The sequence below is a fragment of the Vicugna pacos genome, chromosome 9 (genome assembly GCF_048564905.1).
Source record: "Vicugna pacos chromosome 9, VicPac4, whole genome shotgun sequence".
Classification (NCBI taxonomy): Eukaryota; Metazoa; Chordata; class Mammalia; order Artiodactyla; family Camelidae; genus Vicugna; species Vicugna pacos.
In genome coordinates this window covers 37,966,968-38,111,146 of record NC_132995.1, presented here as the reverse complement: position 1 = coordinate 38,111,146, position 144,179 = coordinate 37,966,968, and positions in this window count along the sequence as shown.

Sequence of the window (144,179 nt, the reverse complement as noted above, 5' to 3'; positions counted from 1 at the left end):
AGTATTGAAGGGGACTTAAGCAGTAGACAATCTGATGGTAGTCTGGTCCCTGGATAGAATATTCTGGGTAGAACTGGGTATTTTTTCAGACAGTGTGGATGTGGCTTATATCCATCAAGATCTTTCTTTACATTCTTGAATATCCTCACTCTTTCTCATGCTGTGAATCGGTATTTCACACTTTACACATTGTCCTTTCTAATCATTTGACATAGGTGTCTCCCCCCCCCCATGGTACATCTGTTGTTCAGTACTGTATTTTATGTGGCGTATTTTTCATTCTTCCTTCAGGTTTTATCTTGATTATTTTTCATGCACAGCACTAAAGTAACATTTACTGTAACAGAACTTTATTGTTGGATATATAATTCCCTATCCCTATCACAATGGTCAATGTACTTAAATTCTACAAAAACTTCCTATTTGACAATATCAGATACAACAAAAATATTTTAAATTTCCTGATTTAAGATTAAATTATATTTTAAGTGATAAAGTATGAAAATAAAAAGACTTTTTTTGCTTATTCGTTTAAATACAATAGGCTGTTTTCTCCTAAACAGATGGAAAAGAAAGGGAGGGAAAGAAAGTATACATTCTTAATGTTTCCCACTGGCTGTGTTTACTTGATTTCATGCACTTAATATTTTTCATCCTTGGTGTTCACTGTAATTAGCTGAATAAGATACTTGAAATAATGCATTTTCATAAAAACAATTATATAAAAGTGCTTTTAAAAATCAATTGACAGCCTACTGTAGCATTTCTCAAACTGTGCTGTTGGATATGCTATTAAAAACACCCTATGACTTTAAAATAGAAGATTGGAAAATGCTGCATTACACAAAGTCAAATGGGTCTGCAATGGTGAGATTTTTTCAGAAAATATTAGTGTATAAGAATCCTAAATAAAGATAAACTTATGAAACTGTTTTTATCATGTGCACACTCTCTGTTTTTAATTTCTAATGTTATATATGTACGTGTACCAGGTAGAAATTATTTTTTTTAAGTTAATTGAAAAGTAAAATAGCACAGAAATTGTATGGTTGCATTAAGTGAAGACAAACTGATATCTTGGCATTCTGTAGGGATGAAGATTTCTCTATGGTTTAAACATTGAAAAATGGCATAAAGCCTGACTCATCATGTGGTATGCACAGCAGAGTCATGCAGGATTCAAAGGAAACTGAATCTAAAACACTAGCTCACTTACAACACACGACCTCATATTTCACATTAAATTAATGGCTTTTCTTTTTTATAATTGTGTTTGTTTTAAGCTATGATTTTGGCAGTTTAAAAATTTTATAGTGAATGGAAAGATTTTGTACCTACACTAATGTTTGCATAAATTTAAATAAGTTTATATTATTTTAAATAAACTCACAGGATGCAGGATTTTTCCTCTGTAAAGAATAGTTTTATTATCCAAGATTTAGAAACTTTGTCACATGATGGGCATCACTTAGCGTTTCATTTGTTCAGTAATGTTTAAGTTTCATAACTATTGACTTAGAGCTGATAAATCACTTGTAGTATAGAAACTCATGTCAGGAATAAAAATGAGTTAATAATTATAATCCCCAAATAAATTATCCCCTCAAAAACTTGAACTCATCAAAAGAAAAACTTCACTCTACTTAACATCATAAAGTTTTTTAAGAATAGAAGTGTGATGTTACCACAGAACAAGTAGAGATTTTAGCAGTTTCTGGTTGAATATTATTAATGCTTTAAATCATCCCTCTGAATGTTCAAATCATAATGTATATTTAATATATATTTCTTAATTTTATTATGGTTGTTATGGACTTATATATTTTCAGAGACATAACCTGCATGAGAGTAGAAATACATAGACTTTGAGAACAAGTAGAAATGTCTGCTCTGCCACTTATGAATTTTGTGATACTGGGTAGTCAGACACTAAAAATATGAATTAAATAAGTCTTCAAAAGACCTCTGCAATTGCATAAATCTCATTTACTGAATTACTGAATGTTATTTTTTCCCCCTCACTAAATACTCCCTATACAAATGTAATGGTTAAAATAATAAAATGGGCTTTTTGTATAATTATTCTGTGGACTTCGATTTCAAATCTCTTTGCTCTGAGAAGAGCATTTAATAATATGCCTCAAGGAAGAAATATATAAGCACTGTCTTACTTAAGATATCTTAAGAGGAAAATGGTTTTCTGTGAGTATCCCCTAGTACTTTTATAGCATAAATGTATTGTTTTTAGTCCAAATGTCTTTTTGATGAATTTGATACTCAAATAAATATTAACGTAATTCACATATAATGCCCATTTGAAAGGTTATGGGTGAATTTTTTTTTTTTTAGAAAAATGCTTAAGTGAGTTAGTTCATTGCCATAGGATATATTTTTCTTCTAATTTGAATCATAGTTTTTTCAAACTAAGATCAATTTTCGCTTACGTTTTCTAAAGATTTCTTTCTCTTTGGAACATGTCTATAAAAGGTACAAAATGGGGATAAAAGTAATGAGAATTACCAGCTACTTAACCTCTTATGCATTTTATGTACCTATACTTTATAGCTGTTTTGGCTGAAATTAATTCATGCATTCGTCCACCTTTCTACCTAACATTTTAGAGATGAAAGAACATTCTCTATAGACTCCTACATTTACTCACTTCTTTAGTGAGTTTGCCTGGCTGTTTAAACAAATCAACATTTCTTCGTTTGTTTATAGTATTATTATCACCCCTGATCTGTTTATTTTAAGTGAAGGAGGAGCACATTAGCATGTGCTAGCAGCTGTGACATTTTATGCACTAATACTACTTGTCATCTGGAGAACCCCAAGAGAAAGGTATCACTATGCTCACTGTACAGTTGAGATAACTGACGCTTAGAAAGGCTAAAGGAGAAATCACTAGGTATGCAATAATTAGGCGGTGGTTCTAGGTCGATTTGCTGCCCACAGCCTTGGTCCTTTTAAAAGCCAGACTGATGTCTAATATGGCCTTATCACACGTGCCATTGCTCAGTTTCTTCTCTGTTTTGAAAATTCACATTCTGTTGCCTCTTTGACCTATTTTACTGAGATTCTTCTCACTCTGTTAAGAAACAACAACAAACTTTTAATTGATTCTCATTATGATCCTCCTTGCTTCTTCCTTTGACTTGACATAAAACCTTCCTGTTGCAGGCAAACCTCATGACACATGTGACTGTGTCCTTGTTGGTTGATTCCTGTCTAAGTGAGATAGTCTCAGTGATTCAAAAATTTGACCTTAATAAATGTACTCTGTTCAAATCTGCTCCCCTAAGGACACTGGTTTCTTTCTAGAGAAAGCTCTGGTTTCTGAGCTCCTGAGGAGACTTTGACAGAGGTTGGGCTGTACAGGAAGATGTCCTGTAGTGACATATCTGGAGGCAGAAAGAAAACAGAGATAAAAGCCAGGAAGACCATAGCTGATGGTTGTAGCAAGGACAGTTTTCAAGCCCATGCCTAGAAATTTGCAGACTTGCTTGATTTGCCATGTATTCAGCAAACATGCTTTGAACTTTCAACATATGCCAAGCAGTATACAGGAGAAAAGCAGATTAAAAATAAGGGAATGAAACTGCCAAATCTTAGGTACTAAGCATGTGGCAGACATTGCAGTAGATAGAGCCTGTTTACGTCTTACGTTCTACCAGTGTATTTTTTTCTGATGAATACCTATTGTGATGGTTAATTTTGATGTTGACTCGGCTAGGTCATGGAGTGCCCAGATATTTCATCAAATGTTATTCTGTGTTGTCATGAGGGTGTTTCTCAATGAGATTAACATTTGAATCTATAGACTGAGTAAAGCAAGTTATTCTCTCTAATGTGGGTGGGCCTCATCCAATCAGTTGAAGGCCCAAATAGAGTAAAAAGATTGACCCTTGGTGATAGGGCAAGTAAGGGAGAGATCCTCCTGCCTTAGTTGTCTTCAGGGTGGGACATCATTTTTTTTTTTTCCTGCTTTCAAGTCAGACTGATACATCAGCTCTTCCTGGGTCTGGAGCCTGCTGGGCTTTGAAGTCGCACTTACAGTATCTGTTCTCCTGGGTCTCTAGTTTACTGACTGTAGATCTTGAGACTTGTTTGACTTCTTAATCATATAAGCCAATTCCAATAAAGGAAGAGAAGGAAGGAAAGGAGGGAGGGAGAGAGGAAGAAATTCCATTGGTTCTGTTTCTCTGGATAATCCTGACCAGTATACCTATGTTGGTATGCTATGAACAGGAGATGCCAAGGATAATTCATTTTCTCATTTATTTTTCCCTGATTTTCTCTATCAACACAGGCCCCAAGAGTTTTTAATTGAGAAACAGGGACATCAAAATGGACATCCTTCTTAAGAAATCTGAGGCCACTTAGTTTTTTAGCCCTTACCAATTCTCTCTACACTCCCAATCAATCAGAAATATATTTCTGGGATATTGATCACTTCCTATATTTGTCCATTAATATTGACCAGTTTTCCAGACTGCAATAATCTCTTGTCATGTCTGTGATTTTGTCACAACCAAGTGTCATCTGCAACATTGACTTGATATTTTAATATACTCATCATGTTTTACTTAAGTACATTGTACTGAAGACGTTTGAATATATTGTTATTTTACATGAAAAACTAGTATCATTTGCCATAAAGACAAGGTAAAAATAAACTATAGAAAACAAAAAAACACCATAATATTCTAATAAGAGCATAAGACCTCATTGCTCCCAAGGCTCTGAATTTGAGCCAGCTTTCTCTTTGTTTCAAATGAAAACTATCGAGTATTAGAGAATTGAGACTTTCTCTTTGATGCAGTCAACATAGATGAACGGTACTCCAAAAAGAAGATGCTTCTTACTGCTTGAGTCAGTGTTAGAGAGGTATAGTTTTTACTGACCCTAATTATCTATAGTAATACTATGATATGTGCATAGCATTTTAAAGAATATTATTATTGAACATTTCCATGTTCAGTGGTAAATTATACCTTCTGATCATTTTTTTCCTAGCCTTTTCCTTCCCTTCCTCATGCCAGATTTTCTGCATAGAGGTGCTTTCTTGGTTGGGCAAACCCTGTTCTATTGTAAATAACTGTCTTCCCCAGCTCCATAAATGTAACTAAATTATTGGTAAACTAGAATCACCTGGAAAACTTTTGCAATTTCACTATTTGCAACTTCTCCCTGGTGGAATGAAACCATCTCTAGAGTCAGAATCCAGAAACTTATCTTTTTAACAGCAGCCTTCATCCTCATCAAGTCATGAACCAATCTGGACTGAACAAGTGACTGTATCCAACAACCTAGGATCTGTTGCCCCAAGGGTCCATCAATGACCAAGAGGTGTTGGCTAAGTGGAGCCAATATTGAGAAGAGAAGTTCAAAGAGATCATGAGAATGTGCCAGTAAGGAACCACAAGAAGTATCTGAAGGAGAAGTCTTAGTGGCTGCCATCAAGAATTTAAAGAGATCAGCTTCCCCCTTTGAGCTTCCAGAGGAGTACATAATTCTCAGGCAAATATCAAAGAACATTCCAATACAATATAAGCAGATGAAACTTTTGACTCATCAGAGTGGCTTGATAATGCATTCACTTATTTACAATTTCTTGGATTTCACTATTTTCTAAGGTATAAATGTGGGATATAGAGATAAAATGGACTTAGGGCTTCCCTCGAGAAACTTGTTGTCCAGTAGAATGACCTAGTAGTGAACACGCACAGGGATACAGTGATAACTGAATGACTACGTGGTCTCATGTGACTGCTATATAGGTAAAAGGTCACACATGATGACATTTGGGGCTTTTTTTTCTCTAAAATCACAAGTTCTTTTACTGACTTGTTGCAGAGGTATACTATAAATGACAGGGAGGGGAATGTATATATATATATATATATATATGTGTGTGTGTGTGTGTGTGTGTGTGTATGTGTGTGTATAATGTACTTAGACATATATACACTCGTATCTATTTGAAAGATATCATATTTATTCTCCACATAGCTTCCAGCAAGCCCCTGTTTATTCCTCCTTTTATAGCGAAGAGAAGAATGCATTTGGACGTGAAAAAGGCAATGCTTTTCCCCCCATTCTGTTTTTGTTCCTATTATGACTCTTGGTTGCTTTATTTCTAGCAAAAGGAAGTATGTTAGCTTTGCTTTGGCTCTGGCAATTCTTTCCTATTATTTGCAGTGAATGGAGTAATTTCCAGTTAGTGTGTTAAGGATCGATGGCAATTTCAGGTTCCTGTCTCTACCATTCATGTTACCTTGGGTTGAGCCTAAGGCAGAATTGTGAAGAAGGTAAAAGTAGTTTTGGTGCCCTCTCCCCTTTTCTTCCTTGGTCTCTGCAGACTCATTTCCTGCAAACAGGCACTTCTCCTGTGCTCCCTGGCACATTCCCAAGGACTGAATTTCAGTTGTGAAACCTTAATTGTCCTCTTTTGGATTCATACTTACGGATTCTGTATGACCAGCTATATGCTAATCACAGACCACAGAGAAAGGTAGCCTGTTATATTCCAAAAGTTTACTGTTGCACAGTAAGAAAGCGAGGAAAAATACTTGCAAAAAGTTAGAAGGGGAAGTGCCCTAGGATGCCAAAGGAAGGAGATGATATCTGATAATGGGGATATTTGATTTGGGCCTTGAAGTATTTCTTTGCAAAAGTGATGTCAGATGGAGAAAACAAGGGAAGCCGAGATATGAAATGAACCACAGGTAATATATACAAAGGTTGTTCTTGGTGGATCTCATGGTCTGGAATATATGAAGGGGAAAAAGAAATTTGTGTACAGATACGAATAGATACAGAGAAATCACTAGATGATTCTAAGTGATTTTCCCTTAATACGAAACATTAAATAAAAGTAAATCTTTTACTAGTGAGATAGGCCTGCTAAGTCACGTATAGAGAAACAGCTCTTTTTGTGTTAAATACTGAATATCAATTGTCTGACCATAGAAGCAACATAAAATTGTCAATATGTTCTTTTTCCTTTCTATGTGTTATAGTGTCCTGGCTAGAGGTGGCTTCTTTTCTAAAGTGAGAAACTCAGTTTGGCATGTTAATAAGAAAGTAATGAAGATTAGGCTGGAGTGACAATTAGAAAGAAAATATGGAAGGCCTTCAGTGCTAAATAGAAACAGAGCACTGCTAGGCAGCCCATGAGAAGTTTGCTGCATCCTGCTCTATTTATTTTATTAAGTTATTTTAAAGTCTTCATTACATGTTTATTACAGACAAAAAAATGAGGCAACTATAGGCAATTTGAAACCATAGAAAAGTACATAAGAGAACATGAAAGTCATCCAAAACCTGTTACTCAGAAATAGTAATTATATATGTTTCCTTCCAGTTAAGCATAAATATAAAACACACCACACACACTTTTTGACATTGATAGAGCTGAAATCATGCAGCATGTATTTTTGTTTACTTATTTTTTAACTGACTCATATCTTATTCTATTAACCAGTGTATAAAAAAAAAAACTTTCTGAACAATGTTAAATAAATTGTAAGGCTGATAGCATTTATCCTTTGGTGCCTGGATGATATTTCTTTCCATTGTTCTATAATGTTTCTAAAGAGATATAAAGATAAGCAGATAAATGTGCAGTTTTATTTTGCTTTTATTTCACTTTGGTCACCTGAATAAATAATTGCAATTTGCTAATCATCCCATGGAATGCCCTTGGAGTTCACAGCTGGAAGTGGATTGTTGTAAATAGCAGTGAGCCCCCTTCTCAGTACAGTCCTTGTTTAAATCCACCGTAGACCTGTTATACTGAAGAGAGAGAGCCTTACCGCGAATGTCATGTTTTCAGACAAGCTGGCGATGGAATAACTGGCGGCAGCAATCCCCTGCATGCGTGCCTATCAGGAGCCTTCCTGCCACCCCTCTATGGACAGCCTGCCCCTATAGCTGCTACCTACTAGCCAGCTGTTTTCTGGATGTCCTAGTCCAGGAGTAGAAGTAGGAATTGAGATCCTTATGTGGCTGAGAAGGAAAGAACCCTCAGACTGTCTCAGTTAAAAATCCTATGCAGTGATAGAAGATGATGGCAGAGTTGATAAACACGTCATTTCTGAACCGAGGTAAGAAACATTGGTAACGAGATAAAGGGATTCCCTAACATACCTGACTGGTGGATTTCTGTGATTTGTTGCATAGCAAATATGAATTGCCAGTGTCTCAGTCTTTTCCAGTTCTTGTCAGTTTCAGTACTGACATTTTTCTGGCAATAAGTAAACCTAGTGTTCAGTATAGTTTTTTTCCCCCCTGCAGATTTGGATTAGCATCTATTAAATGTAACCAAGACCCTCTTAATGGAGAAAACTTTTGCATAGAGATGTATCAGGGATTCTTTCTGGTCTTAACCTTTCTATTTTTCCTAGATGCCTTATCAACCCAGCCCTGAAACATGTCCTATATTTCAGGGACTGGCTGAAGGCCCTTTTCTTTGTACCTGGGTTTTCTTTCTGTTTAAATCACTTTGACATTGATGTTTTATGAGAAAATCTTTTTGGTTTTATGACCTTACCTTCATCCATGAATGCTGTGAAGCCTTTTAGACCTAGGCTGCATCTGTATCTCCTCAGTTTCCAGGACCCTATATTAGAGTTTTTTGGTTGCCTGGGAGAAGAGGTTGGCTATTTCTATGGGTTTCTAGTTATTTCAGCGGGAAATTGGGAGAGGCTAAGTCAGCAGCTCTTAGTTGCTCAGATGCCATTTAAAACTAGAAATAATTCAAATGAAGTTTTCTGAGGAGAGAAATGAATGATTGGCACTAAAAAAAAATAATACAAACTTGGCTGCAATGTATGGAAAGTTTTAAAGAGGAGCTGAATTTGAGAAAAACAGAAAAAAACAAAACACTGTAAAAACTTAAGTGAGAGTAATGACGGCCTGAAATAGGGTAGAGTTTGTTACAGCAGAAAAACTGCTATTATTGGGCTCTTGACTCAAAGCCAGACAAATAAATATTTTAGAAGAAATTCCGTGTTCTTTAGATGACTTGAAAAAAGATGGCGGTGGGCAACTTAGTTAAACATGCTGAGCTTCAATTTATGCTTTACTTTTCTTTTAAAAAAATTTTTTTGGAAAAGAAGTGAAGATTGAAAATAATGTTACCTACATAAGGAAAATTATAATTATTAAATCAAACAGTCTATTAGAAAGAATCTGGCACACAGTAGGTATGAGATAAATGTTAGCCCTTTTTCTTGTCACTTTTAGAATTATTTATTTATACTCCACTGGTTCTATTTGGCTATTTTTATGTTTATCTACCCACTGAGTTAAAACAAATCCTTCTGTTGTCTTAATTTCATTAAGCTGGATAAACAGTGTTCCTATCTTGGTTTGTTACCTTGTCCCTGCATCGGAAACAAATGATTAACATCACTATCTCTGGGACCTGTGAGTATTATCTCTGGCTTTCAGAATTGTGCGTTTTCCCCATGTATGTTTTCAAGCTGATGTGTCCCACTAAGATAACTCAATGTGAGCTGCAGAATTTGTATCACAGTATCACTGAGGCTTCCTACCATTTGCCATGGCTGAAACAACCTGACATGAAATATAACACTATAACATGTCAGGTGGAAAATTTAAACATTGCTTTTTCCCAGGGAAGAATAGAATCTTTATATTTTAAACCACACTATTTCAACAGGAGGGGAAAAGTTATGATACGGTATTGATTCTTCTAGGGAGCTGAGTTAGCGAAAAATCCCTTCTACTTAAGGATTGTTCATTTCCGTCTTTTGACACAAGAACAATTCTAAACAAGCTGTTTCATGGCTAACTAAAATCCTTTATAAAATATCCCAAGAAAGCATTCCAATAAGTACCAGACCAGTAAAACTGTTGTTTAAAACTGTCTTGTTAATTTCTACTCTCACATTTTCCTGATAAAGTCTTAAGGAATCAAGAAGATACAGACATGCCTCCTTTTATTGCACTTTGTTTTTTCATTGCACTTCACAGATATTACAGGGGCTTTTGTTGGTTGGTTGGTTGGTTGGTTGGTTTTATAAACTGAAGTTTTGTGGCAACCCTTGATTGACTTTTATTGGTGCCATTTCTCCAATAGCATTTGCTCACTTCTTGTATCTGTGTCACATTTTGGTAATTCTAGCAATATTTTAAACTTTTTCATTAGCATTAAATTTGTCACTGTTACGTCTGATCAGTGATCTTTGATGTTACTTTTGCAATAAGATTACAGCTAACTGAAGGCTTAAATGATGATCAGCATTTTTTAGCAGCAAGGTATTTTTTAATTAAGTTATGTATTTTTTGATATAATGCTATTGCACACTTAATAGACCACAGAATAGTGTAAATGTAACTTTTATATACTTTAAGAAACCAGAAAAATTGTGTGACTCACTTTATTCTGGTGGTCTGGAACAGAACCCACAGTATCTTGGAGGTATGCCTTACAGTCACTTACAATTCGCAAGTCTCTCTCCTTTCTATTTGCACTAGAGAAAAGTAGAATTTGAAGTAGAGCATTACAAAGCAAATAAGAGCTAATTATGCAAGAAAGCTGAGTTGTAGATGGTACATCAGTTTCCCTGAAGCGATCAGTCTCCAATAATTAGCATGATCTAAAGAGAAAGCCTAGTAGAAACTAGCATCATTTCTCTGACTTTATTTCTTCCTATTTTTCCCTTTATTTTGCTCTCTGCTTCCTTTCGCTCTTTTGTCTGCTAGACATTGTCCTTGGCTCAATCAGAAAACAGACTTTGATTCCTTTTAATAACAATTATTTATAAATGCACACTTGAGATTTCTTTCTGAGAGCTTATTTTTCCCATACCTGCTGTCACTCTGTTTTTATATTGGTGATTTTTTTCTTGATCGCAGGAGTACTTGAGGTGAATCAGGTAGCAAGTAATTATAAAATGATGATGGGGATAATGATGACATTGATGATGATGATACAAATAGTTAACATATGAGTATTGATTATGCACTGGAAACCATGTTAAATAGTTTCCAATCCAGTGAGTGGTGAGAAACATGGCAGTTCTATGTGGTCAATACATTTAATGTTCCTATTTCCTCACAAGGCGAGTGAAGTTCATACAAACCAAAGTATTCTTCTGCTTTACTATTTGTTAGTAACAGACCCAAAATGCAGACCTTATTTATTCCAACTTGAAATCCCATGTGCCTGCCCCATGTGGTGTGCTCTGTGGAAGATGGACTTGCGCTGATAACATAGGATTTGGAATAATAGCCAAATTCTAACTAGTAAGGACAAATCCAGGGTTTCTAAACATTGATACTACTGTTTCCTCGTGATCCTGCTTTTATAGAGGCATATATGGACATGTGGACTGAACCCTGTTCTTTGGATTATTGGGTGTTCAGATTTTAAAATTCTTAGATTCCATAGCAGAGATAGAAAAAACAAAACAACACAATTAACTGGCATTGGTGTGTTAAAATGCAGACTGATTACAAAAGTTATAATGGCATCACAGCAGAATAGATAAGAATATGAATTTTTCAGTTGGACAGTTATAGGTTTCATAGCACAATTCACACTGCACATTTTGTGTGACTTCGGCCAATTCATTGTGCCTCAGTTTCTCCATCTTGCACTTTAATACTTTTGTCCTCACAGTCCTGTTGTGAGGCTTCAATAAGATAATGCATATGAAGTGTTTTGTGCTGTACTTAAAAAATTAAACATGCTGCAGATGCTATGTATGTATTTTCCTGCATCTGTGGGGCATTTTTTTGGTCACTCTGGGGAAATTGGCAGACACCAGGCCATCAACAACAGAAGTACCATAACAGACACAACACCATTGCTGATAAATCTTCCTTGACTTAAGAGACTTACCTCTACCTTCAAAACTTAAGAATATCAGAGGCTTACCCAAGGTAGTGGAGGTTACTATTATTCTTTCTGTTATCTCATAAGAACTTGGAATAAGATCACATTTGAGGGGGCTTCTTGGAGACCTGCTTTGCTTTGAAGACTGAAAATTTATGTATGCATCGAATGCCTTGTTTGGGATGGTTAGATTTTTATACTGTGGTGGGAAATGCCAGCAGCATCTTCCGTGTTCTAATTATTACTTTGAATTTGCCTGAGCCACTGAAGTCATAGGATATAGTTTTGGGTGGTGCCAAACAGTAAGTCAATTACAGGAGGAGAGAGAGGATTTAAATACAGATTTGTCCTGGTGCTGTTCCTACATCACGAAGTGCCTTGTCCTCCAAGAGGACATTCAAATGTCATCACCTCCCCAGGTCAGTTTGTAACTCCTTCTGTCAGTGTAGAAATGCATATTATCTTGTCCCTGTAACTGGAAATAATTTTGAATAGTAGTAAGTATTTATTGAATGCTTTTACATTGTCAGCCAGGCATTGTGCTACCTCTTTAATATACTTAAATCCATTAATCCTTATAAGAATCTTTTGCTAAAGACATTATTGCAATGTCTATTTTAATGATGAGGAAATGAAAGCCTAAAGATGTCATACAGTTTTCCCCAAGGTTGCTGAGCAAGTCTTGGATTTTCCTCAGAGAAGATGGATGTGCTTTGCCCAACTGATGCATAAACTAAGCTCATTGCAGAATATTAATGGAGTCAATTAATCTTTTTATTATAACCTCCCCAAATCTCTGAAAGTGTTTCTCAAATGCAGAATATTAATAAATAATTAAAATGCAATATACTGAATAATTAAACCCACAAAGGCCTGATTTATCTTTAATGCTTTTAATGATATTTTTAAAAAGGAAAGGTTTCGATAACATATGTTTGGGGCAGCATATGAAGAGATGAACAAGCTGTTCCTGCTCATTGTTTGTTCTTGGAGGCTCTTAATGGGGAAGTAAAATGCCAAGGACAGTGATACTGTGGGTATGATTACTGGGTGCATGTGTCTGGTAGCATGTTAAATTTTTCCTCCCCTGTTAAGTCTTATTTTTGTACTCTGTTTGAAAGTCCTTTTCTCTGTTGTGCTTTTTTAAAGAAAACATTTTTAGTTTTAAGGTTTTTTTTTTTTCTATTTTTTGTCTATCTGTTGAGAGAGTTCACTAGATTAATACTTTCAGAGTCCTTCATCACCAGGTTCAAAGAAATTGAAGTTACGGAACTTACTGTATGCCATGAGTCTCTCCCTAGAGAATTATCATAGTGAAAGGTAAAATTAAAAAGAAATGAGCTATCAAGCCTTGAAAAGACATGATGGAAATTTAAAGGCTAAATTGCCAACTGAAGAAGCCAATCTGAAAAGCCACATACTGTGTAATTCCAAATATATGACATTATGGAAAAACCAAAACTATGGAAACAGTAAAATGATCATTGGCTTAGGGTAAAGGAAGGATGAATAGATGGAACACAGTGAATTTTTAAGGTGGTGAAACTATTCTGTATGATACTATAAGGTAGATATATGTTCATAACAGTATATGTCAAATTCATATAAAGTTCAACACAAGAATGATTAATAATGTAAACTATGGACTTTGGTTAATAACGATGTGTCAGTTTTGAGTTACCCATCATTACAAATGTACCAAACTGGTGTGGAATGTTGATGGTGAAGAAGGCTGTCTGTGTGTGTGTGTGTGTGTGTGTGCGCGCGCGCGCGTGCGTGCACACATGCAGAGGGGAGTACATGAGAATTCTCTGTACTTTCCACTTTGCTGTGAACCTGAAACTGTTTTAAAAAATAAAGTCCATTAATTGAATTAAGAAAGAGGGAAATGAAGCACAGAGGTTCCCCTACTGTCCAGGTTTATCCCATTAGATATTCCCCCTTTCTATCATCCTACAGAAAAGTGGTAATTGGAAATTTAGGAAAATATTTCCAGAAATAGGAAAAATTACTAAAAATAGGAAGACTACAAGTTCACAGTGCTTTTCCTCCTTGCAAAGCTATCTTCCCCATCTTCTCCCTTATTTGCACAGATAGCTTGTGCTACAGATTAAAATATGGCCAACTTAGGAGGCTTTTCCTGACCTTCCTATCAATCTCAGACACATCAGTGGTGCCAGGCATGTTCACCTACTCTGGTTCTCCACATAACACTTACCAACGTTGTTCCTCAGATTTGTAAATTCCTTTACTTGTGTTATTTTGTCCAGGTCTCCCTGACTCACAGTTAGTTTCCTCTGAGGCAAATTAGATATGAACATCTTCATTTTCTGTCTAGGTCACTGTTTCCACATGGGAGAACTGCAGTCATAAGAGATTCTTCTATGACCTTAAGAATACAAAAGACCCTCAGAAAGGAAGTAAGACCCTTGGACTCTAGGAAATTTGACTACTCCGACTGGTCCTATAGTGATTTTCAAATTGAGTCCTACATAGCAGTGATTTATGATTGAGCAGCATTTGTTAAGCCCAAATGATTTTTTTTATTTAAATGAGATTTAGCACTATTAAAAAGCACTTATTGTCTGATGTATCTACTATGCAACAAACCTTCTATCAGGCACTGGAAATGCAAAATAAATAGAACAAGTCTTCTGGGTCCTCCAGGTTCAGAAAGAAGCATTGAAGAGGGAGGCATAATTATATTGTTATAATACTGTACCATGTCAGTTATAATAGACACTGTTGTTGATATTTGAAATGAACAAAAATTCTAATATTTTGCTAATGGTCAAGGGAAACAACCAACAAAGTTGTAAATTAGTAATAGTGTTCAAGATTCTGTAGGTGTTTAGAAAAGAAAGAAGGAATAAAGAGGTTCATGAGCAGATGTTGCCACATGATCATAGGCTGAGGGGTGTAATAGTGCATTGCTTTTGTGGGATGATAAGCAGTTCAGGGTACATTCAGTGAGGGATGAATCAGAAAGAATAGGGAGTGGTAGGTAAGGTGAGCATGCATCTTCATTTGCCAAGGGAAGTCCCAGTTTATTACTGTTGTCCCAGATAATTATTAGTGATGATGCTCCATTTTATTTAAAAAAAAAAGCATGGAACTCAATAATAAGAAAATAACACAATTAAAAAGTGGGCCACAGACCTTAACAGACACTTCAATAAAGAAGATATAGAGATGGCAAATGAGCATATGAAATGGTGCTCCACATAATATGTCATCAGGGAAATGCAAGTTAAAACAGTAATTAAATACTGTCACATGCCTGTTACAATGGCCACAGTCTGGAACACTGACACCACCAAGTGCTGATAAGGATGTGGAGCAACAGGAACGCTCATTCATTACTGGTGGAAATGCAAAATGGTACAGTTACTTTGGAATACAGTTTGGTGGTTTCTTACAAAAGTGTAATATACTCTTAACATACAATCCATCATTATACCCTTTGATATTTACCCAAAGGACCAGAAAATTCATATCCCACAAATACCTGCACACAGATGTTTATAGCAGCTTTCTTCATAATTGTCAACACTTAGAAGCAACCAAGATGTCCTTCAGTAAGTAAATGAATAAATAAACTGTGGTATATTCAGACAATGAAAATATTCAGTGCTAAAAAGAAACGAGCTATCAAGCCATGAGAAGACATAAAGGGCACTTAAATGCATGTTATTGAGTAAAAGAAGCTGATCTAACAAGATTATATACTGTATGATTCCAAATATATCACATTCTGAAAAAGGCAAAACTTGGGAGACAGTAAAAAGATCAGTGGGTGCCAGGGATTGGGGAGTGGGAAGGGATCAAGAGGTGGAGCACAGAGGAGTTTTAGGGCATTGATGCTATAATGATGGATATTACAGTATCACTATGTTACACATATGTCGTTACACATGTGTCAAGCCCATAGATTGTGTAACATAATGAGTGAACTCTAATGTAAACTGTGGACTTTGTGTGTTTACAGTGTGTCAATGTAAGTTCATTACTTGTAACAAACATTTTATTTTGGTGGGAGATGTTGATAATGGGGAGGATATGCATGGGTAGGGGTAGAAGGTACATGGAAAACCTCTGTACCTCACCTTGTTGTGAGCCTAAAACTGACCTCAAAAAATAAAGTCTTATTGTTTATCTATTTTATACATATTAGTTAGTACCTGCAAATTTCCAACTCCCAATTTATCCCTTGCCACCACCTCCCCCCTGGTAACAAACAAGTTCATACTGTATAGCACAGGGGGCTATATTCAATATCTTGTAGTAACTTATGGTGAAAAGAATATGACAATGAATATATGTATGTTCATGTGTGACTTAAGCATTGTGCTGTATACCAGAAATTGACACATTGTAAATAGATTCTCTCTCTCTATATATATATATACACACTACACACACACATATATACATACATACACAAAAACAAACAAACAAACAAAAAATAAAGTCTTAAAAAAAGTATATGGTCAACTTACTGACAAGGCCAGGGAGGGAGGGAGGATCTGGATTGTGAGGGGTATGGTATATTATGGTTAGAAAGTTGGGCTTTTTTCCCTGTGAGGACTCAGAAAAGTAAACTGAGGAGGATAATGACCCAGATAGGACTTTTACTTTTGATTTATTTAGGTGATGTTTTAAAAGGAAAGTCACTCAAATAGCAACATGAACAGTGAAATACACAGGAAATGAGGATCCTCAAATAATCTGATACAGAATAAACTATTAAAATAGGAAATAATTGAGGAATAATACAATGTGGATTAGAGCTAAGGCATAGGTAGTGAGGATAGGGAGAAAAATAAGGCATTTAGAGATTTCTGCAAAAAAAATCAATTGGACATGTGCAGAGGGTGATGACTCCATGTCTGTACTGAAATACAGTACAGATACAAGAATTCAGAAGGAAATGAGGTTCTCTGAGGTGGGAGATGATGAGTTTTAGAAGTGTGGAGATGAGTGTCCTGGGAGGGCAGTTATGGGAACACAGATCCAGAAAGAAATTGCTCAACAGTGATGATTATTTCAGATGAATGAAGTTTGGGTAAGGTTGTGTTCTGGGATTCCCACAGCCATTAATGAGCATAATGACCAGGCAGAAGAGGCATGATGTGAGGTCTAGTAATCTAATTTCAATCAGAATTTGCAGGTTTGGTGAGATAATACTGGAAGAGCACCTCAGTGGAAAGGCATCATGTTATAATTTTACACCTATGTAAAATCAAAAAAAATCTCACAGCAACAGAGATAGGTTGCCATTCTTTTCTTCAACAAATGTTTGTTTAATGTATTTTGTGTTTCAGGTACTGTAATCATCACTGGATGACTGTCGTTTACTTTCAAATGTAAAAATTTATGCTCAGAGGGGGGAGATTTATTGGACTAACAGGCTAGTAACTGGCAGAGTGGGATGAACTTGGCTGCATTTAATTCCCCAGTCCTTGCACCTTCTTCCGCACCACCTTGCTTTCAAGATAGCAGACCTAAGAATAGATTTGACTGTAAACAGGCTAATTGCGTTTGGATGGAGATGGATTGTTTAAGGTGGGGTTGTGGCTCAGTGGAGTCTTCTATATAGAGAAGAATACCAGTATCAGGCTTTAAAGTGTTCTAATCGGGCACGCATGCACAAAACAAGATATCTAGGTGGCACAATGATAGACACAGAAAAAGTCTCATCCACAGAAATCTATTGTCATCTGAATCTTAACATAGTGGTAAAGGTGGTTCCTGGTGGGAAGAGAAAGTAATTGAAATACCTCAGGGCAGGTGCAACTAGAAATGCAGGCTTGTTCTTGACAGCAGTGATATTTTTAGGAGGGAGAGGGCTTCAGCCCATGTCTGTCTTGATGCCAGGGAGTTCTTGTTTACTTAATGACTGTGTGTCAGCGGTGGGGTTAGAGGTGGTTGGAGGTATTTCAAAGTTCTTGTCTTCCTCCCTCCCTTCCTCCCCTCCTCCCCTACTTCCTCTCTCCCTTCACCTCTCCTTACCTTCCTTTTCTTCTTTTCTTCTTCCTTCTACAAATACTAGTCTATTATTGACTGCATGTGATGCACTGGGAATATAATAAAGAAAAAGAAGGGCATGGCATTGCCACTATGGAGCTCACATTTTCATGCAGAAGGTCAAAAACTAAGTAAAATAATTCAATTAGTGCTAAATCACTACAAAAATAAAGAACACAGGACCAAGCCAGAAGATCTATTTTACATAGGAAGTTCAAGGCAAAGTTTTTTGAGGGTTGATAGTAAAACCAAGTCTTAAAGGTTGAGAATGAGTAACTTCACACACATAAAAAATTTCCTAATGAGGAAATGTACAGCCATCTAGTTGTTCAAACCTGAAATGTTGGCTCTTTTATTCCTCAGTCCTTACATGAAAACCGTCACAGAGTCACTGTAAGTCCAGGATACAAACAAAGAAAAACAAACAAACAAAACCCTTATGAGTACTTAGAAAAAAAGGAGATTTAACCAGGGATTGGTTACATTGGTGATGGATAAACAGAAAATTATCTACATTAGCAACCTAGGAACATAGGAAGCTGCTACCATGCTTAGGTTGGTGGAAGAAAATTGGTACCTCCAGCAGGGCTGAAGCCACGGAAGACACACAGATGCCTCTGAGGATGGAGCTGGGAGGCAGAGAGGGGTCACGTGAAACACCATTTGCTCCCTGTTTCTTTCCTTCCAGATGTCTTGTCTGTGCCCCTCACTGGTTGAACATTTACATGACGAGGGGGGCTTAGGAATAATGGTCTGCTGGGATAGTCACAGGTCCATCTTCATACAAAGCAGAGCAGGGCTAGTTTGAGGAATGGATCTGAGGACAAACAATTCCTGGTTTCTCACAAAGTCTACTCTCAAAATGTTATTTGAAAAGAGTTTCTCTCCATTTTTAGACCCTGGTCTGAGTCATCATCCTACCCCCCACCCCAGCCTGCTAACTTCCTCCCTTGGTTTAGTCTGATGCCCTGATGATACAGTCTCCACAGAGCAATATGAATGAATGAATGAATGAATCAATGATATTGCTGAAATATGAGTGGATAAATGCAAGAGGCGTGAGGTTCAGTACTCTCTATGAACTCCCGACTTAACACTTTACCTCCGGTGAAGTTACAGTTTTTTTTTTGAACTTCTATTTCTTATCAATAAAACACTCATGGCAACTCTTTCACAGGAATGATAGAAGTAAAAACTATATTAGGTTGGTGGAAGTGCTTAAAAAACTGAAAGTATAATGTGCTGCTGTGAAAAATCAAAACCATTTGCCCTGTGGGCATCTATACATTTGAATCCTCACTCTCACATTTACTATTCAGTTGGTTGTTTGACATTTCTGAGCCTCAGCTTTCTCATGTTCACCATGTATCTCTCCCTACTTTTTGAATCTGGCCTGCCCTCAGGACTTGCTTTGACTGAGGGAAAGTGGTAGAAGAGAAATGATGCTGCTTCTGAGGCCAAGCCTTCCATCCACACCCACCTGGGACACTGCGCTAAGGGTGCCATGGGAAGCTGGGCTAGCAGACTGGAGCATGTGTGGCCACATGGAGGAGAGTGCAGGGGCCTCAGCAACTGCACCGACCACCAGACATGTGAGTGAGGCTCTCGAGCCTTCTAGAACAGCCAGCTCCCCAGCAAAGGCAATTTAAGAGGGAATACAAGTGAGATCACAACCACATCAAGATAAATACTGAGTCGCTGTTTGTAGCTACTAAGTTTTGGGGTGATTTGTTGCAACAGTAGTTAACTAATAGAAGGTCCGTAAGTTATCAAATTGCACAACTTATTAAGAAAGCACTAATCATAGCCTTATTTTTAATTATTAAATTATCATTAATGCTGTTATTGACATAATAGTAGCATTTTCATATTAGAAGCTCTTCAGAATACTTAAAGGTGGCATTATGTCCAGAACTGTTTCAATGACATAGGGATCATATTATGACTTCAACATTATATTGAGAGCAGGGTCCAGTAGCTATATGTCTTAACCTCCCCCTCCCTCCACCCTTTAGCAAGTTGTCTCATTCATAATAGGTACACATACACATTATTTAGCTTAAGGGAAATATAAAAAATGTATAATGTTCAGAAATTGAAATCTGTCTTTTCCCCAACTCTGGCAAACACTTTGTAGACTTCCTTTGATTTTAAGCCGAGTAAAGAAAAAGGCAGGTGACACATGCTTCTTTGCTGATATTTGGAACAAAGACCAGGACAGGCAACTGAATGCTAGTTTGAAGGACGAAGTTTGACCCCATTTTCCCTATGGCCATCTCTTGTTCTTCTACGGACGAAAGCTTTCAAAAGTCTTCTGCAAAGCCAAACTTAGAGCGTTCTTTTCTGAAAGGAACTGCTCGTCTCCATCTATGACTCAGATTATTTCTTTGCATATTAAATTACAAGAGACAGTTCCAGCTGGATCCATCAGTGTATTTATAACTCAGTCACACAATTTTCCCCCAGGCGGAAAACTTGGCAAACATTCTCCCAGCCTGGGCTGTGACTTTCAAAGATGAGAACAGGAAAATAATCGTGGCAGTTTTTATATCAAACTTCTTGTCTAAATTCTGAATATAATAGGAGAAGTTCAATCCCCCAGCACATCACAAGTCACCATTTCCACCAAAGGAGGGTGTAAGTAGGGCAGTTGAAAAATTTACAAAGAATCATAATATAATTTTTCTTCTTCTTTTGTCTTATTCTCAATGAATGATCTTTGATAACAACAGTGATAATGCCCCTTGAATTCTGTGAAAGAAAGGAGCAGTTTCATTCATTAATGATCTGATACAGGACCTAGCATATAATCAAGACCACTGTGCTGCGTGCTTTAGACACACAGTCTCATTAATCAATAAAATAGATTTGATTTTCCTCATATGAGAAAACTTAGGTTGTGACAAGTTAGTTAGCATATTCAGGACACAGATTCATCTCCTGTAATTTATTTATAGCTTTGTTTCCAAGGGAAATTATATAAGTAATTGTATATACACATAGGACCTAAAGTGCTCTTATCTGAAAGAAGTTCCTTGTGTACCTGTATCAGTCATATATATCTGTATTTTTATTTATCACATGACATGATAAAAAGGCAATTTGTTTAGTCATATAACTAAACATTCAGGAATAGACCTCTATCAGCTACAGCTGTAACACGGTAATATCACTGGGGATCTCTTCTTGTGCCTCCGTCTCTGAAGTTGAAACATTTCTGCCCTATTAGTTTCAAGATTAACTGACCTTATATTTAGAAATTCTAGCACAAAAAGAATCTTCTATTTCTCAATAAATTAAATTACAGTGCCTGATTTGAGTCTCATTGGGCTGTTACAAGGCATTCAGCTATCCCTGGAGTAGTCTCTGCAGCCAAGAGGAGGAATTAGACTGAGAAGTTTAACCTGCGTCATGTGTCCTATGGCAGAAGTTTAATGGGATCTATATGTTAGTTAATATAATTGTATCAATATTAACCTCCTAATTTTGGTAATTATACTAAGACTGTGTAAGATGTTTATATTAAGGGAAGCCGGATAAAGGTTACATGGGAACACTACAATTTTTGAAACACTTCCATTAGTCTAAAACTATTATTACCCCCAAATTTAGAAAGTTATACATTGAACCTAGGTGGAATGTTCGAGTGTAAATATTTTGGAAAGGCATCACCTAGCAATTTTCTTTCATCATATGAATTAGAGCCTTTGGTCTCCATGGTTGGCCATCCCAGTTTTCTGTTGCTCTCCTCTCCTTTCTTGCTTTCTTCATAGACCACTTTTTTTTTTTATGTAGATACTACTGATGACAAAAGCATGCATTATCATTTATCTGTTCACATATTTATCTCTCCAGCTAAATTATGAGCATCCTGAGGGCCAGCTCTGTAGGTTGTCCATCTTTAAAATCTCAGAGCCAAGCTGGAAGCCTAGTACAGACCAGAAGCTCATTAAATGTTAGTAGAATACATGAACAGGAGCATACCAATTTATTAATTCATATTGACAGCTGGGATCACAGACTATTATTTTAACTAGCTAACGGTTTGGCTTTTAAATAAATATTTAAATAAAATTTTAGTTTATAATGTTCATTGAATTCTTTCTTTTCCTAGACATCAATGTCCAATACCATATTATAGCTAGGGAAAACATATCCTGAGTCTGTTTCTGAGAGAAAAAAAAAAAGAAAGAAAAAGAAAAAAATGCTAATAGCACTACTGTCTTAAACTGCTCTTTGTGTGTGGTGTGTAGGGAGTTGGGCAGAAGACATTGAGAGTTTATTTATGCATTTTTTACCAATATTTATGAAGTATCTCAATGCTTTTTTAGGATATAGTCTATACAACCCCATTTTAAGAGATTAGTGAATTCATTGAAGGAAGCAGGCAATTCAGTGAGGGAGAAAATCACCCTAAAGTGTAGCATATCAGAAGTAAAGTCATACTTCCTTCACCCCATCCCCTACCATTGTCCCCTGCTGTCTTTGGAATGAGCCAGGTTTCAATCAGCTCTAGTGTTGTCATAAGGTATACACCCATCAACAAACATTCACTGAGCTCCTGCTGAAGGCAGTGTCATGGGATGAAATGAACTTGGAAATTCTCACCTAGCTTAATATGTCTGAGTGCTGATATTTTGTGTACTCTATATTTGGTCCTTTTTTAAAAAATTTATTTAAAATTATTAAGATGAATTAGATGTAAATATGTATTAGGCAATGCAAATGTAACTTTTAGCAAATAAGGGAAATGTCTTGTTACAGTAAATATAATAGAAGCCCAGAGGTCTTGTATCTGGTGAGATTCAGGAAGAAAGGATCAGGTATCCATTTATCTGGGGCTGACCCAGTGTTGTAGTCTGGAGGTCCAATGTGCTAACAGTTCTCTAAGCATCAACACAAGTCAAAGAGATTTTCTGAATACATGTGGAAACATTATGAGGATAAAGTTCCTTGCAGTTTCTAATAATAAAGTAACTGTCCAGAGATTATTATTATGCAATCTACTGAAAGTGGGATCTGACCCAATTCCTAGTTGTAATGGACTGAATTGTCTCCCAAAATTCTTATGTTTTAAGTCCTAGCTCCTTAATGTGATGGTATTTGAATATGATGTGTTGGGGGAAATATTTAGGTTTAGATAGTCTTGAAGTGGACCACCATAAGGGGATTACTGCCTTTGCAAAAAAGACACCAAGACACCAAAGAGCTTGTTCCCTCTCTTTCTCTCTGTCATATGAGAGCACAGCAAGAGGGTAGCTATCTATAACCAGAAAGAGAGCTCTCATCAGAAGCCAGTAACACTGCCACCTTGATCTTGAACTTCTAGCCTCCACAACTATGAGAAAATACATTCTGTTGTTTAAGCCACACAATCTGTGCTGTTTTGTTATGGCATCCTGAGCAGATAAAGACTCTATTTTTTCTTCTTCCCATGTTAGCAGAGCTGTAACACATACTCAAGTGCATTGATACCTCTTAACTCTGAAGGACTAGAGATTTGACTTGATGGGAGCTTTAATAAGATAAAGGGGAACTAGAAGTGATTAGGAGTACTTCTGAGAAAGCTTCTTGTTAGTACTGATGACATTTTATAGTTCAGAAAACTCATAACCAAGGATAGTGTCAGGTGTGGCAAATATTCTGATCTATAACTGGGACATGCTAAAATAAATGGGATACTACACCTTATTTTCTGGTTTGATCACTAAAGTCCAAATCTAAATGGCTTCTGGTTAAGGTTTGGCATGTCAAAAGTACTTTATTTAAATTGTCCATGTGATTGGCTGAAGATGATTAGAATGAGAAATTCCTTTTTGTGGGGTATGTATTCACTCCTATGGAATCTCTAAAGACCTGTGTTGAATCCATTGGTAGATGTTCCAGGAAGTACCATTTCTTGACCAAGCCTGACCAAAACCTAAAATTTATGACCACTGGGAAAGTTCATAATCCTCAAAGATTATGATGTTTAGTGTATGAGGTTTAGTAACTGATAATGCAGCATACAGAGAGTTTAAGTGTCTCGTTTACCTTACCTCCTTACCATAATCTCTTAGTTAGTGAAATATACTTTCTTAATTTTCATGTCTTTTGGGGCAGGGACTTCTTTAACCTCCCTCTCTTTAGCTCATTTCCGAACAGAGAAACATGGGACTAGGTACTGTGGCTAAATAGAAAATGAAGTACATGATTCTTAAATTCGAATAACTTATATTTAATGGGGACTAAATAATATGAATATCAAATTAAGTATTTAAACAATTTAGGAATGACCAATGATAATTGCTGTTATTATTCCTGGAGGGATAGGGGTTAAGTTGGACCATGGCATCATAGGGATTGAAATGAGAATGAAGAATATATCAAGTGGTTGTGAGCTAGGATCCAGGGATCAACAGCAAATAGAATATTTTAGGGAGAGGAAGGCAGCTATTTAAAGCAAAGTTTCCCCACCCCTTCCACAAGAGAAGAATGAAGGTTGTTTGAGGCCAGACTGGAGATAATTTAGCATAACTACAAGAATATAAACAGCATCCATTGATCCAAGAAATAGAATAAAATATGCTTTAGGAATACTGAACCAGCAGCAATTTTTTGCAGAGTGGGAATGGTGGGTGGAGGGAGTTGGAGGCATAGAAGCAAACAATGTAGAAGGGTCTGGGTGGTCTTAAGAAACAACTCTCTTCTTCCACCAAGGTTTTGTTGCTTATAGGATTCACAACAGGAATTGGTAACTTAATAGGAATTAAAGTGTAATTTGTATTAGTTTAGAAGGATACAAAAGGCAAGACAGGCTCCTTGCTTCAAACTTGACCTCTGTGATGCTCAGTTCCATAGATGTGTGTTTGGTTCTCTTTCACTGACCTTTTAGATTCTGAAACAGATCATCCTCCTTATAGCAACCGTGCCTTTGCACTTGTGCATAATATCTCCTCTCCCTGGAGCACTTTCTGTTTTGCTATTGTGAATTCATACTCAGTGTTCAGATTTCTGCTCAAATAAAATTCCTTCAAGGTGTCTTCCCTAGCATCCTCATATTTAGACAGGCATATTCACTGCTTTCATAGCTCATGTTCTTTTTATTCAGTAACTTTACCCAGTTAATACCTATATACTTGTTTGTGACCATGATGCATAGTGGTTATGTTTCACCACTGAAATGTAGGTTCTTTGAGACCATGGGAAATATCTGTAAGTTGTGAGGATGCAATAATGCACAGAAACAAAGTGTTGGACCTATATTTGGCATTTAGTAAATATTTCTTGAATTTATGAATCATTAAGTTCTAAAATAACCAGTCCATAACTGGACCTAAAAGTAGGTTTCTCTGAAGAGGTGAAAAACCCTAAAATATATCTCAAACAGTGTGAGAATATGGAGACATCATGCCAAAGCAAACAAATACCAAACAAACCACAGGATTAAACCTACTTTGATATCACTGAGACAAAATACCGGTACCAAGATTTGAAATACTTCACCCTTAAAGAAACATGACACACCAAAAGTAATATTCTACTCCTGATTCAGACAATGTCAACTTTCTAACATAGGAATTTGAAATAGAGATACACAAGAACACCAGGGATGCTTGGAAGCCCTCAAGTGCTGAAATTCTTTGGACAGACTCCTTCTCTCTGCACAGATGAACACCATGCGCTTGCTGGAAGGGGTTCAAAGAACAGCAGCACTCATGTTTGCTTAAGTGACTGACGTTGGCTTCAGCCTGGAATCCAAAGGTGACAGCTGACAAGGAAGAGAGAACAGGAAAGCAGAGGCGAGGTTTGAACAGTTGCAAAAGCCCAAGGCAGCAGAAGGCAAACGTCTTCTGGGGTTATCATGTGTTCGTAACGAGTTGCACCAGAGATCTCTCTAACATAGTAACTAACAGCTGGTGATTGGAGCAGCCAACCCTAAAGAATTACCCCCTCTCCCTCCATTGTAGGGTCTGAAACAACAGGCATGACAAGAATGCTTTGTGTGTCTTTTGATGTCTCATTTATTCATCTCTGAAGGGAGGATTATAATAAAATAGTAGACATTATGTGGTGCCTACTATATGTCAAACATTGTTCTAAGTGTGTTGCTTATGTTAACTACTTTTAGAAGCCCGACACTCCTGTCCTATAGGTACTGTTATCAGCTCCTCTTTCCAGATAAGAAATGGAGGGACATGACATTAAAATAATTTGTCTAAAGTCATAGAGTTAGTATAAACAGTCTAAGAGCATGTGCTTAATACTGGCACTTGCCCCTATATTATAGGCTAATTGTTAATATTTATTGAATGTCTACCATGAGTGTTTTACATGCCAAGCAGGTATTATATGAAGTCTCAGTTCAGGCTTGGGAAGAACGTTTTTCATTGTGACTTTATAGATGAGAGAATTGAGGCAGAGTGAGCTATTATACTGAGAAGTAGTTATTGAGCAATTCCATATGATAAGATGCTAAGTGATGAGCACACATCTAAAGATGAATGCCCTACCCAGAAGGAGCTCATTGTTTAAGGCACTAGGGTTGGGGGAGTAATGGTGAAAAATGAACCTAAGGGTTGATTTAACCATTTTACACGTTTTGTGCCATGTAATGCTTATGTCATCCCTATGGTGAGAAAGATCTTCTAGTCCAGTCTTCTATCACTGTGTAGTTTTTATTGTACACGTATTTATAAACATCAGTGAAGGAGCTGGAGAGGTTGCCTGAGTAGAGGTGTTCAGTTGAAAAAACTTCAAGTTGATCACAGCCCAAGTGTTCACTGTCAAGTCCATGCCACTTGGCTGCAGCTTCCCTAGGTCTCAGACTCTAGCCCGATTCACATCTGTACTTCTTGTCTTTCCACAGCAAGCAAGTGTGAGGGACTCAGCATTGATAAACAGTATAATTGCAAAACCTTCAGAGAACAGTCCATTCTGGGTGTTACTCATGGACAATATCCAAAGTATAATTAATACAAATGACCAGGTGTTTGTTTCCATTTTTTTTAATTAAAAAAATGTTTTGCAGAGTATTCTTAAAAAGGACAGATGGGAACAGATTGAGAGAAGAAAGGAAAATGTATTTGCATAAAATACCAAAAAACCCACAGACTTTTGCACTGTTTCAGATGCTTTTGTAGGCAGAAATAGTTCTTTTTAAGGATGATTATGCATGTTGTAGCAATGTGTGGTATGGATTTTCCCTTGGCAATGAAATCAGTAACTCGTTGTATGGTTCTGAGTACATCAAGCCACCTCTCTTGACCATGGTCTCTTCAACTTCCAGTTCTCTGTCGAGGCCATACTGGCAAGATTTTAAAAAAAAGCCCTCTGACCAGAGCTCCAAGAAGGTGATGCCTAGGGCTCCAGTGGCTCCCTGTGGCCTGCACAATAAGACCCACACTCTGCAACTTGAATTCCAAGGCTCTGAATTGTCCCCCACTCTCTGTTTACCTGGCTCCCTTCATCTTACCACCATCACACAGCTCTAACCCCAAACATCGTGACCTGTGCTTTTTTGTTTGCTTGCTTTAGAAACTGTCATGTTTATTCAGAATTCAATCTCTTTTCAGATGCTGATTTCTCTTCTTGGTATGTATTTTCATACCTTTATCTCTTAATAGATATTTACTCATCCTTCAAGCCCCAAAACTCCTGCTCTGTCGGAGCAATGGCTTCAAAACTGTACAATTGAAGTGTTATCTTTAAAATGTATGTATTTTCCTATGTGGTAGGTAAAAATGTCTTATTTTTCAATTCCATGATTTCTAATAAAGTTCAACTTTTTGTTATTTGGAAATTAGTGTTTTCAAGCTAAATCTGTTTTCATAAGTGGAACATAGTATGCCTGTGTGTGTGTGTGTGTGTGTGTGTGCATGTGTGTTTTACTTGCACAGTTGTATGTTCCCTATTTGAGTTAACAGTGTGTTTTTCCCTTTTATGCTGTAAACATCTGGGTCTTTAGAATGTATTTTTCAGATATTGAGTTAGATCTCGTAAGCAAAGTCTGTTATTGCAAGACTGACCTAAGTAAAGCCAGAGAGAGGCCTCTGAAGGAATTTAGTAAGAATTTGGTCTATTCCTTCTAATTGATGATGTGTGGGTGGCCATTGCCATGTGAGTCTATTGATATCTCTGCCTGATAGAACTTATAAATGAATGGAGAGGATTATTTTTTCTTTATAATCGAAAATTTTTCATTATTCTTCTCTACCTAAAAGAACATATGAGGAGCTACAATTCCCACATCTCCTCCATTATCTATTTCTATTTACAAAATATATCTGACTTCATATTTTAGAATGCAGTGCCAAACCTTCATTCCTAGAACTTAGCTCAGTAATTTCCACAGTGAAACAGAAGGAGAGAATTAGATCATGTGTGTTGGTTGGGTGGAAGGGACTTGTTTATTGATGCACTTTCTGGGTGGTGGACCATAAATCTGTTCAACCTCTGATTTCTTCTCAGTTGCATCTCTCCACACTGTAACTCATGGCAATTCCATCAAAGATATTTGAACAATTTGCATGCTTCTCAGTATTGTTGTAAATTTGAAAGTCACTCTTTTCATGAGCATTGTATTGGAAAGCTTTTAGGCAGTGGGAGTGAATCAGCCTTAGCTAACTGATCGGTGCATCAAGTGAATAATATCCTAGCACTTAATTCTTTTAATTGATTGGCACCCCGCTGTGAGCCCCCAGGTCTAGCATTTTACCTGATATATAATAGGTGCTCAATAAAATGTTAATCAATGAGTTGATTATTCCAGTGTGAACTTGGGTAATATGCTATATGCTAAACTAAGTGCTTTCCTACTTAACCCAGCTACAAGTTTAAATATAATTCTGTCCCCATGGCAATTTCTCAAAAAAGAAAGGCCATTAACTCTGCTGACACGTGTAATCTCCAGCTTGACTTAGAACCCCAACCTCACATTTCTCAAATGGGTTTAGCTGATTAAATGAAACTATGTGGGACTATTTGTCTCTCTGTCTGGTAGAATTCATGACTGAGTGGCCTTCTCATATTTCAGTTCAGGCTTCAGTGGGTTTCTGAGGAAAACTGCTTTTTTTTTTTTTTTGAGGAAAGAAGCTTAAATTTTTTATTCCAAGAAAGTATGCAGATGATTAAATGTACAATTTAATTAGAGTAATTTGTGTTCACTGAATATTTGAGTTTCTTATTCCAAGTTATCTAGTGTACTATCCCTTTCTTTCATTATCTCATATTTACTAACCCCTAGAGAAAGTAGCCACCCCATGAATGATCTGAAACATTGTGTCAGAGTGGAATGAAAGCTGTGATCTTTCTGGGGTTTTTTGGGGTTTTTTTACATTAATTTTTAGCTTCTCAACAAAGAGTAATTTATTTTTTTAGCTTATTTTATCCCATCAGTACTTTAAAAGTATATGGGAAAGTCCTCTGGCAGTAGCATGCAGTTTAGAGCAAATCAAGTTGCTTTGGAATTGACTGATGACCATCATTATCATGGCCATCATTTTTAGAGGGGGAAAAGAAGGAACACAATTTCTGTTCCTCAGTTGGCTAGTTTTTCTACCGAAGAGCAAGTATCAGTTTTGAGGGCTCTGACTGTATCATGTAAGTGGTGTACCAGGTCATCGTCTGTACTGCAGATCCTGAGATGTACCACTCAGATCCCTCTTCAAGAAAAGACTTACTCTGCATCTGCATGGAGTGTGGTAGCCGACGGACTTTACTTGGTAGCATTTTCAGGATCTGTTCCAGGAACTCTTTAGCCTACATCATGCTCCCTCATGTGGCCTTAATCCAGTTATTGAGCAAAACACTGATAAAGAGTCTGACCATTTCCACTCAGTATGAGCATCCTCTTATGGATAATCTTTGAGCCAGACTTCCTCATTGGGTTGCCAGAGACTTTTTTCAGGTCTGCCTTGCAATCCTGCAGCCCCTCTGCTCGCTCATGCTTCTTCCTATTTTCTTTTCAAGGGTGACTTCCCAACAAAATCATTACATTCCTAACTCTGTCTCAGCATCAACTTTTCAAAGCATCTGATCTTTGGAAAATGTGTTAGGAAGATGGATAAGAAAGCAAACCAAGTGGATGAAGCATCAAGAAGGAGAGCTGGCTTTGCTTTCCCTCTATTCCCATATTCAGATTTCCAAGAATGCACTCAGATTTTAAGCAGCCATTCGCTAGAATGATTTTGATGTAGGAAGAAGGAGAACTTTCTTTTTAGGGTTACAATTAGACCAGCTGCTGCTCACTTTCAAAGTGCATTGTGTTAGAGTTTGGAGAACAAGCCTGTCTAACATTGATGATAAAGTAGTGCCATGTTTTCCCTTTCATTTCCTCTTTTATGCTTGCATCTCCCTTTTCGTGGTAAGAAAGTGTTGAAAGGCCATGATAGAAGTGAAGCCTTCGTGGTCTCCTGGCCCACAGGCTTTCTTTACAAAGGTAGAAAGTTATTATAATCCTCAATGCTGTACATCAAGAATTTCATCATCCTGCACATGCAAATCGTGCCTTGAGATGAATTCATCATCATTTAGGATCCTCCCTACAGTCCTTTGATTATGCAAAACATATTCACCTAAGGACATTGTGGCTCAGGAGTTGAGATGGCTTGACTTATGTGTCATGATGATCATTATCATCATCTCTTACTGAGTGTTTAGTGTGTGGCAGATACTGTGACGGAAGTTTCATATTAATTATCTAATTTACAGCAGCTCTATGACATTGATATTTGTGGCATCCAGTTTTCAGATGTGAAAGCTTAAGCCTAGAGAGTCTAGTAACACATCTAAGGTCACACTGTTAAAAATGCCAGTTTTGCTGTGCTCATCAGGTATGACAAATGGATTCAGTTTGCCCGGATCCAAGATCATTGCTCTTTTTCTTTCATCTAAGAGTTCTATTAATAGGAGCACAAGAGAGACTTTATAACACTTTGGATGGATTATGGCTTTTTTTTTTCCTGACATATCTTCCTGGCAAGTTATGAAGAGCACAGATTTCATTGCACAGAATGTATTTTCACTTCTCAGATCAATCTGAAATGTTTATTTCCTTTCTTTCTTTTGCTTTTTCTCATAAAGAATATAGACATTATCCTGATTTTCCTTCCTTCCTTTCCAGGTCCATATCGTTATCATTCCCGAGCAATAACCATTTTCCCATTTGTGAGGCAATGTTTTAATTAAACTATTATAATATTGTGGAGTCCCAAGGGCATGATCTGTAAGTATGATAGATATAACTTTGAATCCTGGAGTTGATGCCGATACTCTGGGTACTTGATTATTTATTTATTGTGTGTAAGTTTCAGAGGATATCACCTATTTTTATAGGTTTTCTATGAAGGTTAAAATAGTACCATCCATTCAGCTTTTATTTATTTAACTATAATTTGTTGTTGATTAGAAAGACAGACATAAGTCATTAAATGCAATGAAACAGACCCACAGGTTGTTAGGGCAGCTTAAATATATGTAGTAAGGTACTGGACCATAGGCAGGGGTTTGGACAGGCAAGATTTTGTGGAAGATTTGATACCTGAATTCAAGTTTTAAGTATGAAGCAATAAAGCTGAGTGAAGAATAAAGCAATGGGAAACAGAGAATATCAGTCAAAGTAGAGGGGGCAGTAAAAGCAATTGAAAAATGTCAGAAAAAAAAAAAAACAGCAAGATTGTCACGTGTAGCTACCTGCTGTGGGATGTAAATTTTGTGGCAGTGGGTAGATGGAGTGATGCTATTTGTATGTTCATTTGTGGGTATAAATATCCAAAGACTAGAATGATGCCTCATACACAGGGCTTAAGAAATAATAATTCTCATTTTTTCTTTCTCTAAGACTCTTGTTTTTAGATGTTTCCTCCTTCCTTTTCACTTCTTTGTCCTCTGTGGCCTACATAATTTCCTGCCAGTCATCAGAGGACACTCATCTGAGCTGTCCTCCATTAGTTGATATTTACCCAGTTCGTTTTTTTTTTCCCAAGAGATTTTCCACAGAGCCCCCATGCCTTCTAAGTAACTTTGATTTCCTCTTTATTTTCTATTTATGAAGTGTGGATCCCATTTTGGGAGGTGATATTGCATAAATATCTTAAAAGAATTACCTGTTTGGAAAAGTGTAGTGAAGGTAGAAACAGAGTAGGGAACTTGTATATTTTAAAATAATGAAAAGCAGGGAACAAGAGTTCAGAATATTGGGAAAAAAGTAATTAAATAATAACTTAGTATGTACATAAGTAACATAGAAAAATAACTTAGGAAAGTGCTCCTTTTTTACATTTTTAATTTCTTTAATTGTTGAATTTATTTGGGTTGGTTAGAAACAGAGCTGTGAAGAGAGTTTTGTAGGAAAATTTGAATAAATTTATCTGTTAAAGTGGGATTCTAAAAAGAGATTTGAGAGCAGAGAATCATGTTTTTACAGCCATCACTCAAAGAATTTTAAAGAGATCTTCTATGTGCAAATGGAAATTACGTTTCTCACTTGCCAGAGAAGCTTACAGTGCAAAGATAACTTTGCAAAATATTGTCAGGGAACATTCATTTATTGTTTTGTTCATTCATTTGTTTATTTAGTCACTCATTTTACAATATACATTAATTAAGAGACTACTGCTAGTTGGGTTCTGTGCTAGCTGTTCAACATATGAAGAAGACTAAATGTTATCTTTTTCAAAACTTAGCATTTTCAGTGGGAAGACAGTTTCTACACAAATAATTATAACTCAGTGTGATGCCTGGTACATCATTAGAGGAGGTGATTGGTTGTCTTGGGAGCATACACATATCAGCCACAATCTACATGGAGAACATCAGTATTGAAGGATGAATACAAATTTTCTGGGTGGACCACAGAGCCAGAGCTTGGCTAATGATGCAGAGCCTCAAAAGTGTACCACAGTAGAGTTAAATGGCTAAAATTTTGGATGATGGAGTCAGAAGAATGATTTTAAATTTTTGCTGTTTTTCTATTCTCCTTTTCTAGTATTTCTCCCCAACTGAGCACTTAATATGTACTAGCCATTGGATAAGAAATCTATCAGATCACCTTCTCTGATGCTCATGGCAGCCCTGTGACTTAACATTTTACAGATGAGGCTACTACCATAAGTAGTTTGCGGTGTGAGCAGGGATCTGCACACATGTGGTTTGATCCCAAAGTCAAACTTGGCTTCCAGAAAAGCTGACTTTATCCAATTCCTTTGCTCCATCTAAGCCTTAAATACTAAGGTCTTTGGATAAATGGGGATCAATGATGACCCTGAAGCATAAATCAGGCTCTGTGTTAGGCATTTTGATGACACCAATAATAACAACAGTCACAAAAACAAGAAAAAATGGCCACCAATACATGAACTTCTTTTATAGAAGGCAATGCTTTAATTAGTTCTACACCTTAGAAGTGGTTATGCTTATTTGGCAGGTAAAGATACCTGGGTTTAGCTAGGTCATGTAACACAGCTTGATGGTGATGAAACACACACAGAACCCAGGTTTGGATTCTAGAGGCAGTACATAGCTAACCTCATCACAGCACTTCCTCCTGGCCAGAAATGAGCCAGATCCACTGCCTTACTGGTCTGCTGTCTGTGCTGCAGCACTGCTACAAGACCCACAATATGCCTATGGTGGCAGTGAAGAAATCCTGCAATTATTCAGAGACAAAGCTCTCTGAATAACAGCCCTAGGCTCTGGAAGGGTAACTTGGAAGTGTTTACAGAAGCCCTCAAGGGGAGGCACTGATTGAGCAGCTGCATCCAATGGCACTATCAACGCTCATTGGTTTGATTGCCACCGTTATTCAGGTGAAAAATCCCTCCATGAAAGCCCTCTCGAAGATGCACTGTGACTCTGGACATGTTCAGAAAACTCCCACATGTCTCCTTATCAGTACATCTGTCATTTCCTTGTAGGGGCTAGGTTGCTGGGTTTTTTTTCCCCTTCAAAATGTATTTTGAAACATGGAACAAGATCTCTATTCTTCAGCTGCAAAATCTAATAAGCATGATTAGGTTTTCTTTTCCAACCTCAGTTACTTTATTGGAGGTACCATATATGCACCTTAGGAAGAAGTAAGTAATCATAATTGACTTGATAAGTGAGGTCAGTAATGATTATAGTGGCTAATATTTATTAAGCTTTTTTGTCTCATTGAATTTCTATGCGAGACCTAAGGGTATAAGTGTTATTGCTTTCTCAGTTTGTGAATGGGGAGGCTAATATAGCATTATCTTAGTCCCTTTAAGCTGTTGTAGTAGAATGCCATAGACTAGGTGGCTTATAGACAACAGACATTTATTGCTTATGGTTCTGGAGGATGGGAAGACTGTGAGGCTTGCTTCCTGTATACAGACTACAGTCTTTGGGCTCTGCCCTCCCATGGTAGAAGGGGCAAGGGAGCTCCCTAGAGTCCCATTTATAAGGGCACTAATTCCTCATGACCTAATCACCTCCCAAAGGCCTCACCTCCGAATACTTTAACATTGGGGATTAGGGTCCAACATATGAATTTTAGGGAAAAATAAACATTTTTTTATACAAAGCATATATACCTCAAGGTGATCCCCAACGAGACACAACTGCATATCATCCTTTCTCCTTGAGTTCAGGCAGAAATATTGACTTGCCAAAGGTGAAGGGACTTTCAGATGTAATTAAGTTCCCAAAGTATTTGATTTTGAGTTAATCATGAGAGCACTCCTCCTAGGTGGTCTGATCTAATCAAGTGACTCCTATACAAGAATGCCATCTGTTCAGCATGTGAAGAAGACATTTTATCTTCTTTATAAGAACTTAGCGTTTTAGATGGGAAGGCGGATTCTAAACAAATAATTATAATTCAGTGTGATGTGAAGTACTTAGGTAGAAGTAGTGCTTGCTCATCTTGGGAGCACAGATACATGAGCCACAACCTGCATGGAGAATGTCAGTATTGAAGGATGAATACTAATGTCCTGGGTGGACTACAAAGGAGGAACTTGAATCATGGTGCAGGACCTGAAAAGTATAGGGCAATATAATCAAGTGGCTAAAATTGGGTCAGAGAAATTAGAGAGTCTTTTGCTTGCCCCAAATAGGTAAGGTACCATTTCCTACAGCACAAGGTAATTAATTCTGAGAAAAACTTAAGGGAAGTTGAAAAAGGACCCTTTCTCAGTCAGCCTCTGATCAGAATGGAGCCCAACCAACACCTTAATTGCAGACTCGTGAGACCTTGGGTAGAGGACCTAGCTGAAATATGTCCAGACTCCTGACTTACGGACACTCTGAGAAAATAAGTATGTGGGGTCTTTCTCTTAAATCATTTTGTAATTGAGGTTAATCTCACATAACAAAGTTTACCACTTTAAAGTACAATTCAGTGGCATTTAGTATATCTACCATTTTGTGCAACCATTACCATTTTATATTGCTAAATATTTTTATTACCCCAAAAGGAAACCCTGTACCCAGTATGCAGTCATTCTGCATCTTCTTTCCCTCAGCTGCTAGCCATCATCAACCTGCTTCTGTCTGTGTAGGTTTACCTATTATAGATATTTCATATACATGGAATCCTACAAGGGACATTTGTTTCTGGCTTCTTGTGCTTAGCTTGATGTTTTCGAGATTTATCTATATTGTAGCATTTATCAGTACTTCATTCCTTTGTATAATCAATTAACATTCTATTGTATGAATATGGAGCATTTTGTTTATTCATCCATCAGTGGCCATTTGTGTTATTTCCAACTTTTGGCTATTGTGAATAATGCTACTATGAATATATGTGTACATGTATTTGAGTAGCTGTTTTCAATTCTTTAAGTATATAACTAGGGCTGGAATAGCTTACCTTTTTGAGGAGGAACTGCCAAATTACAATAAATATGTTTTAAGCCACTAAATCTGTGGCAAGCAATTTATACAGTAATAAAAAACAAATGCTCTAAGGAAAAACAACAACAAAATTCAGATGAAATGCCTGTGTATAGAAATAGTACTTGGAAGATCATGGATTTGATCTCAAAGTCTATCTGACATTAGGTGCAGGTATCACAGGTATGTCCATATTGATTCATATTTTCAACAAAACACGGTTTTGCTGAGTTCCTTATGTAAGTCAGTGATTCTCAGGTGTCTTCACCAACTGTATTGGCTTCACCTGGGAGCTTGTTAGAAATGTACATGCCCAAGACCTACCCAGACCTAGTAAATGAGGAGTTCTGTGGTTGTGGTCCAGCAGCCTTGTACTTTAACAAGCCTCTGGGAGCTTCTGATGAATACTAACATTTGACATCCACTGCTACTGTCAAACAGTAATCTAGGGCTTTGAGGAAGGAAATGATAGAAATGAACATTCCCTCATTGAATGCACAGTTTACTGAGTGAAACTGATAGATGAGTAAATAATCCTAATACAGTGCAATCAGCAGTTAGAGCGAGGGTATAAATTATGCTTTATTAGAATCACAGAAGAATTCAGCCTTCTCTGGAAACTTTGGGTTTCTTCACAGAGAAGGTAATGTGCAAAAAGAGGCTTTAAGAAGTAGAATTTCTCAGCTGGTGGATAAGGAAAGTGTTTAAGGGGATGTAAATACTCTGTGTAAAGTGATGGAAATATGGACCCACCATGATGCCTTAGAGAGTGTAGGAGGCATATAGGAGAGTGTAGGGGAGGATATCAGAAGATGAGTCTAAACAAGTAAGTGCTAAAAAGCCTGGGCTTTATTTGTTGCACTTAATGAACCATAAAATAATATTTAGAAAAAATGGCATCAATTTGGAATTTCATTTCAGGAGGTTAAATTTGGTGGGAGAAAGATGTAGCATGTGAATAGGAAGACGTTTAATTTGCTACTTTAATGAACATGTAACATCACTAGGCTTTCGTCTCTAAAATATTAGTACCTACTAATCCTTTCAACTCTATTCAAGGAATCTTTACTTAAAAATCAGTTCTTTGATGACTTTTTTTGTTTGTTTTTTGTTTTGCTTTTTTTCCTTTGGTATAGCAGTAATTATAGTGTAAAAATATTGCTACTATGTGCTGCCACTGTTTTAAAATTAAGATTTCTTAAAGTTAGTGAAACTGTCTAAAAATGACTTTAATAAAACAATACTGGGTATTGAAACATTTTCTGGTTGAATCTTGGTATATTCTAAGAGAAATATTATAGCCAGATGTAAGTGCATGTTGGGGCTGGGGAGAGGGAGTGATATCCACCCTTGCACATGAAAATAGCCTAGTGGGTAGTGTGAACATTGGCAGATCTCACCACAGGGCCACAATTTCAAATTTAAGCTTGCCTACATTATGCTTTTCTGGTTGGTTAACACACTCAATGGGGACATTGCCAAGCCAGCTGAGTAAGTGTCAAGCTCCCAGGTGAGTGTAAAGTATTCATCTTGCTTTTTGAGTCAGATCAGTCCCTGCATTCTCATCTGAAAACTCAACACTGAACTGAAACAAAGAATACCGTAGTTACTCTACATAATTCAAGGCAGCCAAGCTGAAAGTTATTTGGAACTTTGTCCTATTTATACAGTTTGCTCTTCACTAAGCCTGCAATCATTAGAGTCCATATAGAGTCCATAGCTGAGCTGTGGAGCATCACAAGGAGTGGAGTGCTATTTCCTGCTTCTCATTTTTAGAAGCACTGTCACAGCTAATCTTTAAGTGGAAAAAGCACATGATTTCAATTAGTTTCTAGGGGATAGCAACCTGGAAACTCATTTATTTGACACCTTGAAATCTCAGGTTGTGCTTATGCACCAAACCATGGAAGCTGAACAAACTGGCAACTTTATTATTTTATGAATCTTCTGAGCTACAGTCAGAAAGAGCTTGTTTGCAATACATTCACTTAACATATACACACACACGGACTTAACACCCTATTTGTTGAAGGGGTGACAGGGTTCCAGGGCATATTGGTGACCCTGACAATTTGTATTCAGGTATTTTGAGATACATTTTCTTGGATAATTATTTTCAAAAATAATCTGAGTTATTTTTGAAAATAGGAATTCAATGATACTATTGCTTTTGGGAGGTGGGCACAGAAAAAGGGGGAAAGAAGGCATTAATACAAACCCCAGTTACAGGCTTGCATTCCTCACCCACTTCCCATTATTTAGAAGTAAGATAACATTTAAAGAAGTTTTCAGTAAACTAGTACTAAGCAGAGAGCATTTAAGACTACTTTTGGGTGTCGCCAGTCTGTCTGCCTTGTATTAAGACCATGCAATTCAGGACCCCAAGATGCTCATGGGATCACTCCAAAAACAGGGGCACGAATGAGCTATCCAGCATTCGACCAGCCTTGTTTCCTTCTGAGCCATTCCTCCTATGTATGGATTCTTCCTTTGGTCCATTGGGTCTTCTGTACGTCACTTTCTCAGACTGAGTTTTTCAGCTCATACATTCTAATTGTACTTTGAATGAACTGGTCATCTAGAATCAATTTGTCAACTTTATGTCATGGATCTACTTACTCTTTTCTGGGGAAAAGTAGTTCTGATAATGATTTCTTTCCTGGCCCTTAAAATCCATCTTTTCTTAACTTTTCCAATGAATGCATACTCCATGGCTAAAGCTTAATATCCTAGACTTAAATGCCTCTCCAGCTCATTACTGATCCCTAACGTGTCTCAAATTTCAGAAGGCAAAGCCCTAGAACCACTTTTAACCGTCCAGTTATTATTTTTATTTATTTAAAATTCTACTTTGTGTGATCTTGGGAAAATTGATTTATCTCTGAGTCTTATTGTGTCTTATCTCTAAAGTGCAGAGATTGAAAATATTGTACTTATAAGCCTTGATGCTAAATTATAGTGCTAAGAATGTAAGGATGAAATTAAATGTGATGTGCATTAGTCGGGTAAGGGAATATCAAATTTAGAAACCAAAATACCTTCAAAGAGTTAGTCTGAAGCTGATAAGATTAGATGTGTCCCAATTTCCATGATCAATAATCAAAACCCATCAATAAAAATTTACTACCATGCTTATACCCTTCTTGTCTCTGTGTCACTTCCTTATTCGAAAAGCTGAGTGAGGCTCAGTTGCCTATTTGGCCTTTGATGTATAGCTTTGCAGAAGATGTCTCTCCAGCAAGTACATAGTTACGGTCACTAAGTATAAAGATCTTTGGATCATTGAGATGACACAGATAATTAATTCAGAAAGAGCCTCCTGAGAAACCTACACATAAGACAAGAGAGCCTCTACGACATGCTTCAGAGAACTCTCATTGTCAAAGTGAAAAGCAGTAGAATCACAGGAATTTTTAGAAATTATACTTTGTTAAGGGAGACTAGTCTGCATGGCATTCACTAGCCTGTGCCATTAATGATTACCAACTGTTTCCAGCATGAACAGCCCATAGAAATTAAAAGGTTAAATGTGGATTATTGGCTTAACTTTCCCTCAAATCATTTACTTTTGAAGCCTGGAAGCCATCGTCACCCCTCTCTCCTCCTTCCCCATTCCATCCAATCAGCTGCAAAGCCCTAAACACTTCATCTTACACATTCAAATTATTATGAATAATTGCTATCATGAAGTCCTCCTGCCGGTGCTTTCCTTCAGCTCTCACCAAATCTTGCTAGAATTGGTGAGCAGTTATTGTTTTTAGTCTTCTTCCTTCCTTTCTGTTTTAACCTCTTTAATCTGCCATATGATGCAAGAATTATGTTTAAAAATGACATATCCGATATCACCCCCTGCCTAAAAATGTCCATGGTCTATATCAGGGTTTAATGAATGTTTCTTTTCGCTCCGCTTTCTCCCATCTAACCTTCCCCATATCAATTGCCTTCCTCTAACCAAATATTTGAGAAATACACTCTTCACTATAAATATCATTCATTTCCATATCTCTTTGCGTCAGTGCATACTGTTTCATTGGTATGTAACATCCTTTACTTTTATGCTTGGTAAATCCTTACTTTTTTTTTTTTTAATCTCTATCCTTTTTGTGAAACTAGTTCTTGGGTCTTCAGGAGCAATTGGGTACCCTTTTTATGGAACACAGTAGTAACTTGTTGATTTCTCTCTTACTGTGTATAATATCAGCCACTATTGTGGACTAAGAAAGAACCCCACCTAGTCCAGCTTCCACCCCCAGGACCTGTACTGTGTTAAAAATATTTCAAGTACTGTATGAATGGTGTATGTAGGAGACAGACTAAGAGAGAACATTTGTAAAAACAAGAATAATCCATGTGGTAGAATTTAACATAATTAAAGAGTAATGTGCTTAGTTCTGTGTTAACTTTTCTGGAGGATGTTCAAGGGCATGGCCAGAAGTTGCATATGGTCTATATATAGGCTCATTGGAGTATCTGGTTTTTAGAATATTTTCAAAACAGCTGGCCATTTTCTTTTCCAAAGTCATTTTCAACTTTGCTTTCTTCTCCACCATGGACAGACACAGACAATTTATCAAGGCACAGAAAATGAAGAAGGTTGTGGCGGTTGCATCAGAGGAAATATCCACATGAGCAAACACAGATACAGAGAATTTAGATTACAGAGAGAGAGAACAGAATCTCACAGCCACAAAATTAGCGTTTTGCAGAGCCCATTGGAAAGAAGAAAAGCTTTCTGTAGAAATCAGTTCATTAAAGCTCAGTAATTAAAGAGTATTCTTATAAGGAGGACAATGTGTTAGTCAGGGTTTTCCAGATGAGCAGAACCAATAGAAAGAACCAATTCTTTCTCTCTTTCATATGTAGATATATAGATATGTATAGATAAATTAGATGTAAATAGGTATATTACATTTTAAAATGTATTATGTAAAGTAAATAAATATTAATTATATGTATTTATTTACATATTTATTATAAGGAATTGGCTCCTGTGATTATGGAGGCTGTGATAAACATAGCCTCTGTAACTATAATTGTTTATTTATGTATATAAATATAATATATCTAATCTAGATAAATCAGATGTAAATAGATAATGTTACATTTTAGAATGTATTATACGTATTATATAAAATACATATATATATATATATATATATTTATTTACTTACATATTTAATGTAAGACATTGACTCCCATGGTTGTACAGGCTGTGAAGTCCTGTGATTTGCTGTCTGTGAGCTGGAGAACCAGGAGAGCCAGTGGTGCAGTTCCAGCCTGAGTCCAAAGACCTGAGAACCTACCAGCAGATGGTGTGGGTCCCCAGTCCCTGGACAGGAAAGGACCAATCTCCCAGCTCAAGAGTCAGGCAGACTCTGCCTAATTTTCAGTCTATTCAGTCCCTCAGTGGACTGGATGATGCACGTCCGCATTGGGTAGAGCTATCTGCTTTACTCAGTTGACCAAGTCACGTGCCAATCTCAATAGTCAAAGTGCCTCGAGAGGTGCAGAGACCATAAGTGAAGAATGATTTGTAAAGTTTAATGCAAATAAGAATCACCTGGGAGAGCTGTTAAAAATGCAAATACCATAGCCAAATCACTAGGGATTCAGATATGTTAGCTGTAATAGGTAAACGTTGGCTATTTTGCCATTTGATTTGTCCCTTGAACAAAGCAGGTATTAGGGCCACTGACCTCCTGCACAATTGAAAATCAGAGTATAATTTCTAGTCAGCCCTCCATATGTGAGGTTCCTTCTTATCTGCAGATTTAACCAACCATGGATTGTAAAGTACTATAGTAAATAAATTGTAGTAAATTGAAAAAAAACAAAGAACACGTTTAAGTTGACCTATCCATTTCAAACCCATGTTGTTCAGGGGTCAACTGTATTTAGTTTCCTCTCCTTTCAACACAACCCATATTTTATTTTTTAGGGACTGCCCTACCCTGAGCCCTACAGCTTGTTTGGAATTGACCTCAGTTACTTTTGCACTGGTTTATAGATGGATGGATACATCCTCAATATGGAACAACACTTGCTATTGCTCCTAGAAAATAACTACTTCCTTTTTCACTGAAACTGTCTGTTCCTTGAATGGTGTGGGATTACCTCTTTGAGGCCTGGAACTCTTGCATCCATTGTTGCTACGTGTGAAATGTTGACCCAAGGATGGACCATATTCAGGAGCTTCCCATGCACATTTGGAATGGAAAATACATGTGTAGTACACTTCTGTTGAACATTTGAAGAATATATTTATTTCACAATGAAATGTATACTCGTATTCCCTTGATTTATCCTCAAGTGAATCTTATACTTCTAGCATTTGATGTTGAAATAGAAGGAAAGAAAAAAGTACATATGTGCTGTGACTAAAACCCTCAAAATAGTTTATGTTAGTGCTTGACACTATACTTACGCTTATGTTGAAAAAATATGTTTGTGCCTATCAAATGTGTTTTACTTTTTAACACAATTTCATATATGTCAGAGTAAGATTTTGAACTAATGTTCATTACCAAGAATGAATTTTTGAATTCATTTCCGCTTTATATCTCATTCAGCAGAAATTCCTAGCTCAAGTAAAGACTGGATTCAGAGGTCACTCCTTCTATTAAAAAGAAAAGTACAAAATAATCCCTTTTGCACATGATCTAATGATATTAAGCTAGCATCAGTATAATTGACCCTTTTATACAATTTTAAAACATTTGCTATTGCTGATAGTCAAATATTGCAATAAAATGAGAGAACCTTGTTGAAACATACTATCAGAATTGTGAAGAAAATTATATTGTGACCTCAGTTCAACTGGTTCTGCTAAATCAGCCAGATCTCTTTTACATTTAGTAACTTTAATTATTCAATCTGAAAATGTCTGATATTCCCTCTGAATTTGTTTGAAAATAGTTGCATTAATGTTTTCAACTCTGTGCTAAGAACTTCAAAGATAAATTTAAAAACTAGATTTATTGCACCAAAACTATACCATAAAATGCAGACATCTTCTCTAACACTCAGAATATGCTGTTGTAGAGACAAAAAATAAATGATAGATCTGTATACCTGTAGTGAGCATTACAATTAATAAGAATTATCATTTTTGACTATCTGATGTTTACAAGGCACTACTTACATGTATATCCAATAACCATTATTATAGTTCTGTTTACAAGACACAATCAATTCAAAGTTTTAAAGGACCAAGTTATAAACAAAATATTCTCAAATGAAATAAAATTCAAGGACAATTTTACTGAGAAAGATTTGGCATACTGAGGTCTTAAGGAAGTCTGAATAATCCATTTCTCATGGTTCTTTGTTTCTTTGACAAATATCCACAAAATCTTTGCAAAGGTTCAGTGAATCCAGGGTCATTTTCATGGCTCCTAAGACTAGGTCTCATCCCTCAACCCCCTTACCAAGATTTCCCAGAGTTGTTCCTGAATATTCATTCCATCAAACAAGGACTCCTGATTTCTTATACCCATGCAAACCAGGCAATGCAACAGAAAGCTATTCTTCACTGTCACGCACATCACATAGACGACACTCTGCTGGCAGTTCAAGATAAGTGATATCTGCTGGAAGAGAGTCAAAGATGTAAATCCTTTCTGTGCCTTATGTACTGCAGACTTGTTTAGCACAGGAGTGTCTAGAGGCTGGAGAAGTTGATCTCCTCCAAATGACTTACAAACTTTAAAACCACAATGATGGTGAGGAAGTGGGGAGGTGAGGTCAGGGGCAGGAGCGGAAATACAGTGGGTGGAGGAGGGGAGAAGACTCTCTCCTTTGGTAGGAACAGTGCAAAGTGAATCTGGTGGCAAACACAAAGTCAGAAGTTATCTGTTCTCTTTGAAGCTTCTGTCTGGATATATGACCTTGGTTAAGTCACTGAAGTCTCTAGTCCTTGGTGTCCTCATTTGTAAGGTGGGAATTATGACCTATGATACCTGCTTCAGAGGGATGGGTGCCCTAAGAGCATGGTAGTTTTGTAGATTATATCGTTTAATTGCTGCAGCTCTGCCTCTGGCCAGTTTCTCTCCAGATGATGCATTTCTTCTTCTCTAATATGAGGATATACATAGACGGTAACTCTCAGAGATAGCCCTCTTGCAGTGTAAAAAGACAGAATATAAAAGCAAAGAGTGGTATTGGCATCGTGAAGATTAGTTTTATTCATCTCTAGGAGCAGGGAACAGCCAGAATGGTTAGTGGTGAAATACTCAGACTCTATAATTAAGTAGACCTAGACATGACATTGATTAAATTTCTTACCTTGGGAAACCTCAGTGGAATTTTTCTGTAGGATGGTGGGATGATAGCATCTATCTCCTAGCGTTATGAGTATTAAATGGAATTATGCTTGGCCCCATGTCTGGCCTAGAAATGCTCTCAAAGGTTTGTTGTAGTTGATCTTCTGTTGTTTTTGTTGTACTTTTCTGTGATTATGAGAAATATCATTAGCTTTTACTGAATAAATGTCTATTACAGCACTTACCCAGAAGAGCTCCATAGAGTTGTCTATGTGAGAAGCAACCCAGTGGCATGTCAGCATTGATAATTAAGAACTCCTTGTTTTTTGATTGTGGGCTTATGTTTGAAAGTCCTGTTGGTTTTCTCTGTTCATGGTATTCTAATTTGTGTGGGCCCTCCCCCAACAGAGTCACGTGAGTGTCTCAAGCCTTCATTTCAGCTATTCTGGAAGATAGTTACTTGGCACTTTGAAGTGTCTTGTTCACCTATACCTTATAAAGTGAAATTTTATATATGCCCTGTAGTCTGTTTTTTTAAGTCAAGTAATCGACCTCAAGTATACCCATAAAATATGGTGATGTATTACAGACCAATGGATAGAAACAATAGAAATATGCCTTTACTTATTTAGTTCAGGGTTCTGCCCATTAGAGGAAACCCCTTTTATGCTCTGTGAGTGTGGACAATCCCACTCTGAGATCCCCAGAGCTAAGATCTCATGGCACTGCCTTGGGAGAGACTGAGGGGCTTTGAAATGAATCTCATCATCTACTTGGTGATTTCACTCTATTCCTGCTTTTTTTTTTTTTTTAAATGCAAGACCACTCCCAAGAGGGCAAGGATTGATTCTTGGTTCCGAAACGTTTTAGATGTTAGAAGGTCTTATGGCCTTCCATAGGGCCACAGATCTGTCCTCAGGGAGATAATGAAAATAAAGTTGAAAAATACTGCTGTAAGGCTATTGGGGTCTCCAAAATGACTCACCTGTACTAGCCTATCTGAACATAAGATTTGGAAATAGCTGGGAAGAAGACCAGTGATGATCTGTTATGGACTGAATTTTTTCCCTACAAAATTAATATGTTAGAATGTGACTGTATTTGGCCATAAGGTCTTTTAAAGGTATTTAAGGTTAAATGAGATCATAGAATGGAGCTCTAATCCAGTGTGACTAGTGTCCTTTTAGGAAAAGAACAAGACACCAAAGGTATGTACCCAGAGAGAAAAGACCATGTGAGGTCACAGTGAGGAGGCCATCTGAAAACCAGTGAGAGATTACACAGAAGTCAAGCCTGCTGACGTCTTGATCTTGGATTTCTAGCCTCCATAACTATGAGTCTGTCATTTATTCAGTGGGATATTTTGTTATGACAACCATGTCAAACTAAATCAGAACCAAAATATCAATCTTACATTGTAAAGCTGGTATTTTACATCTCAGAAAGTGAACTTATTAATGTTTAGACTCAAAAGTAATCAGACTTAACCACTTAGTCCCAAGACATGTTGTAAAACTCCATACTTCCTCTGGTGAGGTCCTGTTAGCAGGGCGCAGAAGATAAAATAATAAGCTGTATGTGATAACGACTGAGCTAACTTTCAGGAGATGTGTGGCAAAAGTGACTAGGCTATGTATGCACTGTTTCTCCTTCCAAAGGCATTAATCAGACTAAGCAACTTCTCCGCTCATGGAAAGTAGTCAGTAAGGAGAAAGAGGTCAGGAATGTGAAATTCCTGGAGCTTCCTCCACATGGAAGAAAATATCCGGACATTGACCATCTCCATTACCAGTCTAGCAACTATCTCAGAGGTAGAGCTCTTTAACATTCTCTACATAGATCTCAAATGATTGAACCCAAGCACCAGGAGGCATTAACCCTTTTGCCATTTTGTCTTTTAGTTAAAAATAAGTAGCCAAGTGAGAGACTGAGTCATGAAGTAGAAATCTGCTAGGTTAAAACAAAGAATAAGTGAGATGATAATAATAATAATAATAATAATAATAATAATAATAATAATAATAATAATAATAATACAGCAGCAGCAGCTAGGGTTTACTGCTTATTTGCAATAAGTCAGATGCTATCTTAACTGCTATGCATTTATATACATTCTCTATGTAATTTAGACAGTCACTGTATTATAGGTACTATTATTCATATTTTAGACATGAGAAAAATGAGACTCAAAGAGATAAATTAACTTTCCTATTATACTCATTCAACTAATATGTAAGAAAGCCTGAATGAATAAACCTAGAAGCAGGGATATAAAATGGGACATTTGGTCTTCCATATTTTTGAGTGGCTGGAGTTTGTCTTTTCTTGGATGAACTTCTGTAGAGTCTATGGCTGGAATATAAAAGTTATAACCACAGTGAACCGAGACACTAAGAGTCAGGGAAGAAAGACTATAAAGACAATCAAGAAACTGGGGGAAATCTATTAAATTGTTGACTTGAAGGGATCAGAGATAGAGAATGGGAGTGTGGAGACAAAGATCCTGAACCCAGAAGTTAGGAGAAACTATTTTATAAGGGCAAAAGTGAATAGCTATTCAGTGGTGATTGCTTAGAAGTGGAGTTGATGATCTTAATTTATTTTTCTGACATTCAGGGATAGAAGTGGCTAAAATCATAAAAAAAGCAAAAATGAAATTCTACTGGGTATTGTAATACTTCTTCAACATAGAATGGCCCACAATATAGCCAGTGTAGCTTCAGAATACTTCATAACCTGACCTGCAAGAATAAAAATACCAATTTTATGGTAATTTATATTTAGAAATCACTTTTATTTCTCATCTTCATATCTACACCATGAAGTATAAAGAGTGATTATTAATCTCATTTTACGAGAAAGGAAACTAAGAAATAACTCATCTAAGGTTACACAGCAAGTGAGTAAAGCCAGGTCTCTGATCTGAGAAGTGGAAAATTGGGATGATCATGCATTAGGTACTTGCTAGCCACTGTTGCTATCCATTTCCCTATAGAATTCTGGGGCCCATGGCTGATCTATGGATATACCTGAATGATAAGGATAACATGACTCACGTCATAAAGGACACAGTTTGGTAATGACACTACCTCTTATTTGACTCCATTGTCCTCTCTAGGAAAAAGATGTCAACAACTTCTAGGATGTTAGTTGAGGGAAGATGGAGATAATGGACTTTGATGGGTCTTTCCTGGAAGAAATACGGGGAGCGTATTTTTGAGGAGTAGACAATAGTATGAAAGGCTATGTTAATGACTTTGAAGCTGGGCTGAGCCATTTCGAATCCCAGTGAAAACAACTGGGCCAGCAGCCATGAGCATTCCAAGTAAGGGTGTGACATGTTCTGTGACCTAAGATTCCATTCGCTCATGAGATTGCAATGAGTGGGCCAAGGACTTGGCTCCCAATTAGCTCATGATACAGTGATATTTATATAGAGACATCTGTGTCATGTTGCAGCCATGCCACATCACTTCCAGATGTTTGTAGAACATCACTGGCGGCATCTTGTGAGAGGCTGTTGAAGAACAGGGATGGTACTGTCCTGATTTTGCTGTTCCTGCACCTTCTCTTGTGGGGAAGGTAGAATGCCACCCATGCTGAGGGGGGTTGTTGCAATGTATGTGACACATTTGAACTTCAAACCTCCAGTAATTTTCTCAGTTGTGTCTTTGTAATGAGTCCTTATGACTCAGATCTGCTTAGAGACCAAGAACAAAAAGGCTGACATTCTCAAAGGAAGTTGACTTCTTGCAAAGTATGTTCTTAGCCTCAATCTAGCAGCCTCTTCCTACCATCCCCAATAACTCTTGTCTCAATCTGTTCATCAGCACACTCTTTAATGAAGTGGGAGAACATGGGGGTAGAGGAAGTCAGAGGAAGAGGGAAAGTGAACAAGAGAGCCTATGTGAGAATTCTAGCAGATCATTAAAACTCCTAGAGAGATAATGGTCAAATATAGATGCACCAAAGAAATTCTGAGAGGGAGACTGTCTAAGGAGCATCTTTTTTTCTCAGTTGCTTTTTACCCCCTCAATTAAGTATAGAGTAATGTGCAGTTATGACTATTGGCCATACTTCTATCTATAGAAATGTCCCCCAGACTAGGTAATCCTGGCTTCCCATTCACCTAACCCCTATTCATTGTGAAATATCCTCTGCAATGGTTATTGTATAAATCACTGGACTTTACTGGTCTCACCCCTTTCACAGGAGATTTTAATTATTGCTGCTACTTTGCTGCCTCATATCCTCTGCCCCAACTATATTATGCAAGTATTTGCCTACTATTTGGGATTATACAAGTCTCTTCTATATTTCTATAAATATAAATATATTTTCTACTTACAGTCATCACTGATAAGTATCAAACTTTCTCCTCCACCCTGACGTGCAGTATTTTTAAGGTCTTCATGAATTGGTAGCAAAGAATTAAAATATTATTTGTAAGAAGGAATTGAGATTTCTCTCCCACAAACCCTTTCCATCTCATCACTCAGCCCAGGAAAAGAGTCCATCTATATTTTCCTGGGTAAGGTAAAATTCTTAGACCTTCCCAATGTTTTTTTTTTTCTTCAAACAACTTGAGAAGAGAATGGATTCATATTTGATACCCTTCTGTGGTAATTCTGTTTTTTCATTTATATGAGAAATTCATTCTGGTTTTTTTTTTCCCTTCCTCTTCTTCAGTTAAATTTCCTTTGGATATAATAACCTTTTCTCTCCTTACCACTCCACCAATCCATACCAGATACTCTCTTCACTCATAGCTGTTCATTTTCAATGTCCCTCTGAAAGTTTAAATGTCACATTTGCATTTCACTCAATGTTTAAAATACAAGAAGCTGAAAATGAAATAAAACCATAGGAAAGGGCCTTTCAGTGAATGAAAAATAGTAATAAATCCAATGTTGTGACCTCAGTTATGGTTGTTCAACCTCATAAGGCCCTTTCATTCATCCTGCTCAGTGCGAAACACTGACGCAAGCCCCTCAACAGACCAGAGGCTCATCTCTCTCTGTTCCATCAGAGCATCCGTGTGCTGAATGATTGGTGTTGAGATGCATGCTTTTAGTCTGTCTTTGTATTCCCTAAGATGAGCCCTTGTAGCAAAACAAAACCTAAATCTTTCTGTGACTTTACTGAACTTTCAAACTAGAAGGATAATGACTTTGGTGATATGTTTTGATCCAGGGAAAACTATTTCTGCCAGTTTTCAAAAGCAGATGCATTGTTGATGGATATTAGAACAGTTTTATTTCTTATCCTTCTCATGGAATTATCAAGATTATCTGTGATTGAAAAATAATAAGCAGGCATTGAGAAGACAGCCGTTGCTCCGTGGAAGAGATTCTATAAGGAAAGTGTCTTTGGAACCAGATAAACCCCAGTTCAAATATTGTCTTTATCACTGGTGGTAGGGTGACTTTGGGACTCAGCTTTTCTGAGCCTTGGTTTTCCATCTATAGAACAGGCATGGAAATATATGCTTCAAGTTTTGTTGTAAGGGTTAAATGATAGGGCATATGTAAATTTTCCTAAACCAATAGGGTGGTTAGTAAACATATAATGTATTGTTATTGCAAGCAATACTGTTTACTAATATTGGTATGCTAATGCTATTTTGTCTTCGTTGACCGTTTTTCCCTTATGAGAGTCACTCAAATGATACCTTGTTCCTTGGAAATACTACCTTTGCAGGACATGTGTATTGTTAAGTGGACTCTTAAAAAAGCTGAAGAGAGTAAAGTAAATTCATTATTTTCAGCAGGTACTAAATTGGAGGCCTGGTTCATGTGCCATATTGTTCTACAGGTTAGGCATTCAGTAATGAACAAGGCAAATGAGTTTTCTAGAACTTACATTCTAGGAGAGGAAGACAGAAAAAAAAAACAGTTAAATATACAATCAAACCAGGTAACTTTTAGTGTGTATGTGTTGTAAAGAAAGTAAAACAGAAGCATGTGATTGTGGACAGAGATTAGATTGTGTGACCAGGGACAGGAATAGCCTCACACTAGAAATGGTTTTGAGTTTATTCCTAAATTCCAAGTAAGATCCAGTCATGGGAAATGCTGGGATGGGAGGAAAGGCCATTCTGGATAGACAGAGAAACCCATTAAGCTAACACGAGAAAGAAGGCCAGTGAGCCTCAGGGCTATCGATATGGGCAAAGGGGATGGGGTATTGAGAGGTGAAGAAGAGTAGTAGTCAGAGCAATATTGTGTCAACCTTTCTAGGCCACAATAAGGGATTTGCATGTATTAATTATACTTGGAGAAATGGAGACAGAGTGCCAACTTAAGACTGCTGAAATGACTCTTGCTGATGTCCAATTGTGACATAGTAATAGCTTGAACCAGGTGATGTATAGGTGTAGTATAGATGGGGAGTGGGAATAGATTAGAATAAACTTTGAAACTAGAGTTGATAGGCTTTATTTCATAGTTGTGAGGGATGGGGGAAAGAGAAGAGAGATCAATTATTCCTACATTATTTCTAGTTATAGCACTAAACGAGGCAGATGTGAAATCCTCAGAAAAATAATGAATCTCAGGAAGTGTAAAATTACATCTAGGTATGGATTCAGAACCTTGGGAGTTGAATACCAACTATTTGACTTACTATGTGGCATTGGCAAATAATATAATGTTTCAACTTCCATTTTCTATAAAATAAGGATATTAAAACTATATTTGTCGACCTGGAAGAGGTGTTTTGAGAGCCAGATAAAATAAAATCACTAATTTTTTTAGTAGTATTTTATCAAGTATTTAACATGCAGTGCATTCTGCTGAATGCTTTCATTTTACTCCTTAAACATGATATAAAAGACATTCATTACTAATTCTACTTTATAAGTGATTAAATTTGGGCACTGAGAGATCAAAAATGTATATGTGGTCAAAAAGCTAGATCACAGGTTTAGACCCCATGTGTTGTAGAATCTAGAGTCTATGCCATTAACTATTACCTAAAATGTCTCCTAGTAAGCCCCCAAAAGTTTACTGAAGTTTATAAATGCAAATCATCTGTAATATTGTTAATGGGAATGATAATAAGAAATTACTTAGCAGGAATTATTTCAAAAATCAGAGGTTAAACTGTGTATGAGTAAAAGTTCAACTTCTCCTGAAACATGGTGACTTTCTGATGGAAAAGCAAACTGGAATGAAATTTATGTGATAAGTTATCTTAATCCTTTCATTAAAAAAAAAAAGATTTGGTTTGACAGCAGTGACAGTATCTGATACTGACTTGCTATCTTTTACTGCAACCTAGCATCCGTAATAGGTCCCTGTGTAGCTGTTTAATAAACTCTCACAGAATACCTAAATAGATTTTTGGGGGCAATAGTCTGTATATTTCTGTAATATAAATTTCAGAAGGGCCAACCCTTGACTTCCCTCATAGTGGAACAGTAGGGGTCCACTAAATTTCTTATTTATCAAGTAAAAAAAGCCCTTGCTGCTGGGCACTAATGAGAAGGATCACGAACACAGATGGTTCAAAAGTACCAATAAGTCAGTGACTGTTTTTGTCACTATCTTGAGGCAAAGCCATCATCATATTGTTGGGGACTGGGGTCCAAATCTAATCTGAAAAAAGGGGTTTATTCTCTTGTTTTTATTGTTAGTTTATGTTCATTTCCTAATTGGTTAAGCTTTTGTTTAAAAACAGCACACAGAAGCTTTGAAGATCTCGCAGTTTACATAATGGATTTTATACATAAAATAGTTCACTATTCTGTTGTGTTGTTGAGCTTAAAAATGGTCTGTACCTCAGAGATATCAGGACATTACATAGGACAGTTATGAAATAAAGTCAACCCACCACTCTCTCTGCTCCTAGCCCAGATAAAGTCCTATTTCCCTGATATATGACCTCATTATATATTTTTTTCTCTGCATCAATAGTTTTCACTATTTGTTTCTTTCTTTCTTCTTTATCTACTCATTTGCACCTAACATGTGTATCCCTCCTGTGCTCTATATATCTCGAGAGTGTAGAACTATGTGTGCTAAACTATAAACCACCCTTTCCTAGAAAAGTGTCTGAGGTAATGGATGCTTGTTAAATACATGAGAGAGACATATGCCACTAGTCCTTTACACACATTTTCCTACCAGAGTCTGATTCTTAAACAATAATAATGAGAAGTTATAGGTTGATATATTAGGGGATGTATCAGCCATCTATTGCAATACAACACGTTACCCCAAAGCTCAGTGGTTTATGATAATGACAGTAATATTATCATCCTTCACAGTTGCAGGAATTCAGGTAAGGTTAGGCTGGTGGTTCTAGCTGGGGGTCACTCATGTGGAGTGAGATGGGGGCTGGAGGTGGATCAGAAAGCCACTGGAGCAGATGGGAGCTGGCTGGTCATGTCACATCTTCATGTCATCCCTCTGACGTGTTCTCCATGTGCTATCTCAGCATGACCTGGTTTGGGCTTCTTCACAGGATAGTGGCCTCAGAGCAGTCAGATTGATTCCATGGTGACTCACTTCTCTTGTCTGAGTCTTCTAGAAATTCAGGCAGAAGCTGTAACACCTTTATGAGCTATATAACGTCATGTCTGCCATACTCCTCTGGTTGACTATGTACTAAGGTCAGCTAGAATCGAAGGGAAGGGTTATAGGCTCAGCTTTTGATAGGAAGAGTGTCAAAGAATTTACAGACATGTTTTAAAGTTACCACAGTGGGTTTTATAAAGTATAAATTTTTCTTTTGGAGATTTTTCTGAAGTCTCCATGACTTCTTTTTCCCTTTTCTCTTTCCCCTTTTAACTCTTTTATCAGGAGACAGCAGTATGTGTGCTAATGGGGCAAACATGCTTCATACAACAAAATTTACCTATTTGTATAGTAGGAAGGAAGCCAATTCCTATAAGCTTCTCCATGAAGACCGGAGGAAATTTGGAAACATGCCTGATGTCTTACTTCTTTTCCATTTCCTTTCTCTACAAATCCTTAGGCTGAAGACTCCAACAGGCTGGGTTATTTCAGAGGAGACACAAATGAGCAGAGTTGCATGAGCTGGTTGGTAGAAGGGGAAAGCCTCTCTGGGAATCCCATTGTGAGTAGGAGAAGACAGATGTATTAGCAGCTGTTCAGCTAGATAATGAGTCAGCCCCCAATGCATGTGGATAATCTACAAGACAGCTAATCCATTCACAGGTAATCAAGAATTGACCATATGCCACAGCTGGACTATGTGTGAAGGCAGCACATGAGGAGGAAAAACAGAAGTTTGACTATTAAAAAAAAAAAACCTCATAACATCATATGGATAATAATAGTGGCACATTCACATATTTGCATTTATCAAAGCATTATCACAATCTCCCTTTTCATTTGCATTCTTGTGAAATAGGCCAGGTAAGTCTATTTCCTTTTTTTTTTTTTTAATGGAGTGCTTGAAAAAGATGGGGAGGAAAAAGAGGAGACTGATATTTACTGCTCACTAACTCTGTGTTAGGCACTAAGACTTGCTCAGAACTACAGAAATAATTAGTGATATGACAGATGGAATTTTGGCATTTTAGCTAGCAGTTCAATTCTCATGGAGTACAATATTAATTATGTATTGAAAATCCAATAAAAATACCTTTTAGATGTACGTATTTTTCATTCTGTGCATTGGTGAATCAGAAACCTACATGGTAACCTCATAGAATCACTGTCTTTTCTCTGCCTCAGGATTGAGGTTTATTTTGTGGTTATCTCACAGTGTATTTGCATATTAAAGTTATAATTCCCTTAGTACCATCAAGTCTGCTTATGAAAGGTTCAGAGTCCCAGAACTTCCTCTCTAAAAATTCTGATTCAGTTAATTGTGGGCACCAGAGATCTTCACATTTAAACACTTTCAGTCTATGAGGCTCTGAGAAGCAATTTGAGAAACATTTTTCTAGAACATAGTTTCTCAGTCTAGGGTGATTTTGCTTCCTTGGGGACACTTAACAATATCTTTGAGATATTTTTGGTCATTATACATGGGGAACAGGTGCAACCAGTATCTAGTGGATAGAGGCCAGGGATAATGGTAATCATCCTACTGTAAACAGGGCAGCCTCCCACAACAAATCTGGCCCCAAGTGTCAGCAGTGCTTTGATTGAGAAACTCTCTTTTAGTGGAATTGTAAAAGCTAGTCACATGGCCACACAGTGGTTTAATCACCGCTCCATGATGTCTGTCCATATCTAGGTCTATGTCTGTGTCTATAACTATTTCTACATCTATGTCTGTGTGTCCACATCCATATTCATGTCTATGTCCATGTCTATGCCTGTATCTCTCTCTGTCTGTGTCCATGTCTCTATCCATACCTATGTCTATGTCTGTAACTATTTCTATATCTATGTCTGTGTGTCCACATCCACATCCATATCCATGTCTATGTCCATGTCTATATCCATATCTATGTCTATATCTATGTTCATATCCATATCTAGGTCTATGTCTATATCTATTTCTATATCTATATCTCTTTCTGTGTCTATGTCCACATCCACATCCACATCTATGCCCATGTCCATGTCTATATCCATATCTATGTCTTGGTCCATGTCTATATCTATCTATATCTCTTTATAGACATCTATATCTATAATACTTTACAAAATTAAAAATAATTTGCATCTATAAGCTGCAGTAACCTTTATAGTACCTACTAAGAGACATTTCAGGTAATGGCTTATGACATAGACTCTGTGTCAAGAGTGTGTGGAAACTCTCTATGTGTACAGGCATACCTCGGAGATATTTCAGGGTCCATTCTAGACCACAATAATAAAGTCAGTATTGCAATAAAATGAGCCACATGAATTTTTTTGGTTTCTCAGTGCACATAAAAGTTGTTTATACTATACTGTAGTCTGTTAAGTGTGAAATAGCATTATGTCTAAAACACAATGTACTTATCTAAGAAAATACTTTATTGCTGAAAAATGCTGACCATCATCTGAGTCTTCAGTGAGTCATAGCAGTGGTATCAAAGACCACTGATCAGAGATCACAAAAACATAATAATAATGAAAAGGCTTGAAATATTGCAAGAATTACCAAAATCTGACACAAAGTGAGCAAATGCTGTTGGAAATAAGGTTATCTATAGACTTGCTTGACACAGGTTGCCACAAACCTTCAATTTGTAAAAAACACAGTGCAATAAACAAAGCACAATAAAAAGAAATATGCCTGTATGTGGGGATTTATATTTGTAATGTGTGTTCTATACTAAATAATATGAGCTTAACTTCCTTTCCTCACTGAAAACCTGATGATATCTTAAGAATTTTATCTTCATCTAAAAATGCTTTGTTTTGTTAGAGAATTTCAACTACAGTACAATGAAAGATATTTCTTATATTAGATACTATTTGGAATTTCCTGAGTAAGATAAGACAACCAATCTCAAATTCAGTTCCTTAATCTAGAGACACAAATTGGATAGGAAACTTGTAAAACTGAGAAGTTGTGAAGTATGTCTTCCATATATTGGAGAAACACTCATGTATTTGGAAAAATCAGTCTTAAATGTACCTGTATGTAGGTGACTAATTAGGGCCTTTTTAATCTTCTGGGGGCTATATCCTAATATACATAAAATATTCTAAATTTTCTCACTCCCTCTCATTTGTTGTGGAAAGTTAGAGACTAGTAAGAAGGAAAGAGACTGTGAAGAATGGGACTTGCTATGAAGTCAATGAAAACATTTATTATTCATAAGAGGGAGATGAAAAAGAGATGCATTACCTCAGAGCTGATTTTTTTTCAACTGTTACCTATCCTCACCACCCAGACTTCTTTCTCTTTCCTAGGATGCTCTCATTCATTGCACTCACTGGATATGTCCTTTGGCTATCTCTCAATAAACAGTTGTACCTTCCTTTCCTCCCTCTCCACAGGCATCTTATACTTACTTTCTTCCAATCACCAGGTTGATATACATAGACTTTCCTGTAACAAATTATAGCTATTCTAGTTATCCTAACATTCAAATCCTGTGAGGTTCATACAAATGAAGAACTCTTGGGTTACTTCTGAATCTCAGTAATTCATTTAATCATTCATTCTACAATTATTTATCAAGTGACCAGTATGTGTAGATTTTCTATTAGATGCTATCAATAAAGAATGAATAACAACATTCTGACCTTCCTCAGGGTTATTTGTGAGCCAGGAAAGCAGTAGACCTATAAACAAAAATGTATGTATTTTACAAAGGAAACTATGGCGAGATATCAGGAGACATGCAAAGAGGTGGCTCTTCTACGTAGAACAGTCAAAGGTGGCCCCAGCTAAGAAGAACTAATGTGTCATAATTCTTGATTATTCTACTCTTTACTCGTCCAATGTGACTCTATTTTCATGTTCCACAAGCACCTTAATGACAAATACAGAAGAAATTCCAGAGCTGAGCCTTTAGAACTTCCATAAGAATTGTAGATCACTTGAGAAAAGGTGGCCAGTTTAGGGCAGGTGAGACCCTAATGTTGCCTTCTAATAAGAATGCACCTGCATCTGTCTACTCAACTTGAGAGGCCTGTCTCCGATTCTTCTGTTCCATCTGAACAAGCTAAGACGTTCAACTACCGTGTGTATGAGTATTCAAAGTATCATGATATCATAATGTAGTGAGATGAGAATTTAGAATTAAAAAAAATAATAACAAACCTGATTTGAAGTCTTGACCACGTCACTGTGTAGCTTTTGACATATCTTTTACTCTTCTGATTCCCACATCATTCATGTATACAATGAATATAATATTGATGGTGCCTATTCCCATTCCTATTCTCAAGCATCATTTCATATACCGTTGAGTTTACCTTTTATTAAAACTTGCTCTCTTTGGTTTCTTTGATGTTATACATCTGTGGATTTCCTTCCACCCCTCTGCCTGCAAGTTATCAGTCTTCTTTGCTATAAATATTACTTATAAGCTGTTCATTTTCAAAACTTCATCTCGAGTGCAAGTCCGTCTTGTCAGCTGCAGACCCATGTGTGACTGTATGTGTGTGGGTGTGTAAGTGTAAAAATGTCTCGTTGGCATCTGCCCTTGGATTTCATACAGTAATGCCAATCTTAACATACTCGAAGCAGAACACTTAATCCTCACCCCAAATTTGATTTCCTCAAAGCTATCATTTTTAGTCCAGTGTTTGCATATGAGCCAAGTCTTTCTAGGTGCTTTAGATCCCCCAGCTAGTCTTTAAACCTGCAAAGCTCAAATTGCCATCATATGAACTCTGGCAGTAATCTTCTATCCAGTAGCCTCCCTGTCATCGTTGCCCCTTTTCAGCCCCATATTGCCTACAGAGAATGGAATCATCTTAAAATAAAAACGTCAGTGAATGCTGTGCCATTGGTTTTAGAACAAATTCAGGATCTTTCACGTGACCTCACTAACCCACATATCTGTTCTATATTCCCATTTCCCGCTTCTCTTCTTGCTGCCTATCATTCTTCAAATGGGCCATCTCCCAGGCGCTTCACACCTGCTGTTTCCTCTACCTGGAATATTTTTCTCCTTCTTGTTCATTGTGACACAGCCCATTCTTCAGAGTAAATGCTTCTTCTCCAGGGAGGCTCTCTCCTCTACCCGCTCCATTTCCAGTTGAAGTTAGGTTCTCTTGTTATAAAACTCTCTTTATTTCTTTCAGATAGCTTAACGTAGATATAAATATTTTAGAATATCTGTGATTTCTAGATTAATGTGTATTATCTGCCATGAGAACTATGATTGCTAAAGAGAGACTGAGTCTGTTTGTTCACTGCTCTGTTGCACACTAAATACACTGCGTGGCGTATTATATGGTTCAATAAATATTTTTGATAGAATGAATGAATAATAAGTCCTCACAAAATCTAGCCATCTCTGTTATTTTCAGCAACTGTGATATCTCCTATAACAAGAAAAATTTTATTTAAAATAGTCTGTTTTTGAAGTAGTTCCACTACATTTAAAGGTTTCAAATCATCTCCAATCTTATAAATAATTGGTCATATATTTCATTGCCTCTTTCATTCACAAAGTTTGCTTCCAGTCCTACTAAATCTCAAGTATTGTATTAGGCCCAAAAGAAACAAGCATTGAAGAACACTGCTGTTACCCTGGCTTTGGAGTCTAGTAAATTTGTGTGTGGTATTAATATTTATCAATCAAAGATATCAACTAACATACCCAGTCATAATAAAAAAGAAGAGATGTTTACAAAAAATATTTCTGTAGGAAATAAAAGGAGTTCCTCAGGGCAATATTTTTAACTATCTGAAGGAGAATCTTGAGGCTTGGAAAAAAATTCTTGTAGCCAAGGGAGAGAGCGAGACAAAGGTCAGTAAATTATTTTAATTAAAGTGATTCATTTGAGGACAAAGGAACAAATTCTAGAGAAGACAGAGCCACCGGTTTCCACTCCTGCTTTCAGTGGTGGATTCTACCTCAGAATGAGAAGGGGCAATTCATATTCTAAGCTAAAAGCAAATAACTTTAATTAAGCCTGGCTCATGGGTCTAAGCTTAGGAGACCATTTTAATAAAAGAGATCACATGAATGAGGAGAATTTTATTCACAACCTCACCAGGCTATTTTCCCCCTCCTTTTGAACTGCCTTTGACAGTTTCTTCAACATATATGAGGATGAGGGTAGATGAAAGAAAAGCACTTCTGACCTGTAGCTTGAAATTTATGAAATGAGAATCCGTGATGGTGCTGCAGACACTTCATCAGCAATATTCAAGATTCAGAATAAGGCAATTTAAAAGTCATACAGTGTATGATGCTTCTCAATGGGAGAATAATTTTCTAGCCTCCTTTCATGCAACAAATCAACTCAACAGTTATTGACTATTTATTGTTTACCTGGACCTGTCCTGTATTCTGCAGTTGGAACAAAATACAAAACAGAATAAAAAATTATGGAGTATATATTTTAATGAATAGAATGGAAAAAATTAAAAAAAGAATATGCCTATACATAATATTATATTACGTTAGAATGTATAGTTTATCAGGTGGTTTAAAGTAAATTCAAAGCAAAAGCAAATATTTAAAATAATGGATGAAGGGAAGAATCATGCTGGGTGTGAGTGGATGTTTTCAGAGGGAACCACCTGCACTAAAGTATGAGCTGAACCTCCGGACTTTCTGTGGCAGTTAGAAATCCTTAAATGCTACAAGTACCTTTTTCTATTAGTTTCACTCTTAAATTGACCTGTTAAGCTCTCTCTCTGCTCATTTTTAAAAGACATATCATTCTAAGAAATTTAATTTGGACTAGAGACATAGTCTGCTGTTACATCTGGACAGAGTGACACAAATGTGGTCCAGCATTCAATATTTGTTTGTCAGAAACATTATTTTCAATAGTTAAGCTGATCAGCAACAGAACCAGCAAGAAAGTCATACTGAATATATTAGGTCATTAAATGTAGAAGTTGAGCTATAATCTTCTCTATATTATTAAAATGCAGAGGCACATACCTATCTAGCAATGTTATATTCTCATTACTCAGGGCGTTTGTGCATGTGGTCCAAAGTCATGTGTTCAGGTTCATTAGAGTTCAAGGAAACACACACACACACACACACATGCCCTCCTCTTTAGACTGAATATTTGTATCCCCCAAATTGATTCCTTGCCCTCTCTGCCATGTGAGATTATAGCTAAAAAGTGGCCATCTATAAACCCAGAAGTGGATCCTCCCTAGAGAGCAAATCTGCCGGCAGCTTGATCTTGGACTTCCCGGGTTCCAGAATTGTGAGAAATGAGTCTGTTGTTTATAAGCCACCTAATCTATGGTATTTTTGTTACAGCAGCCCAAGCAGATTTAGACACCCTTTTATTGTTAAAAGATACATAATTGAGTGCAGTGGAAAAGCACTAGACTTGGAGATAAAGAATCTAGGTTTAAATCCTGAATCTGTTGTAGATGAGCTGGTGACTTTGACAAGCATGGTTTTCTCTCTTGTCAAGTGGGACTATTGATCTCCACCTCAGGTATTTGTGAAAGGACTAAATTACTTTAAAACTTTCCCCAAAACGTTAAGCAATTAAATGAATGTAAGTGTAATTGCAGTGTTGCTGGTGAGTGTAGTTTTTAAAATATCATAGCCAGTTACATGTAAAGTGTTGGAATTGTATCCCTAACTCCAAGAATGGAAGATAATACAGTATCAAGAACAGAAAATATCTGGTTAAATTGTATGCTGTGGTACATCTTTTTAATTGAAAAACGTAATTGATATGTTTTCCATTTTGCTAATCATCACCTATGTCAACAATTGATAAAGCATAAATTAAAATTTCCATGTGTCAACATTAAACCTATAAAATCTCGTTAACAGCTGGCATAGTTGTCTCAAAATGTTAGCCTACTAGATAAATATGTACTTAAGGAAACAGGCACGCATGGCCTTCCCAGAGCCATGCTTCTAAATGTTACAGCAGTTCTAACATACTTTCAATTAAATAAAAATTAAAGCTCAGAAAATGTCACAAAAGGGTAACCTAATATTTGATCATTAATGTGCTTATGCAAAGGGATATTTACAGAAGTGATCAACTCCCCTTTCCAAGTTCCATGAAATAAAGTTTTAAAATAATGTTTAGGTTAACTTTAGAGCAGACTTTCTAGGTAGCCTGTGCACTGTAGACTGATTTTGATTCTAATGGAGTGTCAAGAAATGTTTGTATTGCAGCTTTCTTTTTTAGTTCAACAACCAAAACATCTCATGATTACAGTCAGTTAAATTTTTGTCCAGGATCACAAAAGATCATCTTGTCCATGATCATCTTGCCTGAGTCATAAAATGACATTAAATAGTGAATTCTTTAATCTCTTCTAAATAGATATACCTAAACCACCTGTGTGTGCAGGCACTTTAGAGAAATACAGAGTATCACAATCAGTGTTAAACTCTAAGTGTTAATAACACTCTCTTCCACTTTAAGCCTAGCAGACCAGTCCCTTCTCCTTCCTCTGGTGATTTAAGTGCATGTGGTGCTTACCCATAGGAAGAAGAGAGAACCAGCCCTTGTCCTCATTTTATGTTGTAAACCAGTGTGTCTTTGTGGAAGCTATTCTGCTATTCAGCAACATTTACTGCTTACAGTTGAATACTCAGAATTCCTTTTGCCTTTTCTCATAGTTCTTTATTTGCCAGCACTTTAATCATTGTGAATAAGAAGCTTTGCATTTGCCACTTCCAATACATCTATTTCCATAGAGTACAGTGTCATCTCCAGGTCTAAAAACAAACCGTTTTTGCTGGAGTCTATAAGAAAGAAAAAAAATGATTTATCATATGAGGAAAGATTTGACTTTTAAAACAAAATTGCAAAATATGTATTGACATCATGTATCTTTTCAGGTTTGTGTCACATCAAATGCATACAAGCCACTTTCCTCTGGGAAGTTCCCCTTTGGTTTTGTGTTAATTTGGGGTAATCCCATATGTGCTCTCCCTCTATGGAGTTACACTTTGGAGATGAGAAAATAGATGAGATTAAAAGGTGTCTAATTAGATAGCAGAGTATTAATTGATAGTACCTATTTGAGCAAACATGTATTTTCAAATAACAGATGTTATAAGTTATATACAATCTGAAAGATTTTCACCTTATCTCTGAATCTGTATTGGTTTCTATATAGGAAAAAGCCTAGATTATGCATGTATGTGTATATGTGTGAGTGTGTGTGTATGCATGCATTTATGTGTGTGTGTATACATACATATATATATATATAAACTCGTGTGTGTGTGTGTGTGTGTGTTTTCTGTGACAAACAAGGAGAATATCTTTAAGTTCCTTATTTAAAACTCATTTTAGAGGTTACATTGGCAGGAACTTCCATTTCTCTGATAGAAAGGTATTTATTTTGTTCCTCAAAATTTATATGTATATCATACTCACTTCTAGGCCCTGTCTTAAAGATGCTAGTGATAAGAAAAGATAAATAATGCAAAGCCTCTACCCCAGGAAACTCACACTTAAGATCTAAATTTGGTATCACCTATATTCCTAAATACAAAGTTTATTTATAACTTGATATCATTTCTTGGAAGTCAAAAAAATGGTACAAGGGACCAATCTATTGACTTAAGATATGGAACTACTTTAGTATTAATTAATGCTTTAGGGAAAATATATATATATATTCTGATTCAGAATCAGAGGTATTTTCTTAGGAAAATCAGATTTTCTAATATTTAAAGTCACAGATGAATTTTTCACCTCTTCTTAACTTTAGGTACTTTTTTAAAAGATGAAGAGCTTGTGGGAGTACCAATTAGAGTCAATTATAGTTTGATTGACTTACTTTGGCATTTAACACCTGGAAGAATAACACATAGAAGAGGTTATTCTATCAGATTTAGGTTATTATTCTTCTCATGGAAAATAGCCATGATGCTTGACTGTGCTTAACAATTAAACTATGTAATATACCACTGAAGCTAGACATGAGAAATTCTGAATGAAAGCTAAGACAGAGAAAGAGGGAAAAGGAGGCAGAGAGAGAGATGAGAGAGAGGGCACTTGAAATATAGAAAATGATGATTTAATAAAAATATCTGTGCCTAACATGCAGCCAGAATACCTACTGTCTCAGTATAGTTCTTTATTTCCCCCACATTTTATTACAGTGCCTTTATAGTATATTCAGTTATCTGATATGTCTACTCTACATTTTCATAGTTTTCTCTGTTATTTTTGAGTCTGCTTTTCACGTAAGCTTAAGATAAATTTATCCAATTTTCCTTCACCATCTTGATCTTGTAGGAGTTCCAATAGGAATGGCATTAAATGTATTTATTTATTTTGGGAGAATTTGCACTTTTATTCTATTAAGTCTTTATGTTCAAGAAGCCTTTCCATTTCTTGTGTAGCTTTCTTCATATTGGCCTGATGCCTTTCTTCTATTGAATATATCCCTACATATTTTTTGTTGTTGTTATTGGGAATGCATTTTTAAATTTCAGGAAATAATAATCTTCTGATTATTTTATATTATAACCTACTTGGAGGAAATAATAATCTGATTATTTTATATTATAACCTACTTGTTTACCACATTTCCTTATTAAACTCTAATTGTACATATAATCATAATCTTCACCGAATAGGGATCATTTGACATCTTCTTCTAATATGTATGCCAATTATTTCATGTTATTTCATTTTTACAGTTGCTAACCCCTTCAGAGTTAGTGTTAAATACTTAGAGTGATACAGAGTTTCCCTGTTTCTGTTTTGAACTGATACAGTTTTTAGTGTTTCAGTATTTTAGGATAATGGTAATCATCCATTCAGTAATCCATCTTTGTTATGTTTAGGTTGTTTCCCACTCTCCCTACTTCACTTTGGGGTTTTAAATGTTTAAAAATGTTTGCTGTCTGTCTAGGTTTATTGAGATATAATTGACATATAACACTATATTAGTCCAATATGATTTGATAAGTATATATACTGAAAAATGAATTCTACATGTTCAGTTAACATTAGTCACCTCATATCACTACAAATGTTTTTATGTAATGAGAAGCTTTAAGATCTACTCTCTTAGCAACTTGCAAACATGCAATAAGTTACTGTTAACTATAGTAACATGCTGTGTATTACACCTAGTTCTTAAAGATTATTTTTACATTGTGATGAGGTCATCAAGTCTTTTACCTTGACTAAAAAGGCCATTCTGTGGATTTTTGCTCTTTATAATGTATTATTTTGATTTCATAACTTTATGTTTTTGTTTTTCTCATTTTTAAATATATGCATGCTAATAAATGCAGGAACATGAGTTAAGACATAAAGGTTTTTTCAGAGGAGACTGGAAAAAAAAATGATGAAGATAGTAGAAAGCAAGTCATATCAACAACCATTTAAGGAACCAGAAGAGAGAAATTTAGAGTTAAGATGTCTCAGACTGTGACTTGTCCTCAAATATTTAAAGGACTGCTGTGTGGAGGAGGTTATGGACCTGATCATGGTTTTTTTTTTTTTTTTTCAAAATACCATTCCCACCACCACTACCATAATCATGTCAACCTAGTAGTTAAGACTGCTAAATCCTGAGGCAAGAACAAAGCCATATTTATGTGTTGGGTCATGTGGTTCTTATAGCTTTTGAGTGAGAGAAATAATCCAAGATCTCAAATCTGTTACATAGCAGTGGTGGCCCTTGTGTCTTAATCACAACATATTCCCTTTCCATGTGCAATTATTGTTTGTTTCTTCTCATTATTATTTGTTGCTATTTAGCATCACACACTCCTCCTCTCACTCCTGCACACAGTCTCCATGAAGACAGGGACTTTTCTGCCTTTTTGTTTGTCACCATGACTCAGCACATAAAATAGTGCAGATTATATAAGAATGCTCAAAAATGTTTCTCAAATTAATTATTGAATTGCGGCAAATATATCAACTGTATGAAACATTCCAGTTAAACACAAATCATATTCTAAGGAGTAATCATAATCAAACTAAATATAGGATGAAACTACCTCCAGCAATAGTGAGTCTGCAATCAGTAGATGTCTTCTCACAAAGATTATTGACAGAGATTTTGTTCGGGACTCAGGATCTAGGATGTGATACTGGTGTCCTGGTAGTACCAGGAAAATGGTTAGAAGATGTGATTTTCATAAAGTCCTTTCTGTGCTCATTTTCTGTTATTTGCTTACTGTTTCCAAACTTTTATGTTTGTCAAACAACATATATACACATGTGCAAACGTATATAGGCAGACACACATATTTTATCATTTCCTACCCATCTCATTAAAATGACTATGTGGTTTATGGAATTTTCCAGGATTGCTTTTATGCACCGTACAAATGTTTGAAACTTAGAGTATGACTGCCTTTGGCTTAATTATTTTAAATCATTCCATAACTTTTATGTAACATAATAAATGTGGACTTTATTTGCTCCTGGGGAAGAAGTTAAATTTTGCATGCATTCATAACTAACCGAAGTACAAAGTAATTAACACTTTTCAGTGCTTTCTGATAAGTGCAGCCATAACATAGCAATTAAGCCCTCAAAATCCACAAAGAAGTTACATGAAATTATAGTCTTTAAATTCTATATTAAAATTTGGAAATCTGTTTTAGATGTCTATAGAGTATGCATGTGTGTTAGGTAGAGTGGAGAAGAAAGTTCAATTTAGTTTAAAGTTTTAATTACAGAATGTACAATCAGGCAGTACTGAATGATTGTTTAAAATGTACATGTTTGAACTGAATTATTTTTACCAATAAAAATCTTGGTATTCTTAATTAAATATGGAAACAAGAAGCCTTTAAAATAATTTAACATATAAACTGCCCTCCTCCTGGACCCACCCCACTTCCCTTCTTCTCTATGTAATTGAGAATTAGGAAATTTTACAAGTGAATGTATAAATTACATCTAATTGAATGATTACAAATATTTAGTCTTTAAAAAATGGTGCTCAGAGTTTCTAAAATTGTGTTGTTTTCTTGCAGTTTGGTAGCATCTGTATAAAGTATTACATGTGATATAGTGGAGGTATAATCGTTATCAGCATAATCATTATCAGCATGATCATCATCAGCTAGAATCCTGGACTCTCAATTTGATTGCAGTGGGGCATGAAAGAGGATTTCATGACAAGATTGCTGATCGACACAGGAATTTCACAGTTTACCCACTGATCAGGAGATTAAAGGGCTATAAATTCAGTTTCACTCCATCTCTCCTATTTCAGATTGTGTTATAATAAGATTACATCACATAAAATTGTAACAAAATTGTTAAAGGTATGATAAAATAATAACCACTCGAAATGTATTTTTCAAAAAAATGAATCAAGCCTATTAATATGATTTTAATGATGATATCATACTAAATACATGATAGGAATTTTTTGAAGTTATTTCTGATTCTGTCTCTTTAGCTATGTGGCCTCAAATACTGGATGAATGTCTCTGTGCCTCAATTTTTCACGTATGTACTGCAGATATTGATGAAACTTTGGGTCATAACAAGATAATATTTTAATACAAATAGATTGCTTAGACTTTGACTGATGCTAAATATGTACTGAGTAAGTCTTGTGTAATATTTGCTTATTCTTTATGATACCCATTTTAGTAGGTTCAAATGAAGTTATTTCTCTAACAGACATGGCAAATCAGAGAATATTATAGTAAGGACATTATAATTAACCTACTACAAACTTAGAAGCCCAGCCTCAGTCTATATTTCATAACTGAGGATAAGAAGAAAGTTTTCTTAATTTGACGTTGTGGAACTTTATCTTTTGAGTGGGTTCTAAACTTCAGGATACAACTGCTAAAGGTGCCAATATATTTATTTACATTATACAAGGTTTATATATATTCAGCATTTTTATACATATACATATATATATATATAAACATGTATAAATATATATGTATGTTTGTGTGTCTGTGTGTATGTATGCACATGCGCACATACACACAGGCACAGACTTTATTACCTTTTTAGGACTTGTGCCTCTCTGACTGGACAGTTTCTGCTGCTCTCCTTCCCAATTAAGATGGAAAAGAAGTTGCCACTTGGGGAAGGGAGGAGAGGTATAAATATGTTTTCTCAAAGGTGGCTTCTAGTAATCCATTTGCATGGAATATTGAAAAGGTCAATGTTATACAGCCTGCTCTCTAATTCTTTGGAAATATGAGGCATTAAAATTCTGATGCCTCATTCAAGGTTGTAATGAGAACATAACACAAATTGAACCTATTATTTTGACAGTGATAGTAATGAGAATGGGAAATGAAATAAACTTAATGATACTGCAAGTGACTTTTTATTTCAAAATTTCTGAACTTCTTTGCTGTCTGTTTCATAAAGGGGAAGCATAATAATGCATACAAATGCTAAATTCTTTAACATAAAAATACTCCATGAAAGAGTGGAACAATAGGATATTTTAAACACTAAAAAAGTTTATGGCTTAACTGTGTAAAATCAGACTCATGGAAGACCTCTGTTTTTCTTTAATGTTGATTCTTATCTTAGGAGAGCAAATTTTCTGAAAGTTTTCCAAATAAAAACAGCAGAAGTTTATATAGAATTATAGGACTTAGAGCTGTAAAAGTAACTAATATGTCAACTCTTTGGGTAAATCAAATGAAGAAATAAATTGAGGGAAATCCTTAAAGCTATGGTGAAAAAACACAGACTAGAATTCAGCTCTCTCAGTCCCCATTCTGTGCTTCACTCACCTCTCTTTTCAAATAATTATCCCCTGTCTGCTATGTGCCAGCAACCACCCTATCTTATTTCCATTTATAAAATAAAGATTAAATTAAATTAAAATTTGCCGTTTTTACAAAGAGGAAAGGAATCTCAATATTATCATGAGGATTTTGCACCTATGGAAAACCAAAGACAATCCATTCTTCCCTTACAATGTCTCTAAAAACTATTGACTGTTTGACTATACTCAAAGCTGAAATGATGGTTGAGTACAGAGGAGGGTATCTGCCAGTGAATTTGATCAATGCAGACAACAAAATTGGATCTCTTTGTGCCCAAAGTGTACTTTGTACCCAGAGAGGTTTAGGTTTACCCTGATCAGAGTTGGGTGGGCTCTGCGCGTGGCCAAGCCGTTATCAGTGTCCTCTTTCTCCCTAGATGTGTGTTCTGGGCATTTATGTTTGTGCTTTATCTCACCTCCTATTTCAGCTTAAAAGAGAAGTAAATAGATAAACTGTTTACTCATGAATCAGGATGGGCAGTACTTCCTAGCTGTCCAAGCCAAAGATCCTGTTTATTCTTTTACCTTTATCATACGAAATTGTAATTTTATTCATTGTCTCACTCTACAAATACTGCGTGTCAAACTCTTTTGAGCTTCGATTCAGAAAGTGAGCAAAAGCAGCCAAGGCTTCCTGGCTTCAGTGAGGAAAATGATAAGTGAGGCGATAAACATTTAAGTATCACACTAATAGAAGTTGTTACACCAGTGATAAGTGATGTACGGGAGAGTTACAAGGAATGATGAAACTTTATCATAGACACTTTGTTTCTGGCTGTAAGACTAATTTCCAGGAAGGACCTTACCTGGCACATAGTGGACCCTCAGTGAATTTATGTTGAATGAATTTGACCTGGTCAGGGATGGCTTACCTCACAAATTCCTGCTTCTGTTCTGCTCCAGGGATGAGGAGAGTTAATTAATTAGTGGAGAGGGTGAGGTAGAGAAAAGCCACTGAAAAGGCTTTGTGGGTCACGAATCATGGTGAGTTCAAGGAACTAAGAGAGGGCCAGTGTTTCTGAGATCTAAGAGATTACATATGGAATAAGAGAGAGAGAGAGAAAGAGCTGGCAAAGGTTAAAATGAGTTGAAGAGAGAGATAGGAACAAGATTGCACAGAGCCTTATGGACCATATAAAAGGAGAACATACCAAAAGCAATGGGTAGCCTTTGAAGTATTTTAGATGAGTGTAGGAGTGAGTGACCTTGTCAGTTTTATCTTCTTATTTTTTTAAATTAATCTATGGGAATAAAATCCAATCCAACATCTAGCTCTTTAAAGGGACCACTGCTCAGTGCTAAACTGAAATAATTATTCTCAATGATAAACCCTTGAAAGTGCTGGCAAGTAGCTTTGCTCCCATTCTCAACAAAGATTGTCTTCTTAGACTTTTGGAAATATTAAAAATGTCTCAAGAATTCCATAAATGATTATCAGATTCCCTCTGGTTTGGAACACTTAACATCTAATGGATTAAAAGGAACCTGGAATCTCTGGATGAAAACTTTGGCCCAGACAAGCACTGTTGAATACGAGAAAGAGTGAAGAACATTGGGAAATACTAGGAAGCAGGAACCTATAAGGAATAGGTAAAACAGAGAGATCTTGAATACTATATAGAATATAACCAAAGACTTGGAGACTTAGAGAGTTAGCATTGCCTGGATATGCATGAATGAACACAGAAGATGGAGAGTTACAGACAAAATCATGTTACCAGCCTGGCTTGTATTCAGTGTAGGATAGAGAGAGCCAATTTGTAATTGGATCAAATCAGAACCCTGGGAAGAAACAATGCAAAGAAAAAAAAAACTAATCCTATCATACTGGGTAGTAGATCAGAATCAAATATATTTATGTTTAAATTTCAATTATAAATAAGAATATTCTCAAATAATACAGTTAATTGTTGATTAATACATTCATTACAGATATCACTGAATGCCTAACATCTTCCAGAAACATTGGAGAACTAAACACATTTTGTACTCTTAAGTACAGCACCCTGCTGTAATCTCTGATGTTTTCATCAGCCCCTTCAATTAAGAGTAATCCCCTTAAAATAATTGAAACTAACAAGCCTTATACTGTTAGTACTCCCCACAGTACTAGCTAGTACTCCTCACAAAACTAGAGACAAGGAGAGGTTAAAGTAGTCTTTGTGAGTAGGGCCAAATCTGAAGTCCAGGTGCACGCACTTGTCCTGCCCTTAAGTCCCTCTCTTGGTCAGACGGACTCTGCAGCTCAGCATGATACTTTGAGCTTGTCATCTCCTGCACCCTGATGTAGCCCTGTCAACCCACATGTTCAACTTGCCACAACTCTATACTATAAATTTGCTGAGATCCCCTGATTCTATTTATAGATAAGCTCTGTAGCTCCCTGCAGGATAGAGCTCTTTGCTGACACTTAACCGTTTAGCAAAGGTTCTCACACCAGGTATTCACCTTGCCTTTTCTTTTCCTGGGAATGGACCATTACTCAAACCCAGATGATATCGGAATCATTGGCCTGACGTCACGTAGCCAACTTTGGATTATAATACAGCCTCCATCAGCATTACTTGGAGTCCTTCTTTTTGGGCCCCATTCAGCATATGAGATTTTTTCTTGGATATTCACATTGGCTAGGATGGAATCTCAAGCATCATGTTCTAGTAGATGTTGCCTATGACTGTGCTAGGTCTCTCACCCTTCATTCTTAACCCTCCCCTTCACTCATGATCCACGTTGTGCTTCCAATGAACTTTATGACTGAGCTTTTAAAGGCATTACGTTTAAGTAGCACTAGTCTAGTCCTTGACTCTGACTAGTTTGTTAAACTAGTCTGACCCTATACCATAGAGAGAAAAAAATTATGTGTGTGTCTATATATATATATATATATACACATTATATATATAGACACTTACACTATATGTATATGCATATGTACACATGTACATCTGTCACATACTCATGTGCACACACGCACACACACATGGATTCAGAAGAAATTGTTTCAATTTTAAGAAGGAAAATTTTTAAAACTCCTACATTTTGACATTCTGAATGATGTGAGAATCTGAAACAATCCCTGCCCTGGAGGAGCCATTAAGCATCTGGGCTTAAATGTTGGACAGAGGATTGGGTGAGATGATGATTGAGATACTGTGGAGTAAGAGATACGTTGTCAGGTTAATAGTTTATTTCATGATCAACTGAACCTTACTCTTCCTTTTGTTGGACTTGGCATTGACAGAACCTGCTCACGTGCTTCACCAGCTCCCATGTCACTCTGTTGTTGAAAGTGTGCCAATCTACAAAGAGGGAGACCCGTATTCTAACCCTTGCTCAACAGTTTTGTGGGAGAGATGTTGAATCAACCTATTTCCTCTAGTGTCCTTGGTTCCAACTTTGCAATGAGTGGATTAGATTTTATCCTTCTTCCCAACTGTGGGAATATAAATAAACAAATAAAGCAAGAATAGATTGTCAGGACCCAATCTAGACCACTAAATCCAAATATCCAGGAGTGGAGCCAAGCAGTAACATTTTAGGGTAGGTCCTCATTATTATATCACAAAGCTCAGTTGGGGACCTAGTATACCATGACAGTGTCAACATTACCCAGCCTTCACCACCAAGGACCTTCCCATTTACTCTTTAGCCTTCATACATGTTGAAATGTGTCAATTAACCAAACTAAACATTTTTACTAAGATAGATAGTGCTCTTTTTTTTTTCTTATCAGAATGCTATTATCCCTGTTCACCTTTGACTGCCTAACTTCCATTTATATTTTTGGTTTTTAATTTGGGTATTACTTCCTCCATAATATGTCAAGACTTAGTTAGAAGCATCATGTATGGATCACCATTGTACCCTCTGTGTTCCAATCAGTTCATTTATAATTTATTTGTTTCTCCCTCCACCTATGTACATTTTAGTGAAATTGTTTAATTCTCTGTATCCCTCAATCTGAGAGCCAGAACTGTCTATTCAACACTATATCCTAAACTCTTATCATTATGCCTGAAATAAATTTGTTGGTATTTTGAATACATTTTGTGTGTGTGTTTAAATAGGGGGCAGTTAAAACTTTTAATCAGCACAATATGTAATTAGTGATATAATTTAATACAAGGAAAAAATGTGTTTTTTTTTTAGTTTTGCCTCTTGATGATAAAAATAACATTTAAAAAAATTAAATCTTTAATAACTATTAAATAGTCCTTAAAGCCATAACTGCCTTTGTAGGCCTCTAAGGTCCCAAAGAGGCATAGATTGGAAACCACCAGATTGGCCAAATCTCAATTCCTTTCTGGGTATAAAAATCTTATGTTATTTTTCTATGAGTGAGTGCTTTAAATATTTTTCAGTGCAAACTATTTTGTGAGAAAATAAATGGTTTGTTTTGTTTACTATGTTGTTTTCAATTTTCCAGTCAAGTAAAATAATTAAAGAAAGTAAATATTTGTTGACTTTATTTATCTCCATTCAAAAAGGCAGTCTGACTTATATATATATCTCGTATTATTTATACAGCAGAAACATGAAAGACAGCATTTCCACTACAGCAACCAAGAAACATCTACAAGATTTTTCTAATTATAGCTCTAAATTTTCACAGGTGTGTTTCCAATAGATAGATATTAATGGGGCCTAACTAACACAAATTTTAGCTTATCTACTTTTCTTTTCTTTATAGAATGACCTATATTTTTTTTCTCTGTCAAATCCATATACTGAGTTGCCAAAAGAACAATGAGTTCATTTGAAAGCTGAACATTCATTAAAACTTTTTTCTTAAATGTTGGTCACTGGGGATCATATAATTCTTTTTTGATGTCCATTTCTTTCCAAGTATAAAATTAATGCATTAACTGATCATTATAAGGAAACTTTCCTAAGTCCTTTCCTAAATCAAACACTTAATGTTTAAGGTCTCTTCCTCTGATTATCAGCTATTAAACAATGTCTTCCTGTTCACATTGACCTTGATTTGTGTTCTAAAGCAGGACAGCAATTACAGTAATAATATCTCTCATTTGAATAGGACTTTAGAGGAAGTAACTAGACAATATTTCTCTGTAGAGATTTCTTAAATATATACTTATTTATTTATAATAATGAAATAAATAATTTACTTAGAGTAATCCAAACAATATGTGCATTCTAGTGCTATTTAAGAAAGAAAAAAAATCTAAACTCTTATAAAAAGTAAGTAAAATTGTAAGATATATTTATCAGATGAAATATGAGTAAATACACAAATAGTGATGCAAATTTTATAATAACATACAGATAATAATATGAATAAATCCTAATGTGCAGGATTTGGGAAAAATAATAGATATTCATTTAGAAAAATCAAAAAGTAAAGTGTAACAGCAGAGAGGAAAAGCAGAGCTTAATATTCCTGTTCCATTATGCCAATATTTTAGGAAACTTAGTCTCTTGGTTTTGTTTTAGCTCAGGACACCTAAGTATGAAAATAAAGACTAACTTACATCAAGTTTCTGTTGTGATTTGCTCATCCTGGGTGACATATATGGATTTTCCTCATTTAATCTTATATATTAGCACACTAAATTTATACATGAGAAAAGTGAGACTAAGAAATCTCATAACTTATAAAGACCAATCAGTTTGTAGTTAGTGGTAGATGTAATTATCCAGCTCAGTATTCTTCCCCCCGGTTCCCAGAATTTACTTGCTGTTCTGCTTTGCGTTTTTAGATATGAGAAATGCCAAAAGAATGTATTATCCAACTATCTATCTTTAACTTGGTCAGATATTAACTCATTGTTCCTTATTTGGCCATCACTGAGAATCTAAGACACAGTTTGCAATTGTCATTAATCAGGAGAGCTTGTGACTAGTGTATGTAAGTGTGTGTGTGTGTGTGTGTGTATCTCACAAAGGGACAAAATGTAAATAGATATTAAGAGTCCAGTGGGTGTCAAAGCTTTAATGTTGCTAATTTATTTGCTTCTCATAATAACATTGTATAATATCTTTACCATCTTATTTCAAGATGAGAAAACTGAAAAGAAGCCACACATCTGATGTATGAAATTGGGATTCAGGCTCAGCTTTTGTGATCCCAAGATTTACAGGGACTTCCCCTTGTGTTACCATATTCAAACCATTCCATAATTGAAAAATAGCATGGGGAAATGCCTTTGAATAGGAAAGCCCCAAATGTGAGGGTCATTGTAGAAAAGGATGGAAAGTGAAATATTTTCTTATTATCAAATTACTATATGAATTCAGACATATCTCCCTGAGGCAGTGTTTTCTACTCAGCAAAAGGATAATGATACTGCATACTTACTTGCAAGCTACAAATAGAGGATAGAACAGAAATTGTATAGCAGTCATTTGACAATATTTTAAGGCTACAATGTACACTGTGATGTGCTACCTATTTGGAATACAATAAGTGAGATACAGATATTGTTTGGTTCCTTAGAGAGCTTACACACAGTTAATACTATCTACTGTTATTTGTATCATCTTTAGTTTACTGTTATTCTGGAAGCACTTACCACAAATAAGTAATAGAGTGAAATCTTGTGCAGAAAATGGATGGTTAAAACGGCAACATATTTTCTCTAATTGTTACCCTTCCAACTTTTCACACAGATTTGTGTACTGTACGCCAATTGAAATGACAGCAAAGTGCTAGTGATAAGGGAAGATTCCCGTTTAAAGCTTTACAAGTTTACAGGAATAAACACAATGTACTGTCTTGCCTGCTGTTGCCAGGGGTGTATTGCTCTCATGTTAAATTTCTTGTGCAATCCATTGCCTTGCACCTGGGAATATAGTTGCCAAATAATGTAAGCACTCCAACCCTAAGAGTATGCTGTAGAACAAGAGCAGCCCTTGTTTCCAGCAGACGCAAATAATTGTAAACAGAATGTCCTGACGTACTATTTGTTGATATGAAAATGATTCTTGACATAGAGGAATGAGAATGGGAAAAAAAACATTCAGTATGTGCAGTGGCAGATTTATACAAAAATAAAAAACACCTACAACATACCCCTCCCACATCACAACAACACTTAAATAAAAAACATTTTCTTTTAACTCTATTCTGTACAGTGCTAGGTCAGAGGGATGGATGGAGGGGGATCGTTAGTTTCTAGATTTGGCCAATTTTGTATTGGACACTTTATATTCAAGAAGTTATAGCATCATGGTTGAAACAGTAGAGTTCAGAATCGATCAAATTTATGTTGGAATCCTGGTTCCTTGATCTAGAGCAATTCAGTTAACCTCTCTGAGCCTCAGTTTCCCCAAGTTTAATGAAAGTATCTTTCTCACAACATTGTGATTAATTGAAAAGACAAAGACTAATGTACATAAGATATTAAACTTGATGTCTGATACATAATGAAAGATGCACGTCAGTATTAATGTTATTAGACTCAGGTGTTGTCTGTCTGTGATGGTAACTAGTGATATGCTTTACTTAGAACATGAAGAAGGGACCAGAATCTGGTAACAGTCTTTTAACATCTTGTCTGGATTTTTAGCTGCAACCCACATATTTCCAATATGTTTACTATGTGAGAGCATGTTTTGTTGTCTGGCTATCTATGACTTAATAAATAGTACACATATGTCTAGGTATATATATCAGGTATACATGTGTATGTAGTATTAAATATATTAGTATATAATATTTACAAAATCAATGTTATATTTACTTAAAAATCATACAGTGTGAAAGTCCTCAAGCTCTTTACTCTTACCCATCATAACTACAACTTCCTCAGGCTTTTCTGTCCTCTGTATATGCTAATCAGTCAGACAAGTGTTTTTTGTTTGTTTTTGTGTTGATTTGTTTCCTTTAAAGACTGAGTGGTAATCAAGATGATGTTCTTGGTCTCAAGGAACTATTTTCAAGAAGGAGTGGGGGACATAGAACACTCCCTTAACCAATAATTTAAAAAGTAATCCAGAGACTAATAGGTTGAAAGGAGGTCATGGGATAGAGAATGAAGGGAAAATGCTTTCATTTGGCTAGTTAAACAAAACTTGCTTAAGAAATGAATATTTGACGTGAGAAGGATTCTGTCTTTCTTGCTTCTTCCTTTGGAAGTTGATCATGGGAATTGTGGGGTAAAAAGGGAACAGAGAGAGTAGAAAATGAGCACATTGGCCAGGGATTGAGAAGTGTCTGCAGAGCAGGCAAACACAGGGGTGATGGAGAGAAAGATGCCAGAGTTGCTGTGATATGTGAGAGCTATAGAAGGGAAACAAGAAAAAAAAAAAAGTATGACTTTAGACCTTGTGCCCTTTCATGGCATTTAAAACTGCAAGTAAAATGCATGAATTACTTCGAAATTATGTGACTTTTCTTTCTTTCCATAATAGTGACATTCATTAAGTTAGGATTACAGTGCTTGGAGTTGGCTGTGTTCTGATAGTAGCTGAGATACTTCATCATTCTACAGCCTCATTTTTCTCAGCTGTAAAGTGGGGGAAAATAAAGACATGGAATTGTGTGCTGAATGATTTAATATTTATAAACTGCTTTAACAAGTGTTTGAAATGTAATAATTGATAAGCAATTATTAGCTGTTAATTTGTTGTTATTGTTAAAATATTTTGTGTTGGTGAATGCATTCTCTCTATAAAACTGATTACTTTCACCAGACAATGTTTAAGGAAAGTAGTTTTGTTTTTTTCTGATTTGAATTCTAATAATTCCTCTCCAGTTTCACAAAGCTGTTGTACATATCCAATGACACTTTCAACCATCAGTGGTATATAATTTGACCACATAAAAATCAGCATTATTTGGTTTATAAACAGAACTACCTCATAGCTAGTTGTAAAGCTAGAGGGAGAAGAAACTGATTAACATCATAAGTACAAAGGCCCATAAGGAGATCAAGGCAAAACAAAGGGTTTGATGATCTGTATTTTAAAGGAGTTTTTTTTTTAATAATGGAGATTAAAAAATTATTTTACATTTTGTATATCCATGTTAGACTTTTTGTGAGTGCTATGGATTTAGTTCCTTATATTTTTATTTAATACCTAGGTTTTTTTAGGCTCTTTAAAGAGAGAAGTGATAGATTCATGGTCCCTATCCTCTAGGGATTATAGTTTTGTCAGGAAGAAAAAAAAACACATGTATAATTAATAATGTTATGATGTGATGAATACATTATAAAAGATAGGAATAAAGAGTTCTGAGAACACAGAGATAAGAGCAGTTAATAAAATTTCTCAGAGGGGGGGGCATGTGAATTTGGCCTTGAAAGATGAATCAGGTGAAATTACCCACAGGAGAAGGAAGAGTGAAATCATTCCAGATAGAAAGTTGAATATGAGCTGAGGCCTGGATGTACGCAGAAGTTGGGGGAAAGCTGATGTGAGGGAAGTGAAAGAAATAGCCAGATCACTAAAGATTTTTCTATATTATGCTGGGTGCATTTAACTTTGTTTTTTCCATTAAGGTGAAAGGAAGGACAGGTCATTAATAGAACCGTAAATGAAAAATGATCATTCTGGACATTCATGTCTAGAAAGGATAGGCCAGGCACCCAGACTTTTCCTGGCCAAGAATATAATTTTTCTGGGGAGCAGTGATATCAAGTGAAGTTTATAGAGCCCTTTATAAATACTCTAGAAGATGCTTTGTGTACTTTCATTATCTAAACTTTATTATAAAACTATTAAACAGATCATCACTGTTCCCATTTAAAAGATGAAGAAACAGAAATTCATAGTTTCAGTATGTACCCCCAGGCCACATGGATGATAAAACCTCTTATTGTGTGTCTACAATTTAGATAACACTCCTTTTCAAACAAGGATTATGGACAGCCTGAAAATAGAACAAAGAATACATATGAATTAAAAATTTTTTTAATAATACAATAAATTTAAAAAATCTATATGGAGACCAAAATAACTTTTTGGTTATTATTAAGGATGGATAAGATCAGAGGATGTGGCATTCAATTAATTAGTCGGATGGGCTTGCTGCTTCTTTATCCAAGTGATGTGGACTCATTCAAGTCCCAAACCGGTCTGGACCAGGTTAGCAGGACTAATCACTTCAAGTGGGTCTAGCTAGGTAAGAGGGCTTGAGCCCCAAAAGTGATGCAGGAAAACAGATGTGGGTCATGAAAAGGGCTGTGTCCCAGGCTTCGGTTGAGCCCCTGGTAATGTGCCTTGCCAAGCATGGGTCCTTGGCTTCGCACAGGAAAGAATTCAAGAACGAGCCACAGTTGAGTAAAGGTAGACTTACTCAGAGAGATACATTGAAAGTCAAAAGAAAGGCTGCGAGGTGTGGGGGTTGGGTGTTCAGATTAAAAGTAGGTATACACTCCATAGACAGAATATAGGCCGTCTCCAAAGAGGGAGAGAGAGGGGCGGCCATGAGGCGCCGTGTTGCTGGTTTTTATGGGCTTGGTGGCTTCATATGCTAATAAGTAGAAGGCAGTCTAAGGGGAAGGGGCTGGGATACCCAGGAAGTTGGCCATTTCCTACCCTTTGACCTTTTGTGGCTAGCCTTGGTACTGCCATGGTGCCTGTGGGCATGTTATTCACCATGTTAATATTACAATGGGTGTATAATGAAGCTCAAGATCTGCTAGAAGTTAAATTCTTCATCCTGAGCCTCAAGGCCTACTGGGGATTGAATCTTTCACCATTTTGATGTTAATTGCTGTGGCATTCCTTGAGTGGCTGGGCCTTGCCCCCTTCCTGTGTCAAAAGGAAGAAACGCAGTACAGAGCTGGCACATTCCAGTTCTTCCCAAATTTACCTGTGTGATAGTCACTCCCGATTCCCCAAGATAGAGAGTATTAAAGGAATGGAGAGTAGGGTCACAATAGTGGAGTTTCCTGTACCTGAAAGGAAATGAGATGCAAGGGGGTGAAGCATTGTCCCCACTCCAGCAGTCTTTGACCTCAGCCACTCTGGACTCCATTGATGCTTTCATCACACCCACTGATCTTAACTGTGGGTCACTGGTTCTCATGTTCCTCTACCCTCACTTCCAAATAGGACCTTTGAGGTAAAAAGCAAGTCAGAGACTTCTGGCTAGAGGACAGCTGAGTTTTGGAAAGAGAGTAGCAAGCTTTTGAGTTACTACACTTAGGAATTAAGACTCCTGGAACGCAGTTGCAATGTAGGCATTAGCCTAACATGCTGGGTAGAGAAAAATGCACTGTGGTCTTTCTGCAAAAGCTTTTCCTGAGTAAAAGCTATCAGTGACCATTAGTGGTATCCAAGAGGGAGAGCTACTACGCAGCCTTTCCCTGGGGGAGATTCTCATGCTTCTCCTTAAAAAAACACACAAGACTTTCCAACATCGGTGACTTTGTATGGCTAAAATTTTTAAATCTGGTGTTAGGTTTCTATGTGGGCTTCACCGTTTTGAAGGGCCAAGAGGGTCAAATTATATCATCAATGATGTCTTCATTACATCACCCGGGGAGTTAATCAAATGAAGAACTACTCTTCCTAAATAATTGTACCTCTATGCATATCTTATGCTGCCTTTGCTGAGAAAATGGTGTTCGTTTTTAACTTAGCCGCACAATGAACTTGTTGAAATGTGCACAATAAAAGAGGTTCCTATTTTGAGCTGCTTTTTAACTAAGAATATTTTATACTACTGCACCTCCATAGTCTTTAACACACTGACATTATGTAAATTAAATATGTTAATCCCAACCTCTATGCAATCTTCTCCTATTTAAACTTTTTTCCCCTTTTGTTACCAGAGAGGAGAAACAAAAAGAAAAAAAAAAAAAGAGTATGTAAGAAAAGACTCCTGCCAAAAATAATAGCTGGATTCAATGTTTTCCCTGGTTTCTTATTGTTTAAAATGTGCTTTTCCTGCCAAGGTCCCATTAAAGTGCATTACCTCCACATGCTAATAGACTAATTAAAATATGAATAAATAAAAACCCCACAATTCCTATAAACTTTTTTTACCTTTTCTGGTGAACTTGGAGTTAGAGTTTTTCTAAACTTGGAGTAATCAAGATGTACTTCACTTTGTTGTTTTCTTGCTAAGAAAACTTCCGTTCTTACCCATCTTCAGTATAAGCTAGAACTGGATGGTGCTCTGTGGAATTAGAATAAAACTGTTATTTAGGATCAAGAATCCTTTGGAATTTTGGCTGTGCAACCATGTTCTTAGTGTCTTTTAACTTCTCTGTAACATTGTTTTCTTACATATAAAACTAATATCAGTTTACTCCCATCTTGAAAGGAAATTATGAAGAAAAGACAGTGATTTTGGCAGGGTCTGCCTGGTCCTGGTGTACAAAATTACAACTCATTTATCTTTTATGCTAATCATTTAGGCTAGGTCTGGAGCAGAATAGGACTTGAGAAAATGTTCATCACAAGAATATAGTTTTGAGGATTATGAAGAAAGTTAGGTTGTGGAGGTCTGTGACTGCTGATCTGAAATATGTCTAGGAAGAGCTTGGTGTAACCATCCATGTCCCTGATGTCATAGGTAAATAAGAAAAGCAAACAGTGGCCAAGTTGTGAGACAATTTATTGGATTCATGAAAGCTATCCCTGTTACCTAAATGTTGCTAATTGAATTTCATAAACTATTGGGTATTTTATCAGTACCTAAGAGCACACTATGGACTACACTTAAAATTAATGATTGAAATGTTGTTACAGATTGGATGGGTTATGCACTAGCTCATATTTAATGAATCATTATGGGGAGAAGAGACTTTGCATGTATCAGTCCTCTGCAATACCAGCCACTGAGATAGACCCTTTCTTGGATGGAGCTTTGGTTAACCCATGAAACTATCTATGAGGGCTAAGTAATACTGTATTTAACAGATAAGAAACATGAAGGAACGATATCTAGAGCTCAGTTTGGGTACGAAGATTTTATTCATGAGTTGTGCTGGTTTTCTGTTTGCCTAAATAAATCAGAATGTCATTACTAGGACAAAGAGGCTGATGAAGTAATTGATTCTGTTACTATAATAGGCAGTTGATATCAGGAAGCCAGAGAAGAGTGAACTGAATGGTGTGCATCAGGATTTCACTTGGAATAAAAGAAATTGATGCACATGGATCTGGGGGATCCCGTATTGTGGAGTTTCATAGCTCAGGGAGTCTTTGACAAGCATCTAGTGAATAGAGTCTCCTGACTAAGGCCTGGGGCAGAAAGATCATCTTTCCTTTGGACCGTCTCACACCTCCGATGTCTTTTAGAAGGACAGGGATGGCATTATATCCTAAACTGTCTTGTCTTTCTCACATGTGGTATCATTTAGAAATTGGGTTTTATGTCACATGATTACAGCTGCATAACTTCACTAAAAACAAACAAATCCTCTTCCTGCAACATGTATTTCCTATTCGTTGATAATGTTTGGTGCTTGAGATCCTTTCCTTGTCTAAGAAGCAGATTTAAGGCATAATCATAAGAGTAAAACAAATGTCTTTTCCAAATTTACAGCCTATATTTATGGGTTCCTGGAATAGAATGTAAGAGTTCCTGAGAAGAAGAGAGGAAATCAGAGAGTGTCAATTTTGGGATTCATAAATCAAATTCGGCATCCTCAATCTCAGCTCTTGTTATCAAAGTTTAAATACCAGTCCTTATGACACCAAGCTCCAAACTGGCTTAAGCCATTTTAATGGCCCCTATACTCAGTATTCACTTACTAATTCATCAACTGTGTGAGTGACTACTCTGATTAGTCACAATGGAAAACAAAGGGTATGCATTAATAGATGGAACAGCTGTGATCCATGCTCTCAAGGAGCTTGCAATCTGCTGGAAGTGATAGATAACGATCAAGTAAACAAGTAATCCATTGTATGATTCCTCACTTTGATACATTCTGTGGAGGGATCAAAGGCCGTGCAGTGACAGAGCAACAAGAGGGACCTAATTATATACAGTATAACATTTACAACTCTAAGCTCAGGAAAGTGAATCAAATTACTGAGAAGGGATAGGGAAGAGTTTTCAGGCATAAATAGGAATTTCACATCCTTAAGGGGAAAGAAAACCTCCTTTACATGGAAAGTTGTTGAGTCGTAAGGAGCTAGACCACGGCACTCCACTCTTCATGCTCTGTTCCTGTTGGCTATCTTTTTAATCCCTGTGTCCATCCACTGCTGATACCAATGTCTCCAGCTTAGACGTCTCTGTGGAGATTCGGACGTTAGGTCCAATTTGTCCATTGAGCATCTTAAATTGCATATCTCACAGGTACCTCCAAGTGACTGTGACCAAAATGGAAGTCTTTACTTTCTCCTTCATTCCTTCACCATGTCCTATATTCTCTAACCCCCCTTTCTACTTCATCCTTAGGTCTCATTAGTAACCAAAGTTCATCAGTTCATCTTTATGCTTTTTCCCTCTGTGTATTTCCCACATCCCTACCCTGTTGTCCTTTTTCTCTTACTCTTCCCTCCATATATGCTATATCCTCTCTGTTTTAGATTTTTGTCTGGTATTCCTTTCTAGAGCCTCAGGATGATTTTTATAAATCCCAGATGTATCATGTCATATCCCTGCTTAAACCTGTAGTGATTTTTCATGGTCGCAAGAGAAAGTGCAATTTCTTACTGACATAAAAAACCCTTATCTATCTGGAGCCAGAATATACTTCTTGACATTTCCCCTAATAATCCTCTGCCCTAAAATGTATCCTGGTATTATTTCGTTGATTATATTTCTTTTATGTTAGTTGTCTTCTAGCTATTTTGATCAAGAAAAATAAAGGCCATCTCTCTGCCTTTGCACGTAATGTGCATTCAGCTTAGACTGCAGCCTGCGTCTTTGTGTGCCAGTTCTTCTTGTCATACTTCAGGTCCCACATCATGTGTTAGGTTCAGCACTTAGAGGCCACAACTATCAGATCAGTCAGCACATTGGATTCTAATAATATCTGTTCTTCTTTCATGGCCATGACTCTTTTTGAGTCCAGGAATTTCCCCTTCAGTGTTGAATTAGTGTATCTTGTAACCACCTAAACACATAGCAGGGCATTTGATAAAAAGAGAGTTCTTGAATAAATGAGAGCATGGACTATCAGTAGACAGAACTGTCTTTCAGAAACCACTTTCTTCTGTGATCCTGAAAACTTTAAAGTGAGTGACACATATGTCTCTACAACAGAGAGATTACAACCTCACTAAAACGTCAAGTCCTCATTTCAAAGAACAAGTTAAATTGAAAAGAATGTATCTGAAATCAACAAGCAGAATGTCTGTGTGATTAAAGGGCTGTTTCCAGTCAGTGTGATGAGAACAAAGATTGACATTTCTCGGCTTGTCTGAAGAACAGGCCTTGAAGTATCAGACTTCACTGATTATTTAGTGAGTTGTTGTAACAACAGGGCACTGCCATATGTTCCGGAGGGATACAGAAGAAAAGAAAGCTTTGGGCTCTGCCTGACTTAACTTTACCATTTAGTCAGTATCATTCAAAGATTGAAAGGTGTATTATGTTTGTTGAGTGCATACACATAAATTTCATCCATCTTTAACCTACCACAATCTGGCTTCTGTGAAAAAGCAAGTATGTTTTAACTTGTCCCTGTTGGGGGCATACCAGTTTCAGGTTGGGCTGAGGGGAGGGGAGAAAAAAAAACACTGAAAAGAAAGAGAGGTTTATATATTAGATCCTCTAGTGCAGTGATTCTGAACCAGGGGTGATTTTGCTCAACAGGGGATATTTGGTAAAGTCAAGAAGCACTCTTATTTATCACATTTAACTTGTCTGTGAAGGAAAGAAATTGGTCTAGATGATTACTGAATTTTGTTTGATATTTGGTGTTATATAAGACCTGGTCCAATATGAGATAGAAGCATGAAGATTATAAAATAGAAAGCAACAATTAGAATAAGTAAAACACATGGCAGAGACTCGAGTCATTTCTTTTGAAGTATGTAGTTGATATAAAATACATTTTTATTGATTTATAATCATTTCACAATGTATCAAATTCCAATGTAGAGCACAATTTTTCAGTTATACATGAACATATATATATATTCATTGTCCCATTTTTTTCTCTGTGAGCTACCATAAGATCTTGTATATATTTCCCTGTGCTATACAGTATAATCTTACTTATCTATTCTACAATTTTGAAATCCCATCTATCCCTTCCCACCCTCCACCCGCTTGGCAACCACAAGTTTGTATTCTATGTATATGAGTCTATTTCTGTTTTATATTTATGCTTTGTATTTTTTTTTGTTTTTTGTTTTTTTTTTAGATTCCACATATGAGCAATCTCATATGGCATTTTTCTTTCTCTTTCTGGCTTACTTCACTTAGAATGGCATTCTCCAGGAGCATCCATGTTGCTGCAAATGGCGTTATGTTGTCGGTTTTTATGCCTGAGTAGTATTCCATTGTAAAAATATACCACTTCTTCTTTATGTAGTCATCTGTTGATGGACATTTAGGCTGTCTCCATGTCCTGGCTATTGTAAATAGTGCTGCTATGAACATTGGGGTGCAGGTGTCATCCTGAAGTAGGGTTCCTTCTGGATATATGCCCAGGAGCGGGATTTCCGGGTCCTATGGTATGTCTATTCCTAGTCTTTTGAGGAATCTCCATACTGTTCTCCACAGTGGCTGCACCAAACTGCATTCCCACCAGCAGTGTAGGAGGGTTCCCTTTTCTCCACAGCCTCTCCAGCATTGGTCATTAGTGGGTATTTGAATGATGGCCATTCTGACTGGTGTGAGGTGATACCTCATTGTAGGTTTGATTTGCATTTCTCTGATAATTAGTGACATTGAGCATTTTTTCATGTGCCTATTGATCATTTGTATGTCTTCCTTGGAGAATTGCTTGTTTAGGTCTTCTGCCCATTTTTGGATTGGGTTGTTTGTTTTTTCTTATTAAGCCATATGAGCTGCTTCTATATTCTGGAGATCAAGCCTTTGTCAGTTTCATTTGCAAAAATTTTCTCCCATTCCATAGGTTGTCATTTTGTATTACTTATTTTTTTTGCCCTTTAGATTAATCATGCAATTCAAGAAATGGAGTAATAAATAGAGCAGAAATAACTCCTATAGCTTTACCTGGGGGGAAAAAAACAAATAAAACAAAAACTACTTTCAAAGATGTTGGCATCTATACTTTCAGATATATTTCTCTTCATATGTAGCTACAGAAAGAAAGATAGATGGTTAAAGATATAGAGAAGTTGAATAGGTTCATTTGACAAAAAAGGAGAAAATTTAATCATATTACGTATGATTTAAAGCTCAACATGCAATACACCATGTGAAAGTGACTGGCACACGAAAAATGTTTGCTGTGTTCTATAAAATTATCCATTACAGTATTCTTCACATTGAATTCCTGTCCCTTCATTATGATTCTTCATTTTCTTCACTTCAATGAAAACTGTGTCTTTATTTACAGAAAAACATGATTACGTATTCAGTGTATGCACTATGTATTTTTTACTAGACACTAGATAGGCAAACATAAAATATACTTTCTTCTTTTGGGAAATTATGAGGGAAAGAGGCAGGAACAATGAAAAAAAATCATATGGTGAATGAATGAAATGTGCAAGCCAGGAAAGCAGAATGGAACAAAGTCCTGAATCCCTAAATGTGTACAATGATGATGTATGTTAGGTACTGTGTTGTTTAGTAATCCCTTATTGTTGAACCTTAGGGTAACCACACAGCAAAATCCTCAAGAACACACACTGTAGAAGCAGAATTTCTGGAATCCAGTTCTAATAACTCTGCCAGTTATTATGACATTAGGCAAATTATAGCACTTATCTTAGTCTCAGTTTTTTGCATCTGCAAACACATATGTTGTGAGAATTAAATGACATAATACACATGAAGAACGTGGAAGAATGCCATGCATACTGAATACTAAGATGTCAGTCAAAATTGAAGAGGGAAAGAGGGGGGAGTAGGGAGGGGGAGGGATGTTCAATGAAGTCCTTTTTGGCTACACACAGAAAATATGAACTCTAACATGCTAAGTGATAGGTGCCATTGAAAGATTTTTAGCACAGAGTACCATAATCAGGACTTCGATTTAGGAAAAAAAAAAAAGGAAACTAATGAAGCTCATGCACAGGCAGAACTCCTCAACCAGGCACTACAGATGTGAATAAGGGAGCACTTGTGGTCTTTGGTTGGTGTGACCGAATGCTTGGCAGAGGTTTTTCTTTCCATTATATAAAACTTTCCATAGCCATGAGTTTTCAAATATGTTGTGATTCAAAGATTGGAAAGACCTCACGCACTTTGTCATTCTCCAGGTGGATATAACAACCCCAAAGTATGTTTTGGATTTCAAGCTCAGAACCAAATTTGGAAACAATTTCTAATCCTGAGTCTATGGTCCAGATTACATCATTAAAAAAAAAATTCCAAACTTCACACAAGGTCCAGACTATCCCATAGTACAGTAATAATTTTTAAAAAGGAAAGTCTTCGATTTTAATGGGTAGCCTTCAAATATTTGTAAGAATTCTTTTTTTTTTTAGGAAATAAGAAACAGAAGCAATTATCTAAATCAAAATGTCTTACTGCATTTTATGTTATAAATATTAAAGTTATGTGTCCTGATACTTGTCAGATCATAACATGACAGAGTTTATTCATTGTCATTTTTGCCCACCCTATATTCCTTGTTAGTGATTCCTGAAAGACCATCTCAGATTTTGACCCAAATGAAGCCAAGTGCCATCTGTTCATGGGCAATGGAGTTCAAGGGTTGTGTCCATCAATATCCAGCTTCTGAAAGAAATTACAGATTTAATGAGACACAAATAAAAACAGATAATTGTGGCTGTGGATCTGAGTGTAAGGTGTGGAGTCCATGCAAGACTGAACAGGAAAAAGTGCTGCTTTCCTGTGGCACATTAGAGGACTGCCAGACAAGTGTGATTAAAGGCAATTTACACGTGAAATTCGATTTTGAATAAAAGGATTCCCCTTTTTTTCTGTGCAGGTTACGTGAGGGAAATTTGTGAGTGGTCTTAATTAAAAGTAACTGGTAGCTGATTGGCAGTTGGGCATTAGGTTGGAAACTGGCAGCCGCTAACGGGAGAGGAGATGGAGAATTAATGACAAGTGAAAGCTTTGTCAGAAAAAAGAACTGGGTGCTGGCTGCCAGTCATCCATCCTGTGCCTCCACAATCGGCAGTCCTCTGGAGGCTGCAGCCTGCTAGGCTGGCTTCTGCAACATGGCAATCAATATCACACTTCTCAAATACACCGCCTGAAGTGATAGGGGACTTTGGCAACGGTGTGCAGTTGTGGATAAGGCAAAATTCTGACTTTCCCCATTACCAAACAACTCAATCTCCTCTGCATTTATAATTTCCCTTAGAAGTCACACTATAAAAATTATCATCACATGCCTAATATGATGAGAAGGAGGAGCTGGAAGGGGAGGAGGAGGAAGAGGAAGGAGGGAAGATAGGCAATGGAAATTCCTTGAAACATTTTAAAGGTCACATACATCTTTTAATAGATTTTTTTTACACTCATTGTGAATTTAGCATAAAATGAAAGGATAAAGTATCTGAACAATCTGTCATTAGCAGTAAACTATTATAATGTTAATAATGAGAATAAAATGAAACTTTACACTAGCATTTTTATTTTAACAATAAAAACCTTTTATATTCTTGTATTACACACACATGGTGTCATCCAATGTAAATATAATGAGACAAGTGTTATCAGTACTACTTTTTGGATTTAAGAAAAAAAAACTGAGATGTAGTCGGGTTAAAAGGATTTCTAATTATAATGAGTTTACAGTCCAAATTATGTGTATTTTATCCTTATTTTAAATTCTTTGTCTCTCTCTCATCTCTCTCCACAATCAATTACTTCTGATTTTTATGCTTTTGCTAGCACGTGGCCAAATATGACTTTCCCAGACCTGGCTTCCATCACCTCAGATTTAAAATCTGATGTGAAATCTTGTAAATGAATTTTATAATTAGAGTATGAGCTGAGAGTTAGATTCTCAATTCAGAAAAAAATCAAATTTTTATATAAATAAGAACTAAAGATTGTTTTTTTCTGTGATATAAGAAATAGAAAAATAAAATGGGAGAAGTTGGTATAAGGTGACAGAGAGGATGCAGCCACAATTACAGCCAATGTAATAAGAGGTTGGTAGATACTTCACACAGGAATGTCAGGCATCAGATATAAATTCTCACTATGTTACACATAACCTTTTCCCAGAGATCTCCAGCTCCTAACATGGTGTCGGTATTCCAGCTGTGTAAAACACATATTCACATAAGGAATAAAACAAATTCTGGAGTTTCTAGGGGCTTCTGTTAAATAGAAATGCTAGGGGAAATGTATTAAATAGGAGATGAAACTGCAAACCAGTTAGTAGGTACTTAACAAAGTTGTTGAATGACTGAATGGCTGAATTCATGCAGTCTCTCTGGAACCTATCAATGAATTAGAATTTATTTTTTTGTCTGAAATAAAACACACAGTATTTTAAACATTTAAATAGGGTCAGTGAGACTTGACCAGCCATGAGTATGAATAATCAATCTGTCTATACCTCCAAAGGCTAAAAAAATAAATACATGAACAAAATAAAATAACTAGTGCAGGAATAAAAATTGTGCTTAGAAAGAGCTATGTGGAAAGAATGAATGGTGAAGGTTATGAATCATAGCTACTCCTTTGAGTGTATGGACTAGATGCCTTTATGTGTACACATCAGTCTGAAAGTGTGTTTGACTGAGCTGAAGTTTAATGATTCAAATGGAAATTTTCTCATTCCTTGCTTCCACTTCAACCTTTCCACTTGTGTTCTTTTTTCCACTTTCTTTTCGTTCTTTCTTTCTGCTTCCTCTTTTGCGTCTTTGCCTTCATAATCCTCAGCTGAAAGATGGGCACTGTTACGTATAGTTTTACAGAAAAGGAAACCATGACTTACTACCATGAAACAACTCGCCCCAAATCTCAGTTTGTAATGAGTGCTCAAACTTGCACCTAGTTTGTTTTGTGTCCAAACAAATCAAACATTAAAAAAAATTTCCTCCCCGCTCAAGTTATGGCCCATTTATCCAATTTTGTCATTTTCTGGATTGAGATATCAAACTAGGGTTGGTTACTAAACTACTGAGGAATGCAATTTGGTTTTAGTTTGAGAATTGCTGACAATATGAGTCTAAATATTTCACAAAGCTTACTGCCAATGCATCAGAGCAGATTTTGACAAAATGGTATCATATTTTTCTAACATGATTCTTCAGGGATAGAAATTTATGTGAACCAAATCTATAGCTTTGTCATCTCCGTGTCGAATGCCATTTCTTTCAGAAATTGCCTAGAATAAGGAACATAATCCTTACAGAATGACTTAAAGAAAATATAGAGGTTTATCATGGGGCACAAGTGCAGGAACATCAGCTAGGCTTCCTTTGATCCTGGAGCCAAGGGGCAAAATACTGTTGGATTGAAGGTAGCTGTGCTCTTCAGAGGACATCATAATCTTACCTCTAATTCTGCCTCTCAACTATCTCCACAATCAATTACCTCTGCTTTTTCTGCTGCTGCAAACACATGTCCAAATGTGGCTTCCCCAAGCTTGCTACTCATCACCTATGATTTCTAAACTGAGCCCGACTGAACAAGGTGAGACTGGAGTCCAATTTCCTAGGAGAAAGAACATGACAAACCCTCTTTGGGAAGGAGGTTTGCCTCCAATCCAGGCAGCAGTGGACTGTGACCAGGGTCGTGTGACTCTTCATTGGCTTCGTTGAGGTTGTGATGGTCAACTGAGAAGACAGTGTAGCTACAATGAGAGTGAAGGGTTGGGGCAGAAATGATTAGCTTTTCTAGGTCCAGTGTTGTCAGGCACAGAGGTATGGTTAAGATCAGGTCCTCAAGAGCTCATAGTACAAAGGGCAGGATAGCTTGAGGCAAAGATGTAAGTAGGCATATACAGCTCCAGAAACCCATCAACCTGTAAATTCTCATTCTGATTTCTCAGTATTTCTTCAAATCTGCGTAAGACAAAATAGCCCTTGCCTTCACAATTGTCTTTATTTAGTCAGGTGAATTTCTGAGAAATGGATGAGTAAGAATAGGAGAATGAAGGCAAATGAGGGGAAGCAGCAAAGACAGCTGGCCCTCAGTATCCCTGGCTTCCTTGTACTGTTATCCATTTGAGGCTGGTTGAATTCGCAGATAAGGAAATCACAGATGTGAAGGACAGACTGCAGAACTTGAACATCCTCAGAGTTTGATATCCTTGGCGGGTCCTGGAACCAATACCTGTCAGATACTGAGGGACCACTGTAGGTCATTTACAGGGTGGAAGATAAAAAGGAAAATGAAGCTACACTAAACTATATAACTCAGGCTGGGGGATGGGAGAGAGGGGAAGAAATGGACAGAGGAACAATACAGGGGAATGGAAGACCTCAGTGAGTGCATGAACAAAGAGGAAACATTCAGGGTTGCTGGATTTTATGAATTTAATCTTCTTTAATAGTTAACTTCCTAATGAAGGACTGGAGTGTTTTGATGGACTGTGCTCTGAGTGATAACTGAAGTTTCTAGATCTAGAATTCATGGAATAAAGATCTGACAAAGGAAGTTGTTATGGGAATTTTCAAATTTGAAAAAGGAACATTTGTCAGAGGGAAGGTTAAATGCTCTGAGGATTTTGTCATCTTTGATTTGAACCTTGAAAGGCTTTAGGCATGTGGGCTCTAGAGGAGCTGGCCTTGGAAACAAAGGGCAAAGAGCAAAGTTAGGGGTGAGGTAGCATTGAATCCCTCCTGCATGACAAAGTACTAAATGCATCTTCTATGCAGTTAATTCTTCCCCAGTCCTTCTGAGACCCTTAACCCCATTTGTAGTTGAGGAACCGAGGCTGGATAATGTTATGTCCCACAGCTCATTAGTGGCTAGGTGTTAACTGAAATCCTTCCTAATTCCAGAAGCCATGGTGATCCCAGTTCACCAGCCTTTCTCTCAGATAGGAGATAAACAAAAATTTGTTTGTGTATTGTTTTTATTTATTTTTAAAATATAGTCAAAATGTGACTTTCTTCGTACACAGTTGATTTTCTGGCAATGCAGTGAGTCAGGGACTCTGATTTATATTCACAGAGATTCTACGTTTTTTAAACGTAGAATTATTATTGAAGTATAGGTGACAACAATATTATATTTGATTCAGGTATATAACATAATGATTTAGTACCTTCATACATAAAGTTATTATAAAATATTGACAGTATTCCCTGTGCTGTACCTCACATCCTTGTATCTTATTTTTCTTATACCTAGTTGTTTGTACTTCTTAATCCCCTTCACCCGTCTTGTTCCTCCCCTCACCCCCCTCACCACTGGAAATCACTAATTTGTTTTCTGTATCTGAGTCTGTTTCTGTTTTGTTTTATTTGTTTTATATTTCATATTCTACATATAAGTGTACCTGTCTTGGATTATAAATCAAGTCATGATATAGAGTGCTGTGTTATTCGTACCTTCTTAGCTCTTGACTTCGATATTTTAAACAAAAAGACTCTTATTTTATGTTATATAAATATAAGACTTCCTCTGTACTATGTTTGGGATTTTTTTTTTCTTTTTAAAGCTAGAGACCTTTCTAGGGTTTCAGAATGGAGAAGTTTGACATATGTTTGGACTCTCATGAGTTCTCTTTTCAGAAGTAAAAGCAGCAAATTTAACAGTAAGACTAGGCTCTTTCTGGGACATTTTGGAGAGCTTTCAAGAAAAACCTAAAGAACTGAGCAAAAAACTGTAGAGAGGGATTCACCAAGAAGAACTGTTATAAAAATCACCAAATTCAGAGGAATGAGGCTAAAAGTCTGAGCTCTTGAGTGACTATCTGTTCCCTGCATCCTGGCTTTACAACTTCCCAGCTGGTGACCTTAGGCAAGGGAAACTTTCTCAGTTTCTACTTTCTCACCTATAAAATTGGATAATACTATTATTGTTGCATAAAGTTGTAATGAGGTTTAAAAAGAGTTAAAATGTGATAGGCACTTTCACCACAACCTAGCACATAGTAAGGGCTCTAAAATTTTATATGCTGTCATCATTCTGTATGACTTTTTTCCTCCCCTCATCTCCATCTTATCTCTTTAAAGAGATTCTTGGGAATCTGGAGGCTATGAAGTAGACATCTAGGGAGGCAGTGGCCTAATTTGCAACCAAGCCTTGGAGGAAGAAGTTGAGAAAAGCATGTGGAGATAGTAGGAGAAGTAATAAGGCCAAATCAGGCATAGCTGGATTCCTTAGGACTGTGGGGAGAAAGGAGGAGGTAAGGAGGGGAGGGAGGGAGAGAAGGAGGAAGGGAGAAGGAAAGGAAGGGTGATGCAGGATCAACATCAGTGAAGAACTATAAATTCCTTGAGAAGCTACATGCTGTGTCAGTATGTTTCCCTGATGTGTCATGATAGTAACTTAGAAATGAAACAGATGATTTCTTTTTTAACTTTACTGTGTTTTAGGGGAAACAATATAAGTAAAGCATCAAACCTGCACTTTAGCAAGTAGTAGTATTCAGGATGAGGAAAAATTCATGGAAAAAATGGGGGAGGGCATTGCATAATTTAATTATAGTATAAATAGTACGCAAAAGACCAGAGTTTTCCAAGCCCTGAAAGAGTGGTAGAGAAAAAGGCTCTGCCATCAGACAGACTTGGGTTCAAATCCCTGCTCCTCCTCTTACTAGTTGTATCAATCTAGACAAGTTATTCTCCTTTGAGAAGCCTTGGAGTTCTCCTGTTAAAAAAAAAAAAAGGCATATAAAATAAAATAGTAGATTTAAATAATAGTGTGTGATTATACAGTAGGTAGCTGTGAAGATTAAGTTAGATCAGTCATGTAAAGCCTCGGGTAAATTCCCATCACAATTGTCCTTCTGATCCCCTGGGAGCCCCAGATCTAGGCTACCCTCACCAAATCATTCAAAGGCAATTTTGTGGCATACAATCTGCAAAAGGAGCATTTTCCTCAGGTCAGAGCTGCTTAGAGAGAGCTTTCCAGGGCTGCTGTGAAACCTAAGCCCTCAACAGGCAACTCCTGTTCTCACAAACCAGGTCAGCACCCCTCCTTGGTAGGCATCAACTTTTAACTTTCTGATGAGAGCAGCGGGCCTGTGTGATACTGGAGGACTCACTCCCTATCATGAGTCCACTATCACTTGCAGAAACTTTCATTTCAACACATGCTTGGCTTACAAATGAGCAGGAGCTCAGCGTTCACCCTTGACTGGAAGCAGGACTAGTGCACAACACTTGGATCATCCCTGCATCTGAGCTTGTAAAATAGGCTTCCTGAAGCCCTGTTTCCTCCAACTTTAAATGAGGATAATACCGACTTATTTGTTCAAAGCCCCTGTGGATCTGGAATTCACATTAAAGTATTTTCTTCCTTATTTCTCACTCTTTTGTTGAAATCATCACCACAAGAATGGGGTCACTGAGGCCTTGTAAACTACATCCTTTCGTCCCTACATTGCAACTGTGTAATTAGTGATAACTTGATTTAAGAATCATTTCACAGTTTCACAAACACTATATTCCACAATTCTAGGATGTGATATACTATAAGCAGTTGTGACCTGAAATATTTTGTGTCGGAAAAAAAAATTACTGACATTTATGGAACACATGAGTGAAGAACAATGCTGTTCCTGTGCCATTTTAAGAAATAATAGTGCATTTAGACACATCTTAGACACTTACTATGTGAAAGGGGCATGCAATCATCATAAAATTAAATAATGATGTTATCTTCAGTTCACACACATTTAAATGAAAGATCTGGGAATTACATCCAAGCTTGCTTGTTTCTAAAGACCCTTTCTTTCTACCAAGGCATGAAAATGATATCAGAACTCAGAGCATTAGGAAAAGGAATGGCCACTTGGTGATATCATTAAATGGTATAAAGGCCAGGAAAATTAAAACAGAAAATGATATAGTAATTTAACTGATAGCTAGCATGACTGGACTCTCATTACTGTTATTCTCCCGAGAACGTCACAGAGTAAAAAAGTGTGAAAGGACCCCAGAATCATTTAGTCTAGTGATTAGGATTTGGTTGGCCAGAGTGGTACCCAGGAACAGATATTTTTTAACATCGCCAGGCACTGCCAAAGTTTGACCGAATTTGAGGACCACTAATAAACCCCAGGGAAGAGGTTCTCAAAACTGGTCTCTAAGGAGCGGCAGCTGCACCACCCAAGAACTTGCTGGAAATGCAACTTTCTCAGGCCCCACAACTACCTGAGTCAGAAATTCCAGGCTAGAGCCCAACAAGCTGTGTGAGGTTATTGTTAAACGTGCTAAAGTTTGAGAACCACAGCTGGAGAGCATCAAGAACAATAGAAACAGGAAGGAAAAAAAAGGAGGGAAGCTCAGTGATCTCTGGAATGAAATGCTCTGGTAGCAATAAGACAACAGAAGCAAACATCTTGTTTCCTTTTTCCTCCTGAGCTCAGCAGACAATAATACTACAGGCTTTGTTTGCCCTGTCCACCATCTATTCCCTCCCAAACCCCAATATTTCATTGCATGTGCACCTAAAGGAAGAGATTTTAAGACAAAAAGGAGAAATACTATAGTTAACAAGACGTGTTCTCTCTCTTGCCTGGAAAGAAAATGATGGAAAGAAAAAGAGTTTACAGTTTGGTCCTAAGAAGATGTCAGACGTGGGGCTGACTTGGGTTTCAGTTCTGGCTCAGCCACTTAGGATGATAACCTGGGCAAACTAACCTCTCTGAGCCTCACTAGGTGGGGATATTGCTGTCTATCTGACAGCTATGGCACTGGTGTGTTGTTTTAGTGAGGACCAGGGACTTCACAGCTCTGTTTACCTCCTTGATATCCACAGGTGAGAAGGAAGAGAGAGGGTCATACTCAGTGATCAGGAGTTTCATCAGGACCTCTGAGAACTTCCCCTCACACACCAATTATCTGTTCTTTTATTCAGAGGACTTGAAACATGCTCAGATCAGTAAAAGTCAAAAACTAGGGGGAGCATCTGGGAGCTCCTGAATCTAACTTATCCCTTGTGTCACTCAAAATGGGTGGAGGAGAGAGTAGATATCTTATCTTTTAAAAACCTCTGGAGATTATTCAGATGGACAGTCCTTCATTTTCTAACTCCTTAATCTTACCCCATCATTCTCTCTATACACTCCTATTTAAGACCACTTTTCTCAACTCTTCCCCAAGGAAATTCAACTTCTCATAGCCAAAAAAGAAAATGTCCGCCATCCATCCTTCCTTATCCACATAAGCCCTGCCATCTCCAGCTTTAAGAAAATGGTAATGGAGGGTATGCTGTGTCTTCATGCTTTGGTAGTCCTGCAGGGTGGAAGTAATCCAGAGGCTGCACATCCAGGCAAGGCTCTGCCCACCGATGGCTGTGGTCAGGTTCTTCCTGAAATTCTTAGGAAGAGATTTTTCTGGACAGAGTGGCTATCCCTGTTCTGAAGGCAATACACTCCACTTCTAAATGAGGAAAGTAAGTTCCCAATATTAATGTGATTTTGACCACCCTCATGTACTAAAAAAGGACAATTCTGGTATTATTGAGTCTTTCCTGCTGCACCCCACAACTGATAAAGGAGATTTTGAGTAAAACCCTCCCCTCCGCAGCCCAATCAAATGAGAATCTGTGGGGGTGTGGTCTTAGCATTAGAGCTATTTAAAAAGCTCCTCAACTTATTCTAATGTGTAGCAGTGGTGGGAAAGCTGTCTTTAAAGAACATTAGCCTGGAGGAGATCAAGATGGCCGGAGGAGTGGGGCGGCTGCACTGAGGCAGCCCCGGGGAACTGCAGGGTGCTGCGTAACGTGGATGAGTGGGTGCACAGGGCAGAACAACCTAGGCCCTCCATAAAACAGCATGGCTGATGTGCCCTGGGCGGAAGGGTGCATACCGCCATCTCTGAAAACCCAGGGACGGTTTTCAGTGAGGAGAGGCAGGGCTTGGGCGCGGCCGCCATATCCTCCAGCGCTTGGCACCCAGGTGGGGCTCGGGGCAAAACCTGAATCCGAGCCTGGGGTCTGGGCAGCCTCAAAGGCCAGACAATAACTTGTTTGCCACCAGAGTCAGATAGGATCCTTCCACCCTGGTGCCTTGCAAACTTCGCACCTCCAGGACAAACAAGGAGCTGAGTGTGGGCACGGAACAGGGGCGGGGCTGTTCCGCAGTCTTCCTGGCCTCCTGAGGAGCGCAGTTCCAGGGCGGAGCACGCAGCTGCGTGGAAGTGCGGGGTGACCGGCGCCAGGAGATGGCGGGTGGCCCCCGGCTTTTCCGGCAGGAACACGGTGCTGGGAAGGGGCATGGTCTGCTTGCTGACAGGCACTGGGAGCAGCACAGAGGAGGGCACCAATGGAGGGCCTCTGGAAACAGCAAGCTGAGTTAGCGACAAAGACAGAAAGACTTTTCATTAAGAGCACACAATCTGCAGAATACCCGCTCCCCCCCTTTTTTTTAAATTTGTTTTTACCTGTTGTATTTTCTATTACCTTTTTAATTTTTCTTTTTAAACAATTTATATCCTCCCAGTTTTAATCCCTTTAAAAGTTTTCTTTTAAAATATTATTTTAAAAAGTGCACGTCATGTCATTTTTATCTCTCTTGGTTTTGATCTGTTACTGATTATACACAGGTTTCAAATATATATATATTTTCCTCTTTTCTCCTTTTTTAGTTTTTAAGAGACGTCTCAACTCAATTGCTATTCTGCTTCAGCTTTCTCTTCAATTATTCATTATACACTGTTTTCAAACCTTTTTTTCTCCCCTTTTTCTAAATTCTCTCTTTATCATATCTTTTTTATCTGTTCTATTTTTATTGTTTTTAATTTCTACTTTCTAAACAATTATATATGCTTATATTTTTAATTCCTTTTTAAAATTTTTATTCTAAACAACTGTATAGGCTTCTAGTTTTAATTCCTTTAAAATTTTTCTTTTAAAATAGTTATATTATTTTTTTAAAAAAAATCTGCCTGATTTCATTATCATTTCTGTTGGATTTGATCTGTTATTGATTGTAAGTAGGTTTCAAATATCATTTTTGATCTTTTTCCTTTTTTTAATGGTCTTTAAAAAGATTTCTCGACTCAAATGCTAGTCTGATTCAAATTTCTCTTCTATACCTGATTATACTCTGTTTTCAAACCATTTTTATTCCCTTCTCTTAAAATTCTCTCTTTATCTTCTTTTGTCTGTTCTATTTTCTATTACCTTTTTAATTTCTACTTTCTAAACTATTGTATATGCTTCTAGTTTTAATTCCTTTTTAAATTTTTCTTTTAAAGTAATTTTTTTTTAAAAATCCACCTGATTTTGTTTTCTTTTGGTTTTGATCTCCTGTTATTGATTATAAATAGGTTTCAAATATTGTTTTTTGATCTTTTTTCCTTTTTTTAAGAGTTTTTTTAAAAAAAGTCTCAACTCGAATGCTAGTCAGATTCAAATTGCGCTTCTATAATTGACTATACACTGTTTTCAAACCTTTTTTTCTCCCTTGTTTTAAAATTCTCTCTCCTTTTTTTTTTATTTTTTAAGTTTTATTCCTACATAGGCATTAGATAGATAAATAAATAAACTCCTTTAAGAGCCACAATAGGTAACTGATACTCCATAAGCCACAGTGCCAGAGAGATATGAGCAAGTTGAAGAAGCAGAGAGACCATTCCCAATTAAAAGAACAAGAGAAGTCCCCTGAAAGGATGATCAATAAAATAGACATCGATAGCATACTAGATCAAGATTTCCAAAAAGGAGTGATCGAAGTATTGAAGGAACTAAAAGAGACAGTGTTTAGAGATGTAAAATGTCAAAAATGAAATCGAAGCTATAAAGAAGAGCCAAGTAGAATTGGTAAACTCATTGGCTGAGATGAGAATGGATCTAAAGGCTGTGCAAAGCAGACTAGATAATGCAGAGGGACGAATTAGTGACCTAGAAGACAGGACAACAGGAAGCACCCAATCAGAACAACTGCATGATAAACAAATAAAAACAAATGAAAGCAACATAAGGGACCTATGGGATAATACAAAGCATGCCAATCTTCGCATAATAGGGGTCCCAGAAGGCGAAGAAAGATCAAAGGGGATTGAAACGGTTTTTGAAGAAATCATGACTGAAAACTTCCCAAAATTAAAGAAGAAATCAGATATCCAAGTACAGGAAGTTCAAGGGATCCCAAACAGGAAGAACCCAAACAGACCCACACCAAGACACATCATAATCAAGATGGCCAGAGTCAAGGATAAAGAAATGATCCTAAAGGCAGCAAGAGAAAAGCAAAGAGTCAGTTACAAGGGGACCCCCATAAGGCTCTCAGCTGATTTCTCTACACAAACGCTACAGGCCAGAAGGGAGTGGCAAGATACATTCAAAGTCCTGAATGAAAAAAAGATGCAGCCTAGGATATTCCATCCAGCAAGGCTATCCTTTACGATAGAAGGAGAGAGAAAGAATTTCACAGACAAGCAAAAACTGAAAGAGTTTAGCAACACTAAACCCATACTAAAAGAAATATTGAAAGTTCTACTCTAAATAGAAAAGAAGCAGGATGCTACAGAAATGAGAAACTCATAACTGGAAAGGTGATAACTCATGAATTACAAATAAAATAAACACAAAATTGTAAAAGAAGACATCTGAATCATTAAGAGTGGGAGAGGGAAGCAAGAAAATATAGAGTATTTTTTTCCTTTCTTTTTAAAATTTTTTGTTTTTCATAGGATGGCTTCGAGATATAGTAATGGGCTAATAAACTTACAGAAAAGGGTAACCACAACCCAGAAACTTACAAGGGAGTCACAAAAACTAAATAAAATCCATGACAATACAAAGGAAAATTACCAAACCACAAACAGAAGAAGAAAGGAACAAAGAGGAAATACCAAATCAACTGCAAAGATAAGTTCAAAATGGCAATAAACACACATCTATCATTAATTACTGTAAATGTTAATGGACTAAATGCTCCAGTCAAAAGACATAGAGTGGCAGACTGGATAATAAAGCAATAACCTTCAATATGCTGCATACAAGAGACCCACTTTAGGGAAAAGTACACATATAGATTGAGAGTGAAAGGATGGAAAAGGATATTCCATACAAATGGAAAAGCCAAAAAAGCAGGTGTAGCAGTACTGATTTCAGACAAAATAGACTTTAAGACAAAGGCCATAAAGAAGGACATTTTATAATGATTAAAGGAGTAATACAAGATGAGCTACTACACTCGTTAATATAGAAGCACCCAATATAGGAGCACCTAAGTATATAGAACAACTACTAACACAGATAAAGGGGGATACTGATGGGAATATAATCATTTAATTGTATTTTAACACTGCATTAACATCACTAGACAGATCTTCCAGACAAAATAAATAAGGCAACAGAGAAACTAAATAACGATAGAAAAATTAGATTTGGTGGATATTTTCAGAGCATTACACCCCCAAAAATAGGATATACATTCTTTTCAAGTGCACATGGAACATTTTCTAGGATTGATCATGTACTTGGGCACAAAAGAAACCTCAAGAATTTTAAGAAGGTAGAAATTATCTCAAGCATCTTAACTGACCACAATGCCATGAAACTAGAAATCAACAACAGAGAAACAAAGCAGAAAAAAAGGAAAGCATGGAGATTAAACAATATGCTATTAAAAAGCCAGTGGGTCAATGAGGAAATCAAAGCTGAAATTAAAAAGTACCTTGAGACAAATGAAAATGAAAGCACAACCACACAAAATGTATGGGACACAGCAAAGGCAGTGCTAAGAGGGAAGTTTATAGCGATACAAGCCTACCTCAAAAAAAGAACAATCTCAAATAAACAATTTAACCCACCAACTAAAAGGACTAGGAAAAGAAGAACAAAAACTCCCAAATGGCAGCAAAAGGAAGGAAATTATAAAGATTAGGGAGGAAATAAATAAAATAGAGATTAAAAAAAACATAGAAAAAATCAATCAAACCAAAAGCTGATTTTTTCAAAACATAAATAAAATGAACAAACCTCTGGCTGAACTCATAAATAAGAGAAAAGAGCACAAATTAGCAAAATAAGAAAGGAAAATGGAGAAATTACAACAAATAAATAGAAATACAGAATATCATATGAGAACATAATGAAAAACTATATGGAACCAAACTGGATAACCTAGAGGAGATGGGCAAGTTTCTGGAAACATACAGTCCACCAAGACTGAATCAAGAAGAAACTGACCACTTGAACAAACCGATCACTAAAAACGAAATCGAAATAGCAATTAAAAAACCTCCCTACAAATAAAAGTCCAGGACCAGATGGCTTCACTGGGGAGCTCTACCAAACATACAAAGAGGAACTCATACCAGTGCTTCTCAAACTCTTCCAGAAGATTGAAAAGGAGGGAATACTCCCAAACTCATTCTATGAAGCCACCATCACCCTGATATCAAAACCAGACAAAGACACTACAGAAAAAGAGAATTATAGGCCAATATCACTGATGAACATAGACGCCAAAATCCTCACCAAAATTTTAGCAAATAGAATCCAACAACACATAAAAAAGATTATACACCATGACCAAGTGGGGTTCATCCCAGGGACACAAGAGTGGTTCAATATATGCAAATCAATCAATGTAATACATCACATCAACAAGAGAAAGGACAAAAATCACATGATCATCTCAATAGATGCAGAAAAAGCATCTGATAAAATTCAACACCCATTTATGATAAAAACTCTCACCAAAGTGGGTATAGAGGGAACATATCTCAACATAATAAATGCTGTATATGACAAACCTACAGCCAGCATAGTACTCAATGGTGAAAAACTCAAAAACTTCCCACTAAAATCTGGGACAAGACAAGGATGCCATGCCCACTATCACCACTCCTATTCAACATAGTCTTGGAAGTCCTAGCCACAGCAGTCAGGCAAGAGCGAAATAAAAGGGATCCTAATTGGAAAAGAAAAGGTAAAAGTGTCAGTATATGCCGATGACATGTTACTATATATAGAAGACCCTAAAAGGTCCACACAGAAACTACTAGAGCTGATCGAAGAATTCACCAAGGTAGCAGGTTACAAGATTAATGTTCAAAAATCAGTTGCATTTCTTTACACTAATGATGAATCAACAGAAAAAGAAAGTAAAGAAACAATCCCCTTTAAAATAGTGCCCAAAGTAATAAAATACCTAGGAATAAATCTAACCAAGGAGGTGAAAGAATTATACACAGAAAACTGTAAACCATTGATGAAGGAAATTAAAGAAGACTTTAAAAAATGGAAAGATACCCCATGCTCTTGGATTGGAAAAATCAATATTGTTAAAATGGTCACAGTGCCCAAGGCAATCTACAGATTTAATGGATTCCCTATCAAGTTACCCAGGACATATTTCACAGAACTAGAACAAATCATAATAAAATTTATATGGAACCATCAAAGACCTAGAATTGCCAAAGCATTACTGAAGAGAAAGAAAGAGCCTGGAAGAATAACTCTCCGAGACTTCAGACAATACTATAGAGCTACAGTCATCAAGACAGCATGGTACTGGTACAGAAACAGACATATAGACCAGTGGAACAGAATAGAGAGCCCAGAAATGAACCCACAAACTTTTGGTCAACTAATCTTCAACAAAGGAGGCAAGAATATACAATGGAATAAAGACAGTCTCTTCAGCAAATGGTGTTGGGAAAATGTAGCATGTAATCAGTGAAGCTAGAACACTCCCTTACACCATACACAAAAATCAACTCAAAATGGATCAAAGACTTAAACATAAGACAAGATACAATAAACCTCCTAGAAGAAAATATAGGCAAAATATTATTTGACATACATCTCAAAAATGTTCTCCTAGAACAGTCTACTCAAGCAATGGAAATAAAAGTAAGAATAAACAGATGGGACCTAATTAAACTTACAAGCATCTGCACAACAAAGGAAACCATAAGTAAAACAAAAAGACAACCTATAGAATGGGAGAAAATTTTTGCAAATGAAACTGACAAAGGCTTGATCTCCAGAATATAGAAGCAGCTCATACGGCTTAATAAGAAACAACAAACAACCCAATCCAAAAATGGGCAGAAGACCTAAACAAGCAATTCTCCAAGGAAGACATACAAATGATCAATAGGCACATGAAAAAATGCTCAATATCACTAATTACCAGAGAAATGCAAATCAAACCTACAATGAGGTATCACCTCACACCAGTCAGAATGGCCATCATTCAAATACCCACTAATGACCAATGCTGGAGAGGCTGTGGAGAAAAGGGAACCCTCCTACACTGCTGGTGGGAATGCAGTTTGGTGCAGCCACTGTGGAGAACAGTATGGAGATTCCTCAAAAGACTAGGAATAGACATACCATAGGACCCGGAAATCCCGCTCCTGGGCATATATCCAGAAGGAACCCTACTTCAGGATGACACCTGCACCCCAATGTTCACAGCAGGACAATTTACAGTAGCCAGGACATGGAGACAGCTTAAATGTCCATCAACAGATGACTACATAAAGAAGAAGTGGTATATTTTTACAATGGAATACTACTCAGGCATAAAAACCGACAACATAACGCCATTTGCAGCAACATGGATGCTCCTGGAGAATGTTATTCTAAGTGAAGTAAGCCAGAAAGAGAAAGAAAAATGCCATATGAGATTGCTCATATGTGGAATCTAAAAAAACAAAAAACGAAACAAACAAACAGAAAAAAAATCCAAAGCATAAATACAAAACAGAAATAGACTCATAGACATAGAATACAAACTTGTGGTTGCCAAGGGGGCGGAGGGTGGGAAGGGATAGATGGGATTTCAAAATTGTAGAATAGATAAACAAGATTATACTGTATAGCACAGGGAAATATATACAAGATCTTATGGTAGCTCACAGAGAAAAAAATGGGACAATGAATATATATATATATGTTCATGTATAACTGAAAAATTATGCTTTACACTGGAATTTGACACAACATTGTAAAATGATTATAAATTGATAAAAAATGTTGAAGAAAGAAAGAAAGAACATTAGCCTACCTCCTAGTCTCATTTTATTACAGAGCATCCAGAGAAAGTGAGTAGTCATAATTAATTCTATAACTCCTGAATTAACTCAATAATTCATCAGAGAGGATTGAAACATCAAACCACCAACATTTTACATCACCTAAAGTTATTGTGTGGATTATGTATATTAGGGATAGTAGGACTGATAACTTGCATATTGTTGGTGCTTAATCAATTGTAGACATCTTTCCATCTTTCTCCCTAGCTCTGCATAGGAAAAAGAAACTAAAATGAATTGGCATTTATGTACTCCTGGTGCCATTCCAGGATTGGGTTCAAACTCTTCCTATGTCTACAGCCCCGACAGTCAGTTTCCTGATCTGTAGAATACTTTAATAAATCTACTTTATAGGATTAAATGAGTTAACCCAGTTGGAAATGCCAGGCTCACCAGAGGAGTTCAGTAAACGTTGGTGACCCTCCCTTAAGTGCCCCATTTTGGAAACTGAAGTTACTCTGCTAGGCAGCCTGAAAAAGTCAATATTAAGACATCCATTTACTGTGGATTTAACGTCTCTCAGAATACTGACAAGCAACAGTTCCCTCTGGTTATTTGTGGTGGCTCTAATTCTTGTTTCTTTAAGCTATCCCCTAGTGCTTTTAACACTTCCTAATAATCACAGCATCTGCATCCCTATCAAGGGCTCTGAAATGGCTACTTCTTCCCTCAGAGGTTCAGTGTGCATGTTGGTAAGTCAGTCTTCGTGGTGCTGAGACCCGGCTTCTGGGAGGGGTTTCCTATTCAAATTTTCCAAGTGATTCCTTCAAATAACAGTCTTTTTGCTCCTAGTAAAAATCTCTCCCTAATAAGGAGATTTTATTTTCCTTCAGCCAATTACATCCATTTAGTTAAGGCAGACTCTGTACATCCAAACCAGTGTTCACTCTTGTTTTTATTCTTATTTGCCCTCTAACAGTTGACTCTGAATCTTGAATCTTTGCAGCAGTGCTTGGAGGGGCCAGGAAGAAGCCTTATGAGCTGTTATTTCAATCATTTTTAGGTTTTATTTTTTCTCACCTGTTAGGTTATTCGTTATACTCTGTCCAAGTGATGACCAAATTCCATTGCAGGACATTCAAGGCATTGCTGGATTAGTTGCAGCCTGCAACACAAATCCATATGTAGCCATACGTCCCATGGATTGGAAGAGTTGTATGCTTTCATCTCAGCTTGCTGAAATCATGGTCATTCTTGAAGACTTGCATCATGTGTACCTAACAGTGCATCCTCTGAGTTCCCAGTGGGATTGTCCCTCGTTTGCCTGACTGTCCTCATCTCCAGAGGTATCCTGCTCTCCCACTAGCTATAATTGTTTCAGTGCTAATCTGTCTTCTTGGCTACACTAGAAAGATCTTAGAAACCATGCTTGTTAGTCTCTATATGTCCCAGATGTTGGTACAACAAAGAAATATAGTTTACAATGCTTACTGAATTGGATCCTTCCATATTATACCACTCTTTTCTCAGTGGCGTCATCACCATGGAATTCAAGCTAAATTGAGACCACAGAGCATTCCCTTCTGTAAACTGATTCTTTTCCCTAATTATTTCAAGATCCTAACTTTCAGATTTGGTTTAGTTATCCTTTTATTCTCCTCCTAAAAAATCTTGCCATTCCTTCTCATCTTCTTTTGGTGACTCCTCTTCCTCATTTGTTCTCATTCATTTCATATTATTTTACAGAGTTTTGAATTGTAACTTCTCTTCCTTATTTGCTATGCACTTTCCCTGGGCACTGTGAATCATCACCATGATTTTAATTTTATAAGCTGATAGTGTCAAAATCTCTTTCTCTAGCCTGTACCTCTTCTCTGAATTCCAGAAGCTGGCTGTCTCATGGTCTGGAAGGGAGTAGATTCTCATTGAACTGTTTTGTGAATGAGTAAATGCACGAATGGTAGCTTACCTGTGCACCTAGTCTTAGAAGGGTTTACAAAGTCAGATGAAATTTTAAACTTGATGCACCATGTAACAGGAACATAATGCAAACCACAAATTTAATTTTAAATATTCTTATAGCCACATTTAGAAAGCAAAAGAAATAGGTAAAATTAATTTTAATAATGCATTTTCCTTACCTCAACATATCCCATATGTTGTCTCTTCAACTTGTGTTCTTTATAAAACATTGTCAGTGTGATATTTATATTATTTTTCATGTTAAGTCTCTGACATCCAGGGTGCATTTTACACCTACAACTCTTCTAGAATCAGATGCTAAATTCAGTGCCCCAGTCTCTGAGGCTACCTTTCTAACTACATTTCTAGTGCCCATCAGCCATACCCTACTTGTGACTGCTATATAGGACAGCACAGCCATGGGGAATGGAAGTCATTGCTGGACTTAGAGCAGGAGGAGACAAATATGAAAAAGTAAGGTTTCTGAAGTAAAATAAAACCAAATCCTCTCCCTCCTTAAATATTAGCATTAATCTTTTCTGTTTGTTGTAAACAGACATTTAGCTATCTTTTGTAACACAGCAAAAAGACTACCAGCAGGAGAAAATGATCATTATTAAACAACCTGAAAACTTAAATATCATTAAAGACTCTGCCTGTTTGAGGCCGATGTCTGTCATGAACTTAAATATCAAGACTTAGCTCTTCTCCCTGATTCTGCCCATGCTCTTATTTTATTTATTTTTATATATTTTTATTGAAGTATAGTCAGTTTACAATGTTATGTCAAATTCTGGTGTACATCACAATGCTCAGTCATACATATACATACATATATTCATTTTCATATTCTTTTTCACCATAAATTATTATAAGATTTTGAATATAGTTCCCTGTGCTATGTAGTATAAACTTGTTGTTTATCTATTTTTTATATATTAGTTATATATTAGTTAGTATCTGCAAATCTCTAACTCCCAACTTATCCCTTCCCATCCCCTTCCTCTCCTGGTAACCATAGGTTTGTTTTCTATGTCTGTGTGACCCTTATTTTATTACTATCTGTTTTCGTATATAAGATTTAATACATTGAGTCTTTTTCACTAGAGTTGCTTCTTTCACTTCTCATTTTTCTCCTTCCCACAGTCATTGTCTATCACATCCTACAAGAGTTTGGATAGGAGATTGAGAACCAATATGAATTGATGTGACTTGATTGTGGAAAGTCACATTGCAGCGTAAAATAACAAGAAAGACCACGTCGTGTAAAGGGAGTGTGTTTCTTCTTAGTTGAGCTGCCACACAACTTTGATAAAAAAATAGCATTTTCTCTTGCTAAATAGCATTAGGCCTTAGTCAGTGACTCAGAACCATCTGAGAGTCTTCCTGAGGTTTGGGCAGACGATGCAAAATGCCTCTGGCCTGCAGGTTACCTCCTGGTTTTTGACCTTGGCTTTGTCCTCCATCCCACATGTAAGATCAAGAAAACCAGGCAACAGCTAGAATGAGGCAAGGTGTATAATATAAATACAATGAAATCTTGGCCCAGATAACTCCTATCAATTCTCTAGGGCTTTGAGCCACACCACATTGAAGTTTGTTTTTTCCCTTAGGCTAGCTGATTGCACACAGATTTCGCTGGATTTATATGACTTTTTCAAGCCACTAGGATACCAATTAACAAAGTCTAATGCATTACAAGGCCTGAAATAACTAATGCAGTTCTGCAGAGGCCTGTCCTGAGGAACATTTTATCCTCTAGAAAAAGCCAGCTGGTTAGAGGATCTGGGGTCATTGACTGTCTCCAGGAAGATAGAATAGTAGGAACCTTTGGTCTGGCTCCTTTACTTCTCTCTTTGCTGCTCCCTTGGCATCCATTTGAAGGTCAGCCACCTCTTGCCTATTTCTGATAAACTCTGGGAAAGGGAAACAGAGTGAAAAATAAGCCCCAAGACTTATAACATCAGTGCGGGTTTTAGAGAAGGAGTCTGGCACAACTGAGGACAAGGGAGGCATTGTTGCTTTCTGACTTTCTGTCAATACATGAAGGAATTCCAGTTTCTTCAGATTAATCATCCTTATGCTAGCCTACCGTGTGTCCTGCCACTTCACTGAGAGGAATTTGTCCTCATAAATAATATTTTTCATGTCTGTATGGAGCGATGAATAGTCAGATCACAATCTCTGAAGAGAAAGTAACAAGCAAATAATTGGGAAAATAAGTGAATTAGATTTGGGTGAGGGTAGCTATTCATTAATATTTGAAGGGCAATTCTGTGGATATTCTTAAATGCTAGGCATAGCAGTAAAGTGGAAGTTAAAAGGAGGCAGATTTGGTCTCACTATACAAAAAGAAAATGCTAACAACTGAGTGCCTTCATCCTTAATACTTCTCTCCTAAAAAAAAAAAAACAAAAACAAGGAATATACAGCCTTCAGAGAGGGAGATAAATGGAGTCATTCAGAAAGAATTTGGGCACCCATATTTGGAAAATATTGGAAGGAATTTAAGCTTCATAAAGGTGTTGGAATGAAAAAAAAAGTTTTAGTTTCCTTTTAATCCTGGAATTGTATGATTCTGTAGTTAGAGAGAGCTCTTGCTATCAGAAATCCTAAACCAGTTTGTTTTGCAGTTGGACAATCCCTTGAGGAAGAAAGCCCCTTGGTGACCCAGTGATAATATGTCAGTGGTAAGTCCCACTTGGAAAAGGTCTAGGAAGAATAGGGATGTCTGACACAGGCCTGAGGATAGGAGTTTTATGCCTGTGGAATCTCTGAACCAGTGACGTGTTAAAGAAGAGTTACCAGGTGACTCTTAGAAATTGCCCTGCACTTTTAAGATTCTGCAATGTAGAAGCAACTATCTGGTCTGAAACGGCATGTTACAACACAGAAATAGCACTATCGATGATCACCGCCTGCAACTTGAACAGAACAAATTAAGGTTGGCAAGGGGAAGCACTCCTTTTCTAGAGCCATCAGCATCTGCTCAATCAGATGACCCAATAAAAACAACACACAGATGCATTTTATGGCCTGGGGGTGTTTTCTGGGGAATGGGTTAGACGTAGCTAATGAAGGCCAGACAGTCAGCCTAATGCCTAGGCTGGCCTTGGGTGGCATGCCTGGCCAAGAAAAGCTCAATAACTAAATGTCAAAGAGAACAGATGAGTCCTGTAATTGGCAAAGGGAAAATGTATCTGGGGTCGCAGTGTGATCTTTCTCAAATACCCTGTGGTGGTAAGATTCAGTGGGGGTGATGCTAGGATGCACTGAAGCAAAATTTTAGGGAGCATATAACCCAAATCCTCACTCTTCTGATGAATCAATTTCTAAAATATTCTTGACAAATAGTTCAGTTTGTGCTTGACTGTATATACCCATATTCAGTTTTAAATTCCATACTTCATTGAGTGTCTGTCTACTAAGAGCCAGAGCTGACTAAGGAATGAGGGATATTATTAAGAATGTTTCCCGCTCTGTGTGTAGCTTACCATGATATAAAAAGACAAAACCAAAACAAACAAATAAAAACAGTCAATCTCTAGCCAAGTAAACACATATTTGTGAATAGTTTCAAACAGATCTAAGTATTGCAAAAGAAACTCGATCTGCATGCAGTAGGGAATGATATGATGGAATAAATTACCTTCGATGGGTGATCAAGGATGGACAAGTGGCAGTGACATTTGACTTCAGATTGAAGAAAGATTAGAAGATATCAGAGATTCTTTGTGAGAGATCTGTTTGAAGGATGTAAACTTGTATTTGTGAGATAGTTAATTAATTAACTAACTTACTTACTTATTCTTTATGAAGCTTTTGTCAGTTCACCAAACATAGCACCTAGTAAGGGCATCAGTGGGTCAAACATTGTGCTAGGTAACAGAGACATTGTCTGTTTTTGTTTTTGTTTTTGTTTTGAGGCTCACAATCTACTCTTGGAAAGGACATAAAAGTCAACACATCCATGCATTGTAATATATTCCATCATTAGAATTTTATATCAAATACCAATTTAATACAGTTGATGATGGGATTCGTTTTTCCCTTGGAGATCTAATTTAAAAAAATTAACGTGGGCTGCAGAATGGAGAACGATAAAGGTGGAACAACCCAACATGTGCAAAGATATGCTTGCATGAAATAAGAAAGGATTTCAATAAATTGTAAGTGGTGTGGGGAATTAAGGATAAAATGGGAGAGGTGGTAGAGAGAAATATTTGGCTAGAAAGGAGAAGAATCAGAAGTCCTATATCAAGAATGATGTATAAGGGTTTTTGTATTCATCTTAAAGGTGATGGGAGGAATCTAAGAAGTTTAAAACTGTAGAGTGAAATAATGTAATAATAATAGGAAGAAGAAGGGGAGGGGAAGGTAAAAGAAGAAATCATTTTATTGAACATAATATATGACAGGCTTTTTCATAAGAACCATATTTGTAGTAAATCAAATTTTGCAAAAATCATCTGAAGAAACTGAGGCCGTGAGAGGTCTAAAAAATGTGTTCAAGGTCACACAGTTTAGCAGAACCAAGGTTTATACCAGGTAGTCTTGCTCCAGAGTTTGTCTCCTTTAAGAGGCTGCCATTATATGTATTTGATCCTATTCATTGTACATTTAAGGAAGCACCTTAATAACTAGGTGTCTGTTCAGTATATATTTAAAATTAGCATTAATTAATGACTATAATATGGATAAGGTCATGGGAACCTTGCAGTAGTCCAGGCGCAAGCAGTGATAAGGATCCAGAATTTACTTCTTGTTCCTTCTGTGTGCTAGTTCTAGTGTACCCAATTAAGTTATACACTGTCCCTTCTGCAGTCTTTAGATATTAGAAAATCACCTGCTTCCTGGGTTTTTTCTAGGGCAGCCATCCTCAATTCTACCAGCTGTTTCTTGTATGCTGTCTGCATATGTATATTCACTGTTCTACTCACTGTTTTTTGGAAATGGTCCAGATTGTCAACATCCTCCCCTGAAATTTGATACCTAGAATGGTGCCCAATGTTCTAAATTATGTTGCTTCCATGCATAGTGTGAGTCACCTCTAGTTGTAATATAGAATATGGGTTGTTCATTTAGTCGGCCTTGTGGTAATTTCATAAAGTACGAATTAGTGTGACATGGTCTGTAGTTCTCTCTTGAATATCATTCAAGGGATTTCCAAGAGACACATTCCTCTCAAAATATTCTGATTTTCCTGTCCTACTCAGTTTTAATCCCACAGAGAATGCTTTTGGTCTCTTGGAAACATGTGGCAGATGTTCAGGAAATACACATTATAGCAGTCTGATTGCACGTATGCAATATATTTGACACCATATGTCTTAGTCAGGATTTCTTGTTTCAAGTGTCAGAAATGTAGCTTACATTAACATAAGAATGTTTATTGGAAACTTCTAGAAGCACCCACATTTCCACTCTCAATATACTTTTTTTTACTATTGACTCATCTCAAAGTTTCTTCCATTATGTAGTGTAGTTCCACATTTTATACCACAACTCACCAAGCCTCCTGGGTATTCCTATAGGCTGTTTTATTTAAAGACTGCTTTGAACTTTCTGGATACAAAGTAAAACATGGACATAATAGGGTGTCAAGGACTGGAATTGAGGACTGTGACCTATATCCATTTCTTTTTCCCTCCTTGTTTTGCTTCTTTTGAGATCATTTTCTTTTACTGCATAAGGGACTCCTCCATGTGGTGGAGAGGAGGTTTGCCAACATTCATAGGTCTTTATGCTTTGGGTTTGCAAACCAAAATGCAACAACTCCACCTCATCTCCAATCTGAAAAGGAAAATCAAGAAAAAGTAGTCTAAACGATCTATGTTAGATTCTATAATCCATCCACTTGTTGGGTGGGGTACTCTAAGAGAACACCTTGAAGAAAAAAGTTCCTCAAATAATAGCTGATGTACTTATTTTAAAAAATGGTAATGGGGAAATGTGTCCTGTGGAGAAGGAAGAAAGAAGAGAGGAAATAAGGAAACAAAACAGCCGTCACCACCCCCAGCCATTCTGGAAGAATTTGGCATGATCTAGTAACACTAAAGATGTTACTATGATAGGTCATAGGTGACCCATCATTCTTAAGAATATTCCTCAGAGAAGCCTTTGCACATATACAACAAAATACATGTACATGAACACTTTTCTGTAAAAGCCAAAGTCTACAACAAAAAGTTTCATTAGCAGTAGAAGGTATGGAGAAATGTTTGTATATATTTATATAAAATTTGGTATATTCATATAGCAATGGTAATGATTGAATTCAGCTACCTATAACAAAAGAATAATCTTATATACTTTAGATTGGGCAAATTAAAAGAAAATATATAGAATAAATATACTAAGATTCCATTTATATTAAGTTCAAAATAGGAAAAAGTATACTGTATTGTTTAGATCAATATGTATTATATGGTTTAAAAATAATATAGATCCAATATTGAATGCTATTGACTGGTGGTAAAACTATAAAGAAAAAATTTAAGAAATGATTATCACAAAAGTCATGATAGGGTTTACTTTTACAGGAAAGTAATGAGATTCCTATCAGTTAAGAGTATATAAGGGGTTCCCATGATGCTAACAGTAATTGATTTCTTAACTTAAATGATAGTCATATGGAATTTCTCACTATAATCATTTGTTAAACTGCTGGTATATTAATTCATTTTTGGTACATTATTTTTATTGAAGGGTAATTGATATGCAACATTATATTAGTTTCAGGTGTACAGCATGATTTGACATGTGTATATACTTCAAAATGATCACCACGATAAACCATTACCATCTGTCACAATACAGAGTTACAATTTTTTTTCTTGTTATGAGAACATTTGAGAATTACTTCTTACCAACTTTTAAATTTGCAATAAGATAATATGGATTATAGTTACCATGCTGTACAGTACATCACCATGACTTACTTATTTCACAACTGGAAGTTTGTATCCTGATCCCCTCCGCCTATTTTGTCCAACCCCTGCCCCAAGCTCCCTCTTCTCTGGAAACTACCAATCTGTTCTCTGTATCTGTGAGTTTTGTTTTGTTTGCTTGTTTTTGTTTTTTAAGATTCCACATATGATTTCACATGGCGTTTGTCTTTCTCTGTCTAACTTATTTCACTTAGCATAATACCTTCAAGGTCCATCCATGTGTCACAAATAGCAAGATTTTATTTTATTTTTTTGTGGCTGAGTAATATTCAGTTACTTACCCATTTATCCACTGATGATGTATTTTACCATTAAAGATGAAAAAATTAGTTTTCACTGTACCCTCTTCGAACATGGGCTTTTAAGTGAGAAATGTTCATGATTCCTGTTTCATGGAAAACTAACTAGGTAACACTGGGCAAATCGTGTCACCTCTTTGCCTGTGATTTTCCTTATCACATAATTAAAATAATAGAAGTATAAAGATCAAAATAGCAATAACAACAATGTTAGCATTCAGAGTTGTGAGATCAAGTATGACAGTGCATGTAAAACCATTTAATAATTTGGTTGGCACATACTAAGGATGAAATGGAATATAATTTTTTATACTTTTTTGTGATATTAGAAAAAGTTTCAATGAGAGGTGTATTGCTTCTGTCTGGCTCTCTGCCTACCCTAAGGTCTTATCTTTGAGTTATTTTAATTAAAATATAAAATTAACCAAACTAATTGTTTATCTGGGCATCTGTAATATTTTAGAAATTGTTTTCATTTCTGAGGGTCAACAGTAAAAGAAAAAAAAAATCTAATCTTTAATAAGTTTTCCATAGAGACAGGATTTCTCCCTTACTGCCTACACACTTTCAGTGCTAGGTTCTTACAATATGTCCATATTATGATGTGATATCTGTTCCAATATCTTTGTGCAATATTACCACACAGTCATAGAATTTTACAAAATTTTCAAAATGAAAATATTTTGACCACGACTGATTAAAACCACTTTTATTTCTATTCTGACTTGCCCTGAATCACACTTTATCTCATGTCAGGTGGCATTAGAGCACTGTGGACTGTGTTTTCATCCAGCTAAGGGGAAATTGAATTGAGAATGTACTTAATTTGTATTTAAATAAAATGTAGCTACATGATTTACTGTCATGTCTGAATGTAACTTAATTAGTTCTAGCCTTCCTTTATAGGATGAGCTTCTGGGAATACTACTAAAACAAACTTCACGAACTCGCCTGACATCACAGCACAAACGTGCAGGGATAGGTATCATATCCTAATACGAATGTATCCAGAACTTAAAGTATGTGGACACTAGGAGAGAAAGAAAATTTGAAATCTGTGGACCCCGAAAGCTAGTCTATGAAATACTAAATTATTCAAAACATTGTAATGCAAAATAGTAAGTGCAAAAATTCAGTTCTGATCAATACCTGGTTAAACGGAAACTGACTCTTACCAGGAATATATGAATTATTCATAATAAAATGAATATATTGAATAATAGAGTGGTAGACAGATAGAAAAATAATAGATTGATTGATAGACAATGTGATATAAATGACATGTGATTCAGTTTTAAAAACCCTGAATTTGAAGAATACAAAGCTATAGCTCTAGTATTACGTGTAGCGAAAGGCTTGTGTTTGAAATTTCATGGTTTATGCATCTCAGATAACAATAAACTTTAAAAATAGATTTAAAAAACACTAGAGGAGAGAATTGGTGATATCTGTCTCCAGTACTTTAATGATATAATATTTAAAAGGTGTTACCTGAAGAGATGTATACCTAGATAAGATATACAATGGTCAATAAGCACATGAGAAGATGGTCAGCATCCAGTCATCAGGAAAATGTTAATCAAAACCACAATGAGATACAACAGTGGTTATAATGAAAAAGACAAGTACTCACTTTTTTTTTTAAAAAGATGTGAAGAGATCAGAACATTCATACACTGTGGGAACGTAAAATGATGCAGCAGCTTTGGGAAATAGTCTGGAAGTTTCTTTAAAAAATTAAACAGAATTATATGTTGCAGCAATTTCATTCCAAGATAAATGAAAACATATTTCTACATACAAGCTTGTAAATGAACGTTAATAGCAGCAACTCAGTAAAAAAGTGATACCAAGGAAACAATCCCAAATATTTGTAAATTAAGAACATAGAGATTTAACTTGAGACATTAGACAATAAGTCAAATCAAATGAAAATAAATATACATGTTATCAAAATGTAAGAGAGATTGCTTAAATTGTATTTACAGGGAAATTTGTATCTTTAAAATTTTCAAGATTATAATAGATAAAAGGAATGATTAAAAAAATCAAGGACCTGAGTTCCACACCTACCATATGGCCCAGTAGTTCTAGGTATTTGTCCAATAAGAATAATTACATGTCCACACAAACACATACATATGATTGTTCTTAATAGCATTATTTATGATAGCCCCCAAACTGGAAACAACCCAAATGTGCATAAGCTGGTTCAGAGACAGATACATTGGAGTATATACAGAGAATGGATTCTCAGCGGTGAAATAAACCAAACATTGATACGTGCAACGGGATGGACGAATCTCTATAAACGTTGTTCTGAGCAAAAGAAGCTACAAAATGCTTCTTATCTATAGTTCTATTCATATAACATTCTAAAATTCGTATGTTTGGGGGCTGAAAGCATCATGATGACCAAAAACCAAGATTTGAGGAGGGACTGCCTGCAAAGAAACTGAGAAAACTTCTTGACTTAATGGAAATGTTCTAAATATTGATGGTGATGGTTGATACATTATGCATATATTTGTCAAAATTCATTGGACTGTGCACTTGGAATGCAAGAATTCTATTGCATGAAAATTATATCTCAATAAAATTGTTTGAAACTTGTCCATTGAAAAGAGTAGGCTTCTTGGAGTCCAAATCCTTGAATTCACTTTTATGCAAATACCAGCTATGTGATGTAAGGAGTGTATCTCACAGTCTATGAAATCAGTACTCTTGTTTATACATTGCAAGTCATTATGTTTACCTCCCCATTTTGAGGAAGGAACAGCTGAAATCATGTATATGAGCATACTATATCTAAGCTGTTCTGTCAATACCACCATAGCACATTTTCCCCTCTTGAATTATTTGCCTTTTATTGTATTTTTACCTTTAAAGGCTTTGTAATCATAATGCAGCTACCAACCCCATACTGTATTTCCATTCCCCAGCATTTGCTTTACGTAGACCTGGGTCTTGCCTGATATTCCCTCTGTTTTGCTGACTTTGAAATGAATGCCTCCACATACAGACTACTGCTGTTAATTTTCATTTCCCAGCAGTTCACATGCAGGACTGTTTAAACAGTCTTGAATCCACAGTCTCCATTAGCAATGACAGGTACCACCTCAAGATGCCTGGGGCAATTCTTCTGAAAGGTCAGTTATAAACACACTCATTCTGTATTTCTCTTTCCCACTCCTCCTAGCACCAAGCCCAGTTACTTCTGTTTTGTAAGTCAGTATCTTCATCAGTACCACACAGCAGAAAGAACAATATACTTAGGTGACAATTTTTAGCTGGCGGCAGATCTGATTAATGAGGCAAGGCTGAAATTAACTTTTCCTCATGTCACTTTCGTTTCCCGAGTCATGTAAAATCCCCCTTGTTATGCTATCTATTAACATCTTCACCACCAATAACCACATTGAGATATAATGTACTTTTTACTGAAATAGGCATCCATCCATGTCCCATTATCCCTGTAAATAAAATGTCACATGATTTGATATTAACACAGATAAATGTGTCCACTTAGAGAGCTCTTCAGTCAGTGCAATATTTCCTGATTGCATGTCTCATAGACACATATACAAATAGGCAGATTATGTTAAAAATAGTAATAGGTACATCTTGATGATAAAAATGGAATACAGAGTAAGGAAGAAAACTTTGACAGGTAATTACTGTGAATGGCAGTAATACCATATACCTTTAAAAATAATCAACCATGTAACCAAAGGGAGAATGCTATTTCCATTCAAAATTAATTTTCCAAAGTAACTCTGTTCAGCACACTGAAATTGTTTTCAGAGTTCAATAATAAAAATGGCAAGTGCTCCAATTCCTCTTCTTCATCTGTCTATATTTAAGAAAATCCATTTGGCTCAGACCCACAGAGCTTAGCAGCAAATGTTGCATATTATCATTGTAATTAGAAATAAATAAATTAGAAATCTGCTAATAGAAGATGTGTTTATAAATAGAATTAGTTGGCCATAAAAATAATTAGAATTTTTTAAAAGGTTAAAAACATAATTACTAATTTTCTTATTACCAAATTAAATCAGTATTGTTTTTTAGATATCATCCCAGCTAAAAACTGTCAACATATATACAATTTACAACCTGGAAGTAACTGGATAATTTTAATGTGGAGGGATTTCTAGATTATTTGATCTTCAGTGATATAGGAAGAAAATAGTATCTATATTATGAGGTTTTATAATTACTAAATGAGCTTTTACACATAAATCACCTAAGGCAGTACCTAGTGCATTGCTAGTGCTCAATAAGTATTAGCTATTAATTATCACTTTTTTATTTATTATTCCATTTATGCCTTGTGAGGTCATGGTATCATGTTTTCTTGTCTGGTTTACAGACTGTACAGTTCTGCAGTCTGTTTTTAGCTTTACCACTGAGTAACTTCTGGCCTTGAGTAAGTCAGCAGATCTCTCTGAATATACCAGCAACACTTGAGAAGAGGTTCTGACACACAAGAAAGGGAGCCTGGAGCCCTGCTATGACCATTGGCTCACAGTGTCTACAGACTAAGTCCTCTCACTTTTATGGGCTACAGACACTGTCATGAAATTCAAGAGGTCAAACCTCATGATGGACACAATATCTTTTAGCTCTGACATACGGAGATTTCAAAAATTGCCATGTAGTCCTATTGGTCTCCCGCTTATAAAGCATGTTTCCAAGTATAAGTAATGCTCCATCCAGACTGTAATCTTGGTCTGGCTTGTGTTTACACCACCACTCAATAGTGTATATAAACTCCATAGGGCAGGCATATCCTTCTGACTAGTACAGTGCTGGCAGTAAAGCAAGTCCTCAGAGAGGGCTTATGAAATTACAAGGAGATAGCCCAATAAAGACTTCCTGTTTGACTCATTTACTATAATGGATTAACTTTGAGTAATGTAAAGTGTTAGGCATTGTCAAATTTATCAAAATTCAATTTAATTTATAAAAATGTATAGATTTTAATTTATAATTATACTTTATATGTTAATTTAATATATACATTAATTTTGATTTAATTATAAATTCCACAATTTTGATACAGCCGACATTAATAAAATTGTTTCTTTGACTCCGTTAGCTATAGACCTGGTCTTGACATTGAAACTAAGGCAGACCAAGGCCTGACTCTAGTCTTTGCCTTGTTATCAGCAAACAGTGTAGCTGGATTCCAATTGGAATCCCAGTTTATTAGGACTGACATCCCAATGCATTCAGCAATAAGTTGATGAACCAGTTTAAAAACAATCATGGACACTCCCCATAGTACTTTAGTTCAACCAATATTTCACAACCTTTTTCTTAAGTCTGTAATGGGAGACACCACACAAAGGAAGATCTGTCTACCTAGTACCAATTTCATAAATATAATTTAGCATAATTCAGGTTGACTCCTAGTGATCAAAGGTGTGACCAGTTGAGATGGTATGAAAGCACAGGTGTGGTATGAGACAGACCTGATTTCACTCTCTGAAACGTTGACTTTTCAGTCTAGTTCACTTATTGTCTGTTTCTCTTACTTTCAGTATAAAGAGGGATAATAGGATTTATCTTTCCTGTTTTCCTTAAGGATTATAGATATTTTTATTAAGGCACTTGTACAGCAATATATGTAGTAGATATTTAATAATTGATAGCTGCTGTATTTTGTTACTGTTATAACAGATAAACTTTATTAGATAATACGCAGGTTATTATTAATAGTCCATCTGATATTTAGATTATAATAAAACTTGGAAATATGTAGTCTACAGTTTCTTTATTGAGGCATATGGGAAGAGTTGGGGGACTGTGAGATGAAGTTACAACTTCTCAGGTATAAATAAAATCCTGTTGTATTAATGAGTGACCTCACCTGTGATACTAAGACTCAAATCTCTCTTAGATTTGAGAGAGAGAGAGCATGTGAGAGAAAGAGACAGGGAGAATTAGGGAAGGAACTAGCCAAGAGAAAGATTAAAGTATATCAATTGCAGTTTCTGAATAGTTGCATTTAAAGAATATGGTGCTAAGCTTCATTAACTATTTGTGTCAAGGTATGAAACCTTCAGTCCATTTATTTCTCCTCTTTAAATCCCCTGCTTTCATGTTCTTTTAAAAGTAATAATAATAATTGCCAAAAACATTCTCACTGCCATCAATCTTCTCCAATTAGTGCTCAGCCAAGTGTGATAGTCAGTGAACTAAAGTGGATACACCTCCCATGTGATCTTAAGTGCCTTAGAGATCTGTAGAGCCGTGGACCATGTGGGAGCAATCTGTAAATACTGAGAAGGATAAATGCGGAGTTGTACTAATATCTTTTTAGTACTTTCTTCTGCCTTTTCATGTGTTGTTTCATCACATCCTCAAAACTGTACAAAGGGTACTTATTACTTCTACATACTATAAATATAAGTCCTAAGAATCAAAGAGGTAGGAAATGGCAGAGCTATGACAAATACAAGTCCCTGGGACTCCTGTTTTTTTCTATTGTCTTCACTTTACCAGAGCTGTAGAATGAGAACATAGATAATATTATGAATAAAACTGCAAAAATAATGTCTTCTGTCATAAGTTGGGAATGACTTCCTGGAAAAGAACCCTGTGACCTTGGATTTCACCTTTCTTAACACGACCGACTGCCTCATTTCCAAAATGAGGGCAAGCATTCTAGCCTTTGCTGATTTTTGTGAAACAAAAACAAGCAGAAGGAAGTGAATGTTTTATTTTTAAACAATAAAACGCCCTAAAAACATGAAAACATTTTCAAAAAGAAAATAGTTTGGTGAGCTGGAATTGGTAGTTGGGTATCCTGTAATATTAATCACCTAGATCAACATTTCCCAAACATTGTTCACTGAAACTCCATGATTGATTCCTGGAACCACAGGTGCTTCTGGGAGGGGCAGGGAATGACCCAAAGCTAGGTCATTTTTTTGATACTGTTTTTTATTTTGTCCTTTTTATGATATATTTATTTTATATTGACATATTAAAGGCTCTGAGATTTTTGCAATAAAACAAAACATTTTCCATTCAGTGCTTTAAATGAATAATTAATAATTTCATTCAATAGGAATAAAAATTTATTGAACATGGACAACAATATTTAATGAAATTTTTAGATTCAGATCTCAACTCTACCACATGCTAGTTATGTTACTTTAGTCAACCTATTGAATCTCTTTGAGCTGATGTTTGCTCATCAGGTAACTGGGTGATCTTACTGCAGAATCATGTCAGTTCAGGGAAATATTATACGTACAATATTTTATATAGTGTTTAGTACACAGTCAAGTATTCAATAAATATTAGATGTTCTTCTCTCCTTCCCTCTACAAAACCCATGTGTTTTTTTTTTCTTTTTGCACCAGAAAGATAATTGCCTTGGAGCAAAAACACTGTCTATTAGATACATTTGCTTTGTGTGAAAAGAGTTTGTGTCAAATCCTAGTTTTAGAAGGGGAAGGATCGCTAAGCTGTCTTCTGTCACATTGGCAGGCACCCATCGCATTCTTGGAAGCTACTAAGATGAAGTGCTGCAAGTCAATATTTCTATGTCATTTTTTTTTAAAAATTCCCATTTCATTAAGAAAAGAAAAATCTAAAGAGATACAAAATTGCTTCTGTATTTCACCTCTCATGCACCAGGAGAAGAGGAAGATTTGAAATTGGGCTCCCGCATCCCAGGGGCCACCCCAGGTCTTTCCCTGCCTCCCTCCCCTCACTTCCTCACTCTGCTCCTCCATCTCTCTGGGGTCTGTAATTGGAACTCTTTTGTGTTTACTCAATAGCTTGGATTATCTCTTTTACTTATGCCGGAATTCATCAACATGAAAAGGAGTGAGGGATGATCTTTCACTTCTCGTAAACACTTCATTATTTGCCTTTGGTATTTGAAGACAACAGAGCAAAACAAAGTATATTCTTACAGAGTGTCTCCTCAGTAATTACGGCTGGTGTTGTCAGTTCCAGACTGCCCTCTGCCAGCATCTGAATATCTAGCTGAGAAAGACAAAGAAACAGAGTTAGCCATTTTTACTCTCCCCAAACTGTAGTCTAAAACCAACTTAGTTGTCCTTGCTCTCCAGCAAGCTCCCAGGACAAATATGCCTCTCCTGTTGGGGTATTAGTCTTCTTGAAAACAGGTATGGACAGGGGGTGCCTAGGAACTAGCAACAGAACTGAACCAGTCATTTTGCCAAGATAATACCTGCCTTTCAAAACTCTGCTTTTCTTCAACCCTATATACATTACAGTTATCCTCATTGCCTTTACCTGGCATTGCCCAGAAAGTATTTGTTTTACATTTATCTCCTTTGCCTCTAAGTTTGCCATAACACAATTTAATGAACACAGTTAATTACATAGGTTTTTTCTTTTTTACTCCCTCAGATAAATGATATTATGTAAAGAATAGTTCCTCAGAAATTGCTCTGTTGTTGTTGTTGTTGTGTTGGTTTTGTATTTATTCCACTGTTTACATGCACAAAGAAAAAGAGGAAATGGAAAAGAAAAAAATGTCCTTTAGTAGATCAAGCTCACAATCTCTCCTTCTATTTGCTTACTTCATGACCTTGAACAAATAGGTTATGGCTTTGTACCTTTGTTTCTCTCAGTGGCAAGTAAGGAAAAAGTAATGTCCGTCTTTATTTTAAGCATATTTTAGGGATATTTTAGGGACTTCCCATTCAGACAGGATGGCATAGACCCGTATCTTTCTGCTCTTTGCTAAGCATAACATAAACCCTGAAAATAACACAGATGACAACAAAAGAAGAGTTCTGAAAATGTGGTAAGGAAGAGCTGAGCTGGTTTGGGACCCCAAGACTGGAAGAACAGTCCTTTAAATTTTGCCTCCACCAAACAGAGGAAGGCTGCGTAGCCCTGGCATTTTCCGACCCCCAGGCTAGCCATAGAAGGTGGCCCTGGTAGGTTCATTCCTCCCCTGAACAGAGTGCTTATAAGAGTGTCATAAGAGCTCAACATGAACATGACCAGCAAGGGGGATCCCCCAGGAGCCCTGCCAACAGTACGTGTCCAGGGTAAGTACTTTCTTATGCTGCAGGGCCTAGGAAGTACTGAGGCAGGGGGGTGGAATCGGCAGAAGGGATCTAGTCACAACAAGCAATTCCATTGGAAAGTCTCTTTGTCTACACAGTCCTGAGACTGCCATTTCTCCACTCAGCCCAGCCCCTCAACTTTATCCAGACAGTGGGGGTGGGGCACAGTCAGTGGATAGACACAGCCACAGCAAGAAATAGAAAGCTTCACCTCTGCCTAGAGGTGCTGGAGTGTATGGGTAGAACCAACAAGAAGGAGCCAGCAATAGCAAGCTGTCTGTTTTGGACTCTGTGACTCAGAGGGCCTGAGACTCCCTGTCCCTCCAAGGACAGCCAGGCAGCTGAGGGAGGGGGAAACTCCTAAGGGGGTCCCACCACATCCCACCCAGTAGCCCTGTATGGAGAAAACCCATTTGTGTCCTCAGTGGGAGCCCTGTGGGTACCTGATAATTTGAGAATAAAACAAAAACAAAAAACAAACGAAAACAACAAAGACTCTGGAAATGGAAGTGTCACTGGAACCACAGTTCACAAATGCAGTCCAAGATTTGCATGATGAACCTAAAGATGGTGGCTACCTGCTAATTATAGAAATGAAAAATGAAGTAACAAAAATAACAACAACAACAAAAATCTCACCACATGGACTCAGCAGTAGAGTGGAGATGACGTATAAAGGAGCCAGTGAACTTGAAAGCAGATCAATACAATTTACCCAATTTGCGACAACAGATAAAACATGCTGAAAAAAGGAAACAGAGCCTCAGGGACCTATGGAACAGGAACAAAAAATCCAGTATTCATAATATTGGAGTATCAAAAGGAGAGGAGAAAGCATGGGGCTGAAATAATAATTGAAGAAATAATGGCTGACAACTTCCCAAATTTTGGTGAAGAAACCAACATATAGGTCCAAGAAGCTAAGCAAACCCCAATAAGATAAACACAAAGAAACCAACAATGACAGCAGCAAGTAAACTTTTGAAAACTAAAGACAAATGAAAACACCTTTAAAGTAGAAAAGAGAAACAATAGATTACCCATTGGAGACACCATTTCAAATGTCTGTGGATTTGTCATCTGAAACCTTGGAGTCCAAAAGAAAGTGGCACAATATTTTTTTTTCAAGTGGTAAAAGAAAAGAACTGTCAACCACAAATTGTATTTCTGGTGAAACTACCTTTCAGGAATGAATGAGACATAAAGAAATTCTCAGTTGGAGAAAAATGAAAAGAATTTATTACTAGCAGACCTACCTTTATAGATTGGCTGAGAAAGTTTTTCAAAAAGAAAGGAAACGATGGAAAAATCTTGGAGCATTAGGACAGAGGAAAAAGCAATGAAAGGACAGAAATATGGGTACATAATCTAGATTAGTCTTTTCCTCATCAGTTTTGTAAATCATATTTGATGATTGAAGCAGAGATGATTACATTATGTAATACTCAAGACAAAGATATTTAAACGTGAGGCAGGTAAAGGAACCTAAATGAAAATGAGATTTTTCATAAAGAGGTAAAATGTTGATACTCGTAGACTGTGATGTTACATAGGAGTATTGTAATGCACAGAGGACCCGCTGTGAAAACTACACAAAGAGATGCACTCATGAATACTATAAATAAATCAAGATGGAATCCTATACAATGATAAAATAAGACATGAGAAAGTAAGAAAAAAGATGAGAGCCAGAGGAAAGAAACAGAATTATAACAAAATGACAGTTATGATTCTAACATATCAGTAGTTACCTTAAATGTAAATGACTTAAATACACAAATCAAAAGAGAGAATGGTAGACAACAAAATTTGACCCAACTATTGTCTGCTTGCAAGAAACTAACTTCAAATTAAAATGATAGATGTAGATTAGATGTAAATCAATGGAAAAAATTTAAGATCCATACTTGAAAAAAAGGGGAATTGCTTCAATAATATGTGAAGTAGAATTCAGAGCAAAGAAAATTACTACACACAAAAATGGGCATTACATAGTAACAGAGTGATTGTTCACCAGGGAGATCATGGGCATGCATCAAACAACCAAACCTCAAAATACATGAAGCAGTAACGGAAAGAGATTAAAGCAGAAATAAGCAAATCAACAGTTATGGTTTTAGACTTCAACATACCACCTCTGTGATAGGAACTAACAGAAATACTGGCCAGAACATTAGTAAGAATATAAAATCCCTGAACAATGCAATTAACTAGTAGGATCTAGTTGATGTATACAGAACATGCTTCCCATAGACAACAGAATCACTCTGCCCTATATTAATACCTTCTATACATCTATAGTCATCAAGACAATACAGAAGTAGTGGACGGAAAAATGTGTAGGTCAGGAGAATACGGAAGCCAAGATATAAACTTATGCCAACATGCTCAACTGATTTTTGACGGAAGTTCAAAAACAGTTCAATGGAGAATGGGTAGTCTTTTCAACAAAAGATGTGGAAACATCTGGACATCCAGAGGCAAAAATAAAAAAAAGAAAGAAAGGAAAAAAAAAAGGAATCTTAACCTAAACTTCATACCATGTACAAAAATCAGTTCAAAACAGATCACACTCTTAAATGTAAAATGTAAAACTGTAAAACTTTTAGGGGAAAAAATAAGTTAGTATCTTTGGAATCATGTCTAGGCAAAGAGTTTTTAGGTTGATACCAAAAGTATTATCCATAAAATAAACAACTAATATATTAAACCTCATCAAAATTAAAAATATATTACTTTGTGAAGCCCATGTAAAGAAGATGAAAAGAGGGCCTACAGACTAAGAAAAAATATTGGCAAGTGATATATCTGACAAAGGACTGATATCTAGAATACATTTTTTAAAACTCTCAAAACTCAACAAAAATGTGTTTTTCTTATAATCCACTTAGAAAGTGGACAGATGACATGAACAGACATTTCACTGAAAAAGACAGAAAGATGACAAATAATCACATGAAAAGATGTTCAACATCCTTAGCCATCAGAGAAACACAAATTAACACCATAAAGACATATCACTACATATCCATTTCTAAAATAAAAAACAATGACAATACTAAGTGCTGGTGTGGATACGAAGATACTAAATCATTTGTACGTTACTTGTAGGAATGTGAAATGATACAGCAACCCTAGAACACATTTTGGCAGTTTCTTATGAACTAAATGTTCAACTGCCATACATTCCACCAAGTGCACTCCTTGGTATTTATCGTTCCAAAATGAAAGTTTATGTTCACACACACATACACACACAAAACCCTGTCCATGAATGGTCATAGCAGCTTTATTTGTGATAGCCAATACTGGAGTCGGAACAAATGCCCTTCGTAGATGAATGGTTAAACAAACTATGGTATATACATACCATGGGATACTACTCACCAATAAAAAGCAATGAACCATTGATACACACAACATTTTAGACACATCTCTAAGGAATTATACTGCATGAAAAAAAAATCCCAAAAGGGATGATGGTTTTATTTATATAACATATTTGAAATGATGCAGTTTTGAAAATGGAGAACAGATTAGTGGTCCCAGGAGGTATGGTGAGCAGGAGGGGGAGATACTGAGATGAATATGATTACACAACACAAAGGATCCTTGTGGTGGACTGTTCATTGTCTTGACTGTGGTGGTGGATATACAAGCCTACTGAAGGTGACAAAATTGTACAGAATTAAATATACACCTGCAAACACACACACACACACACACACACACACACATACACAAGTACAAGTAAAACTAGAGAAATCTGAATAAGCTGGATAGGTTGTACCAACCAATGTTTACATCCTGGTTGTGATATTATGTTAAAGTTTTGCCAAGTGTTATCATTGGACGGAACGAAGTGTAAGGTGATCTCTCTCTGTTATTTCTTACAACTACACGTAAATCTACAGTGACCTTGAAACAAATTTCAATTAAAAATAAAAATTTTTAAAAAGCATATTTTAAGCTAATGGTCTAACATACATTAGAGACTCAGGAAAACATACTATTATTGTGCTAAATTTCTATCTTCATTTATTACTATGTGTTCATTGAAATCTGTCTTCCTCTGTTGTTTTTCTTCTTTCTATAACCATGCATGCATTAATTTATTCGTTCAACAAACAAGTCCAGTTAGCATACTGTTATGAATCCTGCAATTCTTTAGATACAGAATTTAAAATGAAAGAATCAAAACACTCCTGGGAAAAAATAAACACCATAGTAAAATTTCTAATTCTGAAATAAATCTTTAAAGTAGTATTCTATCCTCATATAACTTTATGACTATGAAGAGTTTCTTGTCACTCTGTTGCATTATTCAGATCAGGTATGTACTAGAAATCATATGGAATAGTTATAGGGCATTTTAGTTTTTGGCTATAGCACTTAAGCCATTATAAGAAATTTATGTTTTACTCACCAATGTGAAAAAAAATCAGGAATTTATGAAGCAAATCATGTTACACATTTTCTCTACCCAAATTCCAAATAAACTGCCTGCAGAATGTTTACCATGCTCGGCTTATTGTATTTTATTTTATTTTTTAGCTTAATACTTTCATTTATATTGGAGTTTTTATTAGTAGTGGCAGTAAATAATGCATTATTCTTTGAAAATGTTGTTAGAATAAGTATGCCTTATCAATAATGTACTGTGAGAAATCCATTGTTTTGATTTAAATTCTAAAACTCATTTATTATTGACCAGTTTTGGAAAAAAATCACATTATGTTTTACTTGAATTGTCTAGTGCTAAACATAATTTCAGTACTGGGTCTCTGGATAGTCAAATGGCATAACAAATGCTGTATCAGCAGTGCTTGTAAGTCTAACACACACACGTACCACACACACCCAGATACCACATTCACACACACACAGAGCATTCAAAACCTTGAATTTTAAACATTACCTATCTTTTATATATTGTTTTCATACTCTACATTTGTAGAGCTAACTAAAACGCTTAATTTGCACTTATATTTAAGTCTATGCTGGTGAAACATAGGCAAACTTCCTATGTATTCCAGTTTTATAACATTCCAGTGAAATTATATAAAGCCTGTTTGTAAGGAACGCATTGATTTACTGCTTTGCTTGACTAAAACTTCATCAAAAGAAAGTATGCATTGTCGTTTTAAGAGAACCTTTTGGAACAAGAGTTTAGAACTGGCATTACTATAGGACTAACAACGTTTATCTGTCATTGGTAGTTCAGGTTAATCCAAAAAGGTAAGGGAGAAAGACAGGTAGCTTAGTGTTTTTGATTTCTTACGATGTGCATGTGGCATTCCATAAACCCATTCGTTGCGGTAACACCTGGAGGTGTACGTAGTTCAATATACAAACTTTTCTTTTCTGGAATGGGACTGGTAAGACCAGAACTAGGATCTCTAATTCACTATTTGTGTCTCTTTGTGAAATTGCTTTAGTGTTCTATGCCTCCGTTTTCTCCTCTGCAAAATGCAAATACAATTGGTAATAGTTCTCCTCCTGAAGGACTTCAGCAAGTATTAAATGTGATTATACACAGATATAAAGCTATTCCTTTGGGGGCTGGCCGACTGGTCAGCATTTAATATGTATTTGCTATTTTTTTCTTTCATGCAAAGAAGTGAGTATTATTCTCAAATTTTCATAGAGTATTTTATTTCATTTTTATTGAGTTATAGTCAGTTTACAATGTTGTGTCAATTTCTGGTCGTACATGAATATAGATACACTCATTTTCGTATTCTATTTCACCGGGAGCTAGCACAAGATATCGAATATATTTTAAGGCTCAGAGAGGCTAAATCACTTGCTCCAGCTCAAATACAGAACAGTGGAGCCAGGACTCAAACACAGATGTGTTGGGCTCTGTAGCTTTCTCTCTTTCCACTCTGGCCCTGCCTTCTCCAGGATTTGATCAGGTGGAAAAGAAATCTCACTTTACATTTCCTGTGTATTATTTGCTTGAGGTGATGCTGATTCTTTTGCACAGCTAAATATAAATTCTGTGAACCACCAGCTTTAATTGGCATAACCATTGTGCCTTTTACTTTAAAATTTTTCGATCTGCTTTGTGTACTTTTATTATTATTGCAAATTCTAGATTGAGGAGATGGTAGTGGAATAACTTGATAATTTGGAGGGATTGCTTTAGGTAAGTTAGTTTGAAATAGCATATTTTGCAAACATTGGATACTGCAGTTGTTGATAGAAAATGTTTTCTATATTCCAGGTAAAGAAATAAGAAATGAAGGGGGTGGGCAATGTAGGAGTAGGGGGTTAAGAGGTAAAAACTACTATGTATAAAATAAGTAATCTATAAGGATATATTGTACAGCACAGGGAATAAAGCCAGTATTTTATAGTAACTATAGATAGAGTATAACCTATAAAACTTGTGAATCACTCTCTTGTACACCTGAAGCCTATGTAATATTGTACATCAACTATACCTCAATTTTTAAAAAATAAGTAAAAAAGATAAGAAATAAACTGATTATGCTTCATAATTACTTTACCTTTGAATTATCACTAGAATCAGTCTGGCCTCAGAGGGGATTCCAGTATTTCTTAAAATGAACGTATAAAAGAGTCATCTGGATACTTGATGATTCATAAAATGATTCTCTAGGGTTTTTTTTTTAATTGAAATATAGCTGATTTACAGTATTATATTAGTTTCAGATGTACAACATAGTGATTCAACATTTTTGTAGATTATACTCTATTTAAAGTTATTATAAAATATTGGATCTATCCTCTGTGCTGTACAATATATCCTTTGAAGCTTATTTATTTTACAAATAGTAGTTTGCATTTATTTTACACGTAGTAGTTCGTATATTTTAATCCACTACCCCTATCTTGACCTCTAGGTTTTGATACTGTTTGTCTGAGTAGAGCCGGGGACTGTTCATACTTAGGAGCAATTCAGGTTATCTGCCTGAGGGTAGTTTGGAGACAAAACTTTGATCTCTGGATTATTTGAATGTAGCAGTGATAGTCAGATTTCATACCAGCATCCTTAGCACTGAAGGTGGGGTCCTATCTCTTCGGTTTCTGAACCAAGAGTTTGTCTGTTTTCCCCTAATCATGTGGGGTTTTCCTTTACATTTCATCATTATGATAAATATTTTATTGGAGAATAATTCCCGTTTTCTTACAGTATTAAAATGTTACCTCAGATTCTGGCATGTTTCTGCTTTTTTATAGAAATATTATTAAAGAAGATATTTTTTAAATAATGAGTAAATGATTTGTGAAATAGTACTTTTAAGCAACAAATTTCAGTTTCTACTTAATTAGAAAATATATGTGGATAGCTGTTTTTAGATTACTCATAACTCAATAACTACTTCTCGTTTACAAGTTCATGATATAACTACTGGATGCTAATTAGTCAGAATGGGGGATGTTCAGGATATGCCCATAACTTTTTTTGTATATATATTATTTTTATTGAAGTGTTATCAGTATACAATGTTGTGTCAATTTCTGGTGTACAGCACAATGCTTCAGTCGTACATGAACATACATATATTCATTTTCATATTCTTTTTCACCATAAGTTACTACAAGATATTGAATATAGTTCCCCGTGCTATACAGTATGAACTTGTTGTTTATCTATTTTATATATATATTAGTATCTGTAAATCTCGAGAAGTTCTTCACATGACACATGTTTACATTACATGCCCCCAAAACTCTAATTTGTTTCCTCTGGACATCACATTGCCTGCATGTCACTTAGAATGTGGTTGTGGGGATGACATATTGCACCTGTGACCTCGATGCGGGTAATGTAGTAGGACTATGTATGTACTCCACTGTGTTCTCATAAACTTCATAAGGCATTTCCTAGTTACCTGAGAGGTTAGTAATGCTTATCTTCTCAAAAGATTTTTGAATTTTGTTGTCTACCCACCAAAACCTACTACAATTTTAATGCAATTAACAGACAAAGTGAAGATAGTGGCATTACCTTGTCTATTTTACTAACTCAGAACACTCCATTGATGCAGTTTGCTGAACATCAATAATTTGCGGTTCAATGCAGAGCCCCAGGGTTGGAGCTGTTGTTTTCAGGCCGTATAGTTTATTTTTCTGTTTGCTTGTTTGTTTAATGCATAGCAAGCCCATGCTGAGATAACCTTATAAAGATTGCTTCTGTGAGAGCAATTCTACCTTGCTTCTTGGCAGTAGAATATTGACTGCACTAATTAGGTTGAACATACCCAGGATCTTAGGTCAGACCTGGGAGCAGAGCCGGAGACAAGATTTTATATGAAAGTCTTTTTTTTTTTTTTTTCCTGAGTCGTCTCGAGGAATCTATAAGGGATGCGGAGGGAGAGATGTAGATAGGAAAACAACCCAGATTGAGATGTGTTATCCAGAGCTCAGCTTCAACCTCATATCACAGGAAATTCGGGAGATAAATTGTTTCATAGATGTCCCACCTATAGGCAAGAAGGCAAGACTGCTATGTTACATCAATCACTCTTTGGCTATGGACTGCCTTGGAGGTGTGACGTGTATAGCCTTTCAACATTCCAGACATCTCTGGGCAAGTCAGCACCTGTTACTCAAGGGTAATGCTTGGAGAAGATGAGTGCAGGTATTGGCCATTAGCAGAAACACCAAAATTAACTGGGACGTGGGCGTACTATCCTAATACAGTGGATCCGCTTGGGAAACCGATAGTATCTCCTTCCCTTAGCCCATATAGCAATCAGAAAAAGAACTTATGGGGTTCTTTATCACCAGGCTTTATGAATACAAAAAAAAAAAAAAAAGAACTGAGAAAGGATGACTGAAAATATAAAAAAAAAGTATCTAAATTCAAACTATATTTTCTCATGGAAAGCTTAAAATGCCTGTTGCAGACATTTCTCAGCATCTCGTATTACAGTGGCTTAGTGATCATACATTACATTTGGAAACTTCATTTGTAATCTGTGCAATGGTGTCCGTGCAAATCTGAAATTTTATAATCCGTTCTTTCTGTGTAATCTTATAAACAACAAAATTATCATTACAGTTTTCACATAAATACACAATAAGCCTCTCTGGTATTAATATCTGCCTCTTTGAGCAGTATCCATCATGTTCTCATCCCTAACACTTTGTACTGTGACACTTCAGGAACTTTCTGGTTTTCTCTGGTAATAGATGAAAAGGCAACATATTCTAGATTAAGAATAATCTGTTTTAGCAGAGAAATCAGGTGATGTAGCCATGTCCTGATCATATAGAGAAAACTGCTTTTTGAGCTACATCGGTTCTCTTTGTCCATTATGATCTCAGGTGTGGTAACACTGCTGTTGATCAATATGTGGTTTTCATCTACTTCTGAGTCCATGGGAGGAGTTGAGTTCCCCACTTCTCAAAGTTATATGCAAAACCACATGATTTGCTTTTAAGCAACAGATTTCAAGGACAAATTATACGTATCACTTCCAGGTAGAAGCATTTAATTGTTTGTGCTCAAATCTCCAAATCATGTTTCCCCTGCGACAATGTTTTTGGGAGTATGCATCCAAGTAGAGGTAGCCAGGGATGCTGAGATAACATGTAGTGCACAGCTGGATTGGAGAATCACCTGGACAAGACATTAATGTTGCATGAGTATACCATTTGTTTTGACATGACACTGACTCTGTGGGGTTACTTGTTAACCCAGTATGACCTGAAGTATCCTGACTAATATACAGATTGAATCACTTTACTCTCTTATAGGCATAAGTGAACTCCAGTATTATGCTAATTTGACAGACTAGGAAACTGAACTGTTAGTATATTACATGATTTTGCTATAAGCAAAGAGAAAATGAGTGGGGGAAAAAAAGATTTGAAACCTAATCTGCTCTAAGCCTAGGGCAATTTTCTACTACTTGTGGGATGAAAACAAAGGTTCTTCTTCATTGCCTATTTATAGTGGATTTAACCATGTAATAATTACATATCAATGTACTAAAGGCTGCCACTGAAGATACATGACCATTCAATAATCATATCTCCATAAATGCCAATGAGTTTTTTCCCAAGGAAAATTTTAAAACATTTTAGATTCTTTAAGAAGAAACATAAAGTCAATACACTTTCAATTATATAGAACTAAATGTTCTGGACTCCAAATAGAATTCCAATCTAAATCATAGAATTTAGACTCAGTCTCTCCTCTGCCATCCTGTGTGCAGTTGAACGTGCTCCTCATGATGTCTTCTCACAAGAGTTTCAGGATCAAGCAATTCCTAGCCAAGAAACAAAAGCAGAATTTTTCCATTCCCTTGTGGATTTGAATGAAAACTGGTAATAAAACCACATAAAACTCCAAGAAGGGGACATTGGAGAAGTAAGGAGCCCCACACGTGAGGTGGCACAGCTCACTAGCATCTTAACCAGATCACTCTGAAAACATCACTACTATCACTGCTATCACTGCATGGCTGGATGCATTTAACTGGGAAAAATTTTTCTCCTTGTGTCAGTGTTTCTTCACTAGTACTTTGGCTCAATAAATATGTGAGACCTCTTATTGTAAAAATATACAATAATAAATAAATCATAGAATTTAGAATCAGAAAAATAACAGAACCACAACTGCAGCTTCTTGACTTGCTATTGTTGATTCTAGTATTATTTTATCACCATGTATCCATTTTTTAAACTAGCTACATTTCATTTAATTTAATCTTTATCAGAATATAACCCAGATATTACTATTCACAGTATTACAGCTAGAGAACCTGAAAATCAGAAAATGTAAATGAGCTGACCAAGGTCACAGAGCTTCTTGGGAGAGGATGCAAATGCAATGTTACATGAGTAAGGCTTCATTAAAGACCTTAGCTTGTGTCTTAGCTTAATCACTTACTGGATGATCTCAAACAAGCCCTTTAACTATTTCCTTACTCAATTTTTTCATTTGTAATTAAGGGTAGTAATACCCCTCATAGGTTTGTTGTGAATATGAAAGGAAATGACTCATATGAAAACATCTGTATATTATAAAAACTCATACAAGAAAATATAGTTTTCTTCTTATTATTACAAACAATTGTGGGAATATAATAAGTGTTATTATGAATCTGTAACCCATATGCGGTTCTATTATATTATTTACTATTTCTTACAAAGAGCAGTGCTTTTTTAAAAAGCTAGCTTACATGTAATTATATAGTGGGCAAATATAAGTGGTGAGTTAATTGTTGGTAGTTTTTTTTATAGTATATCCCTAGCAAATAGCTATATACCTCATTGAAGCAATCAAAATTAAAAATACATATCTGAGGCTTAAATACTGAAAAATAGCTCACAGTTAAACATCATACTGCTTAAAATTTTAAAAGATGCAATTATCTTTTTTTATTTACAGTCTCTGACTATTCTCTGGATTGTTGGTGTATATAAAATAGTTTCAAAAAATACTTTTTACAAGGTTCTGTTAAATTAAAATACAGATGGATATGCTGTTTTCCTCTCTTACTATAATCTCTCCTCCAATTTCCTCCTGGAATATACATAGTCCCTGAAGAATGGATTCATTCAGTCAGTTTCAAAACTTTAAACAGTGGTAGGTAACTAGATGTATTCTGTCCTTACAAATGTAGAAAGTAAAATAAATTTTCTTTATTCCAAATAATTTTGGCATATGCATCATACACATATATACCTACACACCCACCATTGCATTACATAATGCACAAATGACAAGTTCTCTTAAAATTTGAACCATATTGGGAATGACTATTTATTGTGATAGTGTCAAAACAATTTGGAATATAAAAATATTTTTTCACTCAAAAATATTGGAGGAATAGATGAAAAAATAAAGGTAAATGGCAGTGCTATGATAAACATGTGGTATATGATTTGTATGCCTGTTCATTGGATACACATGTATCAGATACTTACTATATGCCAAGCACTGTTCTAGGGGTTGGAATGTAACAGTAAACAAAACAGACAAAGCCTGTTGACTTGCAGAGCTGATATTACAGTAAGCAAGATAGACAGGTATAGATATATGACCATGCTAAAGGGTGATCAGTGCCTGAGGGAAAATAAAGCATAGTAAAGCTGTAAGAGTTATAGGTCTGCTATTTTACATATGATTGTATATTGTTTAGGGTTCTTGCAGCAACAAGATGACACATTCAAACTGGGATAACTGAGGGTGATTTAATAAAGAGGTTAATGCCAAAGGGAGATTGTTGGAGTTGGGGATAGATTGCAGTTTTATAAAATACATGAAATAGATAAACAACAAGGACCTACTGTATGGTACAGAGAACTATATTCAATATCTTACAATAACCTATAATGGAAAAAAAACTGAAAAAATCTGTATATAACTGAGTCACTTTGCTGTACACCTCAAACTGTATGCAACATTATAAATCAATATTTCAATGAATTTTTTAAAAATTGTTATATCCTTCTGTCAAATCAAAACTTATCATTATGTATTGACTTTATTTATAATCTTTATTTCTACTAATGCATGTTGCTTTAAAGTTTTATCTTTAATGTATAACTACATGACTATTATTATGAAGAATGTGCACCAGACATATCTTTATTTATCTATTTAAATTTCAATCTTTGTATGCAGAGAAATCTTATTTGTAGAATAAAACAGTTTTTGCAGTGAAAAAAAAAGATAGCAACAATGCCAATGATGATAAAAACTGGTATAATAAAATTCCCATGTGGGTAGAGTTGATGTGTCTGTTGTTTGCGAATTTATCCTCAGAATCTATCAGAGACACAACATTGATATTCAATAAATGTTTGTTGAATGAACAGAAGCATGAATGAAAAATGATGGTAATGACTAGGAGTGGTTCAATTCAATTGAGTTGATGACAGTGTATTATGTACCTCAAAACTGGAGACTGTCAATTTTTGTCTGTTTCAATGGCTTTTAAGGAAATGAACCATTCCAGTGATATCGTATCTTAAACAATTAATTTTCACCTTATTCTGTTGAGCATTATCACCTAGTACTTAACACATTGTTAATTATCACTTTGTAACCATTTGTAAAGTGTGAAAAACCTGCTGAACAGATTCCTCTCTTCTACTAATTGTGTTTCTCTCCAACCCAGAGCAGTAAGTGACAAACAGAAAACATAGCATTTACAGTAACATATCTAAAATAAACTGATTACAACTTCTCTTTTTTTGAAAAGAGAATGGCAGTAATTCCTCTACATGTACTGATAAAGGACAAAACTATGTTATGTAGATTATTGAATGCTTCACTGAAAAATCCATATCAATTCCAGATCAATTTTATATGCCTATATATTAATATAATATTGATGCAGAGAAAGGAAAAATAACAGTTTTGGGGTCAATAATACATATGTCATTCAGATCTGAACTGTGCAACTGGCTATTTGAGTGACCTTGGGAACATTATATAAATATACTACTTTCATTTTCTACATCTGTAATCATTATGAGGATTAAATTACACTTAGAATAAAGTAGGTATTTATTGAATACCAGTTGCCCAGATCTTTCTACATTCAATATAATATCAGAGCAATTGTCAAGCCATGGATAGGACTAAAACTTATGGTTTTAACTGCTCAAATAAGCTCTTGATTTTATTATCCTTTATACCTACTGTGTACAGTTCAGTGACAGCTATTTTAGAGGATCTGTTAATGCATAAGACATGAGCCTTGGCATTAGCTTATAGTCTATGAATGAATATGATTTTATGCACCAATAATTCTGAATCAATGTTTATTAAAAAGTTAGTACAATTGATTTCTGAAAATAGCATTATTTTAATTCTAGTAGTATGTAATCATTTAATGCAATGATGAAACTATGTTTAAATAGCTTATGTTTATATGATTAAAGCTATTGTATAATTGTGTGTAGATATTCTTTTGTTGTATTTCCTAGACAGTCACCTCTTGTTCCAATGACTTCTACAGTCCCTCTCTCTTTCCAGTACTGGAAATATGTCATCCACAACTTAATGTAGAATTGTTGCAACAGAGAACAGATACAAACCAAACCTTATCTGTTGATCTGTGAATATCAAGATACTGTAAGAGCCAGAGATTCTGAGCTTAAAGAACATACAGTATAGAGTTCAGGGATAATCTGAATCTATATAGTTCCAAATATATGACCTTCTAGAAAAGGCAGAACTGTGGAGACCATACACATCAGTGGTTGCCAGTGGTTAGGGAGGACAAATGGGAAGGATGATTAGGCAAAACACAGAGGACTTTTAGGGCAGAGAAATGTTCTGCATGATACCATAAGAATGGATACATGTCATTACATATTTGTCCAGACTGATAGGATGTGAAACACCAAGAGTATATTGCAATCTAAACTACAAACTTTGGGTGATAGTGATGTGGCAGTGTAGGCTCACCAGTATAACAAACGCACCACTCCACTGGGGGATGCTGATAATTAGAGAGGCTATGCATGTGTGCGGGCAGGGAGTACCTGGGGAATCTCTGTACCTTCCTCTCAATTTTACTATGAACCTGAAAATGCTCTAAAAAGTAAAGTCTTAATAATAATTAAAAATCCAGGCATAATATCTGTCAGAACAATAAATTTTTCAAGAGTGCATGAATAATCTGAGTTGATTTTTCTTACCACAGACCAGTCAGTATTTCTAACAGTTGAACAGGGTGGAGATCATAGTGAGGAGGTAGGGGACTGGATATTGATATGGCCTTGACAAGAGGCTGTTTCTAGAGGTGGATATGCGAGGGAGAAGAATCTATAGAATCCCAGGTAGGCTTGGTGATTTGAGAGAAAGAAGACCTTGAGTTTCTTCCAGATTGTGCCATATTGATCTCCTTGTCAATCCGAGTGCATTAGAAACAGTAGAGTAAAAATTGCTATGTAGGATAGCTAGGTATGCAGACCTGATGCTCCCCTATAAAGACTGTGTTTACACAGTCAGAATCAGCAGATTGCTTTTGGTGTATTCTAGAAAGGAACAGAATTGGTAGAGAGAGCCAAAAAACCTGGTAAGGCCATGTCACTGGCATAGGAAAGAAGCCACAATATTTGCATAAGCCAATGGCCAGAGATCTGGTAGGAGCAAGGATGTCACAGTAAATGCCATCAAGGCTATATAATAGCCAAAGGCCACATGATTCCTTCCCAACCTCGGAAAGATTAAGATGCCATGCAATCTCCTGGGAATTCAAACATCTAGGGAAGGGGAAATGCGATTTCTGAATTGAATGGAATTACCATTTAGTCACTTACTAGTATAGGAGCTCAATAGTATCGTTTGTTTTAAAGAACTTTATAGTTGCTTTTTTGAAAAACAAAGTTAGTTATCTGATATCCATACTTGCTCTGTAACTAAAAAATCAACAGAAACTATACAACAAAATAAAAAAGAATGTCATCCATGAACTTTTAGCAGTGACATATAAAAACCTTAAAAGTTGACACTCTCATCCTAATAATAACAAAAAGCTGAAGAAATTGAAAACCAACAACATTTTTGACCCATCAGAGAATTAAGTTCACAGAGCAAAACTGCCACCCCAAAATCTGGAAAGGCAGGTGAACCCAGATTCATAGTTGATAAGCAGAAGATGTTGGAATAATGAACTGGTAGAAAGACTTAAATGATAATTTGGATAAATTGCTGGAGACTGAACACAGACTAGCACAAGAGTGAGAAACTTCTGAGTTTGGAGCAGTCATAGAGTGACTCCCACACTTCTGGGGATTTTACTTTCAGGAAACCCACCAGGTTCTCAAGATGTAGATCTGAGGAAGATCCTGTCTTGACTCTGTTAGACAGGTGGGAAGAATAATCCTCCTGAAAGTCCTGCTGCAGACTCCCAGCCAAGTGCTTTGTTGCCACTCTCAGAGCATTCTTCAAAACAAAGACTTACTCTCAAGGGGAAAAGTCCTTATCAGGGCTTTAGCCAATGTGGAGGAAGAGAAGGTACCCTACTTCAGCCCACTCTAGTATTCCTGTGACACTGAAGGGAAGCAGAAACCTGAGAAACCCCTGTGAATGCCACAGCCACAGCCCGGGCAAACCCCTGGAGAGCTACTACAAGATTAGGATTTCTTAAGAAGTGTATAGAATGCTTTGCTGCCTCCATACCTGACTCCCATGCTAACAGAGCTCCAATGTAATAAGAGAGAATTACAACTAAAAGAGGTGCAAGACACAGACTCTTTCTGAGGGGAGTTATCTAGGGAAGACCAAAATCAAGAGAGGAAATGAAAAGAAAGGCACTAGAGGAATTTGAAGCCTCTAGGAGCTACAGCTACAGAAATATTTAAAATGTCCACTTCTAGCCAGATTAAAATACATTCTCACACCAAGGACCTACTTAACTTAGTTACCATTCTAATACAGTGTGTCCATTTTTTCAACAAAAAAAGCAAGGAAAAATAAACCAGTCTGAATAGACAAAGTAAACACATTCAAACCCAGAAATGGCACAGATGTTGGAATTATCAGATAGGGAATTTTAAATAACTGTGATTAATATGTTAAGGGCTCTAATGGAAAAGTAGACAGCATGCAAGAACAGATGGTTAGTGAAAGCCAAGGGATGAAAACTAAAAAATAATCAAAAGGAAATGCTAGAAATTAAAGACACATGTAACAGAAATGAATAATTCTTTTAATGGGCTCCTTATTAGACTGGACATGGCCAAGAAAAGAATTGGTGAGTCTGAAGATAGGTCAATAGAAATTTCCTAAACTGAAATACAAAGAGAAAAAAAAACAGAATTAAAAAACAAACAAGCAATGAGAACACCTAAGAACCCTGGGACACTTCCAAAATGTGTAATATACATTTGTGTTACCAAACTTAGGTTTGGCTGCTCACCACTCAAAAGTCAATAACCAAGAGACAAGTGTCAGAAGAAAGGAAAGGTGCTTTAATCAGAAAGGCCAGCTATCTGGGAAGAAGATAGACTTGTGTCCAGAGACCAACTCTACAGATTCTGCTCAGCCATGACAGTTTTTAAAGTGGAAAATGGGAGGAAGAATCTCAGTGAATCATTAAAGCAGGAGGTTGGGTTTTGCATCATTCTCCGTGGTCTGCAGACTGGCTGACTCTTTGAATGTTACCTTGCCTGCATGATCTGCCTGCAGGACTGCTAAGGGGGCTATTGGGTAGAGAGAGCTAATCATTCTTTAACTGTTTAATTATTTATTCTTACTTCTTTTTTTATCTGGGAAAAGAATCAACAGGTTAGTAGGCAAGGCATGATGTGCATTCAGGAGAGCATAAGTCAAGAGTTAGTTTCAATTGCTTAGTGATCTCATTCCTGTAATTAGGTTCTTTTAAGTTTAGAGGGAGATAGAAATAGGCAAACAGGAAAGGGACAAAAAGGTGCTTTCAGTTCCCCACTGTCAAGTATCATTCCATTTCTATGGGATTAGAGGTGAAGTTCCATTTTGTGTAACTTCTTCATGCTGACATATTGTGCCATACTCTGAGTGGAATGTATTGACATGGGTCTGTAGCATCTCTTTGCTGACAACTTTAGTTGCCCACTTACATATACAGGCAGAACGAGCTACAATTATTTTGATGCCCACAAAGATACAGGTAAATGGAAAATACATATGAAAAGATGCACAACATCATTTGACATCATGAGTCTTCAAAATAAGACAACAATAAAATGCCACTGCTCACGTAGTAGAGTAGTTGAAATGTAAAAAAAAAAAAAAAATATAAGACAGACAACCCTGTTTGCTGGTGAGTTTGTAGAGCAAGAAAAACTGTCACTCATTGTTTGAGATGATGCCAACTGGTAGAGTACTTTGGAGAACAGACGGGTAGTTTCTTACGAAGTTCTAAATAGTCTTACCATTCAGTTCATCGGTTGTGCTCCTAGGTATTTACGTAAATGATTTGAAAACCATGTCAATACAAAAATCAGCAAGTGAATGTTTAAAACAGCTTTACTTGCAAATGCCCCAAACTGGGAGCAACCAAAAAGGTTTTCAACAGGTGAATTGTTAAAAACAATCTATGGTACATCTATACATATATATGGGATGTTATTCAGCAATAAAAAGAAATGAGCCCTCATTGGAAAGACACATATTAATCTCATAAGCGAATGATAAGTAAAATAATTGGGTTTGGAAAGGCTACATCCCATTTGATTCTAAATATATGACATTTTAAAACAGACAAAACTATAGAGGTGATAAAAGTATCAGAGGTTGCCAGAACGGTGAAGAGGACTGGATAAGTGAAGTACAGGGAGTTTTTTTAGGGTAATGAAGCTATTCTATACGATATTATAATGATAACTACATGGCACTATGCATCTGTCAAAAGCCATAGAACTTTCCACATAAAAACTGAACATTGGTGTATGCAGATTTAAAGTGTGTGCGCACGTGTGTGTGTGTGTGTGTGTGCACGCACACACACACACACACACACACACAGGTGGGGTGATTGGGTCCCAGGACAAAATGCAGAATGAGACAAATCATCCTAACTGTATTATATATATATAAGAAACAATTTCACTGAGTGGGGAGGGGGGAAATGTATTTGTCCTAAGTAATTTTGGAAATTTGGATTGGCATCTAACGCTAAAGGTGAAAGAAACTGCACACAGACTCTATTAGTCTAGTAGTTAACCTTATTTCCTACAGGCACTGGTTAACAACTCTGGTATTGTTATAGTATATATATGTACATTTTTATATATATACAATTTCTTTATATATATATACACACATACACACACACACACACATATATATACATATATACATATATATGTGTGTGTGTATATATATGTGTGTGTATATATATGTATGTGTACACACACATACATACCAGAATGACACAGTTAAGTAAATGGATGGCTGATGGTGAAAGCCAGGGTTTTGTGCTGGAATAGGAATTTATAGATAAAGGTAAGGAAGTAATCTATGTAGTGCTGGATTACAGTTAGAATCATCAGTATAAATTCATGTTTAGCTTAATATAGGTAGAAATTATTACATACATAAGTGTAGATATGCATGTATGCATAGGTTAATATAAGTGCATGTATTTTCTTCCTCTTTCAGCTTTGAGGATCTAGAAGCATCAACACCTCAGTAGCTACAAGCACACTTAGTATTTAGATCTTGGCTTCTAATAACTGTTCTTACAACAAAAGGAACCAGGCTTTCTTGGAGATTTGGCTGAATCTAGGACTAGGGTATAGAAAAAAAAAAAGAAGTCTTGAGTATCTTGCAATGCAGAAAGTGAAATGGTGCTTAAAACAAACAAACAAACAAACACAATAATGGGAATATGTCAAAGGGACACAGGAACAAACTGGAAAAGCTCTCAGTGACCAAAGCTGAAAGAATTTGAACAACAAAATAAAATTTTATTGGATTACAACCTAACGTATAGAATATATATCCATGAATCCATTTTGATGTTAATAAATAATTGAATAAATAGATAGAGGAGACAGACAAATCCAGAATTTCAAATAATTTATGCAGATCCTTTGCCATCAAGCAGGTGGGGCATAACTCTCTGCTCCTTATGTGTGGTCTGTGTGTATTTATTTCCTTCCAAAGACTGCAATCTGAAAGGGTGAAATCAGAGTAACTTCACGGTGCAGGAAACTGATAAACACTACCGCAGCCAGGTATCAAGGTTAACATCAATAGCGATAAGTCATGTCAGTAGTAAGTACTTTGGGCATGATGTGAAGAACATGGCACTTTATCTCTTTGGTTTTCCTCACAAAAGTACATAATCCCACTATAACCTTGAAAAAAAATCAGAGAAATCCCAGTTGAGATACAATATACAAAATGCCTGACCATTATTTCTTAAAACTGTTCAAGTCATCAAAAATAAGGAAAGTCTATAAAATTGCCGCAGGTGAGGGAAGTCTAATGATACATGACTACTGAATGCAATATAGAAATATGGATGTAACCCTGGGACAGAAAAAAAATAAGTCAATACTAATAAAATCTGAGTAATACCCAAAATTTAGTTGATGATACTGTATCAGTATTAGCTTATTACTTACAAAAATGTGCCATGTGAAACATTAATTATAGGGGAAACTGGATGTGAGTCATATGGAAACTCCCTAAACAGTCTTCACACATTTTCTCCAAATCAAGAACCACTGTAAATTAAAAATTTATTAAAAGACATAATCAATAAAATTGTGACACCTACAACTTTTATATGCTTGATGATGTAGTTTTGCTAAAACTTACATTTTGTTTAAAAATATGTTTGTATAGTTTAGTTTTATATTTCTCCTATATTTGTATTTTTCCTCAGGAAAACTACTAGAGATTATTCTTTGTTTTATTAATGCTGCAAAATGGTATTAATAATTTTAAAGATGCATTTGCATGTCAGAAAAATCAACTATTATGCTAATCAGTAACAGTGGCAGCAAGCAGTCCATTGTAATTAGATTTACCTGTTAACTTTCTAAATGTGTTTCCTTGAAAAGTTTAGCAATAAGGTACAACTGAAGTTAGATGGTTATCTAATTAATAAAAAGCATTGTTTAGTGTGAGTTTCCTACTTCATTAAATGCTAAGTATCTTTTCACTGATGGAAAATAAGCAGTATATCTATCCAGTACTTATGTAATGAATATATATACACACACAGAGTATATGAATAAATTCATTACTTTAATGCAGAGACACTTGTAATTTAGAGTAATAATAGAGTTATAACATAAAATATTTAACCACAAGTAATAAGTATGTATGTATGTATGTATGTATACGTGTGTATGTGTATATATGTATATATATAGAGAGAGACTATATATGTGTGTGTGAATATGTGTGTATGTAAATGCACACAGTATAGGAATACATTTATTAATATGTTATTGAACTGTGGGATTAACCAAACATGGGAACATGGTTTACAAATTTCCAGATTTGGGGGTAAAAACCCTCAATCAATCCTTCTATTGGCAATGTACAGCCCTGAGTTAAAGAAGCCCTCCATGCATTGCCATTGGTTTGTGTGTAAACTAGTCAATAAGAATATGAGCTACTATTTATAGAGCATCCAAAACAGCATGAGCTGTTGGCTGTCAGTGTATAGTTACTCAGAGATGAATGATTTGGCTTTCATGAAGTGCCAGTACCGTCCAATTTTTCCCACTCCTCATCCTATGCCCAAGTTCCTCTAGAAGATATGTTTTTCATTTGTATTTTCTCCTAAGGAAAAAAAAAACAAATAAACAACAAATACTTTCATTTGTCTACCCAATGTGAAGATCAAAAAGTTTTGAGGACTAGGGGATTCATACAGCATACATCTCAAAGGAAAATCAAATTATCAGTGTACACTCTTGAGTTTTGGTTTTTTTTTTCAGTACAGCCGTTGTAACTGGAAAACATATAACCATCATATTTTAAATAGTAATTTTCTTGTAGTATTTTTTAATGATAGATGTCTGAGTCAACATACATTAAAAAGGATTACTATTTACCAAGTTACCGAGCATGTTTCACTCCTGCCATCTTTCATGTCTGCTTCACATGAGTTCTTACACTTATGCCAGGAAAATACTTTTTTAATCTTGTAGTAAATTATACTTTATATATAAACATGAAATATATCCATCCCTAGGCAGAGAGTGAGAGCAAGAAAGAGAGGAGGAGAAAGAGAGAGAGAAAAGAGGCAGGCAAGGGGAAGCTACTGTGTCTAATACATGTTGGTTATTTTTATCCATACCTTTTAATTTCCCTTTCACAATTTTTCATTAAGAGGTTAGGTTAGGTGTGGTTATTATTTTTCTATTTAAACCAAGTTTGTGTTACCCAAGAATTAATTCCAATTTACATATTCCTACATCAGTGAGTTACCATGTTAAAAGAAAGTTAGATTTGACATTTTCCAAGGGTCTTTCCCCATTATTACTCTCCACTTAGAAAAAGGTTTTGAGTTTGAATATTATTTTAAATTTGTAATTTTTGTAACAAGTTTACAGAATTAGAAGAGGCAATTGTGCGCAACCATTTAATCTTCAGCTGTAGAGAATTTCCCTTACAAAGATGACATTTCAAAAATTAACATATCTACTGGCTGTCAGAATTGAAACTCTAACCCTGATCTTCCAGCTTTGCCCTGACCACTGCAAATATTTTTAATGCCCTATGTACTGACTGAGGGCAAGCTGGCATGCAGAATATGAGGGGCATATACTCAGGCTATAACTAATGAGTGTCTGCACATGAATTGTGTAACTTGTGAAAGATCTTGTCCCTTAGTTTTGTAAATTAAGAGCCACTAATTATTCACAAAGAGGCAACCCATCCCTAGACAACCTCTAGAAAACAACTGAACAAACTATGATGTTTCTGTGTTAATTTATAACAGGATATAAAATGTGGCAGAATCACCAGCTCTATTCTTCTATGTATTTTATTGCATGCATATTGATTATTTTCAGTATTCAACTTTAAAGGTGAATGTTATCAGTAACAAACTTGGATACCAGTGAAATCAGTGCATAGGTTTTAGAGCTACTGGGCAAAATATGGGAAACAGCTCAAAAGAGATCAGTCCATGTTGGGGAGTCCTTGAATAGCAGAATGATAAATTACAACATAATTTCTTTGGCAATTAGAAAAGTGTTGAAAGTTGTGGAGTGGGCAAATTATATGATTAGAGTTCCATGTCACGAAAATTTATTTTGCAAATATGTTATAGTTTCAAATATTGTTCCTTTCCTGCCTAAGATTGATTTTCTCATATTCTTGGGGAAATGCCCCATTTTTCTTTAGGAGACCACCCTATTCCTAGTGATAAAAGAGCTTTTACTGGATTGAAGAGAAAAAAGATAGTAGCTAGGATTGTTTTGATGTTATTAATATTATTAAGACAAGAAGGAATGAAATCTGCATCAGGGAGACATTGATGGTTTTCTTCTTAGTAATTAGTCAAGTGAAGAGCTACAGGGAAAGAGGGAAGTGGAGGATTCAAAAATGACTCATTTTGATCTTGGGAGATGGGAAGTAATGATGGTCTTGACATATGTAATGGTGTCTGATGGGAAAGTTCTTTTAGAAAACCAGGAGGCTAAAATCCTTGCCCCACCGAGCAGTTGTGTGACCTTAAAGGAGCCCTCTGTTCTTTAGATGTTTCATGGTGAAATTATAGAGTTGAATAAAAATAATCTCTAAATTTAATCCAGACCTAAGATTCATATTATAACTGAAATGACTATTTTTATTTTATTACGGAGAATTCAATTTCTTGGATAATTACTCATTATTTGAGATCCTTATGTGAGCATAAAGTTCATTTCATACACTATTACAGAAAACAGATTCTAATTAAACCTTAGAACTCAGAAACATTGCGTTAAATTCAATTTATGATGGCAACAACTAGGAATGACTGTTCTGCAATACAGTAATAAATACTCTGCTGCATTGTTAGTATCTTATGATCTCTTACCCTTGATTTCTCTTCCCAGGGAGGTCCGAGGGCCCCTAATATATAGACTAGCGAGGCCTCAGTCCTGTGACT